The following is a 144179-nucleotide window of genomic DNA, read 5'->3' as shown; positions in this document are numbered from 1 at the left end:
AGGGCTAATTGATTCAGAGGGTTGCCAAGGATAATGGCTAACTCATTGTGTGAGATGGAGGAGACAGTTTCAGAAGATATTTGGGGGTTGGCAATGTGGCATGTAGTAGATAGAGAACTAGCCTTAGGTTTTGTAAGACCTGCCTCTGGCAATACAGGTTTTGTGACCCTGGGCAAAGCACTTGACATTTCAGAGCACAAGAAACTTGAAAATTCTAATATAGCTATTTTACTAATCTGCATTATCAGAGGTTAGTCAGTCAATCAACTAGCATTTATTAATTCTATTAATCTATTAATACCTTTACTATGTGCCAAAATCTATGTTAAGTTTTGGGAACAAATACAAGTAAAAAAACAGTCCTTGCCCTCAAGGAGCTTACATTCTATTTGGAGAAGACAACACATAAAGTGAAGCTGAAAAAGGAACGGAGGAAGGGGTATACAGGATAAAATAAAGCAATGTGCCAGCTAGGTGGCACAGTAGATAGAGGACTGGCCATGAAGTTGGGAACACCTGAGTTAAAATTTCACCTCAGATAGCTGTATGACTCTGGTCAAGTCACTTAACCCCAATTGCCTTTAATATCTGGGACCATCTCATTGTCCTGATATATATCCTGCCACTGGGCCCAGATGGCTCTGGAGGAGAGAGTGATGTTGGTGACCTTGCACAACCCTCTCTCACTTAAATTCACTGCAGGTCATGACATCATTCTGATGATATGGTTCTCTTGGAGAAGGAAGAACAAACAACAAAGCAAGACCAGCAAGCAGCTAGGAGAGGAATTAGACAAAGGTGACCTGGGTTCCATCTTTAAATCAAAGTTCTGTGCAGAGTCATTCAATCAGAAGGAGGCCCCAGGGTTGCACAGTACTTCCAATGGGTGGAACTAGACTTTCAGGATCAAGTGCGCCCCAAAGGTGTCCTCCTTAAAGAGCCAATTTCCTTAGCAGGAATTCCTTACACCAATGAAATCATGCCTCTTTTTAAAAATGGAAATATTTATACACACAAGATAGGACTATCTGGATCATCATTTAGAAATGGAAGTAGAAATGTTGGCTAAAATACTTGAGAAGGCTATCACTGATTTCACTTCTTTCTCACTCTTTTCTTAACTCTCGGCAGTCTGGCTTCAGACCTCATCAAATTCAAATGAAACGGCTCTCTTCCAAGTTCCCAACAATCTCTCAATTGCCAAATTGTTTTCCTTTTCTTGAACCTGATTTGTTTTTAACCCCTCTAAAGCCCTTGACACTGTTATAAAGCTTCTTCTCCTTGATACTCTTTACTCTCTAGATTTCCTGACACAGTTCTCTCCTGATTTTTCCCTTACCTGGGTGACCACGTTTCAGTCTCTTTTGCTGGATCTTCTTCCAGGTCGTGCCTGCTAACTGTCAGTGTCCAACAAGGCTCTGTCCTGAGCCTTCTTTATTTATCTGTCTATACTATGTCACTTGACAATTTCATAAGCATCCATGGATTTAGTAATTATCTTTAGAAAGCTAACTTTCCGATCTCTTTATCCACCTTTTTCTAATGTCTTGCAAGATGTCTAATTTCCTATTGGACATATTGAACTACACATCAGTTAAATGTCCTAAACTCAAGATGTCTAGAACTGAATTCATTATTTTTCCTTCAAAATCCCCTCACCTTCCAAACTTCTCTACTCTATCAAGTGCACCAACATCCTCCCATTCACCCACGTAAGAAATCTCATTCTTATCTTTCATGTTTCACTCTTTCTCAACCCTTATATCTAATCTTCTACTGAGTCCTTTTGATTCTATCTTTGCAACAACTCTTATACATGCCTCTTTTTCTTCCACCATTGCTACAACTCTGGTGGCACACCCATCACCTCAAATTTGTGCTAATAAAATACTTCCCTCTAGTCCATCCTCTACTCAGTCATCAAGGTGATCTTCCTAAAGTTCATATCTAACACCACTCCCTTCCCATTCAATAAACTCCAGTGGTTTGGTATTTCCTCTAGGATCAAATATAAAATTGCTTGTTCGACTTTCAAAGCCCTTTATGACCTAGTCATTTCCTTTCTTCTTGTACTTTTTCCCCCTACATTTACTCTGAAATCCACTAATACTGACTTCCTTATTTATCTTTATATAAGACACTCCATCTCTTACCTTCAGGAATTTTCACTAGCTGCCCACTATGCAAGCAATTCTCTTCCTCCTCACCTCTACATCCTGTCTTCTATGGCTTCTAAGGAAGGACGCTGGGCTCAAGTCTCAACTAAAATCTTACCTTCTGCAAGAAGCCTTTCCCAATTACCTGTAATGATAGTGCTATTGCTCTGAGATTACCTCCAATTTACCCTTTATATGTCTTCTGTGTCCATAGTTGTTTGCATGTTGTCTCCCTATTTAGATTTTTAATTCCTTGAGAGCAAGGAATGGTTTGTTTTGCTTTGGTTTTTGCCTTTACTTTTTTATGCCCATGATTAGCACAGTACCTGGCAACTAGGAAACAATAATATCCTGTTGACTGACTAAAAAGAAGTCAAACAGGTGAAGCCATCAGAATTTTTAAATTAACCAGTAGTGGCTTTGCATAATAAAGCCAACGTCAAGTCTTTTATTTATATTATTTACATCTCAAGTCTTTTATTATAGTTGCCATAAATAATTTTCCAAAACCACACAATAGAAATTAATAATATAGGAAAATATTAATAATCATTAGGAAAATATATAACTACATATTACTATATATGTGTTTATGCACATTTGGTATATGTGTGGCTATGTATACATATCTACATATATTACTGTATTGAATAATTTTATTACTGTCCATAGTCTATGGTAAAATTTAACAGTAATTATTGTGGCTATGTATAATATAGTTATCAAATTTAGTGTATAACAAACAGTGCAAGCCCTGAATCCACTATGAAAAAAAAAAAACACAGACGATTTTACAAATATTCAGTTCACCAATATTTTATTGAATACCTGTTGTGTCCTCCTTTTGTTCCTTCAAGTATATCCTACAAGTTTTTGAGGGCTTAGGTGGTACAAAGTATGGACAAAAATAGTTTCATTCTCAAGGAATTTATTGTCTAAGTGGTAAATTATGTTAACTCCAAAAATACAGGAACCATATCACTTTTAACTTTCAGTCCTATTCTCTGCCCTTAAGATGATAGACCATCTCTATCACATATAATCCTTTTTAAAATAAAAAAGGTAACTCAGATAAATGAGATCACTTGAAATGTTGGAATTCACTACTTTAATAGAAAGTCTAGATTGAAAACACAGTAATATTTTTTTTTTATAAATTTATTAGTCCCCCAGGTTTGTTGTTGTTCAGTCATTTCAGCCATGTGGGGTTTTCCAGGTAAAGATACTATAGTGGTTTGCCATTTCCTTCTCCAGGTCATTTTATAGATGAGGAAACTGAGGCAAACAGGATTCAGTAACTTGCCCATGTTCACACAGCTTGTAAGTGTCAAAGGCCAGATTTAAATTTAGTAAGATGAATAACTTCGGACCCAGCACTCTATTCATTGTGTAACCTAGTTGCCAATAATACAGATATGGACTGCTACAACATAAGGCATATTTAGAAGTTTCTCTATAAGTTCAAAGGAGATATCATGGAAAACAATACTTCCCTCTTCTAAGAAACATCTTGATGACTTTGACAGGGAAGGAAGATTTGGATAGTAGAAACACTTAGATTATGAATCTGATCAAGAAGGGCAATTCTTTGGTTCTGATCCCTTTGGTACCTGGCATATCATTGCAGTCAACATTTGCTGCCTTTGAACTTATACAGTTTATTTATTTCCTAATTACTTACCTGGTAATAGTGAGCATGCAGTAACAAGTAGCAAAAGGTTCATACTTTGTGACATACAGGACAGAAAAGACCAACAACAACAACAACAACAACAACAACAACAATATCAAAAGAATGAAACAAAAAAAAATCTCATACTTATGTTTTATAATTATTTCCTTGATGTACAATGAAACAAAAGGAAGATGACAAATATTCTTCTGAAACAAAAATGACTCATGAATTTTAAATACTGAAGGAATAAGCAAGAATAACTAGAAAACATTCAATATAATGACTCAAGATTTTTTATTATTCATGAATGTTAGACAAAGTCCCTAGTGCCTTCAAAATTATTGGATGCTCCACAATAGAAGTACATTTTTTCAATGACAAAGAAATTGTGATAAGGAATGTTCTGCAGAAGCCTGCTTTATTTGCCTAAAAAGTACATGCAAAATTTACATTAATTTAAAAAACTTTCTCAAATCAACTTGTATAGTTTTCCTGTGAGTGTGATGTTTTGAGGCCTTAGAAAAATGTGCATAAGAATGTTAGCTATGAAGGAAGAATATGTTAGTGCAGTAGTAAAAAGAGAGCCATTCACCAAACGGGGATACAAATAAGATAGAGACATTTTACTGCAATTTCAACTGATGTCAGGGAGAGATAAGTTGGCTGACTGCATTATCTGCCAAGTGAGCTCTGTATACAACTTCCAGTCTACATGCACATACATGTATGTACACATATATATTTATAGCTACATATAGTTATATATGTAACTATAGTTATATAATTATACAAAACTATATATATGCATATGCAGTGTGTTACTGAAATGTATACATACCATAAATATATCTATACAGAGTATAGATATATCTATACATAAATATATTAATATATACATAGTCATATTTAATTATATACCTAACACTGTGTGTGTGTGCATGTGTGTGTGTGTGTATGTATGTAGGAAATTAGGAAATACATTTGGGGTCAAAGAGAGATAGAGACAAAAATACCAAGAGAAAATAAATGAAGGAAAAAATAAAGGATAGTTAAAGTCTTCAGCTGGTCTCCAAAAGGGGACAGAGTATTAATAATCAGTCTTTGGCCTTGTGGGAACAGAGTTAGACAGCCTTGCTTTGCTATTTGGCTAACAAGGCAGAATAATGGGAGAAGACAAATCATTAAAATAGAGCAAAATAGAGGCTGTTTAAAAATGAAATCACTCCTACCAGAAAAGGGAAAATATGGGCCCCTCTTGCTTTGCCTGCACATTAGACAAGCAACATAGAGTTTGATAATGGGCAGAGGGGGAGGGAGGCCTTTTTATATAATATTCCCCTTCATACAACCTTTGATCCAGTCAGACTGGTCCTATTTCTGCTCTTCACAAACAGCATTCTAGCTCTTGGTTTTTGTCTCTGCCCAGGATGTGTCACCCATAAGTAGAAAGAATCCCTTCCTCTGTTGCACCTTTCAGAATATTTAGTATGCTTCAAAGCATAGCACCAGCTCTTATATGAGACCTTTCCCAAACTCCTGAGATGCTCATGGCTCCTCCCTAAAAATTACTTCTATAAATATGTGTGTGTATATGCACATATACATAACACATACATATATACATATATGTGTGTATATATATGATATCTATATGTACATGTTTTCTCCCTTAATATAAAGTAGTTTTCTTGAATTTTCTTGAAAATGAGGCACCCTGGGGCAGCTAGGTGGCACAGTGGGTAAAGCACCGGCCCTGGATTCAGGAGGACCTGAGTTCAAATTTGACCTCAGACACTTAACACTTACTAGCTGTGAGACCTGGGGCAAGTCACTTAACCACAATTGCCCCGCAAAAAAAAAAAAATGACCACCTTCATTTTTTTGTATCTCCAGTGCCTAGTACAGTGTTTGACATGTATTGTTGCTGCTGCTGCTGCTGTTGTTGTTGTTGTTGTTGTTGTTGTTGTTAAGACATGTTCAACTCCATGTGTTCCACTGGATTTTCTTGGAAAAGATACTAGAGTTGTTTACCATTTCCTTCTCCAATGTGTCCCCATTTTACAGATGAGGACCTGGACCAATGAGGGTTAATTGACTTGCCCTGAGTGTCACAGTAGTACATTTCTGAGGCTGGATTTGAAGCAGGCTCTGTTCTCTTTCCACTGCATCACTTAGCCACCCCCTATCTGCCACATAGTAGGTACATAATAAATGGTTTTGATTGATTGATTAATTATTTAATTATGTTATAGGGGAAAATGGGGTAGGAAGTTTGTGTTAGGGGTTGGGGTTCTTAGGAATTCCTCTTTAAAGAATTACACCCTCTTCAACACAAAAACAGTTAGAATAAGATGGTAGTTTATTTAGGGGCAAGGGAAGGGAAGGGGGGGCGGGAAGAGAAACCATGAAAGAAATCCTTGGACTTTTTTCATGGGGAGAGAGGTATAGAACAAAGCACGTGGCTCTGAGGTACCAATCTCTTCGAGCAGGAGGCTGGTAGGTACTTTTATAGGGGACTGATGGGGGTGGACCATCTGCCTGTGGAAAGTTCCTTTAGTGAGGGAGGACCATCCCCCACTGGTAGTGGCTAGAGGAGTTGGGTGAGGGGTGGCTGCCAATCTCTCAAGTCAAAGCCATCTCCTCAGAACACAAAGGCCGCAGCCACACAAAAAGTTATCTCCCCAGGGATAAGGGAGATCAGAATGAAGGGTGGGGGTCCGGAAGCTAGCTCAGTCTGATCTGGTTCCACTTATCTCTCTAGGTGTCTCTGTCCTCTGGTTTAGTTTCTCAAGGAGAAGATGCCTCGATGTGCCCCAGAGAACTTCTGGTACACAACAATTTGAATCACAAATTTGTTATACCAGATGCAATTAGACATATTGAAACCTCCCTTAGTTCTATCATATGGTCTTAAAGATACAGAGCCACAGTGTCATTACACTGTTGGACAGTTATAGACTCTATTCCTCCATGACCTTTAGAATTTGATGATCCCCAAGTCTTCTTCCTCCAAATAATACATATACTTTAATTCAGCCTGGCCTTAATCAGTCATTCACAACATGATAATCAGTATTTTTGTGAAGGTAGAAAAAATAGCTACTGACATTACCTAATTTCCATGGTTTGGGAAAGCCCCTGGTGACCTAGAATTCCTCAGCAAAGCAAGGAATTCCACAGTTAGAGTTTAACCTCTTTAGCTTGAGCATAATGCCTGTTAAAATGTAAATAATGCTTGCTAATAATTTATATCTTCCTGTCAGAAAAAAAAATCTGAAAGCAAGTTTGGAGGATAGATAGAAAGATAAACAATGAGGACCCTTGACCCCAGAAGTGGGGTGAGAGGAGGTTGCATGTACTGATGGTCAGCTTTAGTTATTTCACTGTGCCACTGTGTACTGACCCTGAGAGCATAAATTTAGTTAGGAAAAGAAGAAGAACAAACCTTTGACTCCATAATATATTATTTTAATGGATAATTTGAAACTTTCCTAGGGTATCACATCCCTTATTCAGTGAATTCATTTATATGCAAGCAATATGCATGTTTTACTATGTGCCCGGCACCAGATTACCATGGAGGATACAAAGACGTAAATAATCCCTGCCCTAAAGAAGTTTACTTTTTGTCAGGAGACTACATGTACAAATAAAAATGTATTCAAAGCATATGCAAAACCACTGCAAGATTATTTGGTATGGCCAGGCTTAATTAGCCTAAGGAATCAGGAAAGGCCTCACTTAGAAAGCATTTGATTGGGGCTTTCAAGGGAACTGCAGATTCTAAAAGGTAGAAATAAGGAGAGTACATTCCAAGCAAAGGAGACAACCTGTACAAGGCAGTGACAAAGAAATGGAATGCCTTCTCTGAGATACAGTAAGAGGGTCAGTTCAGCTCGATTCTGGAGTGGATAAAGGGGGTAAGGTGTGAGCAAATAATTATTAATCATGGGTTATTTGGGGGACCCAGGGACCCGCCCCCTCAGGAACTCTGGCTGGTTTCTCAGAGACAGCTGAAAGGTACATCAGACTCAGTAGAGATTGAAACCACACCTACCTGAAGGTGCAATTGCCCTCAGGGGCCTGTCTTTCACTGGACCCTGTACTCAGCATGGTACAGCTCATTTTAATATGAACCACCCCTAGGTCTCATCAATCAATGGAATTAAATGATTCTAGTCAATTAGCTTTGAGCAGTGTGTAAGAGCTAGCTGCCACTAGGGAAGGAGGAACAGGGTGGACCTTAGCAGGATTGTGTTATCTCTCTCTCTCTCTGGCACCTGAGACCCCTGTGAATGAGCCACTTCATCCTCTTCTCTCTCTCTAGGTAGCATAGGATTTCTGAAAACTGCTTAGAGCCATGTGTTCTCTCTCTTATAGACACTATGGAGCTGGGGGTTTTGTGGCTCATGTTAAATGAGGTCATTGCTCTCCTAACACTTAATATGATTTAATAAATGCTTATGACCTAAATGGGTGCAATAGTCATTAATTTATAAATAGCAATGTCTTAGAAACCCCAGCCCAGTTCCCCAATAATATAGGCAACAAAAAGACTATTCTCCCCAATATTTCTAATGACACAGAGGAATGGGGTGATATATATATATATATATATATATATATATATATATATATATATATATATATATATATATATAAAATACAGCTAGGAAAAGTTTAAGTGAAATTGTGGAAGTTTTTTGATCCTAAAACAAAGCCCCTACAACTTACGGATCAGAGTAATGACATTGGCAGATAGGTGGTAACTGTGTGGAGAAAAAGCTGTCCTCACACACTGAGACACTTTGCTATTTAAAAAAAAATGGTTTTCTTGACAGAGACTAAGCCCTTTTGGAATAAGAGCTGGCTGACCACTTAGAGCCCCCAGGCATTATGCCTGTCTTTATTTTCAATTTTTCCTGCTGGCTAAATCACTGTCTCTATTGGGAGCCTCTACATGACACTCTTGAGGGTTGAATTTCTTTGTAATCTAGGATTGCAACCCTCTTTAGGGTTATAAAGACACATTTAGGGGTCACCTAGGTGGTGCAGTGGATAAAGCACCGGCTCTGGATTCAGGAGGACCTGAGTTCAAATTCAGCCTCAGACACTTGACACTTACTAGCTGTGTGACCCTGGGCAAGTCACTTAACGCTCATTGCCCTGCAAAAAAACAAAAAAAACCAAATAAATAAAAGAGCCATATAAACTTATGAGACATTCATTAACTTGGTATTTCCTATGGCTTGGTAAAATCTTTGTGAAACTTCTGTGATCTAATAAAGCTCTCCCCTTTACTGAATATTTCTTACTCTACTAAAAGACTATTGCACCCAGTAGACAGAGCACTTCTGATATCTACCATTAATATAAAAGCCAGTAAAATAATATCTTCTTTTAGGCTGAATTAGATTCTTTCTGAATACATCTTCCATGGTGATTTGAGGATGGTATACTGAAGTGATTACACATGAACTCAGCACTAGTGTGGAATTTGTGAGTGACCACCATGAGATACATGGGTGGAATGGCAGTGGGGAGGGCATGGGGCTTCATGGGATTCATAGTTTTCCATAGTCCTTCCACTCCTTCCTACCTCCCTCTTCTTAGAGCTCTACTCTCAGTTTTATCTCTTTTCTCCACCCTCTACCCCTATCCCCACGACCCAACCAGATAAATACTTGACTTTTTCTACACTGCATTCTCCTATGTTTATTAGCATTTCATTAATAATTCTCCATGTATATCATCTATCCATACTGGTTCTGCTGAAGCAACCTGAGAAATCTCTTCCTATGAATAACAAAGATTGTATTTTTTAATGTTATTCAACATGGGCCATAACTGTGGATACAAACTCCTGTACTTCATGTCAAAGTATAATTGTGAATCTGCAACTTTATGCCATGCTTTCTTTGTGGCTTCAAAGGGAAAATTAAGGAGCTAGCCTGAGGACAGGATATAATGGACACCAGTATTGTGAATAGCATGATAATATTTAAAAGGACAAAAATACAGCTGTGACTAGTGAGACCCCTGACACAGACAAGGCATCTTTTATCTTCTTCACTTGTTATTAATTTTAGTAGCAAGATTTATCCATTCCCTATTCTCAATGAGATAATTTTATTTAATAAGCAACATAGGAAAGTATATAATAGATTATAAAAATAGAATACTATATTATTGGAGACAGGGGGTAGACCTGAGGCTTCCTTGATACAGAATACTCCTAAATGAGGAAACTACCTGTACTAAAGCACTTCACACTTTCTCTTCAAATTATAGTATTCAAAAGTTACTTAACTTACTGGGAAGCTAAATGACTTGTAAATGGTAGGACTTAATCCCAGTTCTTCCTGGCTCTGAGACCAGCACTCCCATCTTTTATGCTTACCAATGGAAACAGGGTATACACATGTATGTACATACACATACATTTGGACATCTACATATACCTTTTTTTTTTGTAGTTCAGTATTTTATTATTTTCCAGTTATATATAAGGATAGTTTTCAACATTTGTTATCATAGGATTTTGTGAGGGCCAAAATTTGATATACAGAGTGTTATTTGGGTGATTCACCTTAATATTGGGGTCCCAGAAATAATGAGGGACCTTTTAGGTTCACTCTGCCCTCTAAACTGCCCTTTTTAGATATTTCTCCCAGGCCAATAAGAAAGGAGCCTTACAGCTTTAATTCACAGAAGGTTCATATTTTATTACTTGGGAATTAATTAAACAACAAAGGTGAAACTAATAAAAATCAAAGATAAGGAAATAGGAAAAATGAAATACAGATAAATACTCTTAACTCTAAACTTAACCTATGCAATTCCCAGACCGTTTACAATTAAGCTAATTCAAAGGAATTTAGGGTTTTCCATAATTAACTCTCCAACACCTGGACAGTCTAAAGTTGCTCTTGACACTGGGAAAAGAAGCTGCCCGAGAGAGAGAGAGAGAGAGAGAGAGAGAGAGAGAGAGAGAGAGAGAGAGAGAGAGAGAGAGAGAGAGAGAGAGAGAGAGAGAGAGAAACTCGTGCCACCACCAAAAGGGGAGCAGTCTGAGAGAGCACAGCTGCCAGAGAGAAAGTGTATTCTGGAAGAGCCCTAGCATTCCGGAAGAGCCTCCTCTTCCCTTCAGGGAGCATTCAATCTTTCCTCCCCCAAAAGGTGAGGTCCTTCAAAAATTGCCTATGGAGAGTTCTCCTTCTGACCTCAATAGCATATGTAACTTCAGGGTGGGCCAGTTGCAGCCCCTCCCAAATGAGTCAGCTAAAACCTGCAATAATAGTTTTATCACAAATAATTTTTACCACAATTTTTAGTTCCAAATTTTTCTCCCACCCTCCTTCCCCCCCCTCCCCAAGACAGAAAGCAATCTAATATAGGCTATATATGTACAATCACATTAAACATATTTCTGCATTAGTCATATTCTGAAAAAGTCAGAGCACAAGGGAAAAAACCTCAAAAAAGAAGGAGAAAAAAACAACAGCCCAAAAGTAGAAACAGTATGGTTCAATCTGCATTCATAAACCACAGTTCTGTTTTTCTGAATGTTGAGAACAGTTTCTATCATGAAGTTCTTTGAAATTGTTTTGGAGCTTTGCATTGCTAAACAGAGCCAAGACTATCCCCATTGTTTATCACACAATGTTGCTGTTACTGTGTACAATGTTCTGCTGGTTATGGTCCTCTCAGTCAGCATCAGTTCTTGTAAGTCCTTCCAGGTTTCTCTGAACTCCTCCTGCTCATCATTACTTTTCACATTGATTTTTTAAAAACTTTTTGTTCTAAATTTGCTTCTTCCCTCCCTCCTTGTCCTTTCCTATGAAAGCCAGCAAGTCAATATGTCATACATCTGCAGTTATGGAAAACATTTTCTCATTAGTCATGTTGTGAAAGAAAACAGACAAAATACCTTTAGAAAGAAGAGCTAACAAATAAAATTATACATCAATCTGTATTCAGATACCATCAGTTCTTTCTCTGTTGATGGTTTGCATTTTTCATACATCCTTCTGTTATCATTCTGCTCATGATTTCTTTCACAGTTACTACTGTTAACTGTATTACCCTCCATCTTATTCCCTCCCCTTAATATTTACTTTATTTTCTATCTTCCTTCATCCTATCCCTCCTCAAAAGTGTTTTGCTTTTTTTTTAATCTTTATTGTGTGTGTGGGGGGCAATGAGGGTGAAGTGACTTACCCAGGGTCACACAGCTAGTAAGTGTTAAGTGTCTGAGGCTGGATTTGAACTCAGGTGCTCCTGACTCCAGGGCTGTTGCTCTACCCACTGTGCCACCTAGCTGCCTCCTGAATGTCTTCTAATGGGCCTTTACTTTATATGATTATAATCTTATTAAAAAATTCAAGGTTGGGGAGAATTGCTAAATAGGGGGCTGAACAAAGATGATCTTTAAGGCTGCTTCTAATTCTAACATCCTAGGAGGCCACAGTGTTACTATTACTTCAGTATTTGCATTAGATTATGATTCAAATACAGCTTTTCTTTATAATTAATTCATTTCAGTCTAGCTGCATTTCTTGGACTATATTCCAGTATAATCATGCCATCAGGAAATCTCATCACCAGGAAAGTCATTATTTTGACATTTTTTTTGTTAATTGTTTATGAATGTAGATAATTTTTTTTTTAGACTTTTATTTTCCAAATTACACGTAAAGGCAATTTTTTTTTTAGTGAGGCAATTGGAGTTAAGTGACTTGCCCAGGGTCACACAGCTAGTAAGTGTTAAGTGTCTGAGGTTGGATTTGAACTCAGCTACTCCTGACTCCCGGGCCGGTGCTTTATCCAACTGCGCCACCTAGCTGAACCTAAAAGCAAATTTTGACATCAATTTTTTTTTTTTAAACTTTGTGTTCCAACTTCTCTTCCTCCCTCTCCTCCCATCTCCGCCCCATGAACTCAAACAATTCAACATAAATTATACATGAGTAGTCATGGAAAACAATTCTACATTATCTAGGTTATGAGAGAAAGTCATTATTTTGAAAGATTGTATTAGCTTTGGAACTCATACTCCATCAACACCCTCAGTACTCTCTGCCCCTCTAGAGGGCTACAAGGTAGAGCAAAGAGCTCCTCACAAAGCTTCAGTTTGAAGAGGTCTCTCAGGCCAGACAACTCTTCACTTCCTACCAGCTGTAACCTTTGAACTGGTTTTCATCATACCCCCATACAGCATAGCTTCTCTCAGCTCCCTTTTATGTATTATTTCCCCCACTAGATTGTAAACTCCTTGAGGGCAGAGACTGTCTTTCTTTTTCTTATTTGTATTCCTGGTACTTAGCACAATGCCTAACACAGAGTAAGCATTTAATAAATGTTTGCTGACTGATTGGCAACCCACCCCATTAATTAGTAACTATCCAATTACCACCACACCCAACATTCTTCCCCACCCCCACCAGTTTCCAGCAAAATTAAAATTCTAGGTCCATTGCTAAATTATAGAGCTAGAATTTTATAATCTAGTATTAATTAAACACAGAGGAGTTAAAATCTGCTAAAGTAGAAGTACTATATCCCTTTGTACACAATAGGCACTTGATAAGTCTATGTTGAATTGAATTGAACTGATAAAATACACATACATCAAAGATGTAAGAAATCATGTGTCAAAGTGTACTTTTGAGTAGGAGTGTCATTGATTTGAAGCAGCACAAGAAGAATTAAAAGATTGTCTCCAACAAAGGAGATAACAGATGTCAGTTAGCCATCAGTCAGAGATGCTCCTGAAACCATGGGATCTGTTGACACCCTATTCTTTTTTTTTCTTTTTTTGGTGAAGCAATTGGGGTTAAGTGACTTGCCCAGGGTCACACAGCTAGTAAGTGTCAAGTGTCTGAGGCCAGATTTGAACTCAGGTCCTCCTGACTCCAGGGCCAGTGCTCTATCCACTGTGCCACCTAGCTGCCCCTGATACCTTATTCTTATAGAGGTTGTCCTTTATTGGAAAATTCTTCTTAATCAATAGATACCCTAAATTTTGACTATATTCTTTCCATTTATATATATTTTTTTAATTTTTTTTTTTTAGTGAGGCAATTGGGTTAAATGACTTGCCCAGGGTCACACAGCTAGTAAGTGTCAAGTGTCTTAGGCCGGATTTGGACTCAGGTACTCCTGACTCCAGGGCCAGTGCTCTATCCACTGCGCCACCTAGCTGCCCCTCCATTTATATTTTAATTCATTTCTATTCAATTTCCAAAGCATTGTTTAGGATCCTTCTCCATTAAACCTTGTGCTGGGAGCTCAGGATTCAAAGACAAAAGTAAAAATAGTCCCTGCTCTCAAGAAGCCTGTCTTCTCCTTGGTGAAGACAACATGTACACAGATAAATGAATAAATTTTTGAGGAGAGTACCTAATACTTTTAGTGAATAATACTGGTCTTATGTAAGAGGTGGCCCTTGGGTTTAGCTGGAGCTAGAGATTCAAAAAGTTGAATGTGGGGAGAAAGAAGATTCTGGAAATTCAGAGGATGGAGAAGAGGATGATTGAAAAAAGATGCTGAGAAGTAGAATTAATATGATTCAGGAAAGGATTAAACATGTTGAGGGAGAAGTTGATGAACAATGAAGGTTTGAAAATAACTCTGAGATTGTATACTTTGGTGACTGGAAAGATATGGTATCATTGACAGAATTTAGGAAGTTAGGAGGTAGGATGGATTTGTTTTGAGACATATTGAATTTGAAAAATCTCTGGGTTATCCATATGGGGAGGTCTAGTAGACATTGGTATATGAAATTGAAGCTCAGGAAAAAGAGAAATATAGAGATTTGGGAATCTTCTGTTGAGATGATAGTTGAATCCATGGGATCTAATCACTGAATGAGAGTATAGAGAGAATGAAAAGGATCCAGGACAGAGCATTGGGGCCTACTCTCTGTTAACAATTTTCAACAAAGGAGGCTGAGAAGGAACAGTCAGACAGGTTGGGGAACAACCAGGAGGCAGGAAAACCATGAAAACCCAGAGAAGAGAAAGTATTCAGAAGGAAGGGGCAACCAACACCCACAGAGAAGTCAAAACAAATGAAGCCTCAGAACTCTAGCCTGTTTATTCTAGTCTAGAACTGTTTATTCCCAAGCCTCTGTATGAAAACTCCTTCTCCAAGAGCTATTGTCTCCTCTCAGTTATGGAATTTGAGTAGGTACCTGCTATAATAATTCACTGTCTCCTACCTATTTCCTAACATATCATTGAGTTAATATCATGCATTATATATATATTTTATATCCTGCCCAAGAACCTTTGTGGTTTGGTATTACAATAATGACAGTTGTTTGGATGTCCTGCCCACACAAAGGATTCGTCTTGAGCTCATTTTTCATTACAAGGGCACTCCCAAGTTTGTTGATCATTCATCCAGCCCAGCACAGGACCATAGAGCGGCAATAACAGTAGCAAGTAACCATGGAAACAGCACTTCTTATGTGTTAGCACAGAGTGGAAGAGGACAATTTAATTTAAATTATTTTCTCTGGACTGTGTTTAGGATTCAAGTACTTTGCCTGGAAGAAAGGAGGTCATGTCACCAGTCAATATGCTCTCTGGCACACAATGCTACCCAGATATATGGGAGGCCTGTAATGTTATACAACACAAAAGGTTTTTAAAAGATTTTTTTTCTAGATAAAAAACTGGACAGTTTGACCTGGCAATAAATGCTATTTGGCCTAGGGTAAAGGAACAACCTCTTCCTTTTGCTATTGAGCTAGAAAAAGTAATCCTAGGCAAACCATTACCATCCCAAGCTGAAAGGATTCTTGGGGCTTTGTTATTAGATAAAGCTTCTCTTTTACTCCTTTCCTTCTCCCTTCAGAAGGGAACAAGTGATTAAACAAACCACAATAAGGGACTTTTCAGGCACTGAGTTTAGAAAGACAAATACTATTTTACTGTTTGTGTCTACATTCGACCAAAACTCTTTCTGCAAAGAACTGACAAAGTACAAAGCTGAAAAAGAAATGTAGTTTAATCCACAAAATGGTTTTCTTAAAGAATCTTCTCAAGTAGGCTATAAAAAGCAGTCTGTTGTTTGCTCATTGTTGAGGAAGGGAATCATTAGGCTGCAAAGGTGAGGCTAACTGGTCATTTCTTGTATATTCACATATCTAGGTACACCAAGATATACATCATAATTGCAATCTGAAGCAAAGACTACAGGAAGGCTCTTAGCTGTAGACATCAGATGTTATTTAGTCCAATATCCTCATTTTACAGATGAGGAAATTGAGACACAAAAACATTAAATGATTCACCCAAGATCATATAGGAAAGGAGCAACTGGTATGGGATTTAAAAACAGATCAAGGTTCTTACCATTGTAGCACAGGGTCTTTTCACTACAACTCATATTAGTTTTATGCAGCAAATACCTAGGCACTGTAATGAGCATTGAGGATACAAACAAAATAAATAACACTTACCCTCAAATAGCTCACACTCTACTGGGGGAAACAACATTTTCCAGGTAAAACACTACCACCAGATCCCAAGGTAGGGCAGCTCAGTGAGAAAAGTGAGAATTAGAGAATTTATGTTCCAATTCCAGCTTTGACAATTATGATGTGTGAATTTGGGAATGTTGCTTAACTGCTTTGGGCTTCCAGCTATTTGTGTGTGTGTGTGTGTGTGTGTGTGTGTGTCCTTACTTGTTGACCTCATCAGTTCCCATGAGTACAATTATCATCTCTGTGTAGAAATCAATTTATGGGGGAAGCTAGGTGGCACAGTGGATAAAGTACGAGCCCAGGAGTCAGGAGAACAGTCACCTACCCCTTGACAAAAAAAAAAAAAAAAAAAAAAAAGAATTTTCATGGGTGTATATATACATACACACATACACACAAATTCATAGACACATATAAACATGTTAATGTATTCACATATGTATATACATATGTACAAATGTGCACATATATGTGCATTTAATTATTTAGATATGTGTATATAGGGAGAGAGAGAGAGAGAGAGCAAGAGCCCTAATTTCTCTCTCCCCATCATGAATTGCCCATTGGGTATTTCCAACTGGATGTCATCTAGAACTCATCATGCCCCAAAACAGAACTCACTTCCACCAACCTCCTAATACATGCCTTTTCCAAACATCTCTATTTCTTTTTTTTTTTTAATGTTTTTTGTTTGTTTGTTTTTTGCAGGGAAATGGGGGTTAAGTGACTTGCCCAGGGTCACACAGCCAGTAAGTGTCAAGTGTCTAAGGCCAGATTTGAACTCAGGAACTCCTGAATCCAGGGCCAGTGCTTTATCCACTGCACCACCTAGCCACCTCCAAACATCTCTATTTCTGACAGAGTCGCCGCCATATTTTCAGTTACCTAGATCTACAACCAGTGCTAGACTTGACTCTTCACTGTCCATTACAAATCTAATCAGTTGTCATATTTTATCATTTCTACCTGCATAACATTTCTTATGTCCATTCCCTGCTTTCCACTTACATCCACAACTTTATTTCAGTACCTTATCACTGCTCACTTGGACTATTGCAATAGTAAATTGCTCTCCTCACTCCACTTGATTCTCTACAATGTTACCAAAAAGATTTGTTAAAATTCAGGTCGGATCATTTCAATTTGCTAACTAACTCCAAGAGCTCCTAGGAACAAATATAAACTCCTGTCTCTTCATGGCAGCTAGATGGCCCAGTAGTGGATAGAGTATTGTACCTGAAATCAGGAAGACCTAATTTTAAATTCATCCTCCAACTACTTGTGTGATGCTAAGAAAACCATTTAACCTTTGTCTCAGTTTTCCCAACTGTAAAACTGAAATAATAATAGAACCTACCTCACAGGGTTGTTGTGAGGAACAAATTAGACAATAATTTTAAAGTACTTAGCACTAGGTCCCTCACAAGCACACTTAATAAATAATTGTTTCATTCATTCTCTCAGATACTTAAGATGTTTCAGTATGGCAGAAACTAGGCAATGACCAACATTTCATACCATATACTAAAATGGTACATGTATCCATCAAAATGGGTACATGATTTACATAAAGGGTGATACCATAAGCAAATTAAGAGAGCATGAAATAGTTTATCTGTCAGATTTATGGACAGATGAAAAATTTGGGACCAAAGAAGATATTGAGAAGAATACGAAATGTAAAATAGATGATTTTGATTGTGCAAAAGCTCATTAATTTTACATAAACAAAACTAATGTAACCCAGATTATAAGGAAAGGAAAAAATGGGAAAGAATTTTTGAAGCAAGCATCTCTGATAAAGGCCACATTTCTCAAATACATAGAGAACTGAGTCAAATTTATAATAATACAAGACATTCCCTAATTGATAAATGGTCAAAGGATATGAACAGGCAGGTTTCAGACAAAGAAATCAAAGCTATATATAGTCATATGAAAAAATTCTCTAGATCACTATTAATCAAAGAAATGCAAATAAAAATAGCTTTGAGGTATCACCTCACACCTATCAGAGTGGCAAATATAACAAAAAAGAAAAATATTGGATGTTGGAGGGGATATGGGAAACCTGGATCCAACCATTCTGGAGAGCAATTTGGAACTATACCCAAAGGACTATAAAACTGTGCATACACTTTGATCCAGTAATGCCACTGCTCGGTTTATATCCCAAAGACATTGCCAAAAAGAGAATAAGGCCTATTTGTACTGTAATGATTGGAATGATGCCACCTGCTGGAGATTTACTGTAGGAAAGCTCCTCCATGAGGAGAAGGTATCTGAGGGCAAGCCATGCAGCTTTTCTTTGGCATCAGGAAGTGACTTTTGCTTGTGGAAGGAAGAAGGGGCGAGGCTGGCTCTCTTGCTCTTTTTCATGAGGAGTCTTGTGGACAGTGGAGCTGAAATGTGCTCTCCCTTTGATAGATAGATGAATCTAGGTCTTTCTCTCTTCACCAAATTCTTATTCTCTTTAATAAATACCTAAAAGTCTAAACTCTTGCTAAAGCTTATAATTTATTGGCGACCACTCATTAGATATTTTAGACAGTATAGCTAGAATTTTAGCCCCTTACAGTACAAAAATATTTATGGCATCACTTTTTGTGGTGGCTAATAATTGGATATCAAAGCAATGCCCATCAATTGGGGAATGGTAAATAAACTGATATATGATTCTGATGGAAGATTATTGTGCTATAAGAAATGACAAACAGGATAATTTCAGAAAGGCCTAGAAAGACTTGTATAAACTGATCTATAGTGAAGTGAGCAGAACCAAGAGAATGTGGTGCACAGTGAGAGCAATATTGTTTAATGAAGAACTGTGAATGACAACTATTCTCAGCAATACAGTGATCTAAGACATTCCCAAAGGACTAATGATGTAGCATACTATCCACCTCCAGAAAAAGAACTGATATTGATTGAACACAGACTGAAGCATGATATTTTTACTTTCTTTCATTCTTTTTCTTTTATTCAAGTTTTCTTATACAAAATGACCATGGTAATGTTTTACATAATTGCACATGTATAACCTATATCTGATTGCTTATCACCTCCAGGAAGGGGGAGGGGAGTAAGGAGAGGGAGATAAGGAGGAATAGAATTTGGAACTCAAAACTGTAGATAAAAGTGTTTTGTTATTGTTGTTGTTGTTATTATTATTATTATTATTATGCAGGACAATGAGGAATTAAATGACTTGCCCAGGGTCACGCAGCTAGTAATGTGTCAAGTGTCTGGGGGTGGATTTGAACTCAGGTCCTCCTGAATCCAGGGCTGGTACTTTATCCACTGTGCCACCTAATTGCCCCAGTGTTTATTATTATTACAAAAAGCAAAATAAAATGTTTTACAACCTACTTTTCCAGCCTGATTGTACCTTATTCCCTTTCAAGTGTTTTGTGTTTTTGTTTTGTTTTGTTTTGACGGGGCAATGAGGGTTAAGTGACTTGCCCAGGGTCACACGGCTAGTAAGGGTCAAGTGTCAAGTGTCTGAGGCTGGATTTGAACTCAAGTCCTCCTGAATCCAGGGCCAGTGCTCTATCTACTGCACCACCTAGCCACCCCCAAACTGGACTTCTTACTGTTCTTCTTACATGATATTCCATTTTCCATACATGTGATTTTTCACTGACCCTCCCCCTGTGTTCAGTTCATTCTTTCCTCTCTTCTACTAATACATGGATTAAAAGCTAACATCTTCATAGAATCTTTTCTAATGCTCTCCAGCTGCCAATGCACCCCATAATCACATTGTGTTTATTTACGTACTTTACATGTAACTGTTCTTCTGATTAAGGGAAACTTTTGTTTGTTTGTTTGTTTGTCTTCTGAAGGACAAGCCTGTGATAGTGCATGCTATGGTGTATATTTAAGAAGATGTGACTGCTGAGTGGCTGAGAGCATTCTGAACCTAAGATACTGCTTCTGGCAGATGTGAGGGAGCAGTGATTTTGTTTTCTTGGAGGACACTTGAGGAAAGGAATTCAAGAAAAATTAGTTTCATGACCTTCGAATAGTAGATGAGAGATATTACTGGAGCTGTGGACAGGAAGATAGGTAATCCTCCATCATATTCTCTTGATTCCAATATACTATTATGTGAGGTGATAAGCAATCAGATATAGGTTATACATGTGTTTAATATGTGTTTAATAGGTTATACATCTGTTTTGTCTGTGCCACTGATTTTCAATAAAGGCTGATTTAATTGATGAACCACAACATTCAGCTGATGCTGCTTAGCAAATGCTACAATTGTATCATTTCCTCCCCACTTTCCAAATTTCTTTAATTCATCAACATATTCTTCAAAAGGGGAGTCATTTACTCTAAAAGACTCAAACTCTTGTCTATGGTTAATCATATAAGAAGCAGCTTCTTGTCTGTGTCTGAGATGATTTCTACAGTGACCTTCTAGCTGATCTGCTAAAGCCCTAAAAAGGCAATTTCCGTCTCCTGATACTTTACGAAGACTGAGTCCCAAAGCATTTAACTGATCAGTGGGATTCTTAAATGGGAACTGCCTGTTTCCTCTGAACTTTCTTTGCTCTTTAACAGTTGCTATCGTTAGGGTTTTTACCTCTTTAGCGTCTACCTCAGGTCTATCTGAAATCTCTTCACCTATGAATGGTGCAGGCTTTATATGAGAGCAATGAATCCATGAGTCTTTTTCACCAATTTTAATGGCAGTAGGAGTTGTCAATAATACCTGAAAAGGTCCTTCCCAGGCAGGTTGAGTTCCACTGGTTCTCTGAAAATTCTTTACATATATTTTATCTCCTGGGTTGAAGTTATGCAATGAAAAGTCTAATGGTCCTGCCTGGACCACAGCTCCTGCCTCATGGAGTTCACGTAGCCTGGTCTGTAATTCCTGTATATAGGAAGCAACAGAAGTATCACCTCCCACCAGTGATGTATAAACTGGGGAAAAAGTTTTAGCTTGGATAGGAGGGTGACCAAAAAGCATTTCATAAGGAGATATATGAAGTTCTCCTCTTGGTCTACTTCGTAGATAGAATAATGCCAATGGTAGAACATCAGGCCATTTCAAATGGGTTTCAGTACATAATTTGCCAATCATACTCTTAAGCTCTTTATTCATACGTTCGACTTGGCCTGAACTTTGTGGATGGTAGGGCGTGTGGAATTTTGGAGTCACTCCCAAGAAAGAGTAGATTTGGGATAAAATCGAATCAGTGAAATGTGTGCCTTTGTCAGAATCGATGCGGGCTGGTGGGCCAAAACGAGGTACTATCTCTTTAAGAAGAATTTTGGCAACAAAGGCAGCTGTGGCTCGGGGGCTGGGAAAGGCCTCCACCCACCGAGTGAGCTGATCAACTATAACAAGGCAAAATTTATAATGTCCTGCTTTTGGCATAGTAATATAATCAATTTGTAAGTGCTCAAAAGGTATATATGCTAGGGGACGCCCTCCATAAGCTTTGGCCTTAAAAGCATACTGATTATAAGACTGACATTTGGAACAGCCCGAGCAGATTCGAGATGCTGTATTAGTCACACCTGGTGCTATCCAGGTTCTCTTAATAGAGTCTACAATGCCTTGTGTACCAAAATGGCCTTTTCTGTGAACAGAGAGGCATACCTGGTGGTAGAATTTCCGGGGAAGAAATGGCTTACCTTCCAGAGACACCCAGATGCCATTGATCTGTTTCGCCTTAAATTTCTTTTTCCACATTTTCTACCATAAAGAACATTATGACAGCATTAGAAAGATCAATGACAATTCAGAAACCCCTGCCACTTTGGCATGCAGAGAATTGGGGAACCAGTTAAAACAATGTGGCATACCCCAAACTCTAGCAGCTTAAATACCTTAAAATTTAACAAGCATTTCCTTCCACAGGCAAAAGCACTGAAGCACATGGCCTAGTTTTCTGGCCCACCTCAATTTCTCCCACCCTTTTCCCTACCCTATACCTATTTTTTTTTTAATCCTTTTTGTTTTTTGTTTTGTTTTGACTTTTGAAAGGCACTGAAAAGACCTGGAATTCACCACACCTTTAAATTCTTTAAGAGCACAAAAGGGTGCTTAGCGAATCTTTTGCCTTTTATTTTTGGTTTTTGGTTTTGCTTTGTTTTTTTTTTTTTACTTTTGTTTCTTTTGCTTTTCTTTAAAAACCCGATTTTGTAAACTAAGTGACTTTTCAAAGACATTTTAAGTATATGCTGTGGGTGAGGCTATCGGGCCTCAGAAGCTACCAGAATTCTTCTTTTTTTTTTATTTACTCTTTCTTTTTGAGAGAACCATGAGTTCTAATGAGTTTTGTTTTATTTATTTATTTTTCTCCTTTCTCTTGTATGTTGTTCTGTTTAACTAAAAAGTACCAGAAATTGCTTGATACCTCACTGAAAACATTAAATATTGAATCTTGCTAATTGAAGTCTTACTTCTTTTTGATAAATTAATCACCACTTTAAGTATCTGCTACTGTTATACTAGAGAATTCATGTATAAGATGATATGGTCTACTTGCTAAAAGAAGATTATGTAATAATGTCTAAAAGAAGATTATGTAACAATGTCTAATATAATCAGCTATTTACATTCATTTATTATTTATATGTCATTATACTCTGGGTATGGTTTGGAATTATTGTATATATCACTAATATATTCTCAGTTATGCAGCATAGCACACATTTTTACCATCATATTGTCTTTGGTGAAATTAATGAGATTTCAGAAATATGGAAACTTATCATTTCAGAGACTAACTTGCTGTGAACTCTGATGCAGGCCCTGGAGAGAATATATGTGCAACAAAAGGAGAGACAGGTATACGTAAGTCCATGGTTTGCTTATGATGGTGACTATGTAGAGCACAATTACTAGGCACAGTCCAGTATTCATCCTCTCTCCCTCCTAATTTAACCTAATTTAACTGAACTTATTTATCTTTTTATCTCACTCAGTTGAATTCACCTGTGGCCTAGCACAATCACTGGCTGTCTCAGAACCATGAGATATGGTATGATAACCTTTCCATAACATTTTCAGGTGTCATGAACACATACTAAATTTGGCTTTGATCCAGACACATGGTGGTAAAAAGTGTTACACATTGCATAACTACCTCAACCCTCTATTACAAGTCTAACCATATAAAGGAGGGAATGTAATGGAATTTATTAATTTGATCATTGACAATGCTATGCTAAGGTTTTAAAAATACAGCAATTCAAACAGTTAAAGAAGATAATCCAGCTTTCCAGACCAGAGTCCAGAGTCCAGAATCCAGACCAGAATCCAGAATCCAGACCAGAGTCCAGAATCCAGTTTTCCAGACCAGAATCCAGTTTCCTCCTGATGACATCTTACCACTTCAAGAAGACAAGAGAACTCAGAGACTTTATATGAACTGTTTTGCTTTATTAGCTTTTACTATCTCCTTTCTGTTATATACTATCTGTAACATGTACTCTCTGCAGAGGCTCTCCCTTTGCAAGACTAATGTCAAAGCGTCGGTTCATGAGGAAAGAAAAAAAAAAATCGCCCCTCTGGACAAAACTTTCCTCTCTTCCTTTTCTGTATTGTTGTTCGCATATTATTAGTCAGCAAAAGTTATTATATTCTTTTTACTGTTCCATCAAGGAAACATTCCGTTTCTTGAGGAAGCAAAGGGGGGAAATGTGGTAAAATATGAAAGTTTTTAACAGTCGGTTAGGATAACTGAAAGACGCCAGTTTTTCAAGGACCACCCTTTTGGGGAGGAGATGAACAGTCCGCCTGCTGCGCATGTCAGACTGCCTGCCGGGTTTTTTGACTTCCGGGGTGGAGAGAACGAGAGGAGGCCTTTTGCCTGCTTGGCGGGACTCCTGACGGCGCGGCACAGACTCTCTCTCCAAAGGTGGCCTTTTTCGGTTTGGTGAGTTTTTATAAGGAATATAGACTAAGCTTAGACTTAAGACGATTTGTATTGTGTTTCTACTTTCCTATCCTTCTAATCAACATCACCTTGTGACTATCATAACTATAAATAAAAAGGTCTATCTAGAAAACCAAAAGCTGCTTCCATTTACTAGTTTGGGAGATAAATTAAGGGAAAGGTTAAGTAGGGGAGATTTATGATCTAATATCCAATTTTAAATCTCACAATATACTACTCAAGCACTCTCCTTGCTTTGTCTGAGAGACAAAAAGTTCATTTACTTCTGTGTATTCTTTGATCTATTTTTTACATCTTTATTTTGTTTTCTTTCTTTCTTTCTTTGTTTTGTGGGGCAATCAATGGGGGGTTAAGTGACTTGCCCAAGGTCACACAGCTAGTAAGTGTCAAGTGTCTGAGGCTAGATTTGAACTCAAGTACTCCTGAATCCAGGGCGGGTGCTTTATCTGCTGCACCATCTAGCTGCCCCCATTATTTTTACATCTTTATCTGATTACTGCCCCAAGCTTTGGCTCACTGCTTACTTTGACAAAGAGGTTTTTAAGATATTTGTGTGTGGGGGGGGGGGGCGGGGTATGTGTAACCAAGGTCTGATGGGAATAAACTAAACTGCATAGTAAGCTAAGCATTATATTCTCCTTAAGAGTGGTAAAAAGTGCTTTTTATTTTGCACTTCACATGCTTCTAGATTATCAATATTTGAGGTGTGGGAAATAGATATAATCCTAACTTGATGTTCATCTTGAAGTTTAAAAGTGAGGGAAAGATCAATGAGCCATGATGGTCCTGGGAACTACCTGCCCCTTTCCCTAGTGAGATCCTGGCAGCTCCACCATTAACCTCTTCCTAGTATCCACAGGAAACTGCATTCTCCTTTGGAGATAGGATGGGCCAAATCCAGTATCAGATGTCTATCCATGCCATGTGCAAACCAGCCATATTAATACAGAAGTGTCCATATACTTAAATTATATACATATATTTCCATACTACGTGATGCCTCCTCCAATAAAATGCAAGGTCTTTGAGGAAAGAACTTTTGTCTCTTTATCCTCAATGCCTAACACATTGCCAAGAACATAATATAATGCTTGTTGTTTGATTGATTGATGATCCAATAATCTCCAGGGTCCCTTCCACTCTAAATCTATGATTCTGCAATAATAAAAGAATGTTATATTTCAAAGGAACTTTGGAGGACTGAGTGTGCTAGAACAAGCTCTTAGTGACTTCAAAGCTGATTGATAAATTTTCAGTGTGACGATCTATCCCTGAGAAAGTAGAAAATTCTACAAATCAGGAATTTATTATTTTATTGATTATCTAGGTTTTAGAAAATAATGAAGAAAATGTTAACAATATAGATTCTGTTATGATCATTTCTCCTTACAGTTAGTTGTTAAAATTTTACCTGTATACCTCAGTGTGAAGAACTAATCCACTCTTCCTTTTTGTAGATGATTTGCTAACTTTACCCCATTCATTATTATGTGACTTACTTTAACCATTCCTCTCCTTCCCACCCCACTCCCACCTCCTAGTTCTTTTGAAAGGTCTATGATACATCTATGAATTGTCATCTCTCTTACTATTCTCTCATTGAAATGCAACACAATCACTCACTGAGCTTGGTGCAGTTACCATCAGCCTCTGAGTCTCAAAACCTTCCCCATATCCTTGTTTAAGAAGTTTCCATTGCCACATTTATCCCCTTCAAATACCCATATTGGAAATGACAGCAATAGTTGCCACAGCAATTTTGGAGCCCACAAACAATACTATATAAAGGAAAAAAAAACCAATGGCTCTGAACACCAAGGATCTATGTTCCAAACCTGTTTCTGATTTTGAGTTATGTGACCTTGGGTAAGTCACTTCACCTAAGTGGTCTCATTTTCCTCATCTCTAAAATGAAGGGATTAGACATTATAGGCTCTGATATCCTATCTTTATAGATCTATAAATTGAAAACAATAGTAAATTCCATAATAAATGTGCCTTACCATACTAGGAACACCTATTGATTCTACTCCTGCTGTGCCGCTCCTCTTGCCTCTTTCATGTGCTTTCCAAGCTGCATTCATATAAGGTCACTGTGTCTGAAGCCCCCTGATGCTGCTAACTTTACCATTGTTCCTTGTAATATGACTCAAAATAGACTCCCATGGAAGTAAGACTGATGCAAATTTATGAAGCCCTGGTGGGAAAAGGCTGAGTCATATTGTGGGAGCTGTTTTTTAATGGTGTATGGAGTTCACAAACAAATGTATGTTATAACACTGGATCTTTTCCAAAAACTGAGAGTACCAGGGGGTATTTCTAGGAAGCTTAAAGCCAAGCTAGAATTAAGCACTCAGCAAGTAATTACTGAGCATCTTCTATGTGCCTAACACTCTTCTACCTGCTGTGGGGAATTCAATTCAATCCAACAAGCATTTATTAAGGACCAACTATACAACAGGAAAAGAGAGCACAGTGTTCTGGATACAGAAAGAGCCTGAATCAGAAAGAGACCTGGTTTTAAGCTAAGCATCTGATACATGTGGGCCAGGCAAGCAACTGCTCTCAGTATTTCCAGACAACTCTTGAAGACTATCTTTCAGAGAAGGTACAGTCATTAGTAGAGGGAATTTCCTCACCTGCTTATACTTGCTATTTCACTTATACCAGTAAAATCATTGTTCTGGATCAAAACGAACAAACAAAAATAACAAGAACAAAATCAGATACTGTGTTAGGCATGGTTTATACAGAAAAAAAAATAATAAAGCAGTTCCTGTAGAGCTTATAATCTACTAAGGGACAAAACACTGTCATAGACAAATGAATCAACCCAGAGCAGTGCAAAAGATCCTGGATTTTGAGTTAGAAAAATTTGGTTTAAAACCCAATCTGGGGGGGGGGCAGCTAGGTGGTGCAATGGATAAAGCACCACCTTGGATTCAGGAGGACCTGAGTTCAAATACAGCCTCATACACTTGACACTTACTAGCTGTGTGACCCTGGGCAAGTCACTTAACCCTCATTGCCCCATAAAACAAAAACAAAAAGAAAACAAAAATAAACCACCACCACCACCAACAGCAACAACAACAAAAACAATCTTGGAAGTTGCTATATGTCCTTAGGCAATTCAATTCAACAAACATTTATTAAGTGTCTACCATGTACTAGGCATGAAGCACAAGTTCTTTAGCTTCTCAGGACCACTCATATATTAAATGGAGAGATTGGACTAGATTGCCTCTAAAGTCCTTCCTAGCTCTAAAGCATTGTTTATGATGGTTTTGCACTTTGTTGCAAAATATCCTATTTCATTGTGGGCTTAAATGCTCTTTGAAACCGTTGACTTCCCCACATGAATAGCCACAAAAATATCTCTAATAGTCATTGAAGTGTTCGCTTTAAGAGCTACAACTTTTGCATGTTTCCTTGGGGTATTAGATATTCTGAAAAATCACCAAAATAAAAATACAACAAAAGAGAACAATGAAATGCATGTGTATAACATGAAATTTAAAACTCAATTGATAGTAAACTAATTAAAGTTGAGGAAATCAAGTTGACAGAATCATAGGACCAAGGTTAGATGTTCTGAAATAACCCAGTGGCAAGAGAAGGACATATGAATAGCCATTTTTTGTGGCATGGGGCAATGAGGCTTAAGTGACTTACTCAGGGTCACACAGCTAGTGTCAAGTGTCTGAGGCTGGGTTTGAACTCAGGTCCTCCTGAATCCAGGGGTGGTGCTTTATCCACTGCACCACCAAGATGCCCCTAAATGGCCATTTTTTTTAAGTGAGGCAATTGGGGTTAAGTGACTTACCCAGGGTCACACAGCTAGTAAGTGTTAAGTGTCTGAGGCTGGATTTGAACTCAGATACTCCTGACTCCAGGGCCAGTGCTCTATCCACTGTGCCACCTAGCTGCCCCTCTGAATGCCCATTTTTATAAAATGAAACCATATTCAAATAATTGTTTGTCCCAGGTAAATTGGACTGGATTATAGGCTTTAAAGAAGGAGGAAATGGATAGAATGAAGGAGAAGAGAGAGATAGCAAGGTTTAAAAAGCAAATAAAAAACTTTAGTGGTAAAAGTTTTAGATATATCAGTAAAAAGTTAGTATAGACAAAGTCTGATCTACAGATCAACAATTGGGGAACATTAAATTAAAGAATAGTACAAGACTCTATAATCAACTGACAGATAGTATGTACAGTACAAAAGAGATTGTATTCAGAGGAGCAGGAAAACACTGGATTAAGTTCCTCAGGGGCATCCTCCTTATAGAGGTATGTTTTGATCTGTTCCTAAAAGGCTAGAAAGAATTAAGTTTTTATTTGAATTTTTTTGTTACTATGAAATTAACAACTATCAAAAATATAAATATTTTAATATATAAAGAGCAACAAAAAAAGCTCATGTAAGAAACTATGAAATTTTGTTCACTTTATTTAAATAGAAAGTAGAGGAAACATTCTGAGGGGAGGAAATATTATTAACAAAAATGTAGAGGTGGAAATATGGTATATACATATAATATTCAGAAAACTATTATGTTGGTACAGGATGTTGATAAAAATAGGTCCATGATATATATGAATGTCCTCTATTACTCAACATTCCAGTACAACAGGACCCTACCTTTGCCAATAAAACATGAAAACATACTCTTTGGTATGTTACTAAAATTCTGATACTGAGGTAGCATCTAAGTTAAAATGTAGTAACTAAATTTAGGAATGGATGGATGGAAAATACAAAATATTTCTGTCAGTGATATGAAATAGAAGCAGATATAAAACAATTATTTTTGTTATATTGGAGGGTTTTTTTTCAGATTGCTGCCTAACAGTTGAATACTTTTCATATGTAGTGCCAAGATTTATTTTCAAAAGCAACACAAAGCAAACTAGAATGTAAACATGTTGGAAGAAGTATAATTAGAGACTGCACTTTTTTCCTAAAGCTATTTTTTGGACTCTTAAATTAGATAAACAGTCACATTTTAATGCCACTTTTGGTTTTCAGGCCTCTTCTCTCCTCCCCTCCCCCACCCCCCATGGAATCCTGGTAATTAAAAACATCTTTGTTAATTCACAATGCTTTGCAAAGGAATCCAAGGAATCTAAATTGGTCTTCATTGTTTTTTTTCTGAAAATAACATGGTAGCTTTATATTTCTCAACTATCTCCACCATGCTTTTATTGCATTCACAATATTTTATCCATTTGTAGCTTTTGCATTAAGAAAACATTTGAGGAAATATATTATGTTTCCTTAGGTTATTTAGACCTTCAAATCATTTCTTGTATTTAGGTACCATGCTAAAAATAAGAGAAAATTCTTCATTGAAAACTCAGTACTATTTATTTCCTCTCAATCCCTACCATAGCTTCCACTCTATCAAAATATAGTCATAGGTATGCTTAGGGAGTTCTGACTACCCAGAGCATGTTGCTCTTAAGGTAGCTGATAACACAGAAGACTGGACGTATTCCTGACCTTATTAAAATTTGAGAAGGCCTGGGAGGTATGTTCCCAAAAGATCAGATTCATCCAGATTTATTTCTTTCCTCCTAGGTTAGCCCACGACTACTCAGTAGACTGCACTCTAGAGTAGAACCATACTGTGACCACTTTTTGGGGATCATCTCTGGGAGCTCTGAAAAGCCTAAGGGAAATGTGAAAAACACTGCATCTGGAGTCAGAACCTAGATTCACACTCTAGCTCTATCGTCTACTTGAGTAAATAACTTTCCTTCCATGGGTTTGAATAGCTTCATCTATAAAATGAAGATATTGAACTGGATGCCCTCTAAAGTCCCTTCTAGGGGTAAATATTGATATAGGGATCTCACAGGTCTCACCCAACCTTAGCTGAGAGGGAGTGTTCCCCACTCAAAAAAGTATCATTAAGTATCAATATCTCTTCCATGAACTCATACAAAGCTAAGTGAGCAGAACCAAGAGAACATTGTACATAGTGATAGCAATGTTGTACAATGATCAACTATGAATGACTTAGCTCCTCTCAGCAATACAGTGATCCAAGACAATTCCAAATTTCTCGTGATGGAAAATGCTATCCACATCTAGAGAAAAACTGATGGAGTTTGAATGCAAATCAAAGCATGCTATTTTCACTTTCTTTTTTTCCTGTTCTTCCCCTTTTGATCTGTTTCTACTTTCACAACATGACTAATATGGAAATATGCTTTATATGATTGCACATATATAGCCTATTTTAAAATCTTACCTTTTCAGGGAGGGGTGAGGGGAAGGAGGGATAAAGAAAATTTGAAACAAAAAAATTATAAATAAAATTACAATCAAAATTATATTTACATGAAATTAGAAATATAGTATTAAAAATGAGGAAGTGTGGCAAAAAATTATCAATGTCTCATGTATCATATCTTCTTTTCTTTCTAACCTCCATGCCTGAATCTCCAGAATCTCTCTACTCAATAAGCTCCAGTGGTTTCCTATTATCTCTGGAAGAAAATTCAAAATGCTCTGTTTGGCATTCAAAGTCATTCATCACCTAGCCCCATTCTACCTTTCTTGAACTCTATTGCCCAATATGTACCCCTTCACCTAGAGATACTGGCCTCTTGGCTGTTCTACAAATAAGACATTCCATCTTTTAGTTCAAGGTATTCTTTTTCTGACTGCCTAGAACACTCTCCCCCCTCTACTCTGATTACTGACCTCTCTGGCTTCCTTTAAATCCCAACTAAAATCATTCATTTTATAAAAAAACGAAAACAAAAACAAACACAAAAAACAAAAAAAAACACCCTTTCCCAACCCCAATTAATTCCAGCAGTTTCCTCCTTTTAATTATTTCCTATTTATCCCATACACAGTTTGTTTTGTATATATTTGCTTGCATGTTGTCTCATGTATTCAATTGTAAGATCCTTGAGGACAGAGACTGTCTTTTGCCTCTTATTTTATCCCCAGCACTTAGCACAGTGCCTAAAACATAGTAGGTGCTTCATGAACGTTTACTGAATGAATGAACAATGAACCTTCAAGAATACTTGTTCTCAGTTGAGAACTATCTTTATATGTAACAGGAAAAAAATACATTATTAATTAAAAAAAAATACTTGTTCTCCTAATGCCTTTCGAGCTTCCTTTTATGTGCTGTTTTAACAATGTAAGCTCCTTGAAGGTAAGGACTGTCTCTATTTGCATTCATATTCCCAGTGCCTCCCAAATAGTAAGCATTTTTTAAAGGCTTATTGACTTGTTTTCTAACTAAATTGGTTTTCAGGAAAGCCATCTGTGCTTTCTTCAGTCATGAGGGACTATTAGTCATATGGTGAGCTGTTAGAAGATACACAAGCCTGCTCTCTTCAATCAGATTCTTCTTTCTTAGGGATATCTGTCATTCTTCTCATGCTGTATTTCCACCTAGCCACCAACCAACCCACTACTTAGTTTCTTCAGGAAGGGATAAAAGGCAAAGGATTATGGGAGCTTCAGATATCCTGTCCCAGTTTTTGCACAAAATACTTCTTTCTAAATTAAACTTAAATAATTGTTTCCTATTAAAAAAGGGCTTCCATTTATGTAATTTTTGAAAGTTTGTAAATATTTTATATTCTTTATAGCAATTGATGCTTAAAATAACCCTGTGAGATGAGTTTTATTGTTATACCCACTTTACAGATGAGGAAAGAGTGGCTGAAAGAAGTTAAATAATTTACACAGATGCACACAGCTACTAATTATCAGGAGTAGGATGTAAAACAAAGTCTTCCTGATTCTGAATTCACCTTTATCCACTAAACCATACTGCCACTCTATAACTCCCTTTTCTTAAGAAATTCTTGAGTAATTTCCCACAAATATCAACTGCCTTCCCTTGTAGTTCATTTTCCTCTTCTATATGGACAAATTTAGAAGAAGAATATGTAGCTACATGATGTCTCAAAGAGTATTAAAGTCTTTATCACTAATTCTTATAGGAGAGAAAATCTCTTATATAATAACTCAATTTTCCACCACATAGAAAGGGTTGTTCTTTCATGCATCCTAACAGGAAGCTAATCACAGTATTTAAACTGTCCAAGCACCCTCAAAATAAACACATTGGCCCAAGATTGGAAGGTTAAATTCTGAGCTCCCATGGCACTTGTTCATCTCAGGTAATAATTGGATATCCTGCAAATATGGACACCATTTGTTGACAAATGCGGAAAATAGCTATTATTTCAATTTGATTGGAGAATAGGAAATGTAGAGAGAAAAATAATTGGATAAGGCTGCAATTAGTGGTACCAGATTACTGAGTACTTTGAACATTAGTTAAAAGAATGCAAACTTTATTCCAGAAGCAGTACTTGAAGGAGTTTTAAGAGAAGAGTGATTTGTCCAGATCCAGAAATAAGGAAGATTCATCTGGCAAATGTATGAAGGAGTAGGGAATGGAGTGATGGAAGAGCATATATATGGAAAAGACCTGTCAGCAAGCTACTGTGATCATTTAGAAAGATGGTAATGAAGGCCTACAAAGATAGTGGCAGTGGGAATAGAGACGAAGCCATGGAGAAGATGTATTTCAGAGATAACATTCATAAGACTTGGTGGATTGATTGGTTGGAAGTGAGGGAATAGTCAAATATAATAAACAAAAATAATGTAAATGTAATGAAAAGTCATGTTTTATAGCAATTTTCATGTTTGTGAAGCACTTTCCTCAAAACAATTCTGTCAATTAAGTAGTCAATTATTATTTTCATTTTATAGATGAGGAAATGTAGAGTTATTAAGGCTAAACAACTAACCCAGGGTCATATGTTTAAACTTGAACTCACAAAGTTTTGGGCTCAGTTCCTCATAAATTTAAAATAACAATGTGAACACAATCCATGGTTAAATCATTTAATCTTTCCCAGCTTCAGTTTCTTCATCTATAGAAGGGGAACACTAACAGAGTAAGATTTTTCCCCCGCAGGATACCTATGAAGATCAAATGAGATAATGTACAGAAAGTATTTTGGAAACCTATATAAATGTTAGTTATAATGATTATGTAACAACAGAGTCAGAATTTGAACTTTTTTCCTGATGCAAAATAGGATGTTCCTTCCAATATACCATGCTGTTTCCTTAGTAAAAATAAGTAGTAGTAGTAGTAGTAGTAGTACTAGTACTAGTAGGCTTCTACCAGTTGCGGACGACCATGGATCAGCGCCTTGAAGAGCCACAGGCCACAGTGTGGCTATGCAGTCCGATAGGTGAGCCACAGCTCCTGCTGCAACGAGGACATTGGAAAACTGTGCTCTCTGTTGCCCGTTGGTTCCTGCGTCTCATTCGTTTTTCTTCCCCTTGAGCTTGAAGGCCCATCTCAGCTGCATGCAAGCTGCTCCTGAGTACTGAACTCCATTGGGCACAGTCCTTGGCCATCTCCTCCCAGCTGCCGATGTCTATTCCCAGAGCCCAAAACATTGCATCACCTTTAACCAACAGGGCGATCTTGTATCGACACTAGCAAAACAATGAATCTCAGAAAGGTGGATCAATTTTTGAGATCTCTCAAGAATGCATTGATTGCATTTTCTTCTGCTACATCAGCTGCTGAAAAATGGAAACAGATACATGAGAGTGTCCACAGACTTGCTCTTGATGTCTTTGGGAAGAGGACCAGCAAAACGAATGACTGGTTTGAAGCCAAGTGCAGTGAAATGAATCCTGCCATTGAGGCCAAGCACAGCACACTCATTGAATACAAACGCTCCCCAAATGAAAGTGCTCTTCAGAAACTACATGCTGTGAGAAGAAATGCTCAGCAAATCGCGAGGCGGTGTGCGAATGAATATTGGATTGAGCTCAGTGAGGAAATACAGGTTGCTGCTGACACGGGAAACTTCAGAGGAATGTATGAAAGCATCAAGAAAGCTTGTGGACCCACTCAGAGCAAGACAGCTCCCCTCAAGTCCAGCACTGGAGAGTACATTATGGACAGAGTTAAGCAAATGGAAAGATGGGTAGAGCACTTTTCTGAGTTGTACACCATCAAAAATTCTATCACAGAATCAGCTTTAAAAATAAGTATAGCAAAAATAATTATGAGACCTGGTTTCTGGCTTTGATTGTCTCTAGTACTGTTCTTGCACATATTAGATATTTAAGATATATTTGTTGAATGAATGTAATTTAAAAGTGAAAAAAAGATGAACTCAAAGTATGTTTACTTTGTTCCTATTTCTATATGATACTATGTGCTAGGATTTTTCAGAGTGAAGTTGCTTTAGTACCATGAATAAGAATGCTCAGGTAATAATCTTTTGTGAAAAGCAAATGTGATTGCTTTTCTTCCTGAACATTTTTTAATCTATGGACTTAGTAATGTGAAAGCAATCCAAATGAGTTCGATTTATTTGATTTACATGGGAATCTAAAGCTTGGAAATAAAGCATTCATCTCTAAAAAATTATTCAAGGGAGAATTGTGTGAAAACTTTGAGACATACTTAGCCTTTTATCATACATTTGTGCCACAGAGAATTCCAGTCATGGAGAGTGACTGAAAAGTATCAGATGATTAAAAGATAAGAATGTGTCATTTGGAGATACAATGATAAAATGGCCTCAATCAGTAAAAAACTGAATACAACTTTTTAAAACATGTATAAAGAAAATATTTTAAAATGTGAAAATATTAACATGTCGCTGATTTGTCTACAACTTAAAGCATATTCAGAAGAGGAGACATATCAAATAGGATATATTTGGGCAGTCAGCATTAGGCAATGACTTCTATGACACATTGTAATTTGTTTAAAGATTGTGGCTTTTTGTCTACTCCTTGATATAAAATGTAGAGTTTTATATAAGGCTTGTTCTGCTTAGTCCCAGAGAACAGACCCAAGAGCAATGTAGGGAAGTTCCAAATAAACAAATTTAAGTTTTATGTAAAGCACTACTATCCAATGATTAGAGCTATGCCAAAGTGGAACAGACTTCCCTAGGAAGTAGTGGGCTCCTCTTCACTGGAGGTAAAGGCCAGATGAACACTTACTATGTACCTTGGAAAGGGAGTCCTTTCTCAGCCACAGATTGTCTCTAATCTCTTCAATATCTAGGATTCTACAATTCTGTGATCCTCTGAATTTAGTTTAAAGAGAACCTTACCAACGTGAACTGCCATGAATTTTAGTATGCAAAATCTTAGCACCTTATTAAGAGAGATGTCAAACTCACAGTTGGAATATGTTTCTATGGATGTACATATGTGTATATGTATATATGCAAGTATATATACATGTATAACATAATGTCTTCAAAGTATTTTCAAATTGTATTTGTTTTAATCATATCAAATGTATTCTTATTTTACCTCAAAAGAATGACTATTCCATATATTTAACTTCCAAAGTGTCCTTAATTTTGTGTTCATTGATATGCATAAGGATGGAATACAATTTTTATTTAGAAAACAAGGTATAAAGTAAATTAAAAGGTCAGAAGGCTGAAATGAGTTGACATCATAGCCTAGTCACCAATGGAGCTATAAAAATTGATTTAAAAACAAGTGACATAAATAAACTTTTTGGATAACAACCCATTTATAGGTTAGTGAATGCTTATAAAATAATCAACAAACTATATTGTGATGAAAATATCAAAGGATATTCAAAACAGACTAATATTTGCATTGAGGAAGCAAGGTGACATAATAAACAGAATGTTGTAGATGGAGTCAGGAAAACTTCAGTTCAAATCCTGACTTAGACACTTACTAGATATGTGATGCCAGGCAAATCACCTGACCTTTCTGAGACCCTCCTTTAATACTTTTTATTAATTATTAGACTCCACATATTGATGAAGAAAGTTATCACCTTGATCACACTTACCATAGGACATTTTATGGTTTTAAGACACGCACTTGGAATGCTTCATTTGAGCAGAATTTTAAGGTTTTATTTTATCCCACCAAGTAAAGTGCTTCTTTTTGGTAGTACTGAAGTGGGAGAGGGTGATAATAAACAAATAGATGTGCATAAATTCTTATATACTCTATACTCTTCATTACATTATATAAATTTTGAAAATATCTTCTGTGAAATTCATCTGTGAAAGTCCAAATGCATCTAGGAGGAGAGGTAATGAAGAATGTATAAAGCTAGAGAGAAGATGAGAAGCATACAAATTTAGAAAAGACTATTACAATTGGTAATTAAGAGATCATTGGTATTTTGGGAGACAGCAGTTTGACCTGAATGATAATATCATAAGCTAGACTTGCATAGAATTTAGGAGAGGAAGTGGAGGTTTTTACTATCATTATCTTTATCATAGAGTTTAGCTAAGATGGGGAAGAGAAATATAAGAAAATAGCTAGTGGGTATAGTAAGACCAAGTGAAGATTTTTTTTTGCTTGATCTATTTTTTTTTTTTAAGTATGGGGGAAACATGGGCACATTTCTAGGCAGCAGGGAAGGAGCCGGTAGATAGTGAGAAACGGCAGATTAAAAAAAAAAATACTGGGACCACTCTGGTAGAAAAGAAGGGAGGAGTTTGAAATCAAAGAAATACATATAAAGGTATTGGCCTTGACAAAGAGAAGAACCACATTCTTATCTGAAACCCAAATAAAAAAGGAGAGAGTGGGAAATGTCTGAGGAGTATGAAAAAAGGAAGGAAAAGAGAAGAATGAATCAGTTTAATTTCTTTAATGAAGCATGAGTTAATATCCTCTACAAAAAGTGAAGGAAGACATTCCATGGGAGACTTGAGAAGAGTAACAAAAGTATGGAATAATTGCAATGGACAGTGGAAGGCTGAATTCATCCGGAAGGAGTAGAAGTATTGACTTGATGCAGTGAGGGTCTAGTTTAGGTTAGGCAATATAAATCCATAGTAGACCAAACTAGCATAGTTTAGTGATTTCCTCCAGCTTAGTACATCAGCAAATTAATGTGAGAAAGGAAAACAAATAGTAAGAGTAACTCAGAATTGAAGTTTGATAAGGATTGATTGGTAATAAGGAAAGGAGATAAGGAATTCAATAGTGGACAAAGTAGTGGAAAGTTAACCTGAAATTCCCAGGGGCTGAGATAGGGAAATGGAAGGAATATACATGAGCCAGTTTGGGTGGGGATGGGAGGGATACTGAGATGTAGAAGGCCTGAAAATCACAGCAAGGATGAAGAATGAGGTTCTAGGTGATAAAATATTCATAAAGGCATAGTAACAAAAGATTATAATCATATAAAAGAAATTTGGAGTTCAAGAGCATGGAAATGAAACACTTTTGGGTACTGACAAAATCAAAAGCATGACCAAACCTGTGGCCCTTGAGATTTTCTCTTTTTTTTATATCTTTGTATTAATTTTGTTAAATTTTGAATAATTATAAGACATTTTAAATCAGATGAAAGAGGGGGCAGCTAGGTGGCGCAGTGGATAGAGCACTGGCCCTGGAGTCAGGAGTACCTGAGTTCAAATCCAGCCTCAGACACATAACACTTACTAGCTGTGTGACCCTGGGCAAGTCACTTAACCCCAATTGCCTCACTAAAAAAAAAAAAAATCAGATGAAAGTGGATAAGCATTGTCTGCTACCTAGAATTATATACAGTTGGATCAATAAACTATAGCGCTTGATCAACAGAACAATCTCACATAGATACTGCAAATGGTAAAAAGGTAAAGAAACATTGAATTCCATAGTTATATTCTCTTCAAAATGAACTATTTGCTAACCACACCCCTCCATGACAATGGTCAACATCTTTGGAGAGTCTGTGTCCCTGTTTTATACTTTATTTGATGACAGTTATCAGTGAGTGAGTAAACAAAGTTATTTATTTTGTTTCCTCTTGTATGGTTTTGTCTTATCAGTGGGTGACACTATGTTTGGGGAGAGCCTTCAAGGTGGCATTTTACTCTGCTAAATCAAGCATTCTTTTGTGGACAAAAAACCATAAATATGGAGTCAGCTAGTCCCCTTTTTGTTAAAAATTGAATTTTTCCATATAATTTTCAGATGCCTTGAGAATCAGTCCCTCAATAGCCTAAAAGTTGTGTCAAATACAATATAGCTCATCTTTTTTTCTAATTTTATATTTGTTTTCTTTTCAATACTATTTCCACTTCCTCAAGAATTATATCTTTGTGATTTAGAGTTCAGATGTAATGGGTTCAGCCCCAGTGGAACCATGTGGAGAGCGAATTTCACTAGGGGGCAGCTAGGTGGCACAGTGGATAAAGCACTGGCCCTGAATTCAGGAGGACCCGGGTTCTAATCTGGCTTTAGATACTTAACACTTACTACCTCTGTGACCCTGGGCAAGTCACTTCACCCCCATTGCTGCCAAAAGAGAGAGAGAGAGAGAGAGAGAGAGAGAGAGAGAGAAACAAAAACAAAAACAGATGTAATGGCTTCATTATCCTTGATCTTGAAAAGGACTTAACATAAAAATTGTTCTACAGATTTTCTGTTTTGTCATTGTGGTCCTACTTCCAGTTTCATCTTTAAATACATGTAGGGGAAAATTTTCCTTAATAGGGCCTCTTAACAAGGTTTCTTTAAATTTCCTTAACCATTCACTGTTTCTTCATATATGATGAGGAACTATTGCTCTATATCTTCCATCATCTTCTGCTATTCCCTTTTTAAAAATGGGTTTGTATTTCTAAATCTGCATTACCCTTTACTACCATGTCTTTCTGTTTGAAAAGGAGATGGAGAGATTCCAGACTTACTCATTATGGAAATTTATTTACATTGGATATACTTCAGAAATTGTTACGTTTCATACTGATGTCCATTCTTCCATCCACTCTCCATTTTTCAGCATGAATAACTTAAACAGGTGAGTTTACCTGTTTATCTTTTACTCATACACTATATCTTTTTCTCCTTTTTCTTAATTTTAATTTGCATAAATGTTCAACTTTTCTATGGTCTAACTACACAAGCAGATTATTAAGGAATAATTCTTACCCCATTTCCCTAACCATTTCATATATATATATATATATATATATATCCTATATCCATTAAGAGAAAATCAGTTTAATTTTTGTAATACTATTTGGTAATCAACATGGCTAGTACCTCCTACTTCATTTTTAAAAAAAATAGTAATCTTTATTATATGCATATTGCTATGTAGTCTACAAGTCTTTTGACTCTTGCTTTTGCTACTTGTAAGTCACACATTGCATTGAAATTACTGAATATTAAAGTATATATTGACTTAATTTTGAATGTCCTATTGGATTTCTCATAGATTTTTTCTACTTCATTATCCTCTATAAAAATAATCACATAAAGGCAATTTGTTGCTATGGTGGTCTTTCTGCAACATGATCCCTATAGTATATGACCAAGTTTCACAAAAAATGATTTTTTGGTTTTGTTACTAGTGGAAAATAAAATTAAACCAGCTTTGCCCACTGCTTCATTTTTTTTCCTAAGGAGAGATTGGTAGCCATCCTTCCATATGTCCCTTTATCTAGTGGTTACTTTTTTTTTTTTTTTAGCAACAAACATTTGTTTTATTTTCCATTTACATGTAAGGGTAGTTTTCAACATTCATTTTCATAAGACTTAGAGTTCCAAATTTTTCTCCCACCCTCCCTCCCTTTTCTCCCCCCTCCACAAGATCGCAATCAGGTTATATATGTACAATCCACAAGTGTTCTTTTTATCAGTTCTTTCTATCGGGGTGCATGGTAAGCTTCCTTAGTTCCTTGGGATTGTCTTGGATCATTGCACTGCTGAGAGTAGTTAAGTCATTCACAATTGCTCATTGAACAATACTGCTGTCACTATGTACAATGTCCTCTCAGGTCTGCTCACCTCACAATACATCGATATTCATTAGTCTTTCAAGGTTTTTCAGGGATCATCCTGTTTGTTATTTCCTGTAGCACAAGTCCATTCCACTACAATCATATAACACAGCTTTTTCCATCATTCCTCAATTGATGGACATTCCCTTGATTCTCAATTCTTAGCCTCCACCAAGAGTTGCTATAAACATTTTTTGTGCAATTTTTCCCCCTTTTCTCTTTTTCATGATTACTATTGTTAACTGTTTCCCTTCTATCCTATTCCCTTTCCCATGATATTTATTCTATTATCCATATTCTTTCATCCTATCACTCTTCAATAGGGATTTGCTTCTGTCTGTCCCCTCCCTCACTCTGCCCTTCCTTCTTTTGCCCCTCTCTCTTTATCCCCTTCCCCTCCTATTTTCCTGCAGGGTTAGAGAGATTATTCTGCCCAATTGAGTGTGTACATTATTCCCTCTGTGAGCCAATCCTAATGAGATTGAGGTCTTTGAGTCAATTCTGATGAGTGTTAGGCTCATTTACTGCCCAGATTAAACAGATTACTACACCCAGTTGGGTGTGTCTGTTAGTCCCTCCTTGAGGCAGCTCTGATGAGTTTAAGATCTTTGAGCCTTTTCTGATGAGGATAAAATTCATTTGCTGCCCTGTTCCTCTCCCATCTCTTCCCCCACTCCATAAGCCTTTTCCTGTTACTTTCATGTAGGATTTCACTTCTGCCCTTCCCCCTCCCCCAGTGAATTCCCTTCACCCCTCAATTTAACCCTAAAGATGTTATCATCTATCTAAGTGACACAGTAGACAAATCATCACCCCTGGACCCAGGGGGATCCCAGCCAAAACTTGGCCTCAGACACAAGACAGTCGCTCACTGTATGGCCCCAGGTATGTCCCCCAGTTCCAATTTTTTGTTTTTTTGTGGTACTCTAGGGTCTTGTATTTTAAAGTCAAATTTGCCAGTCAGTTCAGGTCTTTTCATCACAAATAACTGAAAGTCTTCTTTTTCATTAAAGTCCCACTTTTTTCTCTGAAAGATAATACTGAGTTTTGCTGGGTAGGTGATTCTTGGTTGTAATCCCATTTCCTTTGCCCTTTGGAATATCATATTCCATGCCCTCTGGTCCTTTAATGTAGAAGCTGCTAGATCTTGTGCTATCCTGGCTGAGGCTCCACAGTACTTGATTTCTTTCTTTTTGGCAGCTTGCAATATTTTCTCCTTGACCTGAGAGCTCTGGAATTTGGCTATAATATTCCTAGAAGTTTTCTTTTTGGATCTCTTTCTGGAGGTGATCGGTGGATTCTTTCAATTTCTATTTTAGCTTCTTCTTCTAGAATTTCAGGGCAATTTTGCCTGAGAATATCTTGGAAGATGGTGTCTAAGCTCTTTCCTTGATCATAGTTTTCAGGTAGACCAATAACTTTCAAATTATCTCTCCTGGACCTATTTTCCAGGTCGGCAGTTTTTCCCAGAAGATATTTCACATTGCCCTCTATTTTTTTATTCATTTGGATTTGCTTTATTGTGTGTTGGTTTCTCATAAAGTTACTGGCTTCCATTTGTTCAATCCTCATTCTTAGGCAATTATTTTCATCAGAGAGCTTTTGTACCTCCTTTTCCATTTGACTTTTCAAGCTTTTGACTTTTTTCTCATGTCTTTCCTGCATCACCCTCATTTCTCTTTCCATTTTTTCCTCTACCTCTCTAATTTTATCTTCAAAGTCCTTATTGAGCACCTCTATGGCCTGAGAGCAATTCGTATTTTTCTTGGAAGCTTTAGATATAGGGGCCCTGATGTTGACATCTTCCTCTGAGGGTGCCCCTTGGTCTTCCTTGTTACTGAAGAAACTTTCTATGGTCCTCACCTTTCTCTGTTGGCTAATCATGCATTTCTTTCACTAGACTTTTAGCTCCTTAAAGTGGGGCACTGTTTCCAGGCTGTAGTATCCCAAGCTTAAGAAGTCCCAGGTGGTATGATTTAAGGAGAATCAGGTTCTTCCCTTGCCCGGCCTGTTTCCTGGTCCTAGATGACCCCAGACCAACTTGCCAATCAACCAGCTTTGCATGTTGTCGTTGTTAGCTCTGACGAGCCTGTGCCACTTCTACTGGAGCCTACCACCTGGTTCTCAGTAGAGGTGTAGAATCTAAGTTCTGCCTTAGCACCAGCATAGACCCCTGTAGTCTCTCTCCTGCCCAGGGCTCAGCCCACTCACCAGACTGTGAGCTTAGTTCCAGACGACACTGGTGCTTCAGCTGATTCAGAGGCTCTGGGGGTCTCCTTCTCTGGTGAGGACTTCCTGAGACTGGATCTGTGTCATGGTGACTGTGGGGTTCGATCTGATTCCTTTATCAGCACAGCAGCTCCCACCTTCTGACCTTCCAAGCTGTTCTTGGTTAGAAGATGTGGTTACTTTTTTTGAAAGAAAGTAAACATCAATATGATTCAGAATTTCTGGTAGCATACTTACTCAGTGGTCATTGGACAGGAGTTCACACTTAGAATATGAACAGCTGTCAAAGTTATGAATAACGTAAAAGCACTGTGATACTTAGCACCTTCTTCCCCTCTTGTGATCACTGTTTCTTTTCAAAAGTAGGAGTGGACCACACAGGCTGTTGGGCCATTTTGTATTTTACCTTGGGGGATTTCCACTGCCAAAGAATTGATCTCAAAGCTTGCAACCTACTGATAATACTTAGGAAAGCTGGTCCTTTAGAAAGTAGAGAATTTTATCAAGATATTTGATATCATGGTATACATGCTAAAGGAATATGACATGTGAAACAAATTGGGCAAATAAGTATATGAAGGGAGGAAACAAAATAACCACTTTTGGAAGGAGACATAATAATCTATTTAAAACCACAGACAATCAATTTTAAGAATTGAACAAGAAAATTAGTACCTTCAGTAAAGTAGCAGACTAGAAAATAAATCCACAAAATTATCAGTTACACTGTATGTTGGTAACTAAAATAATAAAAGGAGATATTCCATTTGAAATCACCACAATTGTATGAAATATTCATGGGTGAATCAACCAAAACACATTTAGGAATTCTATAGACACAACTATAAAACACTCCATAGAATTAAATAAAAGAATGTTCACTTTTTATGACTGGGTCAGGCTAAAGTAATAAAAATTATGATACCACTTAATTAAATATACAAACGTAATTCTATGCCAATCAGATAACCAAGAGGTTACTTTCTATAGTTTGTCCTTTGTTCTCAAAGAACACCATAAGAGGTGTCATGACTTGTACTGAATTGAAGTGAGGAAAGGCTGTGCAAAGTCACCAGCCTTATTTTCTCTTCCAGAGTCATCTGGGTCCAGTGGCAAGATATGTTATTCAGGACAACTGGAGATGGCCCCAGATGTTTAAGGCAATTGGGGTTAATTAAGTGACTTGGCCAGGGTCACACAGATAGAAAATTTCTGAGGTGAGATTTGAATTCAGGCCCTCTTGACACCATGGTCAGTGCTCTATCCACTGTGCCACCTGGCTTCCCCTGGTTACTTTCTCAAGCACTTTTCTTCACATAAAAAAAAATGAAACAATCTAGCTATAACTCTGCATGGATAAAATTGGCACTTTATTGTTGGCAGAGAAGAAATTTTTGTAGTAGTCTTATACCCATTTAATTTTAGCCACCTGAAAGAATTAGTGTACTTCCCAAATGAAGGGTCAGGTGTTACTAAAATATAAGCAAGAAAATAATACCCCAATGATTAATCTTCATATTTTATAAATTCCAATTAGTAAGCATACATTAAATTGGCAAAACATAAAAAACAAAAACCTGACACAATTACTCAGCCTATTTTAATATTTTATGAAGAAATATTATGTCTAGAAATATCTTCTCTCCAGGGACTTTGTGAATGATATTATTTTTTTAATCTAAAAGTCTCCTATAATCTAGTATAATGAGATTTGGATAATACTTTAAGAGTCCATTAACTTATGCTCAACTAATCTTGAATTATAATAGAAATCCTTTGAAAGGACATTTGATAGCCACCCAAATAATATATAAATTCATTTCCAGTGTGTTGTAAATGTTTTCCCTGGATACACTACAATCCCTAATCCCTTTTGTATTCTGGTGCAAACTTGATATTTTAGCTGGAGTGAAAAGAATACTGATTGCTACTAATTCTCAATGAAATCTAGTTTTCCGAAAAAGCTTATGCCATAAACGGACAAGTACAACTAAAGTCATGATGTTTGGGGCCATGGGAGAGCCTCATATATAAACATGGACTGCAGCAAGCACACCACATGCCTACTGTTGGGAAGGCATTTGTATTTCTATGTCCTGTAAAACAATACAGGCTATGACAGGAAAAGTTTGTGATCTTCCCTATTAGATATATACATATGTTATTAATCCCCAATTGGTATCATTTATTTTATTATTTATTTAAAGATAGCATTTAAGCGAAATGTAAATCAGAGAAATAGCAGAATGTATTCACACTCAGTTTAGACATACCTTTTTTTCAGGGAGAAATTGGGGGGGGGTGGTGGGAATGGCTGTGCTTTCCCACAATGAAGACTTCTTTAAGAGTACTTGACTTAGGGGCAACTAGGTGGTGCAGTGGATAGAGCACCGGCCCTGGAGTCAGGAATACCTGAGTTCAAATCCGGCCTCAGACACTTAACACTTACTAGCTGTGTGACCCTGGGCAAGTCACTTAACCCCAATTGCCTCACTAAAAAAAAAAAAAAAAAAGAGTACTTGACTTACCTTACTTTAAGAGAACCTGGAACTATTAGAGGAGAGAATATTGGTATTCAAATTATTCCATACTTAGGATTCCACATTCTGAACTAGAACAGAACAGAAAGGATTGAGTCTAAGTAACTTGCCCAGGCTTACAAAGGCATCAAATGTATGAACCTGGATTTGAACTCGGTTCTTGCTGACTCTTGGTCCAGCATACTAACTACTATACCATGTTGCCTCTCACTATGATTTTCTGTCTCTTAGTGTTAAGTCTGATATTTTTAGTTCTCTTCAAAACACAATAATGGAGTGAAATTATGGCAAACCTCTCAGGCTTGTTTTATAGCTAGTTTTTATCCTAAAACCTCCACTAACTCACATGTGAATTCAGGTTAACCAATTTGTCCCTCAGCTTATAATTTTCCTGGCTATCACAAATGCCTGGAACTCTCTGCTTATATCTCTGCCTTGTGACTTCCATGGCTACTTTCAAGTTTCAACTAAAGTCCTATCTTCTGCAAGAAGCCTTTTTAGCCTGTCTTAATCTTGGTGACTTCACTCTAAGATTACTTCCAATTTATCAGTGCTGTTCCTACCTCCCCTATAAGCATATGCAACACTAGGATGTCCAGATCCAAGAATAGGAGTTCTGCTGTCCTTGATGGACAGTTTGTTATAGTAACCTTTATAGCCTTAAAAAGATTTTATTCTTTTGTTTACTGTCCTCAGACTTTTGTCTTTAGAAGTTTTAGATGACTTTGCTAAGTTGATCTTTCTTGCCAAACTTTATTTAAAATAGTCTTGTTCTCCACTGTTTCTCTATGCTTTATGAGTTGGTCCTGCATTAGTGCTAAAGCCCAACCACGATCAGCATTAAATTCAGCATTAATGTGAGCAGAATGCCACCACATTGTTTAAGGACAGTCAAACTGTTGCAAGTCATAAATGGAGGTCAAAACTCCATGCGTGACATAGCTTGCATACCTTGCCTCTTACCCACTACATATTCTTCGATCTTTTGTAGCATTGGACAGAAATAGGTCTTTGCTTGCAAAAATCTACACCACATAAAAAAAGCTCATGCACATTTGAAGGTGTAGAGAAGCTCGTCACTAACTAATCTGACCTTATATCTTCAGAGGTTTGTAAAGAAAAATTGAGTAGCAATAGTGATCAAAATAGAAAGTATTGAGTGATCAAAGTAATAAGTAAAGTCAACATGCATTTGTTACTTGCCTAGTAAGTGCCAGCCTCTATACTAAGTACTAGGGAGGAAAAAAAAGACAACCCCTATGATCAAGTAGCTCACATTGTAATGGAGGAAATGACATGTAAACAAATATATACAAACAATATTTGTATGTATATACACACACACACATATATACGTGTGTAGATACATATGCATATACATACACACACACACACACACACACACATATATATATATATATATATATATATATATATATATATATATATATATATATATATATATATATATATATATATATAAAACAGGGAACAGATAGAAATTGGAGAAAATCATGGAGGCAAGGCCCTAGCTTGGGTGGGAAAAGGAAGGGATTCTTGCAAAAGGGAGTGGATTCTTAGAGAAGCAAAAGAATCCAGGAGGCAGAGATGAGGTAAGAGAGCTTTGTAGGCATGGAGAAAGATCAGTGAAAATTCAGAGTAGGAATATGAAATATCTTGTGAAAAGAAAAGGTTAGTATCACTAGACTGTAGAGATGAGAAGGGGAATAAGGTATAGGAAAACTGACAAGGTAGGAAGAGGACATATTTTGAAGGGCTTTTGAAGAAAAAGAGATTTTATAATTAAGCCTGGAGATAATGAGGTACAAATGGAATTTATTGGTTTGGGTGGGATGACATACTCTAAGATCATTGATTTGATAGCTGTGTAGAGGATTGACTGGAGTGGAGAGAGACTTCTAGGCATGAAGTAATTTAGGCTTGTACCAGGTTGGTTGCAGGGGCTAAAGAGAGAAGGAGGTGTATATGAGAGTTGTTTAAATGGCAGAATAATCAGGACTTGGCAAGATATTAGATATGGTAGGAGAGAGAAAATGAGGATTTGAGAAGGATACCTAACTTGCAAGTCTAGATACACTCAGAAAGCAATCCATGGATAAAATTTTGTGCCACAAAAAATTTATTTTCTAAACTTTCCCTTTAGGAAAATAAGAGTTATCTGTAGCTAATTGACACTGTAGAAGAAACTGTCTTGTTAAACAGTGTCCTTTTTTCCTTCTATTATTTTTGTTTTGTTTTGTTTTTGCAAGGCAATAAGGGTTAAGTGACTTGTGCCCAGGGTCACACAGCTAGTAAGTGTCAAGTGTCTGAGGCCAGATTTGAACTCAGGTCCTCCTGAATCCAGGGCCAGTGCTTTATCTACTGTGCCACCTAGCTGCCCCCTTCCCTCTATTATTGATGGTTTCTTTTGTTCTAAACTCAGTCCATTTCATAATTAGATTCAAAAAGCTACAGATGTGAGATACCTTCATGTTCAGCAATGTATGGTTGCATTTAAAACCAAATTGAAAAAAAAATTAAGTAAGATCAAGAAAGTTCAACTGACAAATTCATACTTGTCTAAGTAAAATAGAAACTTAGAGATTTAATGTAAAAATCTACAAATCTGACAATTTTCAGAACAAATCAAATTATGCACACAATCATTTATGCTCCTAAACTAATGGAATTACTTTGGAACTCTGAAGTGTGCAAAAAAAAGATATTTTAAAGGTTGAACATATTTCAAATTTACAACATTTCTAATCTTGGAGTAAAAGAGAAAAAATCCCCATAATTTAAAATTTTCTATAAATGTTCCCTCTCTACTTTTTTATTTCTTTTAAATGTTTTCCATATTCTTTTTAAAGGTCAATAAAATATTCCTGAATGATTTAGTTCAACTCACAAACATTTGTGAAGTTCCTGCTACATGCTTAAATTCAAGTTGAATCTTGCCAAGTGGAAAAATATAGTAGCCAAGGGCAAGACCAGTTCGTAAAATAAACTTGCTTTTAAAATCTTATATAAGAGGGTGGTGAACTATTAGGAGCAGAATTCATTTTATAAAATAATAGGAAGCCCATAAAAGGAGAAACAAGTTAAGCCAATTTAACCAGTTCAACCTGGGAACATTTGAGGGGGAAATTGTAAAGCCAACAAAAGACCAAAAAATGGAAAAAATATGCCAAGATGTTTTATAGCAATTTTCCCCCATCAGTGACAGGAAAGCCACCACTTTTAGACTCTAAAGTCATACCCTCTCATGTCCTATAAAGGTATTATCTAAATGACCCATCAAAAAATAAAGATAGAGTAGATATGCTGAGATCCTAGTTGGTGATGATATGGTTTTGAAGGCACTGAGTGATCAGTAGTACTTAGTATATCTAAAAGATGGGATGATAAAAAATGGTTGGAAAAATCACGGATGTTATTACTAATGGAAAGAAGAAATTGAGAAAAATAATATAGACTCGTATGCCTATATCTCTAAGATATTTATGAAAACAACATATTAGTCAAGGAAATACTTGAAGTTATGAAAAGTGAACAAGCAATATATTCCCTCTTCACAATGTACATTGTAACAAAGAAAATAGTGAAGTAACACAACTGATAAACCAATTACATTTGTTAGTTTGTGAAATTTTCTAATGTGGATGTGGACTTCTCCTCTGAAAAGAAAGGTATGTGTTTCATCATCTGTTCTCTGGACTCAAAACTGGTCATTACAATTAATTTAAGTTCAATTGCCTCATAGTATTATTTTATTACATTATTGTAATCATTTTATACACTGCTTTTAGGTCTACTTTCATCACTCGGTATCAGTTTACATATTTTTCCCAGGTTTCTCTGAACTTTTAATATTCATAACTTCTTATGTCACTATATATATATATATACATATATATATAAATAAAACATTTATATTTATATGATGCAGTTTATCCAACCATTTTCCAATCAATGGCAACACCTTTCATTTCAAGCACTTTTTCTTCCCTCCAAATATGCTATTAATTTTTAAGTATATATTTGACCATTCTGCTTTTGACCTCCTTGTACAATATATCCAGTATTAGAATCACTAAATAAAAGGGTATGTTCAGGCTAGAGACTTTTCTTCCATAATTCCAAGTTCCAAAACAGTTGACTCAATTCACAGTTCCACCAAGCTTAAGTCAGTGTGTCTGTCTTCTTAAGATTGTTCCAACACCAACTCATTCCATTTAGCATCTTTGCCAATTTGTTGAGTATGAAGTGAAATGATAATTATTTTAATTTGTTCTTTTCACATATTTAATTATTAAGAATAGGGTTTTTTATATTGTTGTTCTTCATGGGATACAGTTTACATCTCTTTTTCTGAAAATACTTTCTTCATATCCTTTGCCTATTAATCTACTTAGGACAAAAATACTTTTTCGTCAATATGTTACAGTGGACCCTAACTTCACAATTATTCAAATAGATAAAGACTACAGAAAATAATAGGCAAATATACAAAAAAAGATAAGAAAAAGAATCAATTCCAACAGTCCTTCAAGTAGTGCAAGTTCACCTTGCACACAATATATGCATGCCCACGCAAAGAACAGAAACAGAATAAAGAAAAGATTTTATTTGGTAAAAATAAAATATTACCTTAAAATGATCTCTTCCAACAGTGTATGTCTGTAAATCTGTTTTTAAAAACTCTGTAAGATTTCTATATGAATAAAGGAACAATCAAATTCTTGTTTGTAATATCACATGAGACAAAAAATAAAAATATATACATTTAACGAAGACACTTCCCATGAAGAATGACCAAAGCAGAGAAAAGAATGATTTCTTATAGAGAGTAGAATTCTTCATGTTTCTATTTGAAAATGATGATTGCATCAAAATCCAAAATATTACAGACCCTCCTAAGTGAAATCTATTATCATTCAAAAGACTTCAGCCTAAAAATCCACAAAAGAAAAACTGTGTATAAATAATATTATTCATCCAGATTATGATATAGTTAGATGGACAGCTTATGGTACTGATATGTCATTGAGAAGACACTGAAAATTTTAATGAACATCTCATAATTGAATGAGAAAAGAGCGGGCTTAGATTGATTTTTTTCCTTAGATTTCATTTGGCAAATTATACTATGTTTTTCAGAAAACCAAGTTTCCCCATGAAACAAAATCCTATCTTTTTTAAGCATCACTATTCTTCCATGATACTATATGACTATAAATTGTAGAAAATCAGTCTGTGGATCAGCCAAAGAGAGCAAAAACTCACATAGTATTAGTGGTTGAATTATGGCATATTATAAATGAAGAACTCCTCACAATAGTGCCAAAATAATACCCTCAAAGAGAAGTTCTACTACAAGAGAAAGTGAACTTGTCCCACAGTAAGAGCCACAAAATCTTGTATTGCCATTGGTATGCACCAAGCTGCATAGGGTTTTAAAGCTGCTCATAGTTCTTTGTGGAAGGAGGAGAAAACCTTGCAGGCCTGGTCCAGAGGGTAAAGAGGTATATAGGCTGGTACTGTTGGTGTCATAAGGTTGAAAGCCTTGAGCCTAGATGAAACAAATTATCAAGAGGTTAAAGAGAAAAAGGCCCAAAATTAAAAGGACAAGAACCAATATTGATTGCTATAGGGAGAAAGGGGACAAACCAAGAGAGAGAATCCAGGAACCCCAGGATCCTGCATCAGGAGTGAAAAGTTGTTCACAAATGTCCTTCATCCAATGAGATGTATGATGAATGCCCCATGCTGTTCAAAGCTTTATCTAACACTGCATCTGACATAAACATTGTTAAAATCATGCCAAAGGGATACATATGAGACATACAAGCTAAATATTTCATAATACTATAGAAAGCAGAACTGTTAAACCTTTCCCAATTACATGTATATCAACTTGACCTTAATTTTTCTCCCAAAATTTTTACTCAATTGTTTAAGATATAATCCTCACATAAAACTCAGGTTACAGATTATTTTTTAAGAAGAGGACCTCAATTGTAGTAAAAGACTTAGGATGACACTTAAGCAATTCCTTTCAAAACTGCATGTTAGATAAGTCGTCCATAATAAACCATGTTTGTATTACAGGATATGCTCTACAGACAGATGCTATTTCCACTTTACACAGTAAACTTAAAGTTGACCTTTCCATAGGTGTAACAAAACATTCTATAATTTACCCTCCTCTAAGAAAACTGGTTACATTAAAATTATTTCCTTCAAAACTGACTTAAGAGGGGCAGCTAGGTGGTGCAGTGGATAAAGCACCAGCCCTGGATTCAGGAGGACCTGAGTTCAAATCCAGCCTCAGACACTTGACACTTACTAGTTGTGTGACCCTGGGCAAGTCACTTAACCCTCATTGCCCTGCAAAAACAAAACAAAACAAAAACTGACTTAAGATGTTTTTAATTCAGTTTTAAAATGCATAACTAATAATAGACAAATGACAAAGACATATGCTTATACATTCTAGTTGTTTTAAAATATCAAAAGGACTAGAATTTCTAGGTTAAATAGTTTGAATTGTTTACCTGCATCTCACCAAGATATTAATGTTAACCTAAGGGATGAAGATCCAATATTGTGTTCATGCTGATCACATGACATAATTATAGGAATTTGCCATAAAAAGAGGAACAGGGGCAGCTAGGTGGTGCAATGGATAAAAGCACCAGCCCTGAATTCAGGAGGACCTGAGTTCAAATCTGGCCTCAGACACTTGATATTTACTAGCTGTGTGACCCTGGGCAAGTCACTTAACCCTCATTGCCCCACCCAAAAAAAAAAAGAAGAAGAAGAGGAACAAAGCTCTGAGGGAAAAATGCTTCCCAAACTTCATTTTCACTCCAGGCAGATGTTATATAGACAGTCAAATTCAGTATCCAGGCTTAAAATCATCCAGGTGGGAGAGTTTATATTTCATGTGTAATACTTAGGGAAATTGAGTCAGAACATGCCTACCATAGCTTTTGCCAAAAAGTTGGTCTCCCAGGCTTCCCCAAGAGAACTCCACCTGCAGTGCATATATGTAAAAACCCCATAGGGTTGCTGGAATCTTGGGTCATAATACTCAACATTTCTTGATGGTCATAACTGGAGTCAGACTTCAAATAATAATAAATAGTCCCATAATATCTTAAATAGCAAGTTCCAATAATCAGTACTTCAAGTTAACTCATTTCTCAAGGATCACATATCCTAGATAACAAGCATTAAATATACTTGTACTTAAGTTAAATAGATGCTTTTCATCCCTAAGTTAATAGTAAACAAAAGGATTTGCTTTAAGATGCTTAATCACAAACAACAAAAGAGTTAGAATAAGTGTAATTAATCCCAAATTATATACAGAGAACAGACTAGATAATGTTTCACATAATAGTACATAGTAAAACAGGTTCGGGCATTAATCATGTCCTCAGAATTCCTTTAAACAATGGGAACATCTTTAAAGTGACAACTAGTTTGCATCTGTTTCTACACATGTTGCAATTCCAATTAAATAACAATATAAGTAAACTCAGATTCCCCATTAAGGTGATATAACATAGCTAATAAATTACTGTTGTTCACTAACATATCTTATTCACATGACAAGTTCAAGCACTAACTTAACTATTGCTTAATACCAATAAATTCAGATCAAAATTGCAAGATTTTTTTCACAGCTTATTATAGTAATTTAGTTGTTTTAGTATTAATTTAATAGCCAATTTATTAAATATTTCAATGACAAACTTCCACTTTGTCTACTCTTATAATAGAAATATGCCATGGGAGTTACAAGCAGGATGCAACAAACCTAAGAATAAAACTCAAAGAGAATATTTAGGGTCCCAGAAAAGCTTTTTTTTCTCCTGTCAATTAATAAAGTCTCACAAATCACAGTAGGTTTGGACATAATTGTTATCAATATCAAATTAACATTGCAACAAATGATCTTACAAATAAGATAGCAGGCCTCCTAAATCACACAAGTGTTAATTGAACATGTACACATTATATCCTGAAAATATATATATTTTTTAAGAAACAACTTAAAATTTATTCTGATGTTAAAAGGAATATTAACTAAATCTTCATGAGATAAAATACTTTTAAAAATGCTAAATACCTCTCTTTTTTTCTCTAAAACATATCACTAGCAGTAAAGTAATAATAATACAACCATTTTAGCATTAGCAGACAGATGACAAACCTGAGCATTAATGTACCTAGTTGTTTTGTATATTGAGTAGTCACACAATTAGCCCCAAAACAGTAAAATCTTACATACTTGCATTCTGTTCATATCTTCTAGTTGCAATAAGAAATAAAAGTTTACCAGGAGACACACATATGTAAGAGGTTTCACATAACAACTTTCACCATAGCTGAAAGAAACATAATACCTTAAAACATGAGGAAAAAAAAATATATATGTGTGTGTGTATGATGTATATGTATATGATGTATATGTATGTGTATATGTATATGTGTATGTGTATGTGTATGTGTATATGTATGTGTATGCATATATATATATATATATATATATATATATATATATATATATATATATATATATATATATATTTCCCAGCCCAGAATTTATTCCATTTCTCCAAAGCCTAGGTTTCGTCCCATACCTTAGAAACTTATCAGATAAGGAGTCATGTTAAAGTGTAGTTGCTTTTCATTTTCCCCAGCAGATCTCCCAGGCTTTTGTGGCCTGCAAGTTTTAATGCAGATAAGGCATGGCCTGATTTACCAGAATTACATAATGCAAAGTCAAAGATTGTTCTTAGGCAGTGTGGTTCAATGGTTAGAGACTTTTAAAAACCCATATTTTTCTTTGAAACTTTTACACATTACAAATAATTCCTGATTTTAAACTATACTACTACAAAAGATTTTAAGACAGATCAAAATCTTAAGGACTAGATGTTTAGCAGATGGCTCTACCCCACCCCCCAGAAGAAACTGCCCTGTGGAAAGGGGAGAGAGGGGCTTTAGGACACATGGTACCCTCCATTTGATTTTAGACCCCTGTAACCATTTTAGCAGTTAGAGTCCCAAAATATTTTATCATTTTTAAACTTATTCTGGTGCAAAGATCAATCATTAAAGATTACTTCTATATAATAAGCAACTTTATAAATTCTCAGTAAGACCATTCCTTATCTAGGAATTTCATAAGCTCTTTTCTGGCAAATTTACAAATTAAGGGGACTCTAGAAGATCTTTTTTCTGTGATTTTTTTCTTTTCATAAAATAATTTACCAGATTTCTCCTTTATCTCCAAAATCAATTAACATAGTCTATAACAAAAATGGGTAGGAATTGCATATGACTTAGTTATTTCCAATTTTAACACATACGCCACTTTAAAAGTTATTTAACTCATAATTTGCAAGACTCCATAACCAACTAGATCTCCCAATCAAAGTCAACTACTTTCAGATTTACACAAAACTTTTTTCTCTCTCTCCCTCCCTCTCTCTCTCTCTGCCTCCCTCCCTCCCTCCCTCTCTCTCTCTCTCTCTCTCTCTCTCTCTCTCTCTCTCTCCAACAAAAGAAGGATTAAGTGTTTATTTACTGCCAGGTTTTTTTAAGCCAAACTATATCCCCCCTTTTTTTTCTCTCTCTCAAAAGTTTCCAACATTTTACTCTCATATTCCTGTTCACACTGTCAATGCAAACAAGGCACAACTTTCTTTTCTGCCCTTCACTCCTCTCATTCCTACATACTTAAACTTTCTACTTTCTTAACTCTTAATCACAGTACTTCAGACCATGTTGGTCAGCAAACAGCTTCCTAACTGATTCATTTCCCTTTTTACTTAAAACAAACTCACACTTTCTCACACCTTCTCAACATGCTTATATCATCTGAAACTAGCAAAGTAGCACTTAAGCCAATATTTTACCAAAATTCTATTTGTTTTTTCAAAGCTAGACCCAGGGGATTCTTTTCATTAATCTGCCTATTACAAAATTCAAGTGTCCCCTAGGAACTCTTTGATTGCTTACTGAACAGTTTTGAAAATTAAGGAATCATATAACCACCCTTCTTATTGTTGTCTTGCAGCTATTAACTTTGTAGGATTATGTCATGGGGTGCAGAGCACCCCAGAAGTTCTCTGGGGCACATCAAGGAATCTTCTCCTTGAGAAACTAAACCAGAGGACAGATAATGCCTAGAGAGATAAGCAGAACCAAATCAGATTGAGCTAACTTTGGATTCCCACCCTTCATTCTGGTCTCCCTTACCCTGGGGAGATAAATTTGGGTGTGGCTGTGGCCTTTGTGTCCTGAAGAGGGATCCTTAGCCAGCCCTCACCCAATTCCTCTATTCACTACCAGTGGGGGATGGTCCTCCACTCCTCACCCAATTCCCCCAGCTACCACCAGTGGGGGATGGTCCTCCCTCAAAAAAGGAAATTTCCACAGTCAAATGCTGAACCCCCCCCCCCCCATCAGTCTTCTATAAAAGTACCTACCAGTCTCCTGTTTGAGGAGATTGGTACCTCTGAGCCATGTGCTTTGTGCCTATCTCCCCATGAGAAGTCCAAGGATTTCTGTCATAGTTTCCCTTCCCCCCCTTCCCTTCCCTTGGCCCTAAATAAACTACCACCTTATTCTAACTACTTTTGTGTGCAAGAGGGTGTAATTCTTTAAAGAGGAATTCCTAAGAACCCCAACCTCTAACAAAAACCCGTGCCCCATTCCCCCCATTACAATTAGAAGGGTTAATTTACAGAATACAAAAGAAATCACATTTTAATGCCAAATTCAAACTCTGAGTAATTCACAATGTAAAAACATCCTGCAGTCAGATTCTGACATTCCTAGCTTGGCCAGAGCATGAGAGGAAAGAGGATCTTAGAATTAGCTTTATTATTTTAAAAAATAAACAAACAAAATTTTCCTTCCAGACAAACAAGTCAAACGCTTTACAGACACATAAAAATAAAACACACAAGCAGACAAACACCTGGGAGACAGCATTCCCAATGTTAAGGTTACTTTTTCCTGTCTACCTTAGCCCTGGGTGTGAGAGGGAGCACAGGGAGGAAAAGAGGGAGTGAGGAGAGATGGACTTTACTGGTAGCCAGGCCCACAGGTCTAGGCTTCCTGATAAAAGAAGGAATCCTATGAGGGGAGAGGCTTTTTTGTTGTTCTGCATGGTTCCCTCGACTCCAAGTTCAAACTTAAGGTAGTATATATGGGATCTCTGTGCATTTTTCCTTGTGCCTGCAGAGTAAGTCCAATTGCAAAATTTAGGTCCAGTTTAATGGCCAAAATTCTTGGGATTCTAAATGATATTATGGCCAGGCAGTGTTTGTAAGGATTCTATCTGTGAATTTTAATGACTGGAAGGATAGCTGTACTGTTAACAAAGTTTGGGAAATTGGAGTAGTGTTTAGGAAGAATATGAATGCCATTTTGGAAATCATCTGGATGGGGATGGTCAACAAGACACCAATAAGATCACCAGGAGAAAGTTCATATAGAAAGAAAAGAGAAAAGGAGAAGAGATGAGAGAAAAAAAGGAAGGAGAAGAGATGAGAGGAGAGAAAAAAGAGCAGAGGTTAGAGAGGAGAGGAAAGGAGAGGAGAGGAGAGGGGAGGGGAGGGGAGGGGAGGAGAAGAGAGGAGTCCAGAATGGAGTTCTCACATATATCCCAAAAGTGTAGGGAGTACCATGGATGATGATCAAACAAAGGAACTTGAAATTAAGCAGTCAGACAATAATAGAAGAAATAGGTGAGGGCATTGCCACAAAAAATACAGAGAGAAAAAAAATTTAACAGAAGGTCTTATTCAATAATAGCAAATACTACACTGAAGTGAAAAAGGATGAGATGTGGTTTTGGATATAGCTGTTGAGATATCAATGGTAGCCTCGTAGAGACAATTTTTGTCACAAATGTCCTGGAAGGTAAATTGTAAAAGTTGGAGAAATGAGTTGCAGGTGAGAAAGTATGAGAGAATGATGTATAAAACCAAATAAAATGATATTTACTTGATGAAATAATTTAGGGTGACTATAACAAAAGCCAAGTGATTAAAAAGTGATGTAGGAAAAAATATTGATTTCAGAATTAGAGGACTTGAGCTAAAATGCTGAGTTATACATTTAGTTACTATGTCATATGGGGCAAGTTGCTTCATCTCTCTGAGACTCAGTTTCTTCATCTCCAAAATTAGGAAATTCAACTAGATGACCTCTAAGGCACGTTCCAACTTTATATTTGTGATTCTGGCATCCTATAAAAGTTTCATAAATAGATCATCTAGCACATTACAAGAAACAAGAGACAAATAGGAGGCAGAGCCAAGATGGCAGAGAGGAATCAGCAAGCTGCCTGAGCTCTCCTTCTGTTCCCTCAAAAAGAACATTAAATCAAGCCTCTGGACAGATTCTGAAACTACAGAACCTGCAAAGAGACAGAGAGACACAGTCTTCCAACCAGAGATAATTTAGAAGACTTCAGGAAAAGGTCGGTCTGAATCGGGCAAAAGGGAGGCCCAGCGCAGGGCAGCAGCAGAGCACCAAGGGGGTCAGCGCAAGTCAGCAGGAGCTGCAGGCCTCAGCCGAACAACTGAGGCCCCTGGAACCTGGCTCAAACATCTGGTGACCAAGAAGGACAGTGGAAAAACATACCTACACCAGCCAGGAGGTCAAGTTGCCAGCTGTAGGGCCATGAACAGGACAGGTGCTGCTAGGCCTACTGATACTAGCGTGCTCAGACAGGAAGTGTGTGTGTGTGTGGGGGGGGGGGGGCGCAACTGCACACACTTAAATTCCTCAGTGTAAAAACCTGGTGAAAGAGCACCTATACCCCTGCACAAGTAGCCCAAAACAGGGACCCTGGTGCCCCAAGAGCAGACCTGAACTTAAAAAATAAATAAATAAGCTGCAATAATGAGTAAGAAGCAAAAAAGAGCCCTCTCCATTGAAAGCTTTTGTATCAATAGGGAAGAAGCAAACACAAACTAAGATGAGGACAATACCCTCAAATTGCCTACATATGAAGCCTCCTGAGGGAAGGTGAATTGGTCTCAAGAACAAAAAGCCTTCCTGGAAGAGCTCAAAAAGGATTTTAAAAATCAATTGAGAGAGGTAGAAGAAAAAATGGGGAGAGAAATGAAAGCAAAACAAAAAACTATGAAAAAAAAATCAGCAGCTTGAAAAAGGAAGCACAAAGATTGACTGCAGAAAACAATTCCTTAAAAAATTCACTTGGCCAAATGGAAAAAAAGGTGCATAATCTCACTGAAGAAAACAATGCCTTAAAAATTAAAGTGGGACAGTTGGAAGATAAGGAATCCATGAGACACCAGGAATCAGTCAAGCAGAATCAAAAAAATGAAAAAATAGAAGAAAATGTGAAATACCTCATTGGAAAGACAACTGATCTGGAAAACAGATCAAGAAGAGACAATTTGAAAATCATTGGACTGCCTGAAAGCCATGACCAGAAAAAGAATCTAGACACCATATTCCAGGAAATTATTAAGGAGAACTGCCCTGATATCATAGAATCAGAGGATAAAATCATCATTGAAAGAATCCACTGATCACCTCCTGAAAGAGACCCCAAAAGAAAAACTCCAAGGAATATTGTAGCCAAATTCCAGAATTATCAGGTGAAGGAGAAAATACTCCAAGCATCCAGAAAGAAGCAATTTAAATATCATGGAGCCACATTCAGGATTGCTCAGGACCTGGCAGCTTCAGCATTAAAGGACCACAAGGCTTGGAATATGATATTCCAGAAGGCAAAGGAGCTTGGATTGCAGCCAAGAATCTATTACCCAGCAAAAACTTGCATTCTCTTTCAGGGGAAAAGATGGACATTCAATGACATTGGGGACTTTCAATGTTTCCTGATGAAAAGAACAGAACTGAATAGAAAATTCGATCTTGACATATAAGACTCAAGAGAAGTTTAAAAAGGTAAACAGAGGGGGAAAAAAAAAAGGTTACTCAATTAAGTTAAACTGTTTATATCCCTAAATGGGAAGATAATACTCATAACTCTTAAGAACTATAAATGTATTTGGGCAGAGAGAAGGACTTTACACAGAGGGTATAAATATAAATTTTCTTTGATGTGATGATACAAAGATAATTAAGGGGTTAAAAAGGGAGTCTATGGGGAGGAGAGGAAAGGGGAGGTGGAATGGGGTGAATTATATCATATGAAGAGGTAAAAAAAAAAACCTATTACAATAGAGGGAAAGAAAGGAGGGGTAAACATTGTTTCAACCCTACTCTCATTAGATTTGATTCAAAGAGGGAATAACATATATGTTCATCGGGATAAAGAAACTTAGCTTATTCTTTAGGGAAGCAAAAGGAGAAGGGAAAGGGGGGGACTGATAGAAGGGAAGACAAAAGCAATGGAGAAAAAGGTAAAGAAAAGAGAGGGGGGTGATAAAAAGGGAGGGCAGATTGGGGGAGGCAGGGGTAAGAAGCAAAACTTCGGTGAGGAGGAATAGGGTGAAAGAAGGGGGAAAGTACAAAGGGGGTAAATAGAATGGAGGGGAATAGGCAGTCAATAAAAATAACTGTGAATGCGAATGGGATAAACTCTGCTATAAAATGGAAGTGAATTGCAGAGTGGTTTAAAAACCAGAATCCTACAATATGCTTTTTACAAGAAACACATTTGAAGCAGAGAGATACACACAGAGTAAAGGTAAAAGGCTGGAGCAGAATATATTATGTTTCAACTAAAGTGAAAAAAGCAGGGGTAGCAATCCTTTTCTCAGACAAAGCACAGGCAAAAATAGATCTCATTAAAAGAGATAAGGAAGGAAACCACATCTTGCTAAAAGGTACTATAGATAATGAAGTAATATCAATATTAAATATGTATGTGCCAAGTGGTATAGCATCCAAATTCTTAGAGAAGTTAAATGAGTTACAAGAGGAATTAGACAGTAATGCCATACTAGTGGGGGATCTGAATCTCCCCCTCTCAGAATTAGATAAATCTAGCCAAAAAATGAACAAGAAAGAAGTGAAAGAGGTGAATAGATTACTAGAAAAGTTAGACATGATAGATGTCTGGAGAAAATTGAATGGGGATAGAAAGGAATATACCTTTTTCTCAGCAGTACATGGCACATTTTCAAAAATTGACCATGTATTAGGGCACAAAAACATCATAGTCAAATGTAGAAAGTCAGAAATAGTAAATGCATCCTTCTCAGATCATGATGCAATAAAATTACATGTAAGAAAGAGCCAGGGAAAAGTAGAATGAAAATCAATTGGAAACTAAATAATTTCATTCTAAAGAATGAATGGGCCAAACAAGAAATCATAGAAACAATCAATAACTTTATCCAAGTGTTAAGGGCTAAAATTCTAGCTAAACTGTCTAAAATATCTAATGAGTGGTCGCCAATAAATTATAAGCTTTAGCAAGAGTTAGACCTTTAAGCGTTTATTAAGGAAAACAAGAATTTGGTAAAGAGAGAGAGAAAGGCCTAGATTCCTATCTATTAAAGGGAGAGCACATTTCTAGCTCCGCTCTCCACCAGAGTCCAAAGGAAAGAGAGCGAGACTGAGCGCCAGTCTCTTCCTTCCTCCTCCCACTAGCCCGCGTCAGGAAGTGACGCCAAAGAAAAGACTCCTGGTCTTGCCCTCAAAGACCTTCGCTTCATGGGCAGAACTCTTCTACAGTTAGTATCCAGCAGGTGGCGTCATTCCAATCGTTACAGTCCCCCCTGTTGTTCCTCAAGAAACAAAATGTTTCCTTGACGGAACAGTAAAAAGAATATAATAACTATTGCTAACTAATAATATGTGAACAACAATATAGAAAAGGAAGAGAGGAAAGTTTTGTCCAGAGGGGCGATTTTTTTTGTCCTCATGAACCGACGCTTTGACATTAGTCTTGCAAAGGGAGGGCCTCTGCAGAGAATACATGTTACAGATGGTGTATATTATAACAGAAAGAGAAAAAAAAACAACAAAAACAACAAATCAAAACTGTTCATTTAAAGTCTCTGAAAATCTTTTCTCAGATGTCCTCTAGGTGTAGTCATGGAATGGAAGTCTTTTCAGGGGTTGATGTGTGGATGCTGGTAATCAGCCAGGAAATTTCCTACAAAATTGAGCTTAACACAACTTTAAAACAGCTTTGTCAATAATCAAATCAAACAATGAAAGTTCTCAAAAACATGTCTAAGGGAATTCAGAATCTTAGTTGTTACACATGAAACATATAATAAAACAAAAATTGAACCATTCTTTAAAATTATAATATTACTATAGTCACCCCTTATGGAGGGTATTTGAGAAGACAATTGCTGCGATATTAATTTTTAAAAATAATTTTTATCTTTGTTTCATCACTTTTTGCATCATCTGCCTAATTATCCTCATGCCATTATGAGAAATTAGAAAATCTAATATAATTGGTAACAGGTGTCAAGGCCAAATTCAACACTGTTATTTATCATGACACCTGAGATAATTATGGGGGTTACCATAAAAGAACAGAGAAATGATGGGATATGAGCATTCCCACACTTGAGCAATATGTACTGCCCATACAGTATGCCAGGCTTAAAATAGGTGGATGGAATATATGTCCATGCCACCGAACATATTGGAAGAAACTGAGTCAGACTTAATCAGATGCATGGGATTGAGATGTCCATGGCATCAGGCATATAGGAGGGAGCATAGAAGCCAGGTGTAGAAGTGAGATGGGTGGGATGAATACTTCCAGCCATCTGTACAATATTGTGGGGAAAAAGAGAATAAAATATTAAACCAAGAGAATCCAACCTCAACATTTGTCAAAAGCCGTTCCCTCGGCCGTACCTTGACTTCATGCATGTCTCCCCTCATGTGACAGTTCAGTGTCTGCTCTTGCATGTATTCCTCTTGTGATTGGATGGCATCTTGGCCAACTGGCATCTGATAACTCAGAATAAAGGCAATTAATGTCTTAAATGATAAGTTCCCATAATCCAAGTCTCATATGGATTTAAAAATTGAGGATAATAAATGATTGCAAAAAATGTGAATACATCTTGACTCAGAACACAATATATAATTATGCAACAATTTCAAATAATACCCTTTTTTTTACTTAGTAGACAATTACTTTTGTGAAAAATCAGAACATATTTAAATACAAGTTAAAGCACAACAGAATCTCAAAGAAAACTTTTTTTTTGAAAAAAGAAAACTTTTACAAATGTTCCCCTCTTTTTTTTTTTGAATATGCTTATCAAAAATAATACTTCTAGAATCAATTTACACTTGCCATGGCAACCAATTTGCCAGGGAAATGCTTTGAAGAGTTTGATCAAATAATCAGTTGAGAAAAAATAACAAAAACAAACAACTCAGAACATGGGAGCACAATACTCCTAGAATTAACATTGTATTATGAAATCAAAACCATCTTGCAATTTTTTAAAATTAGATAAATGTATAGAAGAAAATACACATGGAACAATAAAAGACAGTGAAATTCAAACTAAGGAAATCTAAATGAGCATGAACTTAATATTAATGAGTATTACAAAATATAAACTTGATCACATGACTATAAAAAGCTTTTACAAATATTCTCCTTGTTTTAGAAACTAAGTATAAGACACAATCTCAAAAGCATTAAAATCTCTATGAAAATAAACCTATACCATTAATTCCAAAATGTATATGTAATAGCATAGAAATCCTATGTAACCTCTGAACTGACATTAATAATCTGAGTGAATTCAGAACACTCTTGATTCCAATATCTAAAATCCCCAATACTCATATCAATACCTTGCTGCTTACTTCTACATTTCTGTAAAATATATACCCTTCCATGGCAAAAGAAGCAGAGTCTTGAACTATGTTGATTGTCATTCTTATTCAGCTTAAGTTTTTCTTCTTTAACCCCTCTATATTGTCTGTCAGTCTTTTCACCATACAAATGCTTTATGATATTACTAATTAAAGACAAAAGCAGGTTAGCAAAATTATGAACAAAACGAGCATATCTGGAATTTAAAGGGCTTTCTAAGGTTGTCTCAGAAGCACAGCCAGGCTGGGGAAGGGCTGAGCCTGAAGCTGCAAATGTAGTTAGAGAAAGTTGCGCATGAGCATTAGATCTCTGGACTTCCCAGGCCCGGGAAGCAATGGGCTTGGCCATGGGAGGAGTAGAGGGTGGGGTCTGGAGAGGAGGGGAGGGACCAGAGCAGTTTGAATCAGACTTGATTTTGAACTCAGGCCTGGATTCCTCTTCCCCCACTTTGCCTCCAGGTGCTAGGGGATTAAAAGCTTCTAGAGGGTGGGTCTTTGCCTCCAGGCATGCAAAATTAGAGCAACAATTAGTGTTAGAACTGGGAAAAGCTGCAGGAATCTCTTCAGGTTTCTCTGAAAAAGCATGGTTGGGAGAGGGAGAGATATTTCCTTGTGTGAGTAAGTTGCTGGCTCTTTTAACAAAAAGAAAAAGAAAAATAGAAAATCCACAAAAACAAAGCATTAACATGATCTTATCTCCCATTTGTCTGGTTAAACAGACTAAAATCAAAAATAGGGTAATTAGGGAGTTTAAAAGGTCCATTCGAAAAAATTTAAAGGGAAAACACAGCCAGTGCACCAGTACTTAGCAGTTTAAAGGGTAGGGGAAATTTCTTACCCAACCGGAAGATCAGAAGTGAGGTTCAGCTTTCCTCTTCGTGGTCAGCCATCTGTTAAGGGCTAAAATTCTAGCTAAACTGTCTAAAATATCTAATGAGTGGTCGCCAATAAATTATAAGCTTTAGCAAGAGTTAGACCTTTAAGCGTTTATTAAGGAAAACAAGAATTTGGTAAAGAGAGAGAGAAAGGCCTAGATTCCTATCTATTAAAGGGAGAGCACATTTCTAGCTCCGCTCTCCACCAGAGTCCAAAGGAAAGAGAGCGAGACTGAGCGCCAGTCTCTTCCTTCCTCCTCCCACTAGCCCGCGTCAGGAAGTGACGCCAAAGAAAAGACTCCTGGTCTTGCCCTCAAAGACCTTCGCTTCATGGGCAGAACTCTTCTACAGTTAGTATCCAGCAGGTGGCGTTATTCCAATCGTTACACAAGAGAATGACAATAATGAGACAACATATCAAAATCTATGGGATGCAGCCAAAGCAGTGCTTAGGGACAAATTTATAGCTCTAAATGCTTACATGAATAAAAAAGAGAAAGAGGAGATTAATGAATTGGGCATGCAACTTAAAAAGCTAGAAAAAGAACAAATTAGAAATCTCCAATTAGATACTAAATTAGAGATCCTGAAAATTAAAGGAGAAATTAATAAGATTGAAAGCAAAATAACTATAGAATTAATCAATAAAACTAAGAGCTGGTTTCATGAAAAAAACAATGAAATAGATAAAATATTGGTTAATTTGATTAAAAAAAGAAAGAAGAAAACCAAATTACCAGTATCAAAAATGAAAAGGGTTATGTTACCACCAATGAAGTGGAGATTAAATCAATAATTAGGAATTATTTTGCCCAACTGTATGCCAATAAATTTGACAATCTAAATGAAATGGATGAATATTTACAAAAATATAAACTGCCCAGGTTAACTGAAGAGGAAATAAAATCCTTAAATAAACCCATGTTAGAAAAAAGAAATTGAACAAGCCATTAATGAACTCCCTAAGAAAAAATCCCCAGGGCTAGATGGGTTTATGGGTGAATTTTACCAAATATTTAAAGAACAATCAATTCCAATATTATACAAATTATTTGGAAAAATAGGTGAAGAAGGAGTTCCACCAAATTCATTTTATGACACAAATATGGTGGTGATACCAAAACCAGGCAAAGCAAAAACAGAGAAAGAAAATTATAGACCAATTTCCCTAATGAATATTGATGTTAAAATCTTAAATAAGATATTAGCAAGGAGATTACAGCAAGTGATCACCAGGATAATACACTATGACGAGGTGGGATTTATACCAGGAATGCAGAGCTGGTTCAACATTAGGAAACCTATTAACATAATCAACCACGTCAATAATAAAACTAACCAAAATCATATGATTATCTCAATAGATGTAGAGAAAGCTTCTGACAAAATACAGCACCCATTCCTAATCAAAACACTAGAGAGTTTAGGAATAGGTGGAGCTTTCCTTAAAATAATAAACAGTATCTACCTAAAACCATCAGCAAGCATGATATGCAATGGAGATAAATTAGAGGCCTTCCCAATAAGATCCGGGGTGAAACAGGGATGTCCATTATCACCCCTATTATTTAATATTGTACTAGAAATGTTAGCTTTAGCAATCAGAGAAGAGTAAGGAATTAAAGGAATTAGAATAGGCAAGGAGAAAACAAAACTATCACTCTTTGCAGATGATATGATGGTATACTTAAAGAATCCTAGAGAATCAACTCAAAAATTATTTTAAACAATTAACAACTTTAGCAAAGTATCAGGTTATAAAATAAATCCACATAAATCATCAGCATTTCTATACAGGTGAATTTTACCAAACATTTAAAGAACAATTAATTCCAATATTATACAAATTATTTGGAAAAATAGGCGAAGAAGGAGTTCTATCAAATTCATTTTATGATACAAATATGGTGTTGATACCAAAACCAGGCAAAGCAAAAACAGAGAAAGAAAATTATAGACCAGTTTCCCTAATGAATATTGATGCTAAAATCTTAAATAAGATATTAGCAAGGAGATTACAGCAAGTGATCACCAGGATAATACATTATGACCAGGTCTGATTTTTACCAGGAACAGAAGGCTGGTTCAACATTAGGAAAACTATTAACATAATCAACCACATCAATAAGAAAACCAACCAAAATCATCAACATTGTGTGTTGATCTACTGTGATGGACTATATTCTTCTCACCAATGCAATGGTACAGAAGAGTTCCAGGGAACTCATGATAGAAGAGGATCTCCAAATCCAGGAAAAAAAAGAACTGTGGAGTATAGATGCTGAATGAACTATACTATTTCTTTTGTCTTTGGTGCTGTTGTTTTTCTATTTTGAGGTTTTTTTGTCATTGCTCTGATTTTTCTCTTATAACATGACTAATGCAGAAATATGTTTAATGCTATTATGTATATATATATATATGTATGTGTGTATATATATATATATGTATATGTATGTGTGTGTGTGTATATATATATATATATATATATATATATATATATATATATATATATATATATATATATATATGTAACCTATATCAGATTACCTGCTGTCTAGGGTAGGGGGGAAGGAGGCGAGGGAGGGAGAAAAAATCTGAAATTGGAAAGCTTGTATAAACAAAAGTTAAGAACTATCTTTACACATAACAGAAAAAAAATAAAATACTTTATTACAAAAAAAAAAGAAACAAGAGAAGTAAATTACTAGACAAAAATGGGGAAAAAAGCACTTGGGGAGGGAAGAAGAGTGCATGGGGCTGTTTGTTCGGTTCAAGTGAATTGAATTGAAATGTATGTAATTTTATTTAGCTACAGTGGTGCTAATGCAGAAGCCAAGGAAAATGAGGTATGTGTAGAATAGCATGAGGGAGAGAGGGATTGAAAGAGAGGGACAACAGATATTTGAAAGAGATCATCACTTGCCCTTCTGCAAAAATTTTTCATTGAAATAAATGTATTATTCCCCAGGAGGTTATATAAATATAAAATGTTTTGGTGACATGAATAAAAGCAAGTTAAGTAAAAGATAATGATTCATTTTATTATATACAGCTGTGCAGGAAGAGGAAGAAATTCTACCCCAAAAAAGAAAGAAAAGAAAAATGAAGTCTATCACCATTGTCCCTTCTGTATAAAGAAATACATTATTCATATTTCAAGCCTGGAGCATTCTCTATGAACATAAAGGAAAGGAAACAAATGCAAAAAATATTTTGTTCTTAATTTTGTCCTTAATGAAACTTTAACATATAGTTGTGTCCTAAGAAATATGGTGGAGGCAGCTGGGTGGCTTGGGGGATAGGCTGGGCCTAGAGTCAGGAAGACCTGAGCCCAAGTCTGATCTCAAAAGCTTATTAACTATGTCACCCTGGGCAAGTCACTTAACCTCTGTTTGCCTGAATCCATTGGAGAAGGAAAATGGCAAACCACTGCAGAATCTTTGCCAAGAAAACCTCATGGACACTATACTCTGTGGGGTCACAAAGAGTCAGATATGAATGCACAACCGAATAACAAGGAATATGGCAGCTTTCTAGTGTTGCAACAAATGCTGCAGGAGAACCATTAGATGAAAATGATAAATAATAAATAAGACTGGGCCTCTTTTGCTTCCCAGAACATTAGATTTACTTAGTAGCAGACTAGGGAGAGCCATATGGGATCTAGGGAGTCTGCTGTTCACGTAGCACCCTCTATTTCACTGGACTGGTTCCCATCTATTAGGATAAGTTGAAAAACAAAATGAATTGAAAGTCTCAGTGGGGAGGGAAAAGTGTCAAATTATGAATAGTCTCATAACAGAAACCTTTCATCTCATTTTCTAAAGTTAGCAAAAGGGCCAAGTCTATAGGGTAAATAGTTCATGTGATTAGAAATATGAATTAAAGTTCAGGCTGACCTCTTTTCTATACTCCTATAATTTTCAGGGGGAAAAAAGACTTTTCCTCTCATTTCATCACCTGGAATTGTCTTCCTAATGGTCTCTAGGAGCCCCACAGTGCTGTTCAAAAATCCAGAGCTGTCATCACTTTTTCCAGAGTTTCTTGCTCAGATCAGGGAACAGAAATCCAACATTAATGACAAATGGGTTTTATTAAAATTCAGATTTGACTGGTGGGATTTGAGAATTATAGAGATAAAAGGGACCTTGGGGGAATTCCTGCAGAACTCTCCCCACCATGGGTATCTATTAAATTTTAAAGACTTTCACTGGAATATATTTCAGAACATCTACAAATAGTTTCTTTAAATGTTTAGCAACTCCCCATTACAGGAGGTTCTAATTATATTATTAAAATCACAGTAAACTTATTTAGCAAAACATTACTCCATCACAACTCATTATTTTGAAGCTTTGTTTGCACAGTCAGTAATATATGACAAGCCCTTCTGCTGTAACTTTTACTTCTAATACACTGATCTTGCTTTAGGCTTTTTTTTTCTCCATTATTTAGTGAATGCACTGACTGTTGCTATATTTTAAAAACATCTTCACAAAATTTAATATCATTTTATTTAATATAAATGTTCAATGGCATGCCAAATTTTCTCACCTCTCCTCATGTAACTATTTAATCTCTCTAATCATCTATTTCTTGATCTATTTTTGCCTCCCCCCATGTTTACAAGTTGCCAATATCTCTTTACTCTATTAAATTATCATTATCCAGAAAGTTTTGTTGCCATTTAGTTTTGCAGTTATTAATAAAAATAAAAAACCAGTTGTGACCTAACACATGTGCTTTTAGAATATTGTTGTTTTCTATCTTTTCAATGCAAAGCTCTCTCTCCCTGGTGGGAGAGGAAAGACATTGTCAAATCTAAACTTTTATAGAAAAAAAATAGTTTTCTACTGTAGGTTTATACATCAAGGAATCTTGACTATTAATACTTTTTTAAAGTTAGCCGTTCACAAAAAATAAATAAATTAGCCTTTCATTGACATTAGCAAGTCATCTCTTCCCAAACATTAAAGTTTGAGTAGCCTTTAAAAGCAAGGAGTGTCTCTATTTGTTTCTTCACTAAATTTTTTCCTTTTTCAAGTTTGACAACGTGCAGCAATAAGATAAAAGACCTAGGACAGAAAGAAAATAAGATTATGGGGAGAGAAGGATGACAAAGAACTAGACCCCAGAGTTCCTGCCCTCGTCAGCAGAGATCCTGCCCTCTAATTATAGAGAAAAAACACATATAGTTGAAACAACTTGAGAATAATTAAAAGCACACATCAATAAGTACAAATCAATACACAGAAAGAATCTTGTAATAGAAGCATTCTTATCTCAAGTTCTAGATAATCAAAGATGCTTCTGTACCCTGCAAAATGATACATAATAACAGTGTTTTACTCTTAAATGAGATTCAGTATAATAGATGCCATCGAGTCCCTTTACATGTAGAAGTTAAACTCTCTAAACTACAATGTTGCTTTGATATTAATCCTTGGTGATTTATCTGTATAAACTTTTCTTAAAATAGAGAATATTGGGGGGTTTTCTCCTTTACCCCTCCCTGTGTCATCCTAGTGACTGAAGAGGATGAATCACATTTGCCTAAAAGCGTGTTTGGCAGGGGTTAGGGTCATCTAGCTAGGACCCATCTGGGGAGACAGATTAGGAGGAAAGAAAAAAGGATTAGGGAGGAGGGAGCAGCATCTTGTAATAGGACTTCCTGATGTAGAAGATTTAAACCCTCATACAAAGAGAGATGTCACCATTAGAACCATAGAAACTCACCTTTTCCTTTCCTGGTTGCAGTTAAGAAGAATCATGAGGAATTAAATGAGATAACAAAGGTTAAAGCACTTGGCAAAAATTCAAGCACTATGCAAATGCTACCTATTATTATTATTATTATTATCACAAGCAGCTAGAATGAAAGACAAAAATCAACACAGCTTACCCTTCATCAAGTAGAAACCAGGGACACAAAAAGATATGGAGGGGTGAGATAAGTGTGGTTATAAGATAACCATAAGATAATTCATATTTGAGACCATAAGTGACTCTGTAGTTTATATACAGTTCAGAAAGAGATTGGTTGCTTATACCTCGGTGGATAGAATACTAGGCCCAGAGTCAGGAAGAACTGACTTCAAATCCAGTCTCCCACGTTTATTAGCTGTGTGACTCCCAGGCAAGTCACTTAACTCTTTTTAATCTCAATTTCTTCAATTATATAAAAAATAATAATAGTAGCACCTACCTTGCACAGTGCCTGTCACATAGTAGGCATTATATAAATGCTTATTCCCTACTCCTCTCTACCCAATTCTAGAATATTCATATTAGTTTCTTTCTTTTGCTTAATAAAAATTTCCCTCTACAATATTGTAAAATATGTAATTGCAAATGATGCTTGATGACATGGAGTAGGTTTGGAGGGGCAGGTAAAAGATCACTGTTTATACAGTTTTCCAGACTTCTTGGATGAAGGCTTTGAGCCAAGAGAAATGAGAAAAGCCCTTAATGTATACTTGAGTCTCTGATGAATTTTTAACATGTAACCCCTGTCTCAAAGCCCAGTGGTATGAAAATTTCTCCTTGTTGGTGGAAATAAATGTCCTGCCCTATGGAATGGGGGGACAGGGCAGAATTGGCAAAAGCGGGAGAGCTCTAACCTTTTTTAATGTTCTTTCAGACTCTTCAAGCTCCAAATTACTTTGGACATTTCTGGCTTCCTACTTCTGAAAGACACAGATAGACCCCACTTTATGTTTCTGAAGGAAAAGATTCTGGAACGATTTGAGAGAAACTAGCAATCTCTATCATGGGGTTATCTTTAGCTTGTCATTCCAGTGACTGGGTAGTTTCCCCTTGGCGAGATAAATTCTTTCTTGGTTGAGCTGTTACCTCACTCCTATGTATGTCTTCTCCAATGTTTTTTGTGACAATTTGGTTAAATAAATTCCTTTGATATTCACTATATATATTCATTGTAGAACAGAGAAGCAGATTAAGGCATCATCATGGAACTGGGAAATGATCAAGACTTGGATGTAGAGTCAGGAGTCCTCCTTCCCCCCAGTAAATCTATATGTATATACATATACATGTATACACACATGCATTCATGTGTATGTGTACACACACATACTTATATGCACATGTGTGTGTTTGTGTGTGTATGTGGTATGTGTATAATCCTAATCTAGTACCCACCCCTCTTTCTAAGAAGAACAGAGTGGCTACTGGCTCCAACCTTTCACTTCTACAGACAAAAATCAGTCTCCCTTGGAGCCATGGGGCAAAGAGAAGAAGCTAGAGATATCTATTCTGCCTCCAGTTAACCATACAAAGACAGGCCCATGCTACATGTTGGCGTATAGAACTCACCATATATGGGCCTCACAATGTGTGGGGACTTCCTACATATAGGAAAATTTGACAAATTTTATGGGGGAAAGAAGTTGTGTTAATGTTTGTAGTACTTAAGAAGGAAAATGATAATAAAGTTTATTTTGCAGAGCAGCCTAGAGCAGAATTGAGAGGAAGGATGAAATTGAGATATTTCTGAGTAAATATCTGTGAATTGAAGGAGCAAAATAATATGAGAGATAATTCACAAAGCCTTCAAGAGCAGTGGGAAGGGAGGAAAGGTGAAACTGAAGTAGATTCTAAATTGGAATGTCTATAAAGATAAGAAGTAGAAACAACAAAAAATGTACCAGAACCTATAAACAATAGATCTCTGCTCACTGGATCCGTATATCATAAGATCATAAATTGAGAGCTGAAGAAATACTAAAGGCAGTCTGATCCAATACCTTCATTTGACAGATAAGAAGGAGACCCAGGGCAGCTAGGTGGCACAGTGGATAAAGCACTGGCCTTGTATTCAAGAGGACCTGACTTCAAATCCAGCCTCGGATACTTGACACTTAACTAGCTGTGTGACCCTGGGCAAGTCACTTAACCCTCATTGCCCTACCAAAAAAAAAGAAAGAGACCCAGAGAGATCATCTGTCCAAGCTCACAAAGGTAGTAAAAGATTAAGAATTTGAACCCTAGAGTCAGGCCCACTGATTCTCAGTTTTCTTTCATTGAACCATCCTGAGAAATTGAGTTAATTGACATTTTTGAAGAAATAATGAAGAGACATTTTGATAATTGAATGTAACTTTTATTATTATTGTTATTTTTTTGTGAGGCAGTTGGGGTTAAGTGACTTCCCCAGGGTCACACAGCTAGTAAGTGTCAAGTGTCTGAGGCCGGATTTGAACTCAGGTACTCCTGAATCCAGGGTCAGTGCTTTATCCACTTGAATGTAACTTTTATATTGTGGAGATAGGCTGAGAAGAAATCCTGAAGAGAATTCTTCAGAGATTAAATTGTCTTCCTGAGAGAGATGCTTTTCTAGAGTTGAGGCAGTCAGTGACAAAAATCTATTCCACATCTTTTCACCTGCTTGTGAAGAAGTTTAATATGCAACAATTTGTTCCGTCACTCCACAATTCATAAGCACCTACATTATTTCTCATTTTTAACTACAAGTGCTACTGTGAACATTTTAGTATTGAGGGGACTTTCCTTCAGGCCTTTGACCTCCTTGTGGTAGATGCCCAGTTGTAGGATCACTAGATGAAAGGTTATGAATAGCATAGTGACTTTTCTCAAATAAATCAAAGTTGCTACAAGATGAGTTTTCAGCAAGGTTTAAAAGGGTCAGAGTTCTGTTTGTGGAGACAAGTGAGGGAGCAGGTGTTGCTAAGTCACTACAATCCAAATGAGAAATGACCATTGCTTCATCTGTGGAGGCAATGGTAGACATAGAACAGAATTGGAAGTTATGAGGAATATGATACAGAAATAAAGGAATAATTTAGTAACCATTTGGGCATACACAATAAAGGACAAACATACATAAAAAGCTAGGAGGAGGGGCGGCTAGGTGGCGCAGTGGATAAAGCACCGGCCCTGGATTCAGGAGTACCTGAGTTCAAATCCGGCCTCAGACACTTTACACTTACTAGCTGTGTGACCCTGGGCAAGTCACTTAACCCCCATTGCCCAGCTTAAAAAAAAAAAAAGCTAGGAGGGAAGGGTGATAGCTCCATTTTCATCGCATTGAATATGAATTGGAGTTAGGAAATCTAATTCAAGATATCTTATACAGGAAACTGATTCAAAACAGTAAACTGGGGTGGGGGGGAGTGATTTGTAAGTTCTACAAAAAATTCAATCCATGAAGGTAGATGGGATTTATCAAAGCCCTTAATAAAACAACCACAAAAAAAGAAGAGGTAGTGGGAGGGAACTAAGAATCTATTAGACAAGCTGGTAATTATTTTTTCGCACCTTCCTAAAAATTTTTGTTTTGTTTAATGTTGATAATTGTACCTTAGAGAAATTCTGATCACAATTACATTTATATTGTACCTTTCTTTCTGGGCAATTCAGCACACTCTACATATATTATATATTATATGCTTCTGGATCACAAAGTTTAGACCTAGAGGTATCTTTCGGATCAAATCTCACATTTTAGGAAACTGTGTTTAAGTGACACAGCCAAGGTCATGCAGTTAGTAAGTAAGAAACCTGGTATTTGATCCTAAGTTCCCTGACTCTAGATTTAGCTTTCTTTCCACACTGAATAATGGTTGGTAAAATAATAAAATACTTGGTAAATAAAGTAGATGAAAATGTCTGTTTTTTTAGTTGAACAAAAGTATTAGTATGCAAGCCCATTCTCTATAGGCTGAATAAAAGTACCTATAGGACAACTCTACTAGCAGTCAGAGAATATCTTGTTCCAAATGATTATTATGTCCTCAGATGGGCGTATATTTAAAAAGCTTTTATGTATTTCAAAAGCTTTTTCTTTCATGTAACTTCAAGGCTCAGAATAATTGTGCATTATTATTAATTGTTTTTATTTTAGTGATTATGAGCCACATTAGTCTGTGATAATAGCCTGATACCTGTACCCTTGATTGGCCAAGTATTCCAGGAATATTTTGATGTCTATATTTGTAATATGGTGCTTTATCATCTGTCATTATGTGAAAAATAATGTTACTGGTGTACAATTCTAGCCATCAGGTCATGTATTGGTAGATATTCAGTAGGTACTAAATGTTTCAGCCTGCAGTGATATTTTGCATAGATTCTCCTATTCCTTACATTATATGTATTGATCACTTTGTCTGGTTGCCTTTAATACCTCTAATCTAATATTTAGTGGAAATGACCTGGTTCTGAATTACTGTCATGAATACCATCCTCTTCCCTCATTTCCAAAAACAAAACCAACTATTTGTTGGTATTTCTTTTTCAACTTATTGTTGGCAATATTCATGTGAACATCATCCATAGAAAACTTTCTCAGATCTTAGCTATTTCATAGGCTCCATCTGGAATTAAATTACTTCAGTTACAACAAATTTGACAAATGCAATGGCTTATACCAGATATACACCTTTACAATTGTTTAGTAAAGTGATCTTTGCTTGTTCCAAAAGTATTTCTATAGGGTTTTGACCTGTTTGTTATTGACTTCAAGAATATCAGTCTTCTACCTCCTTTTAGGCTAGAGTGTTTTAATGTTTCTATAGCTGCCTTATAGTGATGGACCTATGTACTGTTAATATAAGGCAGGTTTTTGCCAGGGTAATTTTGAAATCTGTTATAATCAACTATGCCATTTTAAATATATCAATTAAGATTGGTAGTGCATAAGTATTAATTACTGTAAATTTTTTTTATTTAGCTTTAATTTGAGACTTACCACAAGTCTATCAATATATTCAGTCTCAGCCTTCTTAATAGCTATATACTTGACTGAAGACACCAACCAAAGTATTTATATGAATCACCTTCATTCACTGGTTCAATGTAACCTCTGAATTCATTCTTAAAGACTTTAGTTTTTATCTGTCCTTGGTATATATTAATATTCTTTTACTTTTTTTAAATACACTGAGTCCAAGTGACATTTTAACATCTTTGGAGAAAGATCCCAGGAGATGAATGAGCTATTTAATTTGTTTCTCAGTGGAGCCATAAAGTGTGATGTCAGCCATTTACATCAAGTGGTTCGTAAGATGTTTTAGACCTATTTATTCTTTAATTTGGAATCGTGCTTAGTTTTATATAGGAAAAATGTTGATGGATTTCAGGCAAAGCAGAACAATAATGGGCTTAAACTGTCTTCCTGAAAATGTCACTTTCAATGTAAATTATTCTCAACATTTTTGTGGAGAAAGTATATTTAATATAAGGAACAGTTTTCCATGTCAACACTAATCTGGTGTTCATACTATTCTTGAATCTATTTCATAAATTTGCTCGACATGAGTTGTCATGAGCATGAGTCAAAAGCTTTGTAATAATCAACAAAAGCAATAATACACGTTAGGGAACTTTGGGGCAGTTTATTCAACAACAATTTTATTCAACAATTCTTCTAAGTTCCTGGCATATGTCACTCAACTTATTGAATAATTAAATAATACATAATCCATTGTTCTTTATATAAACTTGGAATTTTTTCATGTTTTTTTTTTTTTGCTCCTCAGGGAAAATTGATTTTCTTATAGGTATATATGTATATGTATATGTATATATATATATATGTGTGTGTGTGTATGTTCACATATATTTTTTCATCCATAACTGGTCTATATTTTGAGGAGCCCCTAATATTCTCATTCATTGGCAATAGGTTCATGATATCTTCTATTCCCCTTGCAAAGTATTTGAGACAATAATTATGGCTCTTTTCTAAGTTTAAAGAGAAATTATAGTTTGAGTCACTTCTCTAGATAGAACTATTCTGGAGTTAATGATATTAATGTCACACAAACCTCTTGTTTCTCATTTGATTCAGCCTTTGTTTGCATTGTGTTGGACTTCTTGTGACCATACCAAAACCCAGAAATTTTGCGTATCCTCCTTCAGAGGCTCTGTCTTGCCTGTAACTTTCTTACTTCTCAAACCTCTATAATAAAGGTTTTATCGATGGTGAAGTATTAATTTTGTTCTTGGTGTGGTATGGATTGCTTATATCTCCTTAACCTTGTAACTTTTGCTTTATGCTGATAAAGGAAATAACATCATCATCAACAAGAATAATAGCATAAATTTTTATAGGACATTAAAATTTGGAAATATTTTACATATATCTAGAATTTCTAATGTGCTTTTGATCTCCAGATTCCTGTCTGAAAATTTATCTTTTGGGGTTTTTTGCCTTTAATTGAGTGATATGATGTTCCAGTTTTCTACAATGTATACCAGCTAGAAACTTATGCCCAACAAAGATTATTATTAGGTCATTGAAAACTTTCTCTCAGTGTCATCTAAATACTCTTAGTACTACAAACAAAGCAAAAAGGCTCTCTCCTCACCTACTCATCATTTACCTCCACCCTCTTTTCCCTTCTAGTGCTGGAAACTATCATAGTTTATAAGGAAGAATATAAACTGATGAGCACATATCCAGCCATGAAAATTATTCCTTATTATCAAGTATTCATTTAGAGACAGAATTAAATGTCCTTTTGTAGACATCAGGGAACCTTAGTCCTTGCTGTGTCCATGTAGCAAAAGGTCATCATGACATCTCTTGGTAATTTTTAAATAAATAGCTAGCTGCAATGATAAAGGCTTACTGTAGCAAGTGGATTCATGAAGATAAAAGCTCGTATAGATAAAGGCACATTAATTAGGCTCATAAAGTGTTATTAATCAGGCTTATAATGTGAGCAATTTGAAAGCATGAAAGAAATGTGACAAATGTTTTTTTCCTCTCTCCTATTCCCAATTATTGCCTTAAAATAGAAAGAAGAAATAATACAAGAATGCTTCCTCTACCTTCTCTCACCCACTCCACCCCCACCAGCCCCACAGCAGAAATTCTAGTGGCTTTGTCAGAAATCCTGAGAAAAAGCTGGTTATTGGAAGGCAAGGGAGATAGAATACAAATCATCTTCTCCAATATGGTACATTAGGGATTTAATAAACTTGCCACAAGCCTGGCAAAATAGACTTCTAAAGATTTGACTTTTTCTAATACTCCAAAAATGCCTTGTCATAAAATTGGCTGGAGAAATTGAGCAATTTTGCTATAGAAATTTGAAAAGCACAGGATACAGCTTTCTAGTCCAACCTGATAACATGTCATCTATCCAAATCTATTGAATATGAGGGAAGGAACATCTATTTCTTTTTTCTACCAAAAAATGATTTATAGTGAAATAAAATTATATATAACTACATACAAGTAGACATATATGTCATTATTCTATTTAACAGAGTCTTCAAATTGGAAGAGACCTCAAAGACCACCTGGTCAAAACCTGATAGCGAATCCCCTCTACAATATTACTGACAGTTGATCACTAGTATCTATTTAAAGACCTCCAGGGAAGTTCAGATTCACTTCCTCCTAAGGAAGACCACTTCATTTTAGGATAGATCAAATTCTTTTGTTTATTCCATATATGAAGTCTAAATCTGCCCTGTCACTTAGTCCTGCCTTCTGGGTTCAAGTAAAAAAAAAATGTTCTATCTCTTTTGCAATCGAAGACTACCACCATCCTTCCACCACCCTTATGCCTTCTCTTCTCTAGGCTATACATGATACACATATGATTTAGTCCTTTAACTACGTTGTTCATTCTATTTGGTACACACTCCAGCTTGTCTTTTCAGGGTTCCTAGAACTGAATCCAATATATCAGTTGTGATCAAAAGAGTAGTGTGAAACTCTCAATATAGCCTCAATTATTCCTTATATTGGCTGCCATGTTCCATTTTTAACTCATATTGATTTTACAATCCATTAAAATTCCTGAGTCTTTTCTATGTTTAACTGCTATCTGGTTCAACCTTCTCCATCTTGTATTTGTGAGTTTTATTTAAATTATTTTTAAGACTCTATTTCTGACCTAATTTTTCACAGGCAACCCCCCATGCCTAGAATGTTTTCCATTCTCATCTTCATCTCCTGATTTCCTGGATTTCCTTGAGGCCCCAGCTAAAATCCTACCTTCCACAAGAAGTCTTTCCTGGTCTCCCCTAATGCTAATGCCTCCCTTCTAAAATTATCTCCAATTTATCATTTATACGTACATACATGTATGTATGCATATATGTATGTATGTATGTTTGTGCATATGTGTATCTGTAAGTGTGCGTATATATATACACACACACATATACATACATTTTGTTTATATATAGTTGTTTCAATTCTCTCTCCCATTAAAATGTAAACTCCTTGAGCAAAAGGATTATTTTTTTGCCTTTCTCTTATAAACACTTAGCAAAATACCTGCCACGTGGTAGCCACTTAATAAATGCTTGTTGGCTTGAATTTACATTTATCCATGACAAAGTTCATCTTATTTTATTCAAAAATACTTTCTATATTGTCAGGATTTTTAAAAAATTCTAAACATTCATCCAATGTTTCATTGAGGTTATGAGATGTTTGGCATGAACTATTCCTTTTTAATTTTATGCTTAAGTTAAATGTTATTTTATATCACCATAATTATCCCCAGGATCTCTCCCCTACTCTTGCCAGAAAATCACCCCATGTAAAAAATAATGTTTTTAAATTCCAAAAAGAAAAAAGATAAGAAAAAAATCAGTGTAACTTATCAATAGGTTCAAAATAAGAGAGGAACATTGAAATATTCTGCTATTAGTATAATACTGTTTGTTTCTTCTTGTAGTTCAATTAATTTTTCCTTTATGAATTTAGATTCTAGGTCACTTATAAAGTAAAACTTTAATACTGGTTTGTTGTGCATGGTTCCTTGCCACATAACATTCTTTTTTTAGTTATCTTTTAAAAAATATTTCAAATATTTCTTTATGCTTTGTATGTTACCAACAATGTAACTCTTACTTTTATGGATTCACCTGATGCATAGTAAATTTTTTCTAGCCACTCATTTTTATTCTGTTCATATCTGTGTTTTACAAATGTGTTTCTTGTAAGCAACAGATTGTTGGGTTTTGTTTTCTTATCCAATCTGTCACATTTTTGTTTTCTTGGATTATTTAATTCATTCTCATTTCAAGTAATGACAGTTTGCAGTAGTGTTTTGGAGCCAACTAATACCCATTCTATATAGATGTTTAAGTTTTCAGTATGAGCAAAAAAGAATCAACAAAGGTTACACATCAGGGCTTTTGTTATTGCTTTGTTGATTGTCTAGACTTAAGAAGGTAGTGAAAAAGGTTAATAATGCAGACTTAAAAGGCATGTGGTTAATTTTCCTTTTCTGATGAGCTGGTTGTTATAAACATTTCCATTGTACACCTTTAATTAGGTTCATATTTTCCTCCAATTTTCTATAATATTGTGGGGGGGCTTCCAAATTTGAAAAAAAAATGTCAGCTTCCTCTATAAAGACTTATGTTTTGTCTTTTGTTATATTAGCTTAATTGGGTGCTGTGGATAGAGCACTGGTCCTGGAGTCAAGAGGACCTGAGTTCAAATCTCACTTTAGACACTTACTAGCTGTGTGACCCTAGGCAAGTCACTTAGTCCTGATTGTCTCAAACATCTGGGTCCATCTCCAGGAATACTGATGTATTTCTTGCCACTGAAGCCAGATGGCTCTAGAGAAGAAAGTAAGGCTGGTGACTTTGGACAGCCCTCCCTTGCTTAAAAAGCCAATTCACTGCAAGTCGTGACATCACCTCCCAATGGCACGGTCCTTCCTCCTCAAAAATGAAGGACAAGCAACAATTAGCTTATTCTACTTTGATTCACCCCTGTTCCCAACACCTCATCTGCCTCATAGTTCACTCCTTCATTTTTTTTTTTGTGGGGCAATGGGGGTTAAGTGATTTGCCCAGGGTCACACACACTCTTCCATTCTTTTTTTTAAATTTTTTTGTGAGGCAATTGGGGTTAAGTGACTTGCCCAGGGTCACACAGCTAGTACTTGTTAAGTGTCTGAGGCCGGATTTGAACTCAGGTACTCCTGACTCCAGGGTAGTTGCTCTATCCACTGTGCCACCTAGCTGCCCCCACACTCCTCCATTCTTAACCCCTTTCACAAGTTCTGGAGTTTGGCTTAACTTATTACTTGCTTTTCTTTCATCCTTCTGTCTTGGTTTCTAATACGTGCCCTCTTTTGTTCCTCTCAATGAAGTTCTCAAATAAAATCTTTCATTCTCTCCTTTGTCCTCAATTCATTTCGTTTGCTAATATTTTAAAATTTTCATTTTCTGCACCTGTTTCTACAGAAAGGTTTCTTTCCTTCATTCTCTTCATCATTTATCTTCTGTCTATGCCTAGACATTAATGTTTTGATTCATGGCCTTTATGTTCATTTAGTATTCCTTTAGTCTTTTTTTTCTCTTTATAGAATTAAAACATTTAAGGTACCTATTTTTCATTATCTCTTCTAAACAATTTTATGTTATTTTTATGTTTTATGTTATATTTGTGTTAGTACCTTGTATATATTGCCCGTGCTCCTTCTTTTCTGCTGTGGCTCACTCTTTAAAATAGCAATTCCAGGAGGTGATAGAAAGGATAGAAGTATTTCCCCATATTATATAGCCTATATCCTTATTCGTGTAATTAATTCATTATTAGCCTTTACTACATTCATGATCATTCTTTTCAATTTACTATGAAATCCCATCTCTGGGTCCATATTCTTCCACTCTCTGAGTGTCAATTACCCCAGAAATTCTGATTGCTCTCTTCCCCTGAGGGAAGATTGTCTCTTTAAACATCATATCCCTAAAAAATACAGATACTATGGTGTCCCTTTCTCCTTTTATATAATTTCTCTTCCTCTATAAGAGCATTCACTATTGATATACTTTCCCATTACTGAATTAAGATTTCCTCCTTTCATTCCCTGTTTCAATGTTTCCCCTTGTTTCCTTGTCCATTCTCCTGTCAATTTTTTCATCCTGAAAGACTATGAGTTATCTTTTTTAGTTAACTTTTGACTTTACTAATGTACATCATATATTAGCCTATATCTTTGTTCCTTTCTCTCTTGAATGCTTTCCCATTCTGCAATTTACACGTAAACATATATGCACACACACATATACCCACAAGCACATGCATACATGCAATAGCATCAATTAAACTTTAAACAGAATTCTGTAGAGTTGATTGACTCTTCTTTCACCCTTGACTATTTTTTTGGATTGTTTGTTTTTTGTTTTTCTGTTTGTTTGTTTGTTTTTTGCAGGGCAATGAGGCTTAAGTACCTCGCCCAGAGTCACAGAGCTAGTAAGGATTTGGACTCAAGTCCTCCTGAATCCAGGGCCAGTAATTTATCCACTGTACTACCTATCTGCCCCCTACCTTTGACTCTTTATATACATTTAGGAAGTCATCTCTTTATAGTCTCTCTGTTGTTATTTTGTTGGTATCATCCTTAGTTGCTTTATTTGTTTACCTTTCCTATATTTCTATTTTCCTTAATGTTTGAAAAGCAATTCATTCAAAATAATTGTAAGTTATAGGAATACTTCAAATGTCTCTTTTTATTGACTATTCATCTTTTTCCCCCTTAATGATTAGGCTTGAAGACAAAGGCATATTGGGATGCATCCTAACTTCCTTTGCTTTTCAGAACATATCATTCCATTCTCTCCAAAGGTTCCTGGTGGATACAGAACAGTTTTGTGTTATTCAATTTCCTTTCTTTTATATTTAGAAGTTTTTTCTCATTATCACTTTCAAAATGTGCTTTTTGTTTTTGGATTTGTTACATTTTGGCATTACATGCTTTGGAGGTTCAGCATTGGTTTATGTTTTGTTTTACCTTGAGCTGATCTGTGGAATCTTTTGATTGGCTCTTTTTTCTCTGTATTCAGAAGTTCTAAGAAATTTTCTTGTCTTGAACTCTTGCATTATAGCATTAAGATTATGTTTGACTTTAGCTTTCCTTCTGGTAGTCCTATAATCCTTAAACTGTCTATATGAATTTTCTTTGAAATCAATATATTTTGTTCACATGGAGATTATGTTTTCTTTTATGGTTATTGTTTTTTGCTCTCTTCCAGATTGTCCTTCATATCTTTGCATTTATATTCCCAATCAGTTCTTTCTTTTGTTTCTTTGGAAAGACTTTCCACTGCTGATTCAAGTTTTTATTCAGCCAATTATTTTTTTCTGTACAGACCATAAATACAGCTTAAATCATTCTCATTTCCTTTTTAAATCATTGGGGAACATCTTGCTATGGTTCTATACTTTCTTGAGAATTAACAGGGTCCTCTGTCACATCAGGTGTTGATTCATTGTTCTTTGTCTTAGAATGTTTCTTTATAGATGCTTGGAGTAATTTCACTGATCTGGAAGCCATGTTACCTCTGGTTTTTATAAGTTTGTTGTTTATCTGCTTATGATCAAGGTCATTAACTGAGTTTTGGGGGATTTTTGCATTCTTAGATTTTTGTTAATCTCAGTCTTTTTTTGTCCCACATTTCCTTAATGTTTATTATCTGACCCCTTTCCCTTTGATTGAAATTTCCTTGGGGGATGGACCTAAAATCTGTCTCCGCTTCTTCAAACACTAAACAATTTAGATTTTACTGGCTTTGCTCAATTCCTCAAGTGAATTCTGGGGGAACAGAACTGGCCTCAGCTATATACTAGACCCTTTTCTTCAGGCAGTGATAGTGGATACAAACATATGTTGATGTACTGAACCATGACTCCGTTTATCAGTTTTCTAGGTGAATATTGTTGCTGCACAGTGTTCTGTCATGCTTCTGTCCCAGACAAATTTAGCTTCTTCTTTTAAGTTTTCTATAGCACAATGAAGGGGCAAGAGAAGGTGTGAGTTCTATTGTAAACCTGTGGTTCAGTTTATACCAGCCTGCCAGAGCATAGTGATACTTGAAGAATAGGTACTGAGCTAGTATTTTAAGGGGTAGGAATTAGCATTCTTTGCTGTTGGTTTATCAGCTTTTTACCTCATTTGGCTTCTTGGTATCTTAGAAAATTAAGAAAGCTGAAAAGGCTTTATCTCTCTTACTTTTATATCTTCTATTTTTATAACTTCTATTTTGAGAAGCTATGAGAATTGGAGAAAGTATCTAGTCCTCCAACTTGCTGGTCACATAATCCAGAAGTCAAGAACTCTTCTTTATTAATATATTACATGTCAACATACACACTGAAATATCCCTTGTTAATATAGTCATTATAACCTCTATGGGGCATTTCTCTACCTCATGTTCTCATTGACAAATCAAATCAAGTCCCAGAGTAATGCAGACTATAGATTACTGTCCTGAATTACCTCCAATTCTTGTTAACAAGTCAGGTTACATAAATACACTCTCACTGGAAAATGGAGCTCCTCAAACACGGTTATCTCTTTCCTCAGGATTCTAGAGGTAACCTCTAAATGGTTGGAACTCAAGTCCCCATTCTGCTTCATTTTCCTCTTTATCAATTGCAACTGGTTAACATGAATATAATTTAACCATTTAACATCAACTAGCTTTTTACAAATGCATATTTACTAACAAAATATAGCAAGAACCAAAGTACAAATAAATTCTCCCAACACTCAAAGCATGTTTTACCCTCTGCCAATAAGGTCTCTGGTAAGGATGGCCTCAAAAGGCAATTGCTACAATGCATTCATCCCAACTGGTTTACTCCTGAATGTGGCATAGGTGATAGAAATGTTCTCTTCCTGATAGGATCTTGCATCTTGGCTTCAGAGTTAATCAACTACTTGGATCCTTCCTTACTTTCCTCTTTCTTTTCCCCTTCCCTCTCTTCTTTACTCCCTTCCTGCCTCACAGAATTAAAATCCTACCACTTTTAATTACTACTTTGGTATCCATGAAAATTATGAGGATGAAATGAATTAGCAAGCCTTTAAGGCTCCTTCCATTTCTAAATGTATGAAGGTATTATCCTTTCACAAGAGCATGAGAGACAGACACATACACAAAGAGATAGATAAACAGAGAGAAATAGGAAAGAAAAGGAAAAGTGCCAGGGTCCTCATACTCAATTGACCTCCAAGTCAGAGCAGATCCAGGACAGCAAGCAAGTATAAGGGAGATGAAGGCCTAGAGCTGAGCCAAGAGAACCACTTCTCTCCAGGATCACCATAATGTACTGGAAGGAGAAATGAGAAAAAGGTGCAGTTAAGTCACCACTATCCTTACTCTCTTGGCAGCCAAAAAGCAATAAATGGAAATAAAATTACAAGAGAAAAAACTATAGAAAAATTACAGGAAAACGAGGCCATATCTGCTTAGTCATATATTTCCCATATACCTCAACTTCACCTCTAAAGTATGCCTACCTACATTAGAAGCTCCCCTATGGAAGTAGCTAATAGTCAATCTTACCTAACAGTAAACTGATAAATGTTTAACAATCAGTTTGTGTATAAATACTCAAATTTGACAATCAGCTCTTATGTGCTGATTTGAGATGCCTCTAGAACAGTCCTGCTCTTATAGTATAAACTGTCATACATGTCTTCAATTCAGTCTACATGACTCATAAATGTTTCTGAACCAAGAGGATATCACTATGTTTGACAATATAATGTTGCCTCCTTCAGTCCTTTCATTCAGTAGAAAATATTCAAGTTGAGTAGAATTAGATGGAAAAGATTTCATTTTGTTGCCAAGCAAAGCAAGGATCTTGGGACAACTATAGAATTTTGGCAAGCACACATCTCGTCGATCTATGACTGCATGGATAGTAATGAAAAATCATTACTCTTTTAACAAATTATTAGCATTGATCCAATATTGCATTTACTTTATTTATATCGAAAATAGACATAAAGTCTTACCTTATAATCACTTTTAACTTACAAAGCACGTGAAAAATTAATCAAGGGGGTTTTAAAGCATGGAAACAAACCAAAATCTACCATAATTTATCCTTTTTTATCATATACTTTAGGGAAAATTTCCAATTGAACATATAAAGAAAATTAAAGGAAATAATAGGAAGATCAAAGAAGTATATTATTTTGTTCTGTTTTGATAATGCTTCAACTATAGGTTTCAACTCAAATCGCAAAGCAAAACTGACCTTTAACTGAGATTGTAAAATCAGGAAATTTTAAGAGTAATTGGGAGTTTTGGCCATTCTGGGAATAGAAAAATTGCCCCCTACTGGATTGTATAGAAGGCAAGAGATTTGTAACTTAGTGTTGACAAATCCTCTATAAAGAACTGATAATATAGCAACACACATGAAGCTCTAATATCAGTGATGTGTTTTCATGTATCTAAATAACAAAACTATTTGTGATTTTATGTTCAAAGTACCTTTTGGGACATTATAGAATCCAAAAATGAAGGATTTTTTTTAGTACATAGGAAGGATTTTCCAGTTCTTCCCTATAACACACTTCTAATATTTTATAGTCATTATCTTTCTGTATTACCATAGCTTCTTCTCTCAGCATAAATATTCCTTCCAAAGAGTTATTTTCTAGGCAAGAAAGGTATTAAAATGAAATATTGCCAAAACCAAAGGCATAGAATTAGTAACTACTTCTTTTGCTTTTGCTTCTATTTACAAAATGACACCCTGCTCATTTTAAAATTATCTGAGTATGTATGTAAATAATCATAAATTCCATAGATCTTTTTTAATTGGGCAGACCTTTATCATGCCTTTCATCAGTTTCACACATATCATTTCAATAGATCTTTATTACATCATTCTCTCTTCCATATATGAACTGTGAAATCAACATCTCTAATGGACCTTCATTGAAAGTTACACACATGTGAAAAAAGAATTAAGTCCCCATGTATGACTCTTTGCTTCCTAACTGATGATTTAAATATTTTATTCCACTGTCTTATTGTTCCTTGGTTTTGCAGTTGAGTTAGTCTACTCTACACCTCTGTCACAAGGGCACTGATAGCATTTCTGAAGATCAATAATGACCTCCAGAGGCAAGAAAGTTTCATCAAAGATGACCCTTAATCTCTCTGACATCATGTCAGTTATCCCTAAGTCTATTCCAGCTCAACTCAATTTAATATCAAATGTACTCTTTCCCTCCCTCCCATAACCCCTCCCTGAGGCAGTAAGCAGTATAACAAGATATGGGTTATATATGTACAATTATGTAAAACATAACCATATTAGTCATTTTGTAAAAGAAAACTTGAATAACAGAAATAAAATTAAAGAAAGTGAAAAATAGCATGCTTCAATCTGTTCCATCAACATCAATTCTTTCTTTGGAGGTAGATAGTATTTTTCATCAATGAGATTGTCTTGGATCATTGTATTGTTGGAAATAGTTGTCATTCACAGTTCTTCATCAAACAAAATTGCTGTCTCTGTGCACAACATTCTCTCGGTTCTGCTCACTTCACTATACACCAGTTCATAAAAGTCTTTCCAGGTCTTTCTGAAATCATCCTGTTTGTCATTTCTTATAGTACTATAATATTTCATTAATATCATATACCACAGCTTAATTAGCCATTCCCCAATTGATGGGCATTCCTTTGCTTTCCAATTTTTAGCCATTACAAAAAGAGCTGCTATAAATATTGTTGTACAAATAGTTTTTTTCTCTTTTTGGGGATATCTTTGGGATATAAATCTAGCAATGGTATTGCTAGATCAAAAGGTATGCACAGTTCTATAGCCATTTGGTCATAATTCCAAATTGCTTTCCAGAATGATTTGATTTTACCACAACTCTACCAAGAGTGGAGGTTCCAAAGATTTTTCATGCTGGGGTGGGAGTGGGGATAAACTCCCACTCTCTATAAAATGCCCCAATAGCGTGCATCTCAAATAGCCTCTGACAACCGAAGCCCAACTGCTGGCCTTCTCATGGCAGAACTGTTTCCACCAACAGGAGAAGGGGTGAAGGCAAGTCACTGGCACCTTAAAACCAGTCACTTTGGGCAAGTGGGGCTCATTAGCTTTGGCAGGCAACCTGCCTAGGGGAAGGAAATCCTGATGTTAAACCTCTGCTCCATGCGGCTATACCCATATATGGGAAAGGTTTCTGGAGTTAACCCTGAGGAAAAATCAGGAGTCGGAGTCCCTTAGGCAGTTGGATGTTGGACATCACATCCCTCTGGCAACTCATGCGGTGGCACTGGAGCTAAACTGTATTGGCTCTCCCTCTCCTTTGGATCCACCAATGTTGCAGAGAGGGAAAACCTGCTGCATGGGCAACAGCTTGTTTTCCAATTGATCCACCCAGACCAACACCCTGGAGAGGAGACTCCAGCTACTCCTCATGGGGCAGATACAACACAAGATGAGGCAGTTACCGGTTATAAGTCACTCAGGAGCTGTGGCTCCCATATCAGACTGCACAGCCACACTGTGGCCTGTGGCTCTTCAAGGTGCTGATCCATGGTTGTCCACAACTGATGGAGGCCTACAGCAACCAAGAGTGGATTTATCTTGCCAGTATTCCCAAATCTCCTCCAACATCCAATATTTTCCTTCTTTGATTTAATTTCCACTCTGATAGGTTTGAAGTGATACCTCAGAGTTGTTTTAATTTGCACTTCTCTGATCAGTAGTGTTCTAGCGCATTTTTAATATGATTATAGCTTTGATTTCTTTGTCTGAAATTTGTCTGTTCATATCCTTTGGCCATTTATCAATTGGGGAATGACTTGTACTTTTATAAATTTGACTCATTTCTCTCTATATATATGAGAAATGAGGCCTTTATCAGAGTTATTTCAAAATTCTTTCCCAGTTTTCTTCTTCCCTTGTAATCTTGGTTACATTTGTTTTGTTTCTGCAAAAACTTTTCAATTTTATAAGCAAAATTATCTATTTTACATTTTGTTTTACTCTTTATATCTTCTTTGGTCCTAAATTCTTCCTCTGCCCATAAATCTGACAGATAAACAATCCCATATTCTCTTAATTTGCTTATGGCATCATCCTTTATGTGTAAATCATGAGCACATTTTGACCTTATTTTAGTTTATGGTGTGAGATGTTGGTCTATACCTAGTTTCTGCCATACTGTTTTACAGTTTTCCCAGCAGTTTTTGTCAAATAATGAGTTTTTGTTCCAAAATCTTTAACGTTTGGATTTATCATTCTTGTTTATTTTTTAAAGTAGAATTGATCAAAAGGTTCAAAACCAGCTACACAACTTTCTTGTATCATCCAAAGTAAAATTTCTTCCCAATTCATTTTTTTACTAAAATTAAAGTTAAAAATTTGTGAAAACTTTTTTCCCTCTCTCCTACATTTCTATCTTATTTTTAAAAAGATTTTACAATGATTCTTAACATAATAAACTTTTTCCACCATCAGAATTCACTTTTATCAGAACTTCAAAAATAACTAAGCAATTTTTGTAACTTCTCAGAAAGAAAGAAAGCAAAAAGGAAAAGAAAGAAAGAATGAAGGAAAGGAAGGAAGGAAAGGAAGGAAGGAAGGAAGGAAGGAAGGAAGGAAGGAAGGAAGGAAGGAAGAAAGAAAGAAAGAAAGAAAGAAAGAAAGAAAGAAAGAAAGAAAGAAAGAAAGAAAGAAAGAAATACTGAATAGATAATTCATTAGTGATGTTTCTGTTCTTAACATTAATCTCTCTGTATTTCTTCATTTCAGTCATTCAGGTGCTTCTTATATTTAATGTTTCTTCTCAATCATACTCATTCTTCTATTTTAAAATATTTTAAGTGACAGATTTTATCAGGCATGCTATTAATGAATGAACAACTCAGTCAATCACACAGAAAGAAAATGGATTTTTCTAACATTAAGAAAAAGGAAAAGGAAAAAATGGCAATAGAAACAATGCATACCAAAACTTACTTTTAATTCAATTTTTCTTTGAAATAAATATGCTACCTTATATTATTAGCATTATTACATGATATCCTACTCAATTCTCCCTCTCTACCACAAAAAATATACACATTCTCCAAATAAGGGAAGAAAATATAATATATGTATGTATTATATAATAAAATTTTATATCTAATTTATTAAATAATGCATTTTTACAAATAGGGGCTGTCTTTTTATTTCCCAAAACATATGCAGATCTGGATTCCTCAGTAGATTAGAGAAGGAAAAGTACCAAGGGGCAGAATTCCTTGACAAAGAAATATTTGGTTTTCTCTCAGTGGCCAAAACCATACAAGGACTTCTATTGTCAATTTTTCATGAGCCTACTTTCTGATTCATTAACTATATTTGATTGGTATAAAAATTAGCCTGTGTATTTAAAAATCAGTATTATCTTTTGTAAATCTGTTTATGTAAACTTTCAATATATTTTAATATGTTCATGAATTTTGAAGCAAGAATCTGGTCCCAGCTAAAATTTTAGGTAAAGAGAACATAAATATCACTTTATTCATTCCAAGGAGAATTCAATTAAGTATCTCTATAAACCCATTCATTCAATAATTACTAAAATAGTTGACACTACTACAGGAAGCCTCATAGTTTAAAGAGGAGAGCCAGGATGGTAAAGGGTCTTGGATTCATGACAAATGAAAGCCAAGTAAGTGAATTGTATATGTTTAGCTGGGAAAAATGAAACTTCAGAGAGACATTGTAGTTGGATTAAAGTATATGAAGGACTGTTATGTCAAGGAAGGATCAGACTTTTTTTCCTTGGTCACAGAAGACAGAAACAGGAACAATGAGTAAACATTGCAAAAGGAGCCAATTTAGACTTGATTCCAGGAAAAAACAAAAACTTCCTAATCCTTTAAGCTGACCAAAAGTGAGGTATGCAGGAGATGGTGTGTTCACTCTCATTGAAATTGTTCAAGCAGATGCTGGGATTATTTTTCATTTGTATCATAGTGATGATTTGTTCTATGTATAAATTGTAATAAATGGTGATTTATGTCCCTTTCAACTACCAAATTCTATGATTCTGTGAATAAAGTATTAGAAATATTATGTTTCTACTGGCTTCTGCTCAGACCAACACATGCAGAGAAACATGAAGAGTGGCATGGTTGTGGGGCAGCTAGGTGGCACAGTGGACAAAGCACCAGCCCTGGATTCAGGAGGACCTAAGTTAAAATCCAGCCTCAGACATTTGACACTTACTGGCTATGTGACCCTGGGCAAGTCATTGCCCCCCCTACACACAAAAAAGTGGCACAGTCCTCAAAGAAGCAAACTTTGTTATTTCTATGCATCAGCAGAAGTGAAGTCTGCTAATTAAAATTATTCACATAATTCCATATATATATATATATATACATATATATATGTATATATATGTGTGTGTGTGTGTATGTATGTATGTATATGTATACACACATATCTATGGAACTATATATATATGTGTGTATTTGTTTTATATATATGTGTGTGTGTGTTTGTGTTATATATATGTGTGTGTATGTGTGTGTGTGTATATATATATATATATATATATATATATATATATTTTAAAAAAATAAGGGAGAACAGTAAATATGTTGTCATAGGAGAAAGCAGTATACCCTAGTCCTCCCATACATATTCTAAGAGGAGTGCCAAATTGAGTCATCATCAAGGAATCTAAGTATTTAGATCCATACAGTAATTTTTCCATCCTACTATCATAAATTCAGTCCACCAGAAAATAATCAGGGTAATAACAGTGGAACAGAAGTGTGCTAGCAGTGCAGTCACTCTGATCCAGAGCCCCCAGACTGACATAATGGTTATAGTTCTGTTTCTCTGGCTCAAAAGAAAGATTAAGGACAGAGCTTTAGATTCAAACAAGAGGTAGGCCTATAACTCTATTACTATGAGTCCAAGTCAGGATTACAGATAACTTCAGGGTTTAGAACAAGGGTAGGCAGGTATTTCTATCACTATAACTATGCTGAGTCATAGAGCTAGATGACCAGCCTGGGAACAACAAATGACTAGTAGCATTCTATCCAGGGTCAAGTCCACAGCTGTGTTGCCTAGACCAAAATCAGGATCTAAAGACTGGAATATCCTGGAAAGTGGGATCGATTGTGTTCAAATCTATGTCACACTAAACAAGGCCTGTGGAAATTTGACAGTTAAAAGGCTTCAGTCAATTCTGTAAGGAACAAATCATTCAATACAAAGAATATACAGAAGGAGTTGTTTGCCCTTTGTTTTCAAAGAGTACCCATGACATCAGGGTAAAGTCATGACTTTCAGTGAACTGGATTTAAGTGAGGGAGGGCTATGCAAGGTCATCAATCTTACTCTCTCCTCCAGAGCCATCTGGGTCCAATATCAAGATATCTATCCAGACAACTGGAGATGGCCCTGGAAATTGGGGTTAAGTGACTTGCCCAGGGTCACATAGCTAGTAAGTGTCCAAGGTGAGATTTCAAATCAGATCTTCCCAACTTCAGGGCTAGTACTCTATCCACTGCACCCAGTGGCTCACAGGACACCAAATAATACAAGGCAAGGTCAGAGAAGGCTATGATGGTCACTTCAAAATGCAGTGATTCTAGCACAAACCCAATCTTAATCCATAAAATATGACTATAATAATTGTTTTTTTAAAGGACCCTTCATTATAGAGCTATTATGGTGACAGGTATATGCAATACAGAAATCAATAAGAGTAAGATTACAAAACACATAAAATTAAAGGGTCAAAGAAAAACATAGATTGACCAAACATCCCATTAGAATTCCTCGAATAATGGAAATAGGGTCTTTTTAAAGGGCTTTAAATTATATTAAGTAAATGAGAGCTCTAGAGAAAAGAATTGAAAAATTAATGAGAGTTTAGGAGGAAAGACATTGGAAGAATTTGCAGCTTAGTACAAGAGATACAAAATCTTATCTGAGCAACAGTCTTCTTGAAAATTATAATAAATTTTCATGACTCCTTGAAAAGCAAAAATCATTTTTTTAAAAATTGAAAAGTGGAAAAAAGTAGGAGCAAATGTAAGGTATCTCAAAAAAAAAAAAAAAACCAACTGACCTAGAAACAGATAATGGAAATATCATTTTAAAATCACTAGCCTAGGGGCAGCTAGATGGTGCAGTGGATAGAGCACCAGCCCTGGAGTCAGGAGGACCTGAGTTCAAACCTGGGCCTCAGACACTTGACACTTACTAGCTGTGTGACCCTGGGCAAGTCACTTAACCCTCATTGCCCTGGGGAGGGGTGGGGGGAACACTAGACTACTTGAAGGCCAAGATTTTTTTTAAGAGCCTCGATATCATATTTCAAGAAATCATAGGGAAAATATCCCTCAGACTTCTTAGAACTGAAAGGCAAAATGAAAATAGAAAAAAAAATCCACATATCACCTCCTGATATCTTCATAAAATTGAAAAAATTAAAGATTATAGTCAAAATTAGTACTTCCATGTCAAAGAAAAAAATATATATGTATATATGCATATGTATATTTATATATGTATGTGTACACACATATTTGTGTGTACATATGTATAATCAAACACTTTCTAGTCTCTTCACATATATTTATGTATGTGTATGTGTGTATATATATAGGACACACACACAAACATATATATGTATACACACACACAGAGGAAGAGATTAGTTAGAAAGTATTTGATTATCAAGAAACAGCAGTCGAGATAACAATAGATCTCGTTGAAATTATAAAGGAGAAGAAAGCTTGGAAAATGGTATTCTAAAAGGCAAAGGATTAATTTATAATTAAGAATAGTTAATCCAGAAAAAAATTAAATTTGGAGGGGAGAAGGACTTTTAAAATTAAAGAATTTTTAAGCATTCATGCTGAAAAGACCAGAGATGAGTAGAAACTTTCAAATAAAAATCATAGTAATCAAAAAAACATGACAAAGTAAATATAAGTGAGCAATCAACAGGACATTACACATATAGTGCATTTGTGTTCTCATGGGGTATAAGGGAAAGAGGATATAAGTATCGCCCTAGAATCTTTAAGTCTTTAGGAGTCATAGAGGTAGTTAAATTAGATAGAGGGCCTGGAAAAGGCTTTTTTAGGTTTTAATGATCTTAAAAGAAGAAAGGAATTGAAGGGGGAATAGATACATTAGGGGAGAAAAGGGGAAGAGAAAGATAAGAATTTATTGTCTTACATACTTCGGATACACAAATAGAAGACTATAAAATGTAAGTGCCTAAAATTCTAGCTGTGATGTCTAAAATCTAATGAGTGATCACCTTAAATTAGAAGCTTTACCATGAGTTTAGCCTTTTAAGTGTTTATTAAAGTGCATTAGAAGTTAGTGAAGAGAGAGAGAGAGAAAGAGAGAGAGAGAGAGAGAGAGAGAGAGAGAGAGAGAGAGAGAGAGAGAGAGTGGTAAAAAGCAAACTTCATCTAACTATCTAAGAGAGCCAGCCTCTGACCTCCCGCCAAGCTGCAGTCCAGAACTCCTGTACCTTCTCCCAGAAGCTTCCTATGAAACAACAAACAAAACCATCCTCATGCACAGCTCCAAACCAATTGGTTGGTAGCGCTGATTGACAAGATCCACAGACATTTTTTCTTTTTCAGCCAGAGCTCACAATGTCCCTCCCAGTAAGGGGTGTCATTCCAATTCTCACAAAAAATAAAGAGGAAGCAGGGTGCAGATTTAGCAACACATATCTAACTTTCATCTGAACTGCTCAAATGTGGCTAGAACACATATACATACACACATAGATAGAGAGACAAATACACACTCAAAAAGCAAATTAACCAAGGAACATGGAAATGAAAATAAAAAGAAGGGTCAGTTCAAGGAGGAATTCATCATAAACAAAATAAACTTATCTCAGAACAGAAATAATGGGTTTAAATGGGAAGAAATAAAGGGTAAGTAAGCACTAGTGATTACTATCTGGGTAAAAGGAAGAAGAAAGGGCAAGGGAAACAAAGTTGATGACATCAGACATGGACTATCAGTACTGGGCATGCTCTTCTTCCACCAGAACCTACTTTATAAAAATGAAAGAGGGTGACCCAGCAATACCACTTTTGTTTCTTTTTCCCAAGGAGATGATAGAAAAGGGAAAAGGACCCTCATGTTCAAAAATATTTATAGCTGCTCTTTTCGTGGTTGGCAAGGAATTGGAAATTGAGGGGTTGCCCATCAGTTGGGGAGTGGCTGAACAAGTTGTGGTATATGAATGTCATGGAATTCTATTCTGCTGTAAGAAATGATGAGCAGGAGAAGTTCAGAGAAACTTGGAGGGACTTGCATGAACTGATGATGAGTGAGATGAGCAGAACCAGAAGAACATTATACACAGTATCATCAACATTGTGTGTTGATCAACTGTGATAGACTGGATTCTTCTCACCAATACAATGGTACAAGTCAGTTCCAGGGGACTCATGATGGGAAAGGCTCTCAAAATCCAGAAAAAAAAAAGAACTATGGAATATGGATGCTGATTGAACCATACTATTTCTTTTGTTTTGGGTGCTATTGTTTTTCTATTTTGAGGTTTTTCCTTATTGCTCTGATTCTTCTCTTATATTATGACTGATGCAGAAATATGTTTAAATGTTGTTGTGTGTGTGTGTGTGTGTGTGTGTGTGTGTGTGTGTATAACCTATATCAGATTACCTGCTGTCTAGGGAAGTGGGGGAGGGAGGGGAGGGAGGGAGAAAAATTGGAAATTGGAAATCTTATGTAAACAAATACTGAAAGCTATCTTTATATGTAACTGGAAAATAATAAAATACTTTTATTTAAAGTAAAAAAAATGAAAGGGGGTGAAAAGAGATAAAAAATATAGGGAATAGTATAGAGATAATTTTATAAGTAACGATGATAAATGTGAATGGAAGGAATTCATCTGTAAAAAACAAGAGGATAGTGGGATGAATTAAAAAAAAACCAGAATCTAACAATGTGTTATTGCCAAGACACATATGTGAAACATACAAATTCAAGCAGTTAAAATTATGAAGTGGAACAAAATTATGTTTCAGTTGAAACTCCAAAAAGGCAGGGGTAGCAATTATGATCTCTGAATAAGCAATGACAAAAGTAAACAATTAAAAGGGATTACATAGGGAAATTATATTTTTCTGAAAAGTATCATAAAAATAAATTTGTTGTTTGTCCTTCATTCCTGAAGAGGACTATGGCATTGGGAGGTGATATTATAACTTGTACTGAATTGGATTTAATTGAGGCAGGGCTACGAAAAGTCACTAGCCTCACTCTTTCCTTCATAGTGATCTGGGTCCAGTGGCAATATATATGTCAGTACAACTGGAGATGGTCCCAAATATTTGAGGCAATAAGGTTAAGTGACTTGTCCAGGGTCACACAACTAGTAGTGTCAAGTAACTGAGGAACAATTTTAACTCAGGTACTCCTGATTCCAGGGCCAGTGCTCTATTCACTGTGCTACCTATCTGCCCTATAAGCAATAAATTTATTACAATATTCAATGCATTGATTAAATTGGATAGCATTTAAATAGTTAAAGGAAAAGCTAATGAAGTTAAAGGGGGAAATTGCAAAACTATAATAGTGGGATATTTCAGTGTGCCCCCTTTCAGACCTACACAAATTTAGAAAGTAATAAGAAATAAATGAAGGACCTAAATGCAATTTTAGAAGAATTTGATGATTATTGAATGGTAATAAAAAAGAATATGTATAATTCTTAGTTTTGTGTGACACCTTTAAAAAAACTAGTCTCTGAAAAGCTCATACAAATCCCACAAATCAATGAAGTAAAGATGAAAAATTAAACATATTTTTTATTTACCACAATTCAGTAGAAATATATTCAGCAAAAGACATTAGTGAAAAAAGGATTAAAAGTCAACCAAAGACTAAGTAACTTAAACCTCAAGAAATCAGGGGTCAAAAAATATATTTTAAAAAACTGATCATTTCATTTAAGATAACAACAATGAAACAACATACTAAAATTTTAGAGATGATGACAAAGTAGTTTTTGGGGAAACTTAATGTATCTTAATGTATCAACAGAAGACATAAAGAAGTTCTTAACAAAATTGTGTGTGCAATTAAAAAAAAACAAAGAACTAAAAAATTTAAAATTCCCAATTAACACAAAATATAAATTTTGAAAATCAAAGTAAAAGTAAAAACAAAAAAATTAATAAAACTGGCTTTTTTTGAAAAAGTAAATAATAATGATAGCAAATGTTTAGATAACACTTTAACATTTGCAAAGAACTTTATAAAATGAACTCATTTAGTACTCACCATAATCCTGTGAGATAAGTACTATTATTACCCCCTACTTCATAAATGAGGAATCTAAAGCACACCAAAATTAAGTGAATTGCCAAAAAATCTTAACTATTATGTGTCTGAGGCCATATACAAATCCATGCCTTCCTGGTTCAAAGTCAAGTTCTACCCATTGTATTGACTAGTTGCCTCTATAGACCGTAAGGTAATTTGATTTTTTTTTTTAATAGGAAAAACAAAATGTCAGTATCAAAAAATGGAAAGAGGGATATTACAACAAATGAAAGTAAAAGAAATTATTAGAAATCATTTTGTCTAACTAAATGGCAATAAATCTGACAACCTTATTGAAAGGGACAAATGTTTAAATAATTATAAAATGGCCAGATTAAAAGAGGAACAGAGAATTTGCATAACCCAATTTCTGTTGTAAAAGATACTGAACAAGCTACAAATGCATTTCCAAAGAAATTAACTCATATCAGATGAATATACAGGTGAATTCTTTTTAAAAAAGCATTCAAAGAACAAATTATTGCAATATTAACTGCAGAGGTAAAAGTTATCCTCAGATTTTTTTTTTAATAGCGATTGAGTCTTTGTTATATTTTATCTTCTTTTGTAGTAATCCTTGTAATGCACCTCTTTTAAGTAACATAACTAAATACATTTTTCTTAACAGTAGAGTCAGATCTATGCCCCAGGTGAGATGAGGAGCCATTATATCTTCCTACTTGCAACTCACTCTCTACAAAAAAAATAAAAGGGGAGGGGTAATTTGGATATTTAGTTTATGATACCAACTGTCCCAGCTTCCAGTCAGATCTTTCTTCTATTCTTACTGAGGCTTTATGTTGCTTCTAAACATTATTTTACTAAATAGATAAAAAGTAAAAAGTCTCACCTGCCCCTATATGGTTTTCCCTACTGCTTGCCTTTTGAATTTTCAAGTTTTAAAAGATTTTCCTTGTTAGATTTAATTTTTCTGACAATTTTAAAGATATTCTCTACCATGAGATGCCTGTTTTTTAGGCATAGGCATATAGAAATATTTTCATTCATTTGGTCACCATTTTATCACTAACTATCATTGTTTTATTCCTGACCAAAATTATTATGAAGTATAAGCCAGGGATCTGGAGATTTGCAGAACTGTTGTTTTTCTTTTTCTTTTTAAGATAAGATAATTTAAAGAATGGTGATTTTATGTGTGTCATCTCCCCCAGGTAGAATGTGTGCTCCTTAAGAGAAAGGCTTGATTTGTCCATTTGTCTTCCCAGCACTCACCACAGTGATTGCCATATTAATGCTTTCGGAGGGTTAGACTTCTGGGCCATATGACCAACAAGATGGAAGACAGAAAGTTTCTCTAATCTTCAAGACCTCTCAAAACTTTCCAAAATAAGAATAATGAAGAAGAGATAAAGTAATTGCAGGCATCCCTAGTCAAACAAAAACCCTAATTATATAAACCTGATGAATTGAGAACAGAAAAGACCAATCTTCAATCCCAAATGTTAAATCAGCACCCTACTAGCCCCTACACCCTAATAGGGCAGTTCTATGGGACCCAGAGTTTTTGTTCTGGGATCCAATCATCAATTCCTTAACTGCTGCTACAGTTTCTGTGAGCGCACTCTACACCTGACTTCACCCCACCATTCTATGTCAACAAGCAGGAAATTCAACTGGTCCTGCACCCATGCAGAGGAAGTGAATATATAAGAACTTGAAGCATAATCTGCCTAGGGATGCAATCAGCTACCACAAAGCAGTGTTCAGAGAATTAAAGAATAGAAAGAACTAGAACAGGTTGCTAGTATGTTGGCAGACTACATCAGACCTGAAGTAAAGGGCACTTTAATCCAGCTATGACCAGCTTTGTTCCCTCAGAGAGATCTTGGAGCAGAGCCTGAAAGCAGTGAAAAATGAATTTCCCAATGTTAAAGGAGAGTGGTATAGCTTTGAAGTCCAAACCTCAGAGGATCTTTCCTCTAACTAGGAGAAGGAAGGATCTGAGTAATGTGATAATATAAAGGAAAAAAAGATTGTAATTAATAAAGATCTCAAAAGGAAAGAAAACAGTTAAAAACTTCAAACACATAGAGATAAATCAATAGGAAAAATGTTAAAAAAAAAAAAGATGTCCTCCAAGATATCGAATATCTAAAGGAGTTCAAGTATCTTATATAAATACTGCAAGACAAAGTAAAATTCATCCAAATCTGATGAGGCAGAGGACTCAGTGGATTCCCAAGAGATTAGGGAACCACTTCAGGACATTCCCAAGTGGTTCAAGCAAAAAATGAGAATTGTGAATACAAAATATATGGACTGCACAGCAAAAATAGTTGGCATAACAGAAAAAAATATAAATCTGATGGGGCAAGTTTCTCAAAAAAGAAAGGAAGAAAGGAAGGGAAAAGAAAAGAAGAACTGATTGGAAATAAAAATACACAGAAATGAAAGACAATCTAGAAGAAATCAAAAAGGAATAATGTTAAAAGAAGACATAGTCTCTATATAAAAATAGTATATTATATCAAAAGCAAGATGAATAAAGACAAGAAAATTTCAGGACTATGTCTTCCAGAAACACACAAGTCCAGAAATCTGAACAGTATAATGCAAGAAATAATACAAGGAAACTTCCCAGAGCTTCTTAACATAGAAAATAAAGTGCAAACATAAAGAATCTACAAATTGCATCCAGGGGGGAAAAAAAGATGTGCTCCAAAATCCAACACAAATAGTAGTTAAATTTAATAATTTCAATGTCAAATAATAAATTCTGCAAGAGATGAGGACAAAGAAATTCAAATGTAGTACATTCTCTGGGATACTCTGTGAATTGAAAGTAGGATCCCCAAAATACTGATGATTCTCAGGGCCCAGCTCAGAGTTGTGTGTACCTGGTGGTACCATTCTTCTAAAACTATAGTACAGCACACACAGCACTGTGGTGCTTTTCTTTTATTCCATTCTTTTTAAGATGAACCATTCCTTTAATGAGCTGTGTAAATTATATTAGTGTATATAAATAAATATAGAAATGGATGTATGTATCTATACACATAAATATGCACATATGCATATATGTATGTATGTAAGTATGTGGATATTTATATATCTCATTCTGAACTGAATTCTTCACACATCTCTCAGGCTGTGGGTAGAATGTTTGATCATGAGACCTCTGGAATCATAGTTGGTCATTATGCTGATCAGAATTCTTAAATCTTTCAAAGTTGTTTTGGTTCTGTTCACTTCATTTAAACAAGTTTCCCCAGTTTCTCTGAAATCAGTACCTACAGAATTTCTTACATAATAGTATTCACACTCATATAATATAACTTGTTCAGCCATTACATGATTTAAGGGTACTCCCCCAGATTCCAATTCTTTGCCACCTCAAAAAGAATCATAAATATTTTGTTATATCCTTATTTAAGGTTTCTTTTGTTTAAGACTAATCTTTCCCTTAATATAATATTCCTATAACCCTTCTCCTATCTCTCCTTTCCCACTTATTTTCTAATGGAGTGAAAGGTATTTCTGTATCCAATTGTGTGTGCTTATATTTTTCCTACTTTTGACCAGTACAGGTGAGAGCTAAGTGTTAGTGTTGGTCATTGGCCCCATTCCCTTTTCCTTATTTGTATACACTTCTACTATTGCTGCAACTTTCCTTTTCTTTCTCTACTTCTCCCCAATAAATTCCTCTTCCTCTCCCTTTCCTTTTTTTTTTTTTTTTTTTTTTTTGGTGAGGCAGTTTGGGTTAAGTGACTCGCCAAGGGTCACACAGCTAGTAAATGTCAAGTGTCTGAGGCTGGATTTTAACTCAGTTCCTCCTGAATCCAGGGCCACTACTCTATCCACTGTGCCACCTAGCTGCCCCCTTACCATTATTTTTTAAGATCATCAAGATATAATAAAACCACACCCAGGCCATCTGACTATCTAGACTCCCTCAATGATCCCTGATGATACTAGGATAGAGAAAACACATATCTTGCCCCCATATTAGAAAGCAAGCAGTTTCTTTTCCAGTCATTTATTAGATTTACTTTTTATATTTCTCTTAACTCCTATATTAGAACTCCAAAATTTCTTCCTGGCTCTTGTCTTTTCATTAGGAATGCTTGAAAGTTCTCTATTTTTGCCCTGGGGTCAAATTCAAGTCTTTTGGTACTTCAAATGGTTTCCTATCCTTTTCATATGCAAATGATTATACTTAAAGCCATACATACTTCAAGTAGTGTAAATTAGGCTAGGTAAAGTTGTTTCTCTTTTTACAAAGTCTAAAATTATCCACCCACAACTAAAATGATCTCATCCTCTACAAAGTTCAAATACCTCTATAGTGGGACCACCCTTTATCTCTTTGTCTATGAAAGTTGTTCCTAATAATTTACAAATTTTCTGGAGTCTGAAAAGGGCATATTCTTACACTGAACTTAATTAGATCCTCATCATTACATTACAATCTTTTTAATGATCTCTGTTCATAAAAATTCCTACAGTGGCTGTTCTAAATCTTCAGGTCCCTCCCTCAGTTCTCTGAGTAGTAATTTCCCCTGAGATTAATTTGTATTACACTCTCCACAAATTACCTTAAAATCTTATTTTAGTTTTTAAAAAATGAGGCTTTCTGTCATAAGCTCTCTCACATTTTTCCCTCTTTATATAAGAACTATTTGATGTTCTAATGATCATTTCTTCCTTGCCTCCAGTCTTAGAGCATAAGATTTTCTCTGATTTCACTTCATCTTTCACATAGCCATCCAAAAAATTGTGGTAATATATAGGTTTGACCATATCATTTTTCTGCTAAAAAGTTTTTAATGACTCCCTAATTACTTTAGAATTAAATACATACTCCTTCGCTTGTCATCTAAGAAATCCTATCATCTGACTCGAACTTTCCCTTCCATCCTTATCTCACAGTACTGCCCTTTACCAATATCACTCTGGCCAATTTCTCCTACTGGCTGTTGTCCTACTCTTGTTCTTTCTACTTTGATCCAGGCATATACAAATCATTTCTGATGCCTAGAATACAAATCTTCCACAAATTTTTGCCTGTTGAAATCCTATTCATTCATTTTGGCCCAGGTTCGTGCCAGCTTTTCAATGAAGCCTTCTCTGACCCTATTAATTAATTTTTAAAATATGTATTCAATATTTATTATTATTATTATTTTGGTGGGGCAATGAGGGTTAAGTGACTTGCCCAGGTTCACACAGCTAGTGTCAAGTGTCTGAGGCTGGATTTGAACTCAGGTCCTCCTGAATCCAAGGCCAGTGCTTTATCCACTGTGCCACCTAGCTGGCCCTGACCCTACTAATTTAAAAGCCTCTCTCCCTCCTCAAATTGTTTTAAAGCATTTTGTCTACTATAAATATTAATATGGTCATTAGATTCTATCTTTAATTATATTCATTTGTTTTTGGTCATATCTCCCTACTAGAATATAAAGTATTTTTGAGCAAAGGCTGGGTCACTTTCGTTCTTATATTATGGCTGGGATCCACTTCACTCTTAATCAAACATAGAAGGACTGAACTTTTCCATTGAATCAATCACTCCACTCAGTGTTAACTAACAAAATGCTAAAATCATGTTACTCTTATCAAGTAAAAATCATCTTTGATTGAATAAGAAGAATCTATCAATCAAAGTTATAAAATGGGTGTGAAAAAAATAACCTTAGACATGCCAATTGAATCAATCAATCAAAACCATAGGTTAGAAGATGGAAAAGTGCTTCATCAATTTGGAAGCAGTGAAATCCTTAGAGACATTGAAATGAAGTATAATAAGAATGATTAAAGAGAATTGATAAAACAGTGAGTCATTTTGGAATGCAATAATCTAATATCAGGGCACCTTAAAGGTGGAACAGTTCTAACCAAGCTTTTGAGAAGGAATCAATTGAGGTGAGGGGAGAGGTGGAGAGTAAGGTCTAAGTTTCCTTCTCCACCCCCTTGAACAAAGGAAGACTTTTCAAACTTCAAAAGATCTGAAGATTTGTATTTCCTATAGGTGACAGTAAGAGTGTCTCCAGAGTAGCAGTAACTACAAGCAGTGTCTGTCCTTGGAGACAAAGGCAAACTAGATGTGTTAAGGAAAAGGTCTTGTAGAACTGGAGAAGGGCCCATTAACCCTCGAAGCTCAGCAAACAGCCACAACTGAGAAAATTATGACACCAGAAAGGGAAAAGACAACTTCTCTCCAACTAGAAGCCATGAGTTACCCATCCTTTTGTTCTGTGTTGTTGTTGAGACAATTGGGGTTAAGTAATTTGACCAGGGTCACCCAGGTAGTAGGTGTCTGAAGTCACATTTGAACTCAGGTCTTCCTGATTCCAGGTCTGGTACTCTATCTACTATACCACATAGCTGTCCCACATGCACTTTCTAAGGTTGAGCCCATTTTCCCTTGGACAGTATATGTACTTTTGGAAGAATATGACCCAGAATTATAAAGATGTTGCTGTACTTCAGTTCTTGATATACTTCTATAAAAGCTAATTGAGGGGCAGCTAGGTGGCGCAGTGGATAAAGCACCGGCCCTGGAGTCAGGAGTACCTGAGTTCAAATCCGGCCTCAGACACTTAACACTAGCTGTGTGACCCTGGGCAAGTCACTTAACCCCAATTGCCTCACTAAAAAAAAAAAAAAAAGCTAATTGATTTTAAATGGTTAATTAATGTTAGGGAGAGATCAACAGGTTAAATGATCTGGGGTAACACACTAGATGGGGACTACAGAGTGATAATATTATAATCCTCAGCCCCTTGATTTTGAAAATCGCAATAACCAGCTACCTCTTCCGGTGACCCAATTTAGTAGTTCTAGAATATCTTGATATAGTGAGCCCAGAGTCTGAAATTTCTTATGTCCTATACATGATAGGCATTTATAAATGTGCTTATTGAATTGAATAGTCTATTTTAAATGTTTCTAGATACTAGAGAATATTTCAGTGTTTTTTATTATAACTAATACAATATCAGGGTTTAATAAATGAATTCATGATGAGAACAAGAATCAGATAGTTTTTCATTTTGATGATTTTCAAGAACAATGTGACCCAGTATCAGAGAATTAGGGATTTAGTAACCTCATTTTATAGACAAGGAAGTAGATAGAGTCGTGGAGCTTAATTAACTTACCCAAGGTGACAAAAGTTGAGAGTGGGAAAGCCAAAATTTCAGCCCTGGTCTTCTGACTCCAAATTGGAGCCTTTTTTTCTATTACAACTTATTACCTGTCCAGCAATTATGTTGGAACAAATCAATCAATACTGGTAATGAAAATACTCATCTTTCAATACCACTTCATGCCCCATTACATTACCCCAATTGATCTGATAATCCTATCCCAACCCTCAAATTCTGTCTGGTGCCCATGTTAAGAGCCAAAAAATAAAAGGCCCATCTGGCTAAAAAACAACTCCCACCCACACACCCACCTACCCTACCCTCAACTCAATCCCCCAGAAAAAAAAAAAAAAACATACTGCCTTGCTTCCCTGGATCTTCTAATATTCATTAAGTTTTGACCCTGATTCAGAGAGACCAACCCACAGACATTATTTTTTTTTAAACTGTAAAATGAAAACATTTTCATTCTCTAAAATTCAAAGATTTACTTAGGAAATAGCCAACTACTAGGAAATCATTCCAAGATTATACCACAACCAAGAAATTTTAAAAGCAATAATCAACTACCCTAAAAATATAGTTGATCCTTCTCCAACTTATAAAAGAATAAATGTTAGGCACTAGTACATGTAAAACCTAATATATATTGGATAAATCTTCTAATAAAACTAAAGATTAAAAAGATAAGCCAATGGCAAAAAACTCCTTAAGACAAAGGGGATTTAGCTAGAATTATAAGATATAAGAGACTTTAGAGATTATCTAGTCAAACCATCTGAGCAGCTTGGTGGTGAAGCAGATAAAGTGCCTTACCTCCAGTCAAGAATACTTTGTGAGGGGCAGGTAGGTAGCACAGTGGATAAAGCACCTACCTTGGATTCAAGAAGACCTGAGTTCAAATCTGGCCTCAGACACTTCACACTTACTAGCTGTATGACCCTGGGCAAGTCACTTAACCCCCATTGCCCTGCCAAAAAAAAAAAAAAAAGAATACTTTGTGAGTTCAAATCTGGCCTCAGACACTTAAAGCATTAGGACCCAGAGCAAATAACTTAACCCAATTTGCATCACTTTTCTCATCTGTAAACTGAGCTAAAGAAGGATATGCTACGAAAACCCCTAATGGGATCATGAAGAGTCAAACACAACTGAACAACAAGTGTAGAAAGCTACACTTGAATGTAGAAAGCTATATATAAGGTCACATAGAAGAGCCTGATTTTTGCCCGGGTCCTTATATTCCAAATCCAATGTTCTTTCCACTATATTTTTTGCTGAGAATTTGGCAAAAGATAGCAAGAAGTGTTTGAAGGATTTGTTTTATGTGTAGACTCTTCAGAGTTAAATTACTTTTCAGTTCTGTCCTTACTCATTTTGTACATTTAGTTCCTAGTAAGGTCAAAGAGAGCCTATAAGAGAAGAGCCAAAGGCCACTGATTCCTTAGAGTACACTAAAGGGCAAAAGAAGAAAATAGCTGACAATAAATTACTTGAGAAGAAGAATCTTGAACATGCCCTGACAAGTTTTCTGACAACTGAAACAAAAGGCCACACTGGCCTTTTGAAAAAGTAGGGAGAAGTTAACTCCCAATTAGTCAGCAAAGTACCTTTTCTAAAGATCCCTTTGTGGACTAGCATAGATCAAGAAGGAATCAACAGATTCTGGAAAGTCTGAATGTCTAAAATAGCAGACTTCTTAATGAGACAAATGATGATCCTGAATAAGTAATTTCTATATCTAAAGGGATTTCACCTCTGAATTAAGATCATTTAAAGGAAGACTGCCTCTGTTACTCAATGTCCACCATGAAGCTTTGGTACCTAAAGTAGAAAGCCTACTGAGGATCAACTCAAGGAAATGCACAAGCAAAACACCAGTGCTTTGGAATGAGCTATATCTTGTAAAGGGGGAAACAAGGGAAAACAATAAGAGAGTTTAGATTTAGATAGGTACATGAAACACAAGGCTTTTTTCATTTTGAATCATTATAAAATTTGCTATACAAGGACTACCCCTACATTGAAGTAAAGGGCCACTTGATTTAAGCTGCCGTATGAAAATATTTGTCGTTAATTATTGGTAAAGGGTACTATTAAAGGTGCTTATGGTATTTCCTTTAATCTCTCTTCTTTATGCATTTTTACTGTATCCTGATTATCAAATGTGTTACCCAAAAAAAGAAACATTAAAAACTGTTGCCTGAAGACTAGTGGAGTTGAAACGCCTAAATGTTTGATAGTGTGAGTTGAAATTCAGTGGTAGCATATGGTGATCTGACACTTTTTGCTCTCCAGCCAGCGGAGGTGGTAGCCCTCTGTGATTGCTCTAATTATTTCATGGTACTTTAAGATGCCTGGCTGAATTTGGAAACAGCATGATATGCTAGCTGGGGAGAGGGAGCATATAATATTTGCACTAATACCTATAGCCAAAAAAGATTTGCTTATGCTTTTTAAAATAATTGTATTTGTAGAAATTAAAGAGAAGCCAAATTAGAAGCACTAATAAAATGTTACCTTGTTGAATTGTAATTGCAATATACTAGCAAGCATCTTCCAAAAATAAGCAAAATGTCACATTATTTTCCAACTAATAATTAGAGGAATGTTTCTGTGAAATTATAAATATGAAGATGGGATAAAATCCTTTAGAGATCCATCCCCATTGTCTAGAGGATAAATTTCAAGCTTCTTAGCTTGGCATTTAAGACCTTCCATTGACTGACTCAAGTTTATTTTTGTAGTCTTCTTTCACTTATACCCCTACATATTTAACCAATCTACATCACAAACTAGAATCCTTTTTCCTACAGTCAATCTGTCTTCTAGTTATAACAAATAGGATGAAATAGATATGCAAATGCAAGAAGGCAAGTTTGCTCTCATATGAATCATTAAGATTTTGTGGCTTACAACCAGGGGGTGTAAAGGTAAACATTTAACAATCAGCTACAGAGAAAGTAGGGAAGTGTATTCATTACATATGTTTAAATAATATTTTATTAACATTTTATTCATGCTTTCTTAAGCCTAGACAACCAACAAAATAATAAATCAAACCCCTGATTTGTAGCATTTATCAATTTCCAAAGCTTAAATGTTCTCACTGAAGATCTTACAACTCAGCCTGTTCCAGCTGACTCTAGCACATCCCTACTCTCAACCCAGGAGTGGAAGAATACAGCTAATTTTAAAAAATATATAGACGAAAGGGAGCAAAGGAAAGATAGTTTTATGTATTAAGTAAATCTACTGCTGTGAGTAAACACAAGAAATGGGAAGGAATCCTAGCAGAAAGTGTATGAAGATGAAGAGAGAAATAAACAGGATCAATATTAACATTAGAATATGCCTACAGAATACCTAAACAAAAATGCAAATTTGGTGTGGAATTGGAGAACAGATTGTCTGGCACAGAAGTGTGTTATAGATAGTTGGAGGGAGGGGTTAATTATCTGGGCATCTCCTGGAGCTCATGCTTTCTCTCTCTGCTCAAAACAGAACTAATAATTTTTTTACTTGATCTAATGATAATTTCATACTTCTAAAGCAGTATACTGAAGGTCAGTTCTCTATAGGAAAAGTAGAAGGTTTTCAGAGACCATCAGCTTGAGCCTCTGAAAACTGAGGCTTCTCATAGTCCATGAAGAAGACAGTTTACTCTTCTCTTTTTGAGAAGAAGGAAGAGGGCATCAGTCTGCCGAGTAGGAAAATGAATTATGTAGGAAGACAAAGGAGTGACTAAAGAGACTATGCTTGCTCTTCAATTGAACTTGAATGCATAGAATAAAGAGAGGGATGCCAAGGCATTACAGCAATAGGTGGGAGAAAGAATGTGAGAGACTGGGCAAAGCATTGAGATGGCATGGCTGGTATGGGGCTGCTGCCAGAGTTCCTCACATTGTCACATTCTTTTAGGGCCAGATGAAAATTTCTGAAGCTCCAAGGAGAGGATGGATGAACCAGTACTGATTGCTCTCTTTCCATTCAGGGGAATAGGTACCAGACAGTGTAGCTGCTTCTCCTCTACCCTCCCCATCACCATCCAAGAGAGCAAATGTTTAACCAAAAGTTTTCTTGTTCTTTAAAGTTCTGTTAATAACTTTTTTTTTTTTGCAGGGCAATGGGGGTTAAGTGACTTGCCCACGGTCACACAGCTAGTAAGTGTCAAGTGTCTGAGACCAGATTTGAACTCAGGTACTCCTGAATCCAGGGCCAGTGCTTTATCCACTGCACCACCTAGCCACCCCAATAACTTATTTTTAATTAGTGTGCTGGCTACACAAAGTGATTGATCATAATGGTGTCTGGTTTGTATGCCTCATCATTGTAAAGTAGGGACATTCTATATAAATCCTCAGGAGCCTACTTAACTAAGTAATCAAAAGCTACAAGATTTTTTAAAGATAATTTTATTGATTTTATTAATATTATAAATGCTATATGTCTAAGGGCAAAACATAAGAAGCCATACCGCATAATCTCCATAACCTCATAATAATGGCTTCTAGAAAGAAGCAGGAAGTTGCTTGAGGCAAGTTTTTCCCCCCACCCTCCCTTTTCTTGTTCTCTAACTTCTAGGTTTGCTCCTAGTGAGGAGTAGAGTGAAACTGTTGGCTGAGGGAGTCCATCCCTGGAGAACCTTATGGCAGGTGGTGATATTATATTCCATATATTTGCATACTTATAAATATATTTATATATTTAGTTTAATAATTATGAGTCCTGGTTTTTACTAGGCAGTAACAGTTAAAGATATGGCCCGGGAGAATACAAACAAGAGGCAAAAACTAGCAACGGAAGGTGGTTCTAGCTTGGCTTCCAGAACACTTAGAGAAGGCTCTAGGGAGAAGATAGAGATCAAGAAGTAGACAGCCTGGATCAGGGCTGAAGCAGGGCTCCCACGAAGGCCCTCGGGTGAAGACAGGAGAAAGAAAGAGTATATGTGCTACAATTCTGTGGAGACAGTCAGTCCAGGATGGTTGGACCATCTTTGGGAAATCATCCCCTTAATTAACAAAATCTTTCAGAAATGTTTATATTTTGCACAATGTTCAAATGTCTTCAAATGTTCAGAATGGGGTAAATCTCAGAAGTTTCAGATCTTGAACAGCAATTTTTAGCATAATTCAAGGATCTGTGATTTTATTAGATTGATGGTGCTCCTTACGTCAATGCAGCTCACAATCCTTCCACAATTTAGAGAATATCTTGGACAGGTGTTACATCTGAAAAACACTGCAGCTAATCTGGAGATAAGTGAGCCTCTCTCAACCTAACTAGGTTACCCTTGAACAACAAAGTGTCTTTTTTAAGCAAAATTCAACTAATGTTGTTATATGAGATATGGAACAAAACAACCCCTGAAGAACAGAGAATGAATATCACTCATAAGACAATGAAAAGGTGCATGATGTGTGTGAGCAGGTTGCAATATATAGAGGAATGAGGAGGAGAATGGGAATAAGAGATCTTCAAACAATCAATAAATATTTAATAAGCACATATTCTGTGTCAATCCTATGCTAAGCACTATGGATATAAAAAGTCCCTGCCCTTAAGAAGCTCACAATTTAGTGGGGAAAAGAAAGGATGGTCATGTAGTCAATGTCAAAGATGACAGATATGACCTGAATGTTCTACTAGTATACAGGGGATATTGGGAGAAAACAAGGAAGGTTCCCTAGCACAGGGTGTGGCCCTCCTGTGGTGAGCTTAAGGGGAAATGTGAGCAAAAGTTGTTGTGGAAATATTTTATTAACTAGGGCTAATTTTGAGGGCTAATTTGATTGGGGTACTTATTCTAGGACTTTTGACTATTTGGCTATCTGACTTTGTTAATTTAATGTGGGCCATTTGTAAAGTTCCACCACACTGCTCCACTCCCAAATTGATAAACTAAAGATTAAAAAGGCTCTTAACTAAATAATCAAAGCAGAGTTTATTTATGAGATACTATTTCAAATTAGGAATACAGGGAAATAAAGTACAACCTGACTGCTTTCCTGAGGTCTCTTTCCACTATCTTTCCCACCTGCTGTGAACGTCTTGAATACAATAAGGGCCTTAGTTGCCTCTGGCCTCAGGGCATGTTACACTTTCCCTGATTTGTATTAAGGCCTGTAACCTTGTCAGACCCGTCTCTCCTTTTCCGAACTGAACTCTCCTGTGTCCTTGTCCGAGTTCCCCTCTAGTCAGCCTCTCTCCCAGTCTGTCCCCCTCTGGTCAGCCTAGTCTGTCCCCCTTCTTCCTTAGTCCGTCCTCTCTCTTTTTCTTGTCTAACTCCCAGGTCTATATATACCTTTTCTTCTCTCCACTCAAATCTTGGGGTTTCCTTCACCCCCACAGACCAAGCTAATCCGCCAGCCAGAGCTGCAGCTGGTGGGGGGGGGGGTTGCTCTCGAGCCTCATGCCTCAACACAGGCTATCTGGAATCTTTGGATAGCTCTGCTCAGGTCGGAGGGAGCTGGGGCTTTTTTTTCCCTCCCCAGCTGTCGGACCTAGCATCTTGCACAGCCCATGGGGCTTTTTCGCTCAACTGAAGCTGAGGAGGAGGGGGAGAGACCCTGAGGGCCTAAGGCTTTCTAATCTCAGCCTAAAGGTAGGGTTCCCAAATCAGAATAAATTTCCACATTGTAAAGAATGGGCAAGCATGTATGGGTTGCAACTTGAATCACTATAGGGAACATTCAAGTAGATATGTTCACAAACATACCTGTGTATCGAATATATTTTACAGATGAGGAAACTGAGTCCTAAAACAAGAACCTAGATGTTCTGGATCCCAATCTGTCCTTGATGTAACTGACATTCAACATTTATTTAGTGATTAATTAATCTATCCACATTGTAACATTAGCAGTAATAGAAGCAGCATAATCCTAGATGGAAAAGATTTATACTACAAATTTCTTTTTTATGAGTTTTTTTCATATAATGCATCACAAGTAAAATAAAAACTCATAAATCATGCTTAAGATGAGGGATATTCTTACATAATACATGACTCTTAAAGGAAATTTATTTCTCAATGGAAATCTGTACTTTCATTATGGATATGGCTACAATTTATCTGGTCTTCCTCACAAATGACCTTGTTTAGATATATTTCATTTAAATATTTAGTTAAATCATCATTAATTATGTATATGGTATTCCCAATATACTAACAGAGAAAATAGACTAAAAGATCTGACATAAATTCTTCATTGCTCAAATCACCAAAAATAGAAGCATAAATTAACATTCATGGAATGTTGCATAAGGTGTCCAACAGCCAAAAAATGCAGATATTACATGAAATATATCCTCCAATTCTTTAAACATATTAAAATTACTTCAAATATACATTTAATACTTCTAAATCCATTCAATTCTTTTCTCATCACATGAAAACAAGGAAGTAGCTTTGAGGAAACTTAACATGGGTTTAAAAAGTAATATTTGGAAATAGGAAGGATAGAGAAGAATACAGTTATCCCTTCCACACTTTGACTTTTCCTATCATAGAGTTTCAATATATTTCTTGTCAGCATAAGAAATTAAATGGGAATTTGGGGAAAGTTTTGAACAGACGAACTCGAAGGCCAGCAGATAACACAAGACCTATGACTAAATATTTAACACAAATTTTACAATAAGGTACTGTAAATATCCCATAAAAGAATAAAAATAAGTCTTCTTCTCTGATATGAAGAGAGGGCCAAAACATTTTACATGGATTTTCCAGATCACCAGGGCCCCACATGCCTAACCTCCACAATACAGAAGGAATAACTATAATTTCTCTTGCCTAGATTTGGTCTTAAGGACAGATATGATGGTATGATTGATGGTACAGTTTGAGGGGTGTAATAATGAACTTCTAGAATAAACTACCATGTAACTTTTTAAAAAGCAAAACATGACAGTATTTTATTCAATTTTCAAAAGTATTCAAAATGTTCTGAGCAGGATAAACCCCCCAAACTAAAAACTTTAAAGAACTATTTTTGGCATTCTTTAGTACTTTCAAGTTATGTAATTTCACTCATATGTGTGGTTACCTTGCACTGATACAGGTCTCAATGTTTCATAATTTGGAGACGGTATTTGAAAGTTGTTCTTCCTGAAAGCTTCCATTTTAGGAAGGAAGACAAGACCAGTCACATCATCATTCCTCTCCAAGCTGTATGCCTGAATTTTCAGGTTTCTCTACAATTAACTGACACCGGGTACCTCCATTTCTCTCACCCATCCCCTTTTTCAAGTTCTTCTTATGTGATGTCTTCCCCCACTAGAATATTAACTCCTCGAGGGTAGGGATTATCTATATTTTTCTGCTTATATTTATATTCGCAGCACTTTGTGCCTGGCAGAAAGTAAACACTTGAGTTGCCAAATATATAACCCTGCTGTTATGAGATAATAAAACATATGAGGAACTTCAAACATAAAAAGTTTTTCCTTTAACAATGCACATACAGTCCATCACTGGGCTCATACTCCCTTTCTAACTTGATAGAAGAGTCCAAAGCTTTCCCTTTGCAAAGGAACCTCCAGAAACCATTATGTCATGAGTAGGCAATAGAACAGGGCATGAGTAGAGAAATAGTTAACATACAACCTAAAATACCTTGTAAATAAACAGGGAGCATCTACAGATAGTGAATGAGTAACTAAAGGCATCAATACCCAGAAAATATTTCCTGACACAAAGTAGAATATCAGAGGTTTTGATGCAGACTGTGGGAGTAAGACTGAAAGCTCATTTTCTCCTCCTTTCTTCATAAGAAAGTCAAAGAGAAAGTTGGAAAGGCTTAGTCCAAGTCTTGGAGCTGAGCCATATAGCAAGGGAGTTTTGCAATGGGAGGTCAAGCTCCCCTTGCAAGGACAGGTAATTAGAACTAGCAGCAAGAGGTGAATTAATGTCTTATCTCTTGGAAACTATAAATAGATTCTTAAGGGCTTTGACCCTTTGGTTTGTAGCAGGCAGAAACAGGCCAGTGAGCCAACAGGAATTTAATTCCATTTGACAAACATTTATTAAGCATCTACTATGTGTACCTGGAAGCTGTGGAAATGCACCATCTCAGACTTAAGATAAAGGGTTTCTTGAAAGCAAAAAAGGGAAAGTAGAGTTAAGATAAAAAGAGATGAATGATAGCTGGCCCTATGGAGAAAGGATATTTAACTTGGTGTGCAGAAGCTGTTTCTTTAAATTTGACTCATCATTGTACCTTGATATAAGGTTTGGTCATAGATATTTAAAAGAGGTTTTGAAGATGGCAGAGGAAAAGCAGTGAGCTCTCAAATGCATTACATGTTCACTCCAACAAACATCCAATTAATACCATAGGACAATGCCTGGAGCAGCAAAGCCCACAGAAGAATGGGCTGAAATCATCTTCTAACCAAGAATGGCTTGGGCCGTCAAAAGGAGGGAGCTGCTGTGCTGAGACAGGAGTGGAGCCCAACTCCACAGTCACTCTGACACAAATCCAGACCCAGGAAGTCCTCACCAGAGAAGGAGACTCCCAGAGCCTCTGAACCAGCTGAAGCACCAGTGTTGTCTGGAACTTAGCTCACAGTCTGGTGAGAGGGCTGAGCCCTTGGCAGGGGGGAGACTACAGGGGTCTATGCTGGTGTTGAGGCAGAACGTGGGTTTTTCACCCTTGCTGGAAACTAGGAGGTAGACTTGAGTAGCAATAGCCCAGGTGTGGGAGGAGCACAAGCTTGTCAGAGCTGACAATCATGACACACAAAATTGGTTAATTAGCAAGTTGGTCTGTGGTCATATACATACCAGGGAAGAGGCCAGGTGAATGAAGAACCTGCTCCTCCTTAAATCATACCACCTGGGACATCCTGAAGCTTGGGATAGTGCAGCCTGGAAAAAGTGCCCCACTTTAAGGAGCTAAAAGTCTAGTAAAAGAAAGGCAAGATGAGCCAACAGAGAAAGGTGAGGACCATAGAAAGTTTTTTCAGTGACAAGGAAGATCGAGGTGCACCCTCAGAGGAAGATGTCAACATCAAGGCCCCTATATCTAAAGCTTCCAAAAAAATATGAATTGGTCTCAGGCCATAGAGGTGCTCAAAAAGGACTTTGAAGATAAAGTTAGAGAGGAACAGGAAACAGTGGAAAGAGAAATGAGGGTGATGAAGGAAAGACATGAGAAAAAAGTCAACAACTTGAAAAGCCAAGTTGGCCAAATGGAAAAGGAGGTACAAAAGCTCTCTTATGAAAATAATTGCCTAAGAATGAGGATTGAACAAATGGAAGCTAGTGACTTTATGAGAAACCAAGATATAATAAAGCAAATCCAAATGAATAAAAAAATAGAGGGTAATGTGAAATATCTTCTGGGAAAAACTTCTGACCTAGAAAATAGGTCCAGGAGAGATAATTTGAAAATTATTGGACTACCTGAAAACCACGATCAAGGAAAGAACTTAAACATCATCTTCCAAGAAAACTGGCAGGGAAAATTGCCCTGATATTCTAGAAGCAGAAGGTAAAATAGAAATTGAAAGAATCCACAGATCACCTCCTGAAAGAGATCCCCAAAGAAAAACTCCTAGGAATATTATAGCCAAACTCCAGAGCTCTCAGGTCAAGGAGAAAATATTGCAAGATGCCCAAAAGAAAGAATTCAAGAATGGTGGAGCCCTAGTCGGGATAGCACAAGATCTAGCAGCTTCTAGATTAAAGGACCAGAGGGCATGGAATATCATATTCCACAGGGCAAAAAATTGGGATTACAACCAAGAACCACCTGCCCAGAAAAACTGAGCATAATCTTTCAGAGGAAAAAAATGGAACTTTAATGAAAAGGAGGACTTTCAGGCTTTCATGACAAAAAGACCTGAACTGAATGGAAAATTTGACTTTCAAATACAAGACCCTACAGAACCATAAAAAATTGGAGTTGGGGGACATACCTGGGGTTGTGCAGTGGGTGACTGTCTTGTGTCTGAGGCTGGGTTTTAGCTGGGATCCCCCTGGGTCCAGGATGGATGCTTTGTCCACTGTGTCACCTAGCTGCCCCATGATGACATCTTTAGGGTAAAATTGAGAAGTGAGGGAAATGCATTGGGGGAGGGGGAACGGTAGAGGTAGCATGAGGTGAAATCCTACATGAAAGGAACAAGGAAAGGGCTTATGGAGTGGGATGTAGGTATTAAAATTAGACTCAGGCTCCCCTAGCAGAGCTTCCCCTCCCCCTCCATTTCAGCTGCAGGGGGCCTCTGAACTGGGCTAAGCTGTGCAGAGGAAAAAAAACCCAAGCCCCGGACAAGGCATGGTACGGCCTGTCCACATAGGCGAGAGGGACATGAAACACGGGAGAGATGCCAGGGTTTGCTTCACCCAGCCCCCAGCTTGGCCCAGGCAGCACAGGGCTCAGCCAGGCCTGGGGGGTTTCACCTGAGAGAGAAAGTTAATAAAAAGGGACACTAGAGACACTGAGGGGGGTGGACAAACAGAGGAAGGACGCCAGAGGACTAAGAGAACACAAGGAGGATGGTGAGAGAGAGAGAGAGATGCAGGGATTCAGTGAGGCAGTACAGAGAGGGAAGTTAGATGGAAAGGGGGGCAGACAGACAGAGGAAGGAGCGGTATGGAGTAAGGGGTTTTTCAGGGATTTGTTGCTATGGTGCAGAGAGGGAAGTTAGATGGAAAGGGTGGGGCAGGGGACACTAGAAGAAGGTCGGTTTGTAAGGAGAAGCAGGAGTATGTTAAGAAAGTTGTGGGCATGGCAAAGAGTAAACAACAGAGAGACACTCCAGAAAGGAGTCAGGTTGTACATTTTATTCTCCTGTATTCTTATTTTTAAATTGTATCTCATAAATAAACCCTTTTCTGTTAAATTGGAAGAGGCTTCTTAATCTTTTGCTTATCAATTTGGGAGGAGCAAGTGTGGGGGAATTTTATAAACAGCCCAAATTGAATTGACAGCAGTCAGATAGCCAGCCAAAGTCCACAGATTAGGCCCCCAGTTAGATTAGGACCCAAATAATTAAAAATATTCTTACAGGGGGAAGAGATGAGGGCAGGGGAGCAGGGCAGTCAATGAATTTTACACTCATTAGAAAAGGCACAAAGACCTTAAACTCAGCAGAGTTGCCTCAAGAGGGATTAAAACACACACACACACACACACACACACACACACACACACACACATACACTCAACTGGGTGGGGTTATCTATTTAGTTTGGGCAGTAAATGAGCCTAACACTCATCAGAATTGGCTCAAAGACCTCAATCTCAATCAGAATTGGATCAAGGAGGGAATAACATACACCCCCAATTGGATGGAGTAATCTCTCTAACCCTGCAGGAAAATAGGAGGGGAAGGGATATAGAGAGAGGGGCAAAAGAAGGAAGGCAGATTGAGGGAAGGGGCAGACAGAAGCAAATCCCTTTTGAAGAGGGATAGAATGAAAGATGATGGATAATAGAGTAAATATCATGTGAAGGGAATAGGATGGAAGGGAAACAGTTAAAAATAGTAATCATGAAAAAGAGAAAAGGGGGAAAATGTACAAAAAATATTTATAGCAACTCTTTGTGGTGGCTAAGAATTGATAATCGAGGGAATGTCTATCAAGTGAGGAATGACTGAAGAAGCTGTGGTGTATGATTGTAGTGGAATGGTCTTGTGCTATAGGAAACGACAAACAGGATCATCCCAGAAAAACCTGGAAAGACTCATGAACTGATGTATAGTGAAGTGAGCAGAATTGAGAGGACATTGTGCATAGTGACAGCAGTATTGTTCAATGAGAAATTGTGAATGACAACTACTCTTAGCAATACAATGATCCAAGACAATCCCAAGGGACTGATGATGAAGCATACTATCCACACCCATAGAAAGAACTGATAAAAACAGCACTTGTGGATTGTTCATATATAACCTGGTTGCTGTCTTGTTGGGGGGGGGGAGGGAAAAAATTTGGAACTCTAAATCTTATGAAAATGAATGTTGAAAACTAAATTTTAAAATACACCTTAAAAAGAGGTTTTGTTTGAGATTTATTCACATTTCATAGAATGGTGTGGTGTTTTTTATTTAAACAAAGGCAATATTGATTATATTGCTTTACCAAATTTGTAGATTACACAAAACTGAGACAGATAACATACTGGATGACAGAGCCCAGATCTGAAAAGACTATGATATCAAGTGGAATCACATTCAATACAATTTAATAGGGATGGATGAAAAGTCTTACGCTTGGGTTCACAAAATAGACTTCACAAGATCAAGATGGGAAAGGCACAGTTTTTCTGAAGAAAGATCTAAATGTCCAATTTCAACAGATAATAACAGTTATAAGATAATAATTTTAAAAGGTAATGTGATCTTGGGCTATCTTAGAATTATAGGCTCCAAAAAATAAATAGATAATAGTCATACTGTATTCTGTGTTAGTCAGACCATATTAGAAATATTTTGTCCACTTCTGGACACCATAGTTTAGGAAGGATGTTGATAACTATTGAGGATCAAGAACGGGACAACTGGAACCACTAAAGTCCTAGAGTTCCTACCACATAAGGATTGGCCTTAAGGAAGTAGGTATGTTTAATCTGTAAAAGAGAAGATGCAGGTTTTATCAGATGGACCAAACCAAACTCTAACTTGTGGATGACCAAAGCAGAACAGAACAGGCTAGGGATAGGCAAGTTGGGAATCAAACAGAAGTTCAATTTCAAAGTGAAAGAAACACTTGCTTGAAAGCAAGGAGGGCAGACACTGGGGCCCTGCCCCTAATGGGGGGACCTGCTTTAGTGTGGCTGAAACTTGATTTATACACTTGTTACTAGACAACAATCAAACAATGCAGTGTAGCAACAGTGGGGAGGAAAAATAGCAACAGTGACACAAGGTTGTCTAGTGACAAAAAGTCTGTTCATAGCAGGGTATCATGTTTGGGCCTGTTGGTGCTTGCCCAATCTCAGAGACCATCAGTTCTGTAATTGAGTTACAGCTGTGTTCATCCAGAGGGTGAGCACAAAGGATTGTTGTTATGCCACACTCATGGTACAGCTTGCTTACTGAGCCTTAACTCTGAAAAACAGGGAGTCTCCTAATAGTATCTTGACAGGTGGGACGTAATAGTCTTTAAGTATCTGAAGGGCTGTAACATGGAAGAGGGGGTTAGATTTGCCTGCTTTGCTGCAGAGGGAGAACATGTGAACAATGGACACAAGTTGCCAAAAAGGCAAATTTTTATTTATGTCAGTGGAGCAAATTACAGGAACCTTTCCTTCTGCCTTATAATCTTTGCTGATGCTACGCTTTCCAACCCACCAGGACTCTCCATCTGACCACATACTATTCCCTTTAGATGCCCAGGACATTGAAGTCTGCCCTATCGTCAAACATTTCCATCAATCCAGCAGCTGCTCCCTCCAATTAATGCTGTCCCCTCCAGCTTTAAGCTTCTTAAGAGCAAGGACTGTGTCACTCACATATTTGTATCCCCAGTATTTAACACGGTGCTTGGTATAAAATAAATGCTTAACAAATGTCTTTTCATTCATTCTTTCATCATCATTATTATATAAAATGAATTCTTATTTATTTCCACAAATTCTTGACAACCAATTCCACTTTTTTAGGCCATGAAATCATTCTTTATTTGAGTTAATCAACATTCTACCTGCACATACAGCCACATCCTTAAAATATTTATCCCAAAGGTTGATAATAGAAAGTAAAAGGAATTGTCATGATGTCCTGAAAAGAATAGTACAGCTGAAGTTAGAGGCCCTGGGACAGAGCAAAAAACTCTTCCATTTTCTACTTATATGACTCTCATATATCTTATGTCACTATACCTTATTTTCCTGTTCTGTAAAAAAAAAAAAAAAAAATAGGACGGGACAAGATGGCCTCTAATGTACCTTCCAAAATTAAATCTATGATTCTATTTCTCTCTAACAACCCCATCAACAAAAGAGATAAGGCCTTAAGGTATTTTGCAATGAATGCCTAAAAAAATACTTTAATGATGGCAACTGACCTCTACATGCCCATTTTTAGCCATTATAAGCAACATATCTGTTTTCTGTTTCTTGACTTCTTGTCATATATGGCCAGGATTATTGTGTCAATATGAAGAAAATTTTGAGAATTTTGCTATTTCTATCTACCATACCTGACAAGAATGCTCTATTCATTTCATCATCAGAAAGGATGAAATTTGGTGATATCCACTAACATGCCCTGTCATTGTAGGGAAGATGTCAGTTATGATGATAATGGATGTGCCTCTCAGATTTCAAAAGAAACGTGCTTGTATAATAGATCATTTCTGTGCTGTTTAACATATGACTGGCTCACATTTGGGTAGCCATTCTTTCCTATCGATACAATGCACACAAAATTCTGCCAGAGGCTTCATTGAACTAAATAGATTTTTCTTGAAAAATACTGTTCATTTTCTTCCCATGTCAGAGTAACTGTTGACACATTGGTGAATTGTTTGTACAATGAATGCTGTATCTTCTATTCAGATGACAGGTCCCTGTGGTTTACAGTTTATTAGTTTTGTTTGTTATGACTTAAAATGCAGAACCTATTTTCCCCCAGTGCTTGGGATTGCGTATGGAGGGATTTTAAAAATTATTATTATTATTATTATTATTATTATTATGTTTTGCAAGAGTGAACCCGTGTGTCTTCTATGAGTGTGTGTGTTTTGTTTTATTTTGCTTTTGCTTTTTAGGGTTTTTTGTTTGTTTTTTGAGGGGGGTTGCTTACTGAACTGGAAAAAGATGGAGAAGGTTACTTACACATAAACTACTGCTTTCAATTGAATTTATCATTGAATACTCCTTATCACTACCAACACCACCTTAGAGATTCTTAGAAATGTAGTGTGTGACTTGAAAATTTCCAGGCTCTGAATTGAAGTTACAAATGACAAGAACTTGCTTTGGGAGTCAGAAAACTCAAATCATCACAATCTATTTGGAAGGTTGGCTATAAAAATCAGAGCAGGACAAATTTATGCACAACATTCTCTGTCTCTGTCTTTGCCTCTGTCTTTGACCCTTTCTCCTACTACCTTAATCTGTCTTTCACAAGTTTCTCTCTCTCTCTCTCTCTCTCTCTCTCTCTCTCTCTCTCTCTCTCTCTCTCTGTATCTCTGTCTCCCTTTCTTTTTCTCTCTCCCCTTGCCTTTTACTTTCTGTCTCTGTCTCTCTTTATATGTGTCTCTCATGAAAACACACACACAAATGAGCAAAATTCTTATGCCTTTTGCTTTGTCATGAATTTGCATTAATAAAAACACAGTTATATCTGATTTAGCAGAACGGTCAAGACCTAGGCCAAAGACAGCTATATAAGGGAAAGGTATCCCTCTGACCCTTCACCCTAGCATTAGCCTATGGTTCCTGATTGTTAAAGAGTTATCCACATCTATCCCAGATCAAACTTACTACTATCCCCTACCATCTTCATTCATCCTATTATACCCTCCTGTACCCTTTCCCAACAGGCCCTCTTTCCCAGTCACCTTCCGCCTCTAACTCTAGAAAGAGTAACAAATAAATATTACCATATATGTAGAAACACGGGTTAACCAATTGCCCTGCAGATATACTCATCATCCTTTAGTTCCCAGACCAAAACACCCATCCCTGGCCACTGCTTCCCTTCTCATGTTCTGCTATCTTCTTGTATTAGAATGAAAGCATCAGGAAATCAGGAAATCATTCTTGCTTTTTTATTGTACTTGCAGTATTTATTAAAACTGGTGCATAGCAGGTAACAATGTTTGTATTAATTAAATTAATAAATTCATTGTAGTGAATGGCATGTAATACCCAACACTTGGACTGTAAACTGAAAGGTCTGATTTTGCAGAGACATGTCAGCATGAGTTTACAGTTTACTCAGATCTTCCCCCATAGATGGCCAATATGTTTGGATATTAAAATCCTATATAATGTCCCAATGAATAAAACCAACCAAAATCTATGAATAAGGTAGGAATTTAGGACCAAACAAAATTCCAATTTTTATAACATGTTTTGTACTAGATATTACAATATGTGTATACTATATATAGCATAGTATAGTATAGTATCTTATGTTACATAAAGGAGGTAGTGTGGTATACTAGAAAGAACACTGTCACTGGAGTCAAAGAATATAAATTCAAGTTGTTCCCTCTTTGGTTACTTCCTGTGTGCCTTTGGGTACCTTATTTAAGCTCTCTGGGCTTCAGTATCCTCATCTTTAAAATGAGGGCTTTGGACTAGAAAGTGTCTAAGGTATGTTACAACTTTAGGCCTATAAACCTGTGATATCATTTTACATTAATTACTTATATCTTCATACCTACATTTTTTGTTTTGATTTTTTCTCACTTTTATGTTTGAATCACCAGCACCTCATATGGTGTCTAGAATGTAGTAGGCAATTCATAAATGTTTATTCTTTGATTCAAAGGAAGTTTATTTAAGTTTATTTAAATGAAGCATTTAATTCTTTTTTTAACAATGAGGTATAGAGGGGCAGCTAGATGGCACAGAGGATAGAGCACCGGCCCTGGAGTCAGGAGTACCTGAGTTCAAATCTGGCCTCAGACACTTAACACTTATTAGCTGAGTGACCCTGGGCAAGTCACTTAACCCCAATTGCCTCACTTAAAAAAAAAAAAAACAATGAGGTATAGAATCCTTGCACTTAAGTTATGCCCCAAGAGTAAGCACAAATTTTTTGGGAACTATAAATTTATTCAAATCACAAAAAAATATATATAAGTCATTGATGCTTCACATACTAAAAAAAATCTGTTGAGAACTAAAAAGGTTAGTGATGATCCCAAATCTGTCTAGGTTTCTTACTAGGAGGAGCTTAGATATGGGGAATATTTAATTCATCTTGTATTTTTACTTACTGTAGAAAGTAGTATAAAAATCTGCCTCCATAGAGATGTAATAAAAAAACTTAATAAAATATGAAGTAAGAAGGGAGAGAGATGGAGAGGGGGGAAAAGGGGACAGAAGAAGAAAGGAGGAGAGGGGGAGAGAGGAAGAGGGGAAGGGAGGAAGAGAGGCTATGAGAGAATGAGAAGAAGGAATAAAGATGGAAAGAGAAGGGAAGAAAAAGGAAGCGAGAGAGAGAGGGAGAGAGAGAGCTTTTTAACTTTTATAATATTGAAATTTTTTTTCAGTGGCCAGAATGTAACAATTGGGGGGGGGGAACAATGAGGGTTAAGTGACTTGCCCAGGGTCACACATCTAGTAAGGTTCAAGTGTCTGAGGTTGGATATGAACTCGGGTTCTCTGAATCCAGAGCCAGTGCTTTATCCACTGTGCCACCTAGCTGCCCTCTAAATGTAACAAGTTCAAGAACATTAGCATATACATGGGAAAATTAAATCCAATAAGTAATTATAAAAACTATCCTCTCTATACCTTTTAAAAACTTAAATAAATGTTTAATGAACTCTTTCCTTAGTTCAGTGTCTTGTACATAGTAGGTTTTTAATAAATGCTTCTAGTTCAGCTCCTTCATTTGACAGATGAGGAAGTTCAGGCTCAGAGAGGTTATCTGAAGCCCTTTCATTCACTCTCCTTTCCAGACAAACTAGACTACTGACTATTCTCTGACCTTAGGACTCCATCTCCTGCCTCCATGACTTCATGTATGTTGTCTCCTATGTCAAGAAAGTCCTTCTTCCTCTTTGCCTCTCAAAAATCTTATCTTCCTACAGATGATCACTTCTCTTGTATTGACCCCTTCTTTTAGATGTCTCCTCATCCCTGAAGCCTTCTTTAATGTCTTCTAGTGTAAGTGCTCTATCCAAGCTCAGTCTGCCTTGTGTTTTCTTATCTATATGCAAGCTGTGTCCCCCCAAAGGACATAAGATCATTCAGTTCAGGGACAGTTTCCTTCTTCTATTTCCCCAGGCACTCCACCCAGTGCCTCACACAGAGTAGGCACTTAGAGCAGTCATGCAGGTAAGCCCATTTCTCCTCATTTTAAAGGGATATATCCAGGGCACATGATGAAAAGATAATCTGCTTCTCAATATAATCAGGGACACATAGAGAGAGAGTCAGAGATACCAGGCATATAAACAAGAGTCTGGTGTATCGATTCATCCCCTTAAGGAAACCATATGCAAAGAAAAGCAGCAACAAGAATAGTAAAGCTGAACCAATAAAAAAGAAGAAGAAGAAGAAGAAGAAGAATATATAGCACATCAGAGAAAAAGGTTGTTCAGCATCCTCTAGAAAGGGAAGTAAACTTTTGCTTACAGTCAAGGGTCTTCAGCATGATCCTGATCTGCATTCTTTTCAAGTTAAATAAAACGTGTCCTACATTTGATGTCTTGCTCATCTGAATCCTTCTGGAGGACCCAAAGGACCACTTTTTGAAGAACAAAATGAGGCTGACGTTGATGTTGCCAATATTTTGTTGAGAATGGACATGGGGTGGGGCAGCAAGGTGCCAAAGTGGATAAAGCACCAGCCCTGGATTCAGGAGGACCTGAGTTCAAATCCGGCCTCAGACACTTGACACTTACTAGCTGTGTGACCTTGGGCAAGTCACTTAACCCCCATTGCCCCCCAAAAGCCAAAAACTAAAGAGAATGGACATGAGGCAGATTTTATGAAAGATAGCACAAAATCATACCAGGGGTCAGGGACAAGGACCCAAATAACAAAAGAGCCACTCTCTTAATGAAGGCTTGTTTCCCAATGTCACATTGCTAGTAAGTAGCTAAGTCAGGAGCTGAACTCAGTTCATCTATTTCAAATCCAGTCCTCTTTCCCCTGCATCAAAGTGACTTTCTAGGTTGATCCTAACTGAATTTAACTGGTTTTCTTCTCTGTAAAATGAAGACATAAAGTTAGATGACCTCTAAGTGCCCTTCCAATAAAACTCTACATCTAAGGTCCTACAAAGTGAGAATGTTGAGGCCCATGGGCAATAAAGAGAATTCCTTATATAGATTTTAGGCTGTTCTTCTTTCTCAGGAAGGCCACATAAGAGACTATTATATGCTAAATTTCATGTCACACAAATATTAACTACTTCATACGACTGAGTGAACAATTATATTGTTTTTAGTTGTTATCAGGACCAACCATATGTAAAATTGTGAAGGAAACAGTTTGTCTATGTCATTCCTCCAACTTATTTTTCCTTTCTGACTCTGTTCCATGCTCAATATTCTCATACTGCACAGCATACTCTCTGGCATTCCATCTGAATCTTCTGCCACCACTGAGTAGTGTGTGTTGCACCAGGTCTTTATACACACATGGGGGGGGGGGGTGGAGAGAGAGAAAGAGAGAGAGAGAGTAAACATAGCAAAACTTTCTATACAGTCTGTGATTTTATTATGTCTTACCATGAGGCTTATTTTAGCACTTAACATTAATACTTTATCTCCCATCACACATTATTTAGCTTCCAATATACCAGGTCCAAAGCCTGTGGCTATGAAAGACAGGGAGGGGAGGGAGGAAGAGAAGAAGGGAGGGAGAGAAGTGAGGAAGGTGATGGGGAGAAAAGAAGAAAGGAATGGGGAGTGGAATGGAAGGGAAGGAAGGAGAGGAAGTGGGAGAAGAATAAAAGAGAAGGGTTAGGTTTGCCTTTAAAGAAGAAAATTAGAATTATGTAAGTAACCATTTAAACTTTCCATCACTAACTAAAGAAAATTAAAGTCATAGGATAGACTGAAAATATTTGATATACCTATGCTTTTCTTTTTTTTCTGGACCATTCCTTCAATTTTTGCTTAAAAAAATGTGTGAAGTCTGAGAGCTATCCCCAAACATATAGCAATGAATGACCTTCGGACTTCAAAGCTATACACTACTTCAAGCATACTGTAGATAATAACCCATTAGTTGAAAAGGAAATGATTTTGAGCTGATAAAGGAAAGCAGAGATATCTTGAATAAAGAAGCCTTCTGGTCTTGCAATGTACATTCCTTTAAAGATAATTACATGAGCTAAAAGCTATTTAAGAAAATCAGGTCACGGTATTTATTAAAACCATTTATTATATTAATGCAGAAGTGCTTTGCTTAGAATAGATGCACTACTTAGAAAAGATACACTCCCTAAAAATGATTCTGTCTCTTACTACTTGTATGACCTTGGACAGACTGGACCTCAGTTTCCTCACCTAAAAATGAAGAGATTGGTTTAAATAATTTCTAATATCTAAATCCTATGTGCCTCTGAATCTTAATTGAATGTAAAGTTAAATTCTATTAATCAAATACATTTTGCCATTGATTTGCATTATGAAATTGAAAGTCTTCTCATGGGGAAAAAAGGTTAGCTTTAAGCTAAAAAAAATCACAATTAACTAAAGCAAACATTTTTAAATCTCATATTTAAAGAGAAAATATGTGTAATAAAAGATAAAAGTGCATTCAATAAGGGAAATGCTTATTTTTCAGATGTGCTCTTCAAAATATTTTCTTCATTCCTACCCAGCTGATCACTATTTCTTATTCTCCTTTGATAGACCCATCATCTATGGCCAATTCCCTAGGCACAACTATTCACTAAGTCAATATCCTGGGCATTCCTCTTTTCTTTCTCTATCTCTTATCTCTTACTGATTCTTTCAGTTCTCATGGTTTCAACTGTCATCTCTTTGCAAATGACTCACAGATCTATATAAACAGCCCTAATTTCTCTCCTGGAGTCCAATCCTATCTCTCAAACTGCTTATTTTATATCTCCGTGGGTTGTGAAGACATGTCCAACTTAACATGGCCAAAATGAACTTTAATATCTTTCCTCAGCTCATTCCACTTCCAAATATCTATAGTCAACCCAAATGTGTTCAGTATCTCCTTGCAATCTTTTTCTTATGGCATTAATATGTAATGGAACAGCTCTGGTAGATAAGGGAAGTTGACTAAGAAAAACATTTTCTAGATCAGGGCTGAAATCCCAAAAGCTGTGTTACTTTAGACAATCTTTCTCTAACATGGGAGTTTTATTGTTGTTGTTCAAGCCTGCATTTTTATTACATCATCATAATATCTCAAAAGCAGAATTTTATATGGAATTTCAGGAATTTTCACTCTTCTTAAACCTAAGTTTTAGTGTTGGTTCTCTACAGTTAGGTTACCACGAGCAGCAGACACCTGGGACTAAACCACAGCTGACTTCCCTGATATTAGAAGGGTCAGTAAGGGGAAAGAAGAAGAAAGGTAGGAGAAGGATTGAATAGAGGAGAAAGGCTCACCTTGAAGTCAGCCCATGAGATGCAGTCTATGAAAATTTTGACTCTGAACCTTTTGGGTCGGGGCAGAGTGTGGTAAGAAGTACACAGACTCCTTCTTGCTCCACATAAACTCAATTTAATATTTCTGCTAAATCTTTTTTGTTCATGGTATTGATACTGATAATGATTCTCACTTTAAAAAGTGATTTGAAAATCATGAAGTGCCATATGAATGCTAGCTATTATGGTTTTATTAATATCATTATTAAGAAATGGATAGATCAAAATAGAGTAAGAATGGCAAAGATCAGTTATTAAATGAAAAGCTGAAAATGTTCATCGAAGTATATATCATATGTTGTTGGAATAAATTTCACATACCCAATAAAATTTTTTAAATAATCCTTTTCATGTCCCTTTCTAGATGGGAGAATACCAATTTCTATATGCAGTAAGTCAATATTTTATGTATGTCAATTGTTTGTAAGGATACTTTGGTAACCATAAATAATACTGCACAAGAAGGACGCCTTATCTTTATGAGTCTCATTATGACACCTCCTCCTTCTTGTGAACTGTAAAATGCCCAGTGTTCTCATGTTCCCTCCATATTTTCCCCTAGAAAGGCATAACAGAACAATATTCAGGGGACATCTAGGTGGCACAGTGGATGGAGCACCAGCCCTGGAGTCAGGAGTGCCTGAGTTCAAATCTAGCCTCAGACACTTAACACTTACTAGCTGTGTGACCCTGGGCAAGTCACTTAACCCCAATTGCCTCACTAAAATAAATAAATAAATAAATAAATAAATAAGAACAATATTCAGGCATCAATTAGCAATTCCTTAATGTGATTTAAAGTCATGTATTACCTCTATGAATTATTTTCCACAATGATTCAATGTTTGTATCTGTTACTGGTTTATCACCTAAAGACTCTACATAATAACAAATAATTTTGCCTTCTTGTGATAATTTTCTTATAAAGGAATTGAAGATATAAACACATTCAAAGTGTGCAGCAGGATACAGAACACCCTATCCTGGGACTGCAGCAGCATGTTCTGGGATAACATGGAAAGCTTTTCACTGGGATGACTTGCACATGACTTTTGCCAATGTCCTCCTATAAATCCCCCACAGAGGAAATATCCAATTTGTTGAAGGCCTTCCTTGAAGTCTTTAAACATTATATGAGCAAGACTTTCTTTGAGGACTATTTGCATTTTAAACAATATCTCTAATTATGGGATAAAAGGCTTTTCCCATTAAAGTAACCCTAGAAATCAGAGAAAGAGTAGGGGAGGCATTTGGAAAGATGGAGAAGCTTTTCTGCTATTCCTGTCCCTGGCATGCATAGGGATTCTAGACAGAAAAGGTTCTGATCTCTATATGCACAAAATAAAAATGGAGGGTGATCAAATTTGGATTCATTCTATACCCTTTTCCTTACCCCTGACCTCTTCACAGAACTCACAGTTTCACTGATAGTTATATAATAGCAGGTCTGTGATCAGGGTAATAAGTACCATTGTAATACTATGTAAATGAATTCCTAACTGGCTGTCAGATGATGAGAAGAAAAATGATTACAATTTTATTCTACTTGTTCTAGTGTAAACATTGGTAAACTAATTACAAGATATACCTCCACTAAATTTCTATGAATGGAAAAAAGAAGCTCTGATTACTAGTTTTGTCTTTATTTCTATTTGATGAATCACATTTAATTAGAGCATAATTAGGGAACACCTTTAGTATTAAAGAAAAATAAGCCATGTAATAAGATATAATTTCTGAGAACATCATAAATCCTAACGCTTGTAAATAAAGAGATCACATGATAATTCTGTGAATTTATTAGAATACTCTGGTTCACACACACACAAATGCTACTCAGAATATGGAATTTCACTTAAATTGTCACTTCAAAAATGATTATTTTCAAAAAGATTATATTTACAGACATCGATTTCACTTCATTTCTTTTATACTAGAAAAAATTTATATGGAGATAAAGTCTTAGAACTTTCTAAATTCCAAGATAGTTCAGGGTTCACAGTTGGTTAAAGATTCAAAAGTTAACAATGTCAGAAAGCCAGATGGTTAACATTACTAGGTAGGTAGCCACTGACATGCTAAAGTGGCAAATCAGTACAATGGCAAGTATAGCCCATTACATGATTCTCACATTATTCATATGAGATAGGTTTTGCCCTATTTTATAGATGAGAAAACTGAGCCTCAAAGAAATGAAAGAGCCAGGTTCACATGGCTAGCTAACATCTAAGGCAGGGTTTGAACACAGGTCTTCACAATTCCAAATCTGACATTATATCTACAGTGCCACATAGCCTCTTTCTAGAAGGATAGGGCATAATAGTAAGATTACACAGTTTCAAAGTTCTAAATTTTTTAAGGTGGTACAATTGTAATGAATAGTGAGGTGTGGAGAAAGATGTCATTGAAGTTAAGCAAGTGTCAAAAGTTTTTGGTTAGTTTATTAGAAGGGCTATCTATAAGCATATTTAAGTTCCTGAGGATTATGGCAAGGAATGTAATGAAGAATACCATACCAGTACTACCATTATTGAAAATAACAGGTTATGGAAAGGTCATTAAGGGATGATGGAGGATATCTACCCGAAGCATGTGAAGACTTCCCTTGGTAGAATGGGCAGATGAAAACAATTTATTCCAATGACCATGAAGGCAGCTAAAGGAGGCATTGTAGAGAACTGAAAGGTAAGCCATACTTCAAAGATGGCAAGGTCATCCACTGCATCCTTCACTAGACTTTTCACTTGCCACTGGATTTGAATAACATTGGAAGAGAGAGTGAGGTTGATCACTGTGAAACTCTGACTCACTTTAATCCAATTCATTCATGTGTCAAGATATTACCACATTATATCATCAGTCCTATTCAGAACAAAAGACACACAACAACAGACAAGACAGTAGAATGGGAGTGAGTGTCTATGGAAATGGAAGGAACCCATGAGATACACTTAAGGAAAAAGTCATCTTTCCAGGAATGTAAAGAGATAAAGGAAATGTTGGTTGAAAAATAGGAGGATAACTGGGGCTTTGTTGAAAATAGAGTAAGAATCTCAAAGGAGGGGGCAGCTAGATAGCGCAGTGGATAGAGCACCGGCCCTGGAGTCAGGAGTACCTGAGTTCAAATCCGGCCTCAGACACTTGACACTTACTAGCTGTGTGACCCTGGGCAAGTCACTTAACCCTCATTGCCAACCCCCGCCCCCCCCCCAAAAAAGTGATATGGGGCACTAGGTGGCAGAGTGGATAAAGCATCGGCCCTGGATTTAGGAGGACCTGAGTTCAAATCTGTCCTCAGACACTTGACATTTACTAGCTGTGTGACCTTGGGCAAGTCACTTAACCCTCATTGCCTTGCAAAAAAAGTGATTAGATTTGAGAGTCAAGAGAAAGAGATAAATTTTAAATGACTTCAAAATATCGAGTTGACATGTCTGGGAAAATGGGACTGCTATGAAAAAGACATAGGATGTGTATAAACAATAGTTTAGGGGGTAAAAATAATGAACTCAGCTTCAGACATATAGATTTGAGAGCATTCTTAGGTCATACATATGTACAAATATATATGGTTATGTGTGTGTATATGTGTGTATACACACAGAGAGAGACAGAAAATTTAGACACCTAATTGTGATTTGAAACTGGACCTCAGAGGAGAGATTGAGACTGGAGTTGGATTTAGGAGTAATCCGTATTTGTTGTTCAGTCATGTCCAACTCTTTGGGACCCCATGGACAATAGCCCACCAGGCTCTCGTGTTATCTACTTTCTCTTACAGTCTGTCCAAGTCCATGTTCATTGTTTCCATGACATCTCATCCTCTGTTGTTTCCTTTTCCTTTTTCCTTCAATCTTTCCCAATATCAAGTTCTTTTCCTACGAATCCCATCTTCTCATTCTTGGCCAAAGTATTTAAGTATCAACTTCAGTATTTGACCTTCCAGTGAATAGTCCCAATTAATTTTCTTATGTATTGACTGATTTGACATTCTTGCTGTTGACGAGACTCCCCAAACTCTTCTCTAGCACCACAATTCGAAAGTGTTGATTCTGCAGCGTTCAGCTTTCCTTATACTCCAACTCTCATAGCCATAAGTTGACGTGAGAAAAAATACAGTTTTTACTATATGGACTTTTATCAGCAAGGTGATATTTCTGATTTTTAGTATGCTCCCCAAATTTGCCATAGCTTTCTTTCTAAGGAGCAAGCTTCTTTTCATTTTGTGACTGCAGTCAGTATCTGCAGTGATGTTTGAGCCCAAGAACACTGCTTCCCTTTCTTCTCCATCTATGTGCCAGGAAGTGATGGGACTAGTTTCCTCTTAGGGGTTTTTTGTGTTTTTTTGTTTTTTAATCTTCAAGGCAGATTTTATACTCTCATCTTTCACCCTCATCAAGGTGTTTCTTAAATCTTCTTCACTTCTTGCTATCAGAGTTGTATCATCTCCATATCTGAGATTGTTTATCTTTCTCCTGGCAACCATAAATTCAGCTTTTGATTCATCCAGTCTGGCATTTCCCATGATATACTCTGTATATAGGTTAAATAAATAAGGTGATAATATATAGAGCCCTGTCTTACTCCTTTCCCAATCTTAAACCAATCATTTGTTTCATGTTCAGTTCTAATTGTTGCTTTTTAGCACACATAAAATTCCTCAAGAGACAAGTAAAATGATCTAATATACCCATCTGTTTGAGGGCTTGCCCAATTTTGTTGTGATACACACAAAGACTTTACTTTAGTCAATAAAGCAGGTTTTTTTTTTCCTAAAACCCCCTTGCTTTCTCCATAATCTAGCAAATGTTGGCAGTTTGGTCTCTAGTTCCTCTGCCTCTTCAAAAACCAGCCTGATCTTTTGGTAAACCTAGGTTCAAATATTGCTGAAGCCTATTTTCCATAATCTTAAGCATAACCTTGCTAGCATGTGAAATGAACCCAATTGTTCAGTAATTTGGACATTGCCTGGTATTGCCCCTCTTTAGGATTGGGGCATAAACTGATCTTTTCAAATCCAGTGGCCACTGTTGAGTTTTCCAAATTTGCTGGCATATTGAATATGGCATTTAACAGCATCATGTTCTAGGTTTTTTAATGTTTCAATGGAAAGTCCATTACCTCCACTAACCTTATTTTTGGCAATGCTTCCTAAGACCCATCTGACTTTATTCTCAAAGACATCTGGCTCTAGACCGCTAATCATATGATTGGGGTTTTAAATAATCTTAAGATATTTCATGTATAGTTAGTTATTTTGTGTGTTCTGGCTAATTCTTTTTTTTTTTTTTTGCGGGGCAATGGGGGTTAAGTGACTTGCCCAGGGTCACACAGCTAGTAAGTGTCAAGTGTCTGAGGCTGGATTTGAACTCAGGTACTCCTGAATCCAGGGCCGGTGCTTTATCCACTGCGCCACCTAGCTGCCCCCTGGCTAATTCTTAATATCTTTTTGTCTTTTGCCATGCCAATTTTTGCATGAAGATTTATTTTGATATCTTTAATTTTTTAAAGAAATCTTGTCTTTCCCATTCTATTGTTTTCTTCTATTTCTTTGCATTGTTCATTAAAAAGCCTTCTTACCTCTCCTTGCTATTCTCTAGAATTCTGCATTTAGTTGAGTATATCTTTCCTTTTTACTTTACCTTTCCTTTTTCTTCTTTCCTTAACTATTTGTAAAGAATCATCAAATGTCATATTGCTTTCTTGCTCTTCTTTTCTTTGGAATTTTTTTTTTTGGTTGCTGCCTCCTATATAATATTGTGAACCTCTGTTCTTGAAGCACTCTAGCTACCAGATCTAATCCCTAAAATCTATTTATAACCTCCATTTCATAATAATAAATGATGTTATTTGGGTCATACATATATAGTATGATATTTTTTCTACTTTCTTCAATTTAAGTTTGAATTTTGCAACAAGAAACACATTATATGAGCCAAAGTCAGCTCCAGGTATTGTTTTAATTGACTCTATAGAGCCTCTCCACCTATGGCAGCAAAGTATATAATTAATCTAATTTCTATATTGACCATTTGGTGATGTCCCAGTGTAGATCATCTTTTGAGTTAGCGTTTCTTATGACCAGCTAGTTATCTTGAAAAAATTCTATTAGTCTCTGCCCTGTTTCATTTTGTACTGCAATGCCAAATTTGCCCGTTACTCCAATTACCTTTTTTTTTTTTTTTTTTGCGGGGCAATGTGGGTTAAGTGATTTGCCCACGGTCACACAGCCAGTAAGTGTCAAGTGTCTGAGGCTGGATTTGAACTCAGGAACTCCTGAATCCAGGGCTGGTGCTTTATCCACTGTGCCACCTAGCCGCCCCCTCCAATTACCTTTTAATTTCCTACTTTAGCATTCCAATATTCTATGATGATTGTGACATCATTTCTGGGTGTTATTTCTAGAAGCTGTAGGTTTTTATAGAAAAATGAGCAACTTTGTCCTCTTTGACATCAGTGGTTGGAGCATAGACTTGTCTTACTGTAATGTTGAATGGTTTGCCTTGATTTCATCACCTATGACAGATCAGTGGCTGAATGTTTGCTTTCCTTGTTTCTTCTCCCATTAATAATTTAAGACATATAGCTTTTATGCCATAAAGTCTTAATTATGTTTACCCCTTAAGGAAGCATAAGTACTGAACACCTGTGGGAGCCAGCAGATCTCCCTCCTTGTAGAAATTCCTCTAGAATTTAGTCATTTTCCTGCAAAAGATTTTCCTAATTATTGCAATATTTTGAGGAAAATACTTTCAAATGACATATATAAAAATAGAATAGCAAAATGTGCCCTATCTGAAATCCCTTCTTTCCACTTTTTCATTTCTTTGAGAGCCTCTTGTATCCTGTTGGATGCCAGTTGGGCCAGTCTTTTCTCTACTCATTTGTGATTGTTGTTAAATCATTTTTCAGTTGTTTCCAACTCTTCATGACCCCATTTGGGATTTTATCAACAAAGATACTGGAGTGGTTTACCATGTCCTTCTCCAGCTAATTTTATAGATGAGGAAACTGGATGCAAAAAAGTTAAGTGACTTGCCCAGGATCACACAGGTAGTAAATGCCTGGGACCAGATTTGAATTTAAGAAGATGAGTCCTGTTGACTCCAGACACAACATTCTATATACTGCACCACTTAATGCAGAGTTCAAATTCTGTCACTAATGTTGAGTAGCATTGCAGCAATCAATGAGTTTCCTTAATCTTCTTAACCTTTAACCTCTCTCTCAGAATGTAAAGAGAGTAATGGAAAAAAGAGGATAATGATATCTGCTATTTCACGGGATTAGTGTTGAATTCAATTAAGTTACATAAAGCATCTAACAAATTTTCAAGTACTCTGTAAATTTCTATTATTAATGGAGCAAGGTGATATAAAATAGATAGTAAACTTCCATGAATAGTTGGAATTACTAAACAAATGTGCAACCTCTTTTCCAATGTCAAGGGGAAGACTCCATACAGTTCAGAAAAAAATGTTTTCTGTGATCACAGTTTGACCTCTTGACAAAATTTTTGCCTTGTATACAAATCCTTCTATTCGATTTTAGAAAAACACCTTTCCCCTGAAATCTTGAAATTTGTGCATATTTTTACGTTTGTAGGAAACATTTTGCAGACAAGCAAAGGCAAGTATAATCAAAACATCAGGACAGAAGTTCTTAACCTGAAATCTATGGACCCTCTGGGGAATCTGTGGATAGATTTTTAAGGTTCCATGAACTGGAATGGAAAAAATACATCTTCATTATTATTGATCTTTGGTTTCCTCTGTAATTCCAAATATTTCATGCATTTAAATCCACCATTCTGAGAAGGGGGTACATAGACTTTTCCAGAGTATCAAAGGGGTCTATAAAACCAAAAGATTAAGAACCCCTGCATGAGAATAACAGTGGACGTCTGGAGGTCATTGCCCAAGATATCTCTCTTTTCCCTTGCTCCACATCTCACATCATTCAGATGTCTTATGGAATTAACTACTCCTTCATTCCTGTCTCTTTTGAAGAGGCACTCCTTATCTTTGCTGTGTTCCTTTGTATACACAAGTCATCTCTTGCCATCCCGCCTTCTCCAGCAGCTTGAAGAAAATAAGATGGACTAGGAAATCATACAAATTCTCACTTATCTTCAATCTCCCACTGTCTTGTGGTTGTTTCTCTACTGCCTACAAGCACTTCTATGTCTGCCCCATTCTTAAAGAGACTTCATTTTATCCATAACCATGCATTATTATCCAATATCTCTCCTGTCTTTTTTTGGCTAAACTCCTTGAGAAGATCATCTATAGAAAATATTTCTGCCTCCTTTCTTCTTACTCTCTTTTTAAGTTCATATAGTCTGGCTTTCCAACTTCCTTCCACTGAAACTGCTCTTTTTAAACTTACCAATGCTTTCTTAATCATCATATCTAATGTCCTTTTCTTGATTACCTTTATTCTTGATTCCTCTGCATCCTTTAATGTTGTTCACCTTCTTGTTGCATATATACTGTGTTCTATGTAGGTTTTCATGATATTGCTCTATCATGGTTCTCCTTATACCTATATGACCACTGCTCAATCACCTTCACTTAATATTAATCCAGGTCATTTATACTAACATTAGATATCCTCAGAGTACTAATCTGTATCCTCTTCTTCCTTTATCCTAATATGCTTGGTGATGTCATGAAGGCTTATGGATTCAATTATCATAACCATGCTGATAATTCTCCAATATACTTATTGAAACCTAACCTCTCTGTTAACCTCCAGTCTTGCATCTCCGATTGCCTATTAGACATTTTAAATTGGATATCCCGTTGATATTTTTAATCCAATATGAAAAAAGAATCATTATCTTTCTTTTAAAAGTAATAAACATTGAGGGGTGGAGCTAAGATGGCAGATGAAAGGCAGTGACTTTCCTGAGCTCTCCTCAAGATCCCTCCAAATACCTTCAAATAATGCCATAAGACAATTTCTGGAGCAGTATAATGCACAAAAGGACAGGGTGAAATAATATTCCACCTAAAGACAACTTAGAAGGTAGGCGGGAAAGGTCTACTATACTGGGGTGAGAGTGTAGCACTACCCAGCATAGGCTGGGCAGCACAGACCCAGACCCACACACAGACCCAGAAAACCAGGAGCATTACCAGGGAAAGTGGGAGGGAAGGGAGATAAGTGGGGGAGGGAGGGAGAAGAGGGGAAGGACAGAAGGGCAGGTTGGGAGAGAGAGCAGTAAAAAGCAAAACACTTTCAAGGAAGGTTTATAAGGAAGAGGGATGGTTGGGAGAGGCACAGTGGTTGGAAATAGAACACACTTTTGAGGAAGGACAAGATGAGAAGAGAAAGAAAAGGATAAACAGAAGAAAACTGGATGGAAAGAAATGCAGTTAGTGAACATAACAATGAATATGAGTGATATGTGCTGACCCATAGTACATAAGTAGATAGGGGAATGGATCAGACAATGTGCAATGTACAAGAAACACATTTGGGACTGAAAGACATACACTGAGTTGAAATGAAGGACTAGAGCAGAATCTATCATGCTTTAGCTGAAATGAAGAAGACAATGGTTGCAATCATGATATCAGACAAAAGAAATGCAAAAATAGACCTAAATGAAAAGGAAAAATCAGGGAAACTACATTTTGCTAAAAGGTACTATAGACAGTGAAGTAATATCAGAAAAATTTACAAAGGATTTCCCTGGTAAAGGCCTCATTTTTAAAATGCATAAAGAACTGAGACAAATTTATAAAAATAAGAGCCATTCCCCAATTGATAAATGCTTTTTTTTTTTGGTGAAGCAATTGGGGTTAAGTGACTTGCCCAGGGTCACACAACTAGTAAGTGTCAAGTGTCTGAGGCCGGATTTGAACTCAGGTCCTCCTGAATCCAGGGCCAGTGCTTTATCCACTGTGCCACCTAGCTGCCCCCCAATTGATAAATGATCAAAGGATGGGAACAAGCAGTTTTCAGAAAAAGTAATCGAAGCTATCTATATATAAAATGCTATAAATCACTTGATTAAAGAAAAGCAAATTAAAATAACTTTAAGGTACCACATCACATTTATCAGAAATGACAAAAGTTATAAGGGATGAGGGAAAACAGGTGCATTCATGAACTGTGGTGGAGGGGTGAACTGGTCCAAATACTTTATAGAACAACCTGGAACTGTGCCTGAAAGGTTATGAAACTGTGCCTATCCTTTGATCCAGCAATACCATTACTAGGTCTATACACTAAAGAGATCATAGATAAAAGAAAAGGACCTTTTTGTACAAAAATGTTTAGATTAGCTCTTTTTGTGGTGGCAAAGAATTGGAAATTGAGGGGATGCCCATCAATTGGGGAATGACTAATTAAGCTATGGTATATTATTGTGATGGAATATTATTGTGCTATAAGAAGTGGGGAATGGCTGAACAAGTGGTGGCAGCTATGTGGCACAATGGATAAAGCATTGGACCAAGAAATTCAAATCAGCTTCAGACACTTCCTAGCTATATGACTCTGTGTAAGTCACAACCTAGTTTACCTAAGTTTTCACATCTGTAAAAAATCGAGTTGGAGGAGGGAAAGACAAATTGCTCCAGTATTTTTGCCAAAAAAACAAAAACAAAAACAAATATGATCAGGAAGAGTCAGGCATAACTGATATGACTAAACAACAACATGATTGTGATGGAGTACTATTGTGCTATAAGAAATGTCAACAGCTGGGTGGTTTCACCAAAATAAAAAATGTCAAAACATATATGAACTGATGTAAAGTGAAATAAGATGAACCAGAAGGTGCTTCTATAACAGTAATGTTGTAATGATAATCAATTATTAAAGACTTGGCTCCTCTAAATGACACAGTGATCCAAGATGATTCCAAAGAACTCATGATGAAAAACTACTATCCACCTCCACAGAAAGAACTGATGAATTCTGAGTGTAAATTGAAGTGTAATTTGCTGAGTTTCTTTTTTTTGTGATATGGCTAATATGGAAATATGTTTTGCATGAGCTCACATATATAATTGATATCTTACAGTTAGCCTTCTCAGTGGTTGGGTGATGGACAGTAAGGAAGGAGAAAACCTTGAAGTGAAAATTTGAAAAGAAAGTATTGTTAAAAAATAAATAATAAATTTTAAATATGTAAATCTATAATTTAAATATTGTTAATGATTCTCTGTTGGCTAGCTATCTTACCATATTCCTAATTGTGCAAGGGCAATGGGTCTCATAGAAAAGATAAGCAAGATGAAACATTTCCATAAAATCAAAGCAAATAGGGCAATAATATAAGAAACATAATGCCTTCCCACCTTCTATTTGAATTTTCCTTGTATTTAATTATTTCTCACTTGGATATATTTGTCTCTATATATCAAAAAAATTAAATAAGAATGAAGGAGGAGGAAGAGTAGAAGTAGGAAAAGTAGTAAGAGGTAGAGAACAAAGGGAAGGGGAAGGAGAAAGGGGAAAAGGAGGAGAAAAGGGAACGAGAAAAGGAAAGGAAGGAGGAGAAAGAGGGTGATGACAATGAGGACATTGACAGTTGTTTTATTGTACCTGAGTCTCCCTATTTAACCAGACTGGAGTTACAAAGCACAGGAGTCCCAACTTCAATATTGATCAGTGCAGAAGCTTTAATCTCCATTTTTTTGACCTGGGCCATTTTTTCTCTCCTTAAGAAAACTGGTTCTCCCAATCCCCATCCCAGAGATTCACCATATTGGTGGCAGGCTTATTTTAGACACCTAATCAGCTTTAGTACTTTTGCATCTCAAAAGTCTTGGACTCAGGAGATCCACCAGCCTCCTCTTCCCTAGTAGAAGGGCCTACAGGTGTGTGCTGACACATTTGGCACATTGTTTTAAAGACATAAGCTTGGAAGTAGCCTTTACCTCTCTGGTCCCAAACTTGAAGGAACACAGATTTTCTAAGTATGTCTATTTCATAACTGATATTGAAGCATTCTGAATACTAACAGTATTTATTCTTAGACATAATAGTTTCTTTCATTGTGGATTGTTAGGTAAGAGTTTGCTCTGTGCCCAAGGTCACAGATTTCAAAAGGTATTATGTATAGTTCACACAACAAGCCACTGCACAAAGCTTTCCTTAATGTCATTGATAGATAGATAGATAAGTAGATAGATAGATAGATGTTAGATCATAGATACATAGATAGATACACAAATACATAGATACACATATATATATATACATATACATATATACATACATAGATGAATGTATGGATTCAAAGATATAGAAAGTTTATGCATAATTTTACATATACATAATTTGTATATATATATATATACATATATATATATACATATATATACATATATATAAAATTTTATGTATCTTCATGTCATTGCGATTATTTTTATTGTGTAACAACCTCTGGTAAGGTATTCATAGGCCACAAAGAGCCTGGGAGCTGTAACTCTTCCAATTTCAGGAAACAAGAAAACTAAAGTGACATTAGCCCTCAGAATAAAGGGTAGAGGTATTTCACATACAGAATACAAATGGAGTTTTTGAGAAATTCTGAGCATACGGAGATGAAAAGGAAGAATTGTCAGATGTTCTAAAGTATTTTCATTATCATAAGAACTAGTCACCAAAACATGATCAGTTCCCTTCTTCAAGACCAAGAGAAGCAACCTCTATATGGATAAACAGAGACATGTGTGGCTATGTTTTCCATGCTGCCATCATGGGATATCTATCTTCTCAATCTTCTCTAGGTCTCATCCCGCAGATCTGCAAAAACTTTAGTTTTAGGTTGTATATGAAAGACCTCCACCCTCTAATCTGAGGGATGATCTTCTTTAGTTTCTTTATTTCCTGAGCTGAGAAGAGCTACAACTCTCAGATCTTTCTGACTAGTAAATGTCTTGCCGGGAGTTGTGATTATTACATGTCATTTAATTAAATCATGGTATCCCTATTTTAACTTGAGTAAATTAAAACATGTGGAAATTTATTTTGATTTGGGGACCCTTCCTTTGGGCTGAGATTAGAAAGCCTTAGGCCCTCAGGGTCTCTTCTGTGTGGGAGGAGCTGGTGCCCCTCCCCCTCTGCTTCAGCTGAGTGAAAAGCCCCATGGACTGTACAAGAAGCCAGGTTAGACAGCTGCGGGAGGGAGCCCCAGCTCCCTCCACCCTGAGAAGATCTATCCGAGAGAGAGATCCCAGGCTCATCCAGGCCAGGCTCTGGCATAGCCCGTGCTGAGGTCCCAGGCATGCAGCAGGGGCACAGGCTCCTGGAGCCCTAGGTATGGTACACACAAGACACTCAAGCATCCCCATCCCCCCAGCCGCAGCCCTGGCTGGCAGATTAGCTTGGTGTGTATGGGGACGCAAAAAGCCCCGAGATTTGAGTGAAGAGAAGTAAGATATATATAGACCTGGGAGTTAGACAGAAGGAGAGGAGGCCAAAGGACAAGATTGAGGGGGGCTGACGAGATTAAGAGAGCAGAAAGGCTGGAGCACTAAGAGATGGGGGAAGGAGAAAAAGTTAAGAGCAAGAGGGGATGGAGGCTGATATGGAGAAGGGGGACTGATGAGACAAACGGAACAGAGAAAGACATTAGAGCACTAGGAGTACGGAAGGAGAGGTGGGTGGGTGAGAGAGAAACACAGGGTTTCAGTGGTGGCAGTACTGAGAGAAAAGTTAGAAGCAGGGGGATTTACAAAGTTAAAGGGGTATGGAGTTAGAAGGAGCTGAGCAGTAAAAGTGGAACATACCCTGAGGCAAGAGATGGCAATGGCCCTTATTGTATTAAAAAAGTTCCAGGTGCAGCAGGTGAAAAGGCCAGAATGCAGTCACATTGTACATTTTATTTCCCTGTATTCTTAATTTTAAATAGTATCTCATAAATAAACTCTGCTTTGATTATTTAGTTAAGAGGCTTCTTAATCTTTTGCTTATCAATTTTGGGAGTAGAGCAGTGTGGTGGAAGTTTATAAATGGCCCATATTAAATTAATAGCAGTCAGATAGCCAGTTAGTCAAAAGTCCCCAGATTAGTCCTCCAGTCAGATTAGCACCCCAAATTAGGCCAGCTAACTAAAATATTTCCACATTTGAATGGTGACCACGAAGGGACTTATGGTCCAATTATAATTTTTCTAAACTTATAATTTTTCATATAATTTTCTATAAATCCAATTATATATTTTTCAAATTAGATTATATTATTAATAATTATTTTTTTCACATTATTAAATGGTGAGCCAGCCAGGAGTTACTAACCTACTAACCTGGTAAATCTTTTAAAAAATAAAAACAAATAAATAAAAGTTAAAGGGCCACTAGGAATTTTTTTTAAAGAAAATTTTTTTTCTACCCACTGCTTCCCTTAATTTTTTTGAAAGCCTTATAGTTTTTTGCTAACGGAGAAGAGCCTTAGCATTTATACTGAACCATGATTGAATATTTGTTTTACCTCTTGCCTTTTTTCATTGGGGTATTTTGGGACAACATATTGTCTCACTTTAAAAGAATGACTAGCTCAGTATTTTCTTATGGCCTTACAGGACTTTTCCTCATCCATATTATAAAACATTTTTGGAATGATGGGATGAGTGAGTCTATTTTCCCCACTGATCCCATGGTTAATATTACAGAAGATATTTTGACTAGTTTTGACCCTTATTATGCTAATATAATAATAGCTCTAGCAACTGTAATTTTTTTCTCTCCATTACTAATATTCTAGCATGGTATTTTTTTATACAACTCTGGAGAGAGAAAAAGAATTGTACCCATAGTGAGCCATGTATTAAGAGGGATTCCAGAGCTCTCTCTACTAAAAATGACCTGAAGTTAGAAAAAGATGTTGACCAGTCTTTAAAAACAGGTCAGCAGAAGCCCCTTATGCAAGATGCTGCAAAGCATGCTCACATAAGCATCCTAGCACCTGCACTTTCATGCCAAACATTTAAAAATCAGTATAAGACCCCTAAAGTGTGTCAATATTGTAAGAAGCAAGGACACTTGTTGAGAGAGTGTAGAACCATAAGGTATGAATTGAGACAGGTAATGACTGAAACCCTTAAAGACTTTTTTAGGGGAAATAGAAATAATCAGGGAAATCTTTACCAGAGAAGGAACAACCAAGGCAATTACAAGCTTTCTTACCAACAGAATCAGAATAACTTTAGAAGACCCTATCAGGAAGGTACAGAAATACAGAATCAGGGCAATGATAGGCCTTATTATAATCAAAATCAAAATAGATATAGATCTTATCAGGGAAATACAGAGAAGCAGAGTCAAAACAGTCACAGGCCTTTTCAAAGAGATATAAAGGAGCAACCTGAGAACAGTCACAGATCCTCTCAAAAGGGGAAAGATCAGGGAAATATGGAAAAATGACAGTGCACAGGGGAGGAATGGACAACAGTAAATACTGGAAATGTTATATTTCTTGACTTTAAATACATTAATCCTCTTATTCTATTCCATTCTCCTCCCCAGAGTAAGGAACCTCATGTAACCCTTAAGGTTGAGGACACATATGATTGCTTAATAGAAGCCCAGAGTGTGGCAGAATTAACTAAGAAGCAGCTAAGGGTATTTCAGGCAATGGATACTCTGTTTTGGTAAAATTGCTAAGCCACTTGTGGCTCTAACAAAAAATTCTTTCCAAGTATCTTTACAGCTGGATTCCCAGTATCTTTTAGCTGTGGCAGAATTGAAGCAGGCACCCTGGCCTGCTGGTGTTGCTGTTCCTGTTCCTGCTTGGCCCCAGTCTGTTCTTCATCATTTCATTCTACCTGCACCATTTGAAGGCGCAGAACTTCTTCACAAAGAGCATATGGCTCTAACTTCTAAAAAGGGTTATTGAACCTCTAACTTCTAAAAAGGGTTATTGAACCCTATTATTTGGTTCGTAAAACAATTAATGGACATTGAGTCTCACTGATGTTTAAGTTCTTTTGATAAATTGCTTATCATTTCAAGTATGCTGATGTTTAACTTTTTTTTGATAAATTGTTTCTCAATTTAAGTATCTATTATTGTCATTGTACTGGAAAGAGAATTTTATGTACAAAATGATGTTGCTTAATGAAGATTTTGTAATAATGTTCAATATTATCATTTATATTCATTTATCATTAATATGTCATTGTGACAAGCATTAAAGGTCATCTTGTAATTTTTCTTAAGTTACAAAATGACATCTATATGAACCTGGGCAGATTCAGATTTTTTTTTTAATAGCCTGTACCAGCTTAGTAGATGTGCCTGGAAAATATCTGGGTAACAACCAAAGTCTAAAAGAATATTGCTAAATTCTTCTACAGGCAAACTTTAAGGTTATGGGTCACTTTTGTTAATAACTACATCTAAACTAAGCTGTTAATAAGGTAATTTAGAAAGCAGTTTGGAATATACATGTTAAAATTTGCCTACAGCTTGGAGCTTTGCTACAACATGGGTTTTGCCTATCCCTTGCTTTTTAGGGTGGTAGTGTTGGGGCTGGGGGAGGGGTTTGGTTATAATAGTCATTGTAATCATAGTAGTAGTTAATATAAGTAATAGTAATAGTAGTAACAGTAGTAGTAAAAAGAATAGGAGTAGTAAGATAAATATTAGCAGTAGTATTAATAGTAGCAGTAATAGAAGTAGAAATGATAGCAACAGAAATAGTACTAGTAGAAGCATTAATAGTAATAGCAAAAGAGTAGTAGTAAGAGTAGCAGTAGCATTAGGAAGAGTCAGAGTAGGAGTAAGAATAATAGGAGACATTTATGTGATATTTTAAAATTTACAAACTCGTAACTACCAGTGAGGTAAGTGGAGACCAGTGAAGATCCTTGCCTACTTGTTACCAAAAGATGTGAAACTTAAACCTACATCTTTGGATAACAAGTCTGGTGTTTTTCCTACTTCACTGCATTTACTGTTGTAGACAACAAAATCTCTCCTATATTGAACCAATCTCTCATGCTTATGCATTTTTTATAGATGGCAAATTACTCTGATCTACCTCAAAAACAAAATAAAACAAAAGCTTCACATGCACATGAAGAACATTTTTATTTTTTTGTTTAGAGTTTTCCCTTCTCTTCATTTAAAAATAATCCAAAATACTTCAACCTCTTCATATAAGTCCCAATATTCATCCTTTTGATGATTTTTGTCAATCATCTCTGAACCCCCAAATCTCTCACTCATTTTTTCCCAGTGTCATTTCCTTTTCTTCACTTCATGGACTCCATTGGTTAGAAGGTAGAGCATCCTTCTTGGCTTTTGTTTCCCAGGTTCAAATACTGAAACCTCAGTAGTCATTTAAATAGGAACTGCCCTGGCCTTAAATCCCCTTATATCTCTTATCTAATCTCAGCCTCAGGATGTGTAAATGTTTCCCTGACTTCAAGACCCACATTCAGAATAGGGACAGTAAAATACAGTGATGATCTGACCCATCTTCACCCTTCCTCCCCAGATCTTTCATCTCAATTTGACTCTTCAGAAATAAGGTCACTCTCTTCCTATGTTACCATCAAAACATGTATTGACAACAGACAAATCCTTATTGAGCATTGACTTCAAATCCTTTCCTCTTCCCTGGTCTCAGATAACTGGTACCATGTCACCCTTTTTTTAACGTTCTAAGAAGCATCTATTAATAACTTAAACGGTCAGATTCAGCCTCCACCACTAAAGGTGGGGAATGGCAGGACAATGGGAAAGAAAGGGAATGACTCCCCCAATGCCTAGAAGAACAGCGAGAGGTACACTGTCTAAATACTTGAAAATAGAGGAAGCAGATAGCAGTGATTAACCATAAATCTGCATAGGATTAGAGATATTTAAGTGAGCATAAAGAGAATGGGTTCCCATAGCTTCCAAGGAGCCTACAATGTGATTTGTGGGTCTGCTTATGGTGTATTAAAAAATCTTAACTACAAAACCCAATCTCAGAGAACTATCCCATGTGGGGCAGGTTAAAGAAACTCATCCCCTGGAAAGGGGAATAAGTGCTATCTGTTGGAAGAAAGCCAATCTGTGGAAAGCAGAAAGCAGCAGTATTCTGCTGATTAGCAGAATGGAGATTGGCCAGAAAAGCCATCTGCAGCCTAAGAACAAGAACTGTAGTGGACCAATGAGGGGGGCTGTACAAAGGGGTAATGAGAGAGGTCAGCAACCACTGCTGTCTATGGAGTAGATGGGCAGAGAAAACTAGTCAAAACAAGCACTTTGGTGCAAAGGAGCCATGGAGATGTTACAAATATTTTTAGCCCTGATTATCCTCATCTAGAGCTCTATCTAGAGCAATATGAAAAGTCATGAGGCTGGCATAGGTCTTGACATAGGGTGGATAATTAGGTGCTAGCTGGGCACAGGAACTATCCACAATAATTTATAAATAAAATTGTTCACTTTTTGAATCATAGATTTAGAGCTGGAAGGGACTGCAAAGGTTATCTAGACAAAACTCCTCATTTTACAGATAAAGAAACAGAGACCAAGAGAAGTTAAGTGACTTGCCCAAGGTCACACATGAAGTTTCAGAGGCTGAATTTGTACTCAAATTCTTTTCCTCCACTGGCATCATACTGCTTCTTTTCTCAGGGATTTCCCTGAGAAAATTATGTAAAAGGAGCTGGTGGTCACTATTGCAAAATGAAATAAATTGAAATCCCCAAATTCAAAGATGGAGTCATCGATTCCTTTTAATATTTACATAACTTACAACAACAACCAGTTTCTACTTATGGTTAAAAATCATATCCAGAATAACAATCCCCCTCAATATTTCTTCTATCTTTTCAAGGCTGAAATAACACTGTGTCCAGATAAAAAATGAATATTCTGCTTTTGCTGAAGAGAAATCATCAGGTCTCTGGATAATTGAGTTCTCTAATCACTCATAGTGGACATATATAGGCACTTTTCTCCCACTCTCTTCCTTTTAAGTTTAAATATAGTGAGAGACGGGCAAACGGGAGGATGGTCAATGATAGTCCAGTCCTTAGAGCATGCACAATGTTTTGACTTGTACCAAACTTTGCAAGCCTTCTTCCCAAAATGAATATTAGGCCCCAGCTTTTTCCCTCCCCACTTTGGAGTA

The sequence above is a fragment of the Dromiciops gliroides genome, chromosome 1 (assembly GCF_019393635.1).
Source record: "Dromiciops gliroides isolate mDroGli1 chromosome 1, mDroGli1.pri, whole genome shotgun sequence".
NCBI classification, from domain to species: Eukaryota; Metazoa; Chordata; class Mammalia; order Microbiotheria; family Microbiotheriidae; genus Dromiciops; species Dromiciops gliroides.
Note: the sequence above shows the minus strand (reverse complement) of the source record.